Below are 142,377 nucleotides of genomic sequence, written 5' to 3' on the forward strand. Positions count from 1 at the left end.
TGGCGCTTTGCACAGGGTTTTGCACAGACTTTAGCCCTCACTCAGTGGTACACATACACAAGTGCTAGCACTAGGACAATCGTGGGAATGGCATAAGCCGTAGCTTTTTCCCATCATAACTTGACTCAGCTGGACGGGTTGGGCCAAACACTTCTGATAACACACACGGTCTGCCAGACACAGAATTATTGCCAGAATGTCACGCCTGGCTACAGAGAGGCTGCATCCAAGAAAAGTCACACAGACTGTTTCCAAAACCATGAAGTTCAGAGTCTAAAATTAGCTAACGGCATCACTGAAGCTTTCAACACAGCTCTCAGTCTGATGCCTATCTAACGTCCGCACTTGTATATTCTCACACACGTGTGACAAATGTAATAAGAAAAGATTCCGCCACAAATTACATTTGAGTCAATTCTTTAATTAAATACCTCATCAAATTCAGTGTAATAACATTTGAATGGGGAAGCACGGCCAAGGTTCTCCTAAACGTATTTGCCAAGTGTTGCAAAGAGCCTGTCACTGTTAAACTTTTAAAAAGGCGAGTCTTCAAAAGTGCAATGCAGCAACTGAAAGGAGATTAATTAAAATATATCGCATTGGCAAGAACCTGCGTGGCTCACTCTTTTTTGTGGTTCGTAATAAACCTTGCTTGAAAAACGGATACCAATCCACAGAGGTAACAAGATTAGTCCCAACATCTGCCTATAGATCATTTAACACAAGGAACATGACTTAAGCCATGTTTCATTGATATTAGTGTTCTTCACTTCTTTGTTATATGTAGCTTCATGGTTTTTGTGGCTAAATACATTAATAAATTATTGACTGGTGTTATATGTGCTTGAGCATTTACACATCACTTTCTGCTGGAGTCTACGTCCTGCTTTTATGAGCAGCACAAATATCACAGTAGACAGACAGAAGAAGCTTTGCTAAAATCAATGGAAGCTTGCACCAGCATAAAGGCTGCCTTAGGATTACTGCCTTGGGAGTAAGTCCAATAAAAAGTGAGACTACTTATTGGGCTATAAGCATTGCAGCTTTTTGTATCATAGCAATCACTTTAAAATGAAATCCTTACTGTTGTCCTGAGCCAATCCACACTACACGTTTTAAATGAATTCCCTATTATAAAAGATGTGCCACATATAAGTACAACATTTTCATCAGCTTAGTGTCTTTTAAAATTTATCACAAATAAAGGAGAGGGACATTTTGAACTAGAATTATTGAATCCTGGCTTCCCTTCCCATACCCAGGAATCATTTCTAATTTCCAGATTTCTAGTGATATATTCAAGAGACGATGGAATGGCAAAACACTGCAAATGTAAAATCAAGGTCTGTTTCAAATCCCAACCAAGGATCTAAAGAGTGGACTATGCAGATGTAACCCTTTGGGTAGATGTAATGTGCTAGCGAGGTGGAAATGAGATCATGCCCCCGCTTCCAACCTATGTTCAACGTAACTTCTGAAAAAGCTAAGCATGTACAAACTGTCTGTGTGTACCCTTTGCGCAAGCAGGAATATGCAAGTGCAGTTTGTACATGTGGAGACTCTTTTAGACCGTGTGCTGAATGTCACAGAGGGTGGATACAGCAAGTGTGCTCCTGCTCTGCCCAATAATATGACGTCACAGTAATATGACGCCTTCACAGTCCTATAATGTATCAGTGATCTCTGCTTTGTGTCATCTGACTCATGGGAAGAACAGTAATTTATGCAGTGAACTATTAAGCAGCATATGAAAGAACCCTCGATGCAAGAAGTTGTTTGACAAAGAACAACTGGAGCTCACAGCTGCACTGGCATTACTCCTTTAGGAAAGTCAGAAACTTTGCACAGATATTCAACTTAAAATATAGTTATTTGGTTCAACTGTGACATGCCCAGGTCTGCAGATTAGGTTGAGTCTCAAAAGCAAAAACCTGCTTTGTCAGACAGCTATAACAGTAGCACTTCTATATATATATAAAGGCAAATCCTTTAAGGACTTATTTATTGTACACCTTTAGAAAGTGAACACTGGGGGCAGACAATGGGTGTTTAATAATCATTTTCTACCCACCCACCCTAGCCACAGAGCACGAAGGCATTCCATGGATGATGCAAACAGGACATGAAATGTCAAGGCTACTAAACACACTGGTCATTTTTCCTGTGTGTGAAAGAGTGTCATGTTTGTAAGACACCCCTCTGTCCGGAAAAAAAAACCCACTCTGATGTTTTGCTACCAGCAGCATTTATGCCCACAAATCAATTGCCAGAGTGGCTTGCACCGTCTTCGGGGATCATAGGGAAGTGACCAGATGTAGCTTCACATTTTGGCAGGCATATCATCTCTCCATAAGGGTTTGGAGGACTGAAAACAAAGAGAGGTGGGCAAACAGTCTCCATATGTACACACACATCTGTTGATTAGAATGGCATTTAAAAAAAAACACAGCTCAAACGTTGGGAGAGGGTACATCGCTCTGGGCTCACCCACAGCCTCATGCTTCTCCGATGGCTGCAAAGCACAGGTCCAAGTGGTTTTCTGTTTGCCCCGCCGCTTTCCCCAGAAAACCCCCCACTCTTTACCACTAAACTGAAGCAAATGTCAATCTGTGGAAAGCCCTGTTGAGGTTTGTAAAAAAGCAGGATTCCCTGGAAGAAGCAGCGGGGCAAGTGGAAGTGTGGGTGAGCCCTATGCGAAGCAGTAGCAGTGGCAGAACAGCAATAACACTGTATAGATGGTGCTCGGTTCGCCCCACGGGGGTTACCAACAGCTCAAGCAAAATGTGACTTCTGAGAGCACCTAAATGCTGCAGAATGTTGGGAACTAGTAGATCGCCCTCCTCCTTGTTTTCACAGGTGTCTGTTGCCAGCTTTTCTAAGTCTCATCGGGAGAACTTTCTATTCGCTGCAAACAATGGGAAGAAAACACAGTAAGCACAAATCCAACATGTTGATCAAATATCACATCAAAATAGGATACTTCTCTGGACCCAATAGGTTGCTAAAAATTAAAAACATGCAAAATCAATTTTGAAAAGTTATGCAATGCACATTGGCATTATGCACATTGGGGAGGGGAGAGACTCCACCAGGCAAGGCCTCCTTCCACCTGCCTTGCCCCACCCTCCGGCCCTAGGAGTCCTCATAAGGGAACTGTTCCTGGAGGAAGAACTGTGAGGGGAGAGACTCCATCAGGCAAGGCCTCCTTCCACCTGCCTTGCTCTACCCTCTGCTTCTCAATGTGTATTGTATTGTTTTATGTACTGTGGCTTGCCGTTGTTTTATTGATTATAGTTTAGATATTATTGTAACTGTTGAGTGGATTTCTGTTTAACTTTTATATGTTATTATTATTTTATACTATTCTAATTGATTGTTGAATGTCACTATTTTGATGTAGGCTGCCTATTTTAAAGTTATGTTTTATTATCACATTTTTGTATTGCATTAGATTGTTATAAGATGTACATTTTTTGTTTCTTCAGCTTGTAAACCACCTTGAGTATAGAAAGGCGGTATACAAATTAAAAATGATGATGATGATGATTGGCTGGGGCTGAAGGGAGTTGGAATCTAACAACTTGTGGAGGATTGCAGGTCCCCCACCCCTGAATCAGAGCCTGGAATATGTTCTAAAGACCTTTGACAAAGAAGAGGTTTTTTTCAAGCATGTGTTCTTCCTTCCCTACTGCATAATTACTGCACATCTGCAATGGTGGGCAACATGAATTGGTCAGCACCAACTCCCCTCAAGGCATTTGGGGTAGCTTTTCTGCCTAGCCAACAAGTACCAATGGACGTGTAAATACAGATATACTTGAAAGTAAGGTTATCTGAGCAAAATGGACTTCTCAGTTCCACACAAAAGACATACCCAAGTGTACCTATAATAATGTATTTATGCGGTTTTTAACTATGTCTCTCTTTGTGTCTCCACAACAACAGTGTAATGTTTTCCCTGGAATTTAAAATGGATGCCTTCAGCACAATAATTTGTTGTTCCATCATAAGTAGTTTCTTCTTAAAGGTAAAGGGACCCCTGACCATTAGGTCCAGTCGTGACCGACTCTGGGGTTGCGGTGCTCATCTCGCTTTATTGGCCGAGGGAGCCGGCTTACAGCTTCCGGGCCATGTGGCCAGCATGACTAAGCCACTTCTGGCGAACCAGAGCAGCGCACGGAAACGCTGTTTACCTTCCCGCCAGAGCAGTACCTATTTATCTACTTGCACTTTGATGTGCTTTTGAACTGCTAGGTTGGCAGGAGCAGGGACCGAGCAACGGGAGCTCACCTCGTTGCGGGGATTCGAACTGCCGGCCTTCTGATCGGCAAGTCCTAGGCTCTGTGGTTTAACCCACAGAGCCACCCGCGTCCCATAGTTTCTTCTTAGGTACTGATGAAAACACTCACACCCCCTTCTTAGAGTAGCTGAGTTAGTGAAAAGCATCTTTGCTGCAATTCAGAATTTTCTCAAGTGGCTTGGGTTCATTTGACCACAATGGCAGCAGAAGGTGTCCCAAATGGACAGCTGTTCAAAGAGGTAGATAGTAGATATCATCTTCCAACATGGCACCCTTTAAATCTATAGTAATTTAACACTGAAAGTATGTTCTGGCTGTATTTTGCTTTAGACCAAATAAAGCAAACCAACGAGACAAAGTAATGGAGGGGAAAATGTTGATAAAGTCAAGCCGCATTGCTGAAGCAAATCAAGCACAATACCAAATTAGTATTTGAAGAAGTGGTTGCTCATTGTTAAGATATTTCCTTTTCATATGTTTTCAGAAACTGGTGGTAGCTATTAAATAACACAGAAAGATTGCCAGCTTTGATTCCAGGAAGGAAACCCCCACCCAGTTCCTTTCTGAGTAATTCAAAATTTGCCCATGATACTTTCAAAACTAGCTTGAGACAGAATTCATTAAGGGGCAAGGAGCACTGTAGAAGCATCTGCAAACAAGTCCCATGCATGACATGCAATGTATGACATCTATAATTCTGAATTAGAACAATTAGAAGAAGATTCATGAGGACAAACAATGAGATTATTATGGGATGCAGGGGCATATATTAAAGTAATTCCATATATCCCTGCAGTTTTAAAAGTTCAAAGCAGTGGTTCTTACAGCTTCTGTTATAATCGATTAAAACATAAGAAAGAATTGATCCAATTTAAATTCAAAGCAGTTTGATACAATTTGAAAAGTGCAAAAAACAGACAAAAAACCCCCAGCTCTGACTGGTGTACTATAAACTATGTTGGTGGTTTTTATGATCACAGCCCTTCAACATACATTTCAAGCACATGACTTCTTCCAAAGAATCTTAGGACCTGTAATTTCATCCTCACAGAACTACAATTCCCAGGACCCCTTTAAAAAGCTATAGTCTCCAATATTCTTTGGGGGAAGTCATGTGCCTTAAATGTATATTGTGGATCTCAGGATGGGGGAAAAACATGCTTCCTGTAGGGAACTGGAGGCAATCATTATTCTCTGCAGCATGTTTTTGCTGTGAGGAAACAGTGAAATACATTGTGTGTCTGCAATCTGCATCGGGTGAAACAGTCCTGGAACACCTTACTTGTGAGAAGCGCCACTTGATTTTCCTACCACCACCACCCCGCCTTAAATAAAATAAATGAAGCTTATGGCCCTTGTTTCTTGAGCACAAACACTTGCTGAGGTAAACCCTTACGTTTCAGAAAACAGGAGGTGAAGAAAGCAAGGGCATCACCCAAAGCAGCAGGGTTGCAGGATTTAAAGCTGGAGATCATTCACATGCCTTGAAATCTTGCAATGCAGATAAAAAGGTAAAGAGACCCCTGACCATTAGGTCCAGTCGTGGCCGACTCTGGGGTTGCGGTGCTCATCTCGCTTTATTGGCCGAGGGAGCCGGCGTACAGCTTCCGGGTCATGTGGCCAGCATGACTAAGCCACTTCTGGCAAACCAGAGCAGCACACGGAAACACCATTTACCTTCCCACCGGAGCGGTACCTATTTATCTACTTGCACTTTTGACATGCTTTCGAACTGCTAGGTTGGCAAGAGCAGGGACCGAGCAACAGGAGCTCACCCGGTCGCGGGGATTCAAACCGCCAACCTTCTGATCAGCAAGTCCTAGGGTCTGTGGTTTAACCCACAGTGCCACCCACGTCCCTGATGAAGGAGATAAGGCAGTCATAATTTCTTCTCCTACCTGTTCCCTGCCTGGCACAGTCACCCACCATCCTCCCCTGCTTAAGCACAGCCTCTCCAGGTATGCCACACTGTAAGAAGGTGGCAGCGTGGGTGGGTGAGTGGTTTGGGGAGGGAATAGGTAGGAGTAGTTCAGTAGCCCGATCCCTGCCTCAGTGGGGTGTGTAAAAGTATACGGCTGTTCTCTGGTTTGGAATATGTCAACCCTAAAGACTCAGCCAAGTTAGGCACTAATAAGTTCTATTGTCTTCAACGTGAGAGAGCTTAAGGGTCTGTTTAACTTTCCCATCAAAACAAAAAGCGCTTTTCAGCCCAACCCAAAATGTGGTGACTCAGATGTAAATCTAGCTAGATTCAACTGCCCTTCCAAAATTTGGTTGACACTTTTGTCATTTTGGGAAAATCTGTGCTCCTCTCATCCCCAAATAATCTTACCAAACAAGTTCAGCTCTTTTGGGCTAAAATGGCACTATATTCTTATGGTGATGATGACAATAAATATATAGGATGTTGCCCTTACATACTCTCTCTCTCTCTGATCTTTTTAAGGTCTTATAATTAAAACAGAATCTTTGAATATGCCTAAGAGGTTATAAGAAGCCAGAACAAAGGCAGAATTGTTTTGGTGAGTTTTTGTTGCTTCTGTTGTAAAAGTTTTAGAGGTCAATGCCTTGGACAAATTCTTATTTTAAAGAAGGAGTGATCAGGGCAAACTATTAAATATCTTCTCCTACAAAGCCATTTAGATAGTAACCATCAGGTCACTCTTGTTTATTCTTCCACCTATTGATGTTGACCAAAAACATGCTGCTTTAGAGTCAGAGTGCTTCAGTTGAAAGAGAATTAAATGGAAGAAAATACATTTAACAACATTGTGTGGACCCTGCAAAAAACTTGCACGCATGAGGAGCACTGATCCCACCCCACAAATACCCGCCTGGAAGCACTTTAACAACGAACAATGCAAGTCTAAGGCAACCGAGATATTAAATGCTAATCTGAAATGAACAGGGATGTGGTAACTACTGTTCCTCTGTTAAAATAGGTCTGTTTATATTCTAACAGAATCTGTGACCTTCAGTCCTGTCCCAGTCAGATATAAAGAATACAAAGAGTTTCTTCCTAATCTCACGAGGACTCGGATGCCTATTAACAAGAACACCTATTAACAAGAATTTTTTTTGTGTGTGTGTGCATGCACACATTTCCTGTCACTGAGTGATGCAACTGATGCTATTGTGCTTCAGAGTCAGGACCTACTCACATCTTTATGGGGCATTTGAATGTGCTATGACTCACGTGTGCTTGTGGTCACATGCGAAAGTTCAGCCAGGCAAAGGACGTGACTTCCTACATCTGTGAAGTTTGGTTTGGAGACTTCCTTGTGAATCCAGTGCCGTCTTCTGACCACACCCTAAGCTTACTGCTGTTGGTTTGCTACTCAAACAGATGCTCACAGCATCCCACTGCTAAATATCACTCTTTGAGCATTCATAAAGGCAAGCTGAAATATACTCGGAGTCGAGTGTGGATTTCATGCTCTTTATTCAGCTCATAATGGTGAGGAGGAATGGAAGTTCCCCCAGAATGTCTGCTTTATATACATTATTTACACAATGGGCCCCACGTGATTGGCTAATTCAGGGATTCGCCTGTAGGCCAATCAGGTTGCGGATTCACTTCCACCTGGAGCTGGATTGGGTGGCTCCTGTGGACCAATCAGACTGCTGCATTCTGAATCCTATTGTTCTAGGACCAATCAGACTGCTACATTCTGAATCCTATTGTTCTAGGACCAATCAGACTGCTGCCTTTTGAATCTTACTCAACTCTGTTCCTCACACAAGCCAAAAGCAGTATTCCACATGCAGAGGCACACAATGAGGAGGTCCTGGTCTGGGCAGCACCATGTGCTCAATTTCCCCCTGGCTTGTTTCTATAAACAGGTGATCATGCACCAGGTGAGACAGGGGGAAGTAAAAAGATCCCCCTCAATCATATTGCTTCTGATGTTGGGATTGCCATGCTTCCAACCTAAGGAAAGCACAAGTACCACTGTAAGAGATCACTAAACAAGTCTTTAAAATATATATGCAATCTGTTTCTGACTACCCACATGGCAACTGGTTCATCTGTGTTCTGTGTTAGAAAAGAAGGCTGTCTTTGTTGTAAAATAAGCATATCATATAAATAAGCATATCTTATATATGTTGTGTATGCAAACTGTCATGGTGTGCCAGAGGCATTTTCTCTTCTAGTTATTATTATTATTATTTATTGAATTTATATGCCGCCCTATACCCAGAGGTCTCAGGGCGGTTCACAGAACAAAATCAAAATATAAAACCACAAAATATATAATCAAAATAAAAACAACCGCCCAATAACCCCACTCCAGATCTATAAGTTGCTGTTCTCAAGAAGCAGCAAGAACTCCCTGATTCAGTCTTGTTGAAGGAATATGAACAAATAATAATAATAATAATAATAATCATAATCATAATAATAATCATGATGATGATGCTTCAGGACCAAGCTAATCAATATGCTATCTATACATATCTGTGCCCTTAAGTGTAGGGTTTGTTTCTTTACACAATTGCCAGAATTGAGTTGTATGTGTGTTTTTGAGGAAGAATCTGTATCAAGACACTAATGTGGAGGATAGGGAAGATTTTATCCCCCTGCAGTGTGCTTCCAAACCAGATCAGACCCACCATACCAGCAATTTGCATTTATTTATTTTCATCCTACCTCCTCTACCTGTTTCTCCAAAGACAATCAGGGTTAATGGATGAAGCTAATGGGTGGGTTACATATTTGTGTGTTTTTAGTTGTATCTGTTTTAATTTATACTCTGGGCTACACTGGGAAAAGGTGAAGATATAAAATAAAAAAGCGATTATTAAATTCTTTTGAACATTAAAAATAACTATAATTTACAGAATCTCTCTCTAGTTGCTTATTATTCATATTAGGTTTACCAGCTCAGTGTATACACTGTAAGGATACATTGTAAGAATGAACAAAATACAGAAAGCATTTATTAAAAACAGAAATCTAGGCTTCTGCTTTGACAATCAAGTTCTTATCTCCCAAGTTCTTATGGCTGAAATAAAATGCATACTTACTGAATGTCTGTTTCCTCCAGCATCTGAAAATTAAAAAATCTAGTTTAGGAACTGGTAAGAGAGTTAACAAAACAGTGCAAACGTACACATCAAGGTACAAACAAGAGGTCTAGAATCCATTTTTATCTGAGTGCTTTCTAGCTTTCACAGTTACATTTGCAATAAACATATCATGGAATCATAGAATTATAGAGTTGGAAGGGACTTCCAGGGTCATCTAGTCCAACCCCCTGCAATGCAGGAATCTCAGCTAGATCATACATGACAGGTGGCCTTCCAACATCTGCTTACAAACCTCCAAGGAAGGAATGTCTACCACCTCTCATGGAAGTCTGTTCCACTGCCAAGCAGCTCTTACTGCCAGCAGGTTATTCCTGCTGTTTAATAAGTATCTCCTTTTTAAAAAGCTTTTACTGTCAAAGTGGTTGATTTTAATTTTGAAGTCGAAACAAAAACTAACATTTTAATTGCTTTGCCAATTCTGTGCCATTCCTTTGTTGGTAGCCATGGTGTGTTCAAACATCAAACTGCTGGTCCTCTAACAAAAATATGTAATTTGTCCCATAGTACAGCTTCCACACCCAGGGACTGGAAAGTGGCCAATATGACACCAGTTTTTAAAAAGGGATCCAAAGGGGAACTGGAAAATCACAGGCCAGATAGTGTAATGTCTATTTCTAGGAAAACTGGGGGAAAGCATTATATTTTTAAACGTATTTTGTTGTTGTTTTTATTACAGAAAATGTATCTTTAGAACAAAGAATTAACACCAGACACCTCCCACACCTGTTCCTGGGTGGAAAGCATTATAAAAGCTTATAGAAGAGCAAGATTTCTGCAAGGATACATCCATATTCACTAAACTTTTTTTGAGATTGTCAACAAGCATAGAGAGGTGATCCAGTCAACACTGTGTACAGTACTTAGAATCTCAAAAAATCAGCAATAAAATTCTGCATCAGACTCCTAAGTAAGCTTAGCTGTCACAGGATATGAGGGGGGGGGTCCTTTTATGGATCTGTAGATGGTTAAAGAACAGGAAGCAGAAAGTAGAAATGAAATGACAGCTCTCCCAATAGAGGAATGGAGGAAGTGGAGTCCTAACAAAGATCAATATTAGGACCTGCCCTTTTGTATTTGCTTATAAATGACCTAGAGTTAGGGGTGAGCAGTGAAGCAGCGAGGTTTGCTGATGGTGCCACGCTGTTCTCATCAAACTACAGCTCCCAATGTTCGTTGAGGGGAGGTGTTACGGTGTGATATCTTTGTTCATTTATCCTGATTCCCTGTTTTGTGTTCATCTTACCTTGATAACATTTATCAATACTTTGAAAGTGTATTCTGTTCCATGTAAACTGCTTAGAGGTTTTTACAATGAAGCAGAAAACTAATTATGTTAAGCGAGAAGAGGAAGTCAGTAAACTCCTTTCAAAAATTATACAGTGGTACCTCGGGTTACATACGCTTCAGGTTACAGACTCCGCTCACCCAGAAATAGTACCTTGGGTTAAGAACTTTGCTTCAGGATGAGAACAGAAATCGCACGGCAGCAGGAGGCCCCATTGGCTAAAGTGGTACCTCAGGTTAAGAACACTTTCAGGTTAGAACGGACATCCAGAACGAATTAAGTTCTTAACCTGAGGTACCACTGTAATTGTAAATGGGGAAAAATGATACAAAGTTAACGTAAGTTTTTGCTAAAGAGCTATCTTCATATTATGCTCATTTCTCTTTCTGTGTGTAGAATAAAATAAGAAACTCTCAGCCAACCCATAGGGTTGCCATATTTCAAAAAGTAAAAATCAGGACACCCCCAAAGTTGTTGAGTTTTCTTTAGACAAATGCCACATTTTGGGAATTCTGCCTTTGAAATCCCAGTAATCTCAAACGTATGGCAGCCTTGCCCTTGCACATAGTTCCAGTGCTAATTAAACGTTCTCTCACTATATTGTGCTGAAGTAGCTTCCAAACAGTCAGGAGTTGGCACTGATTCCAGTTCCCATTCTACGCTCTGCCCACCAAAATACAAGGTTGGTCTTGCAATGTGAAGGGGGGAGATGGAGTAGTTGACTCAACTCCTTAATTCATACTGACAGGTCATGATAAAGTAGGCGCAACAGTCGGGATTGTTGAAGTAGATGTAGTTCAGAACAGCTCCTTTCACCAACAGTTAGATCAAAGAGCCATTTGAAATAAACAAATCTGAAACAATTTATTAAAGTCACATGTGGCATGCTAAGCATTGTACTACTAGGAAAGAGGAAATTATAAATTTTGTGTATTTCGAAAGCTTCAAATGAAGGGATGTTTGTTAATTATACTGTGGCTGGGTGTGTGTGGAAACCGGGGGAAACCAACGGATATCCCATGTCTTTGTCACCCTAAATCAAAAGTCTAGGTGACCAGCAATGTTTTACGAGTAAGTCTACAAGTATGTCTCATGGAGGTTTAACAAGTGTGTCTTTATCTGCAACAAATCCTTTGGTGCAGATATCCTTTGACTTTAATAAAGTGATGCAATTAAATGATTGTTTAGCCCCCCAAATCTGGCCTAAAACAAAACAAAAGCAATGGACATTGTTGCCAGGTTTCACTGCACCCTCTACAAGGCAATGAGGCATGAGTCCCAACTTTGAAAAAAGAGAGATGCATTGCTCACATACTATATACAGATACAGGTAGGTAGCCATGTTGGTCTGCTGTAGTTGAAACAAAATAAAAAAAATTCCTTCCAGTAGCACCTTAGAGACCAACTAAGTTTGTTATTGGTATGAGCTTTCGTGTGCATGCACATATCTGAAGAAGTGTGCATGCACACGAAAGCTCACACCACTGCCACCGCACCGCCGGAGCACAATTTCTGTTCTCATCCTGAGGTAAAGTTCTTAACCCGAGGTAATATTTCTGAGTTAGTGGAGTCTGTAACCTGAAGCGTCTGTAACCTGAAGCGTCTGTAACCTGAGGTACCACTGTATTGTGTTTCCAACAATTTATTCACTGTTATCATCACCAGCTTTCCCTCCACTTTAAGAAAAAGGCCTAGACAACAAAACTGTGTTGAATACAATGGTGGGTGGTATTCCGCTAAGGGCTAATCCACACTTACCTTTTGCCCCGTGCTTTACTGTCGGACACGGACCTTGAAAGCCCGGACCTGTGCCTAGAAATGCAGAACAAAAGTAAGTGTGGATGAGCCCTCTTTCCACCGGCAGAAAGATTTACGCTTGTGCAATGGAATTCCACCCCATCTCCAAATCTGCCCTCCCCTAGAATAGACTTAGGGGGCATGCGGGGGGGGGAGAGAATGACATTCAATTGCACAACCGCAAATCCATGCTATACAGTTTAGCATTACAATGGGTGGTATTTAACTAAACATTACTCAGAACAGACTTGTTGAAATTAATGAACCTAATGGTGATGGAGGAGACTCTTGAGAGTCCCATGGACTGCAAGAAGATCAAACCTATCCATTTCTGAAGGAAATCAGCCCTGAGTGCTCACTGGAAGGACAGATTCTGAAGCTGAGGCTCCAATACTTTGGCCACCTCCCTGGAAAAGACTCTGATGCTAGGAAAGATGGAGGGCACAAGGAGAAGGGGACGACAGAGGACGAGATGGTTGGACAGTGTTCTTGAAGCTACCAGCATGAGTTTGACCAAACTGCGGGAGGCAGTGGAAGACAGGAGTGCCTGGCGTGCTCTGGTCCAGGGGGTCACGAAGAGTCGGGCATGACTAAATGACTAAACAACAGCAACAACAAATGACTAAGGGGCATTTATTCCAATACTCATTCTACACTGAATAAAACTTAGCTCAGGGGTCAGCAAGGTTTACTTCACATGGGCCGGTTCACTCTAGCGGAGATCCCTCCATGCGCACCCTCGATTTCCGGTGTCTGCGCAGACACGATTTCCAGTGCTGCGGAAGCGAGTCCCTGCGCCACACTGGTTTAACGCAGCACGTGGGGACACGCCGAGGGAGCGGCTTGGTTCGGGGGCAGCTCAGGGGCCAGTTAAACGACCCCCGTGGGCTGCTTGCGGCCCATGGGCCTTAGATTGCCAACCCCTGACTTAGCTGAAGGACACCCAATGAAAAGAACGGTAAAATGATCCAACTATTTTGCAAGTGTATACTCACAGATGGGATAATCTTTGGATTAGCATATGAGAAGTTTAGATGCTCTTTCAATGGCACATACTTTACTGTGGCCTTCTGTTGGGAAATGTCTCAGTTCCATCAAGAGGGCGCTTTGGAGGGGTAATGTCTGGAGTCTTGAAGCAGGAAACTGGTAAAACAGGTTTCCTGAGGCACAAAGCCACTTCTAGGGTCTTATTCCAAAGTGAGAAAGGCAGCAAGGATTTCTCAGGCCTCTCTCCGCTTAAGAACATTTGTTTTTCCGCAGCATATTGTGGGTGGCAATGGGACCCTGTGAGCGTTTCCTGTCTGGACACTGAAACCGCCTCCCAGCAAGTGACTCATTTTTCCAGTGCAAGTACACATGCAGAAGCTTGTTGATCAGGTTTTCCTTATCCCAGGTTATAAGGAAAAAGAAGAACGGATTTCTGCCTGGTCTGATTCTCACATTTTAGATGCGTTAATTTGAAACGGCTTCGAGGGAGGACAGAATTTAATGGGGAAACAATAGGTGAGACAGTCCTCCTTAGAACAGGCATTCACAGGATCTTATAAGTCTGCTGACGCACAGCAGCCATGTGAAAATCCTGGAATGCTGGCTCCATGGTCAAGGGGAAGCGATGTACACCAATGCATGTAAAAAGTTTAGTCCTGGGTGTAATATTGGGCAGCTGGAGTTGTGAATTGGCCCTCATTTAGGACCTCCTCCCATCACTGCTGGCTTTGAAGAGCCTATGGGGAAAGTTCTTTCAGTGCTCCTCCAATGGCCTTGGGTGGGTGAAATCTACTCGGAGGCGAGAGTGAATTTCATGCTCTTTATTCAGCTCATAGTGGTGAGGAGGAATGGAAGTTCCCCCAGAATGTCTGCTTTATATAAATTATTTACACTATGGGCCCCACGTGATTGGCTAATTTCGGGATTCTCCTGTAAGCCACTCAGGTTGCGGGTTCACTTCCACCTGGAGCTGGATTGGGTGGCTTCTGTGGACCAATCAGACGGTTGTATTTTGAATCCTATTGTTCTAGGACCAATCAGACTGCTGCATTCTGAATCCTATTGTTCTAGGACAAATCAGACTGCTGCCTTTTGGATCCTATTCAACTCAGTACATAACACCAGGGTAACATGGTGCTGGGCAGGCCTGCAGTGCTAAACAGAGGTGGCAACAGTGGGATCAACAGACCAGGAAGTAGCAGCACACAGAGGCAGAGCTAGCTGCTCCGGCACCCGGAGCGGCACACATGCTGTGCACCTGGGGGTGGGGTTAGCTGCTCACAGGGGTGGGGCTAGCATCCAGCGGGTGGGGCAACAGTGTCACCCCCCTCAGGGATGACACCCGGGGCAAACCGCACTCACTGCACCCCCTTCCTCCGCCTGTGGCAATGCATAGAGCAGCATCTGCAACGCCTGGAAGTATGAGGCAGGGACACAAAGCACCACAACTGCTTCTCTGTGTACCAGGTGGCTTCAGCAGGCCGCTGCAACTTCCTGCAATGTGGCCAGACGCCATGGAGTGCCATTGCAGATCAGTGATGGCATGTTGCGCCCAAGTATTTTAAGGCGCAAGGGAAATGACACGGCTGCTCACCACAGCTATCCAGCACCCAGGCAGTAGCAGAAGTAGCAGTGGCGACACTGAGAGGAGTTCTGGGGGTCTGCAGCAAACCACATTCAACTCTCCCACCAAGGAGCCTAGGCCCTGATGTAACATTGCTGCAAAGTGACACTACTGCACGGTTCCTGGGTGGAAATGGCCAAATAAAACAAAGAGCCAAAAGCAGCATTAGCATGCTTGCTGGAAGAGACTCCAACTACAAATGGGCAATGGAATCCCTACTCCAACATATTGTCTCTTGGCAGGCAACATTCCAGACACCTTCTTAGAAAAGAGCCCACCACACGTCTGACAAATCTGGTGACATCAGAGAGACAGGAAGGAAAGAAGGAAAGAAGGAGAGTTCACAGGTATGAATCACTTTTTCCTATTGGAACATGAGTCAGCATCCCTCCAGGCGGAGTGGAGCTAACTTCCTGGCAAGTGGGTCACTGTTACTTACCAAGAAGAAAAGGTCAAGGCGGGGAGGAAGCTGGTGTGGTGCAAACACATCAATAGAAGCACCGGATTGGTTCCACTGGTGCATTTGCACCGTCCTGACTTCTCTGATGCTTTTGAATTATGGTGCTGGAGGAGACTCTTGAGAGTCCCATGGACTGCAAGAAGATCAAATGCATCTATTCTTAAGGAAATCAGCCCTGAGTGCTCACTGGAAGGACAGATCCTGAAGCTGAGGCTCCAATACTTTGGCTACCTCATGAGAAGAGAAGACTCCCTGGAAAAGACCCTGATGTTGGGAAAGATGGAGGGCACAAGGAGAAGGGGACGACAGAGGACGAGATGGTTGGACAGTGGTCTCAAAGCTACCAGCATGAGTTTGACCAAACTGCGGGAGGCAGTGGAAGACAGGAGTGCCTGGCGTGCTCTGGTCCAGGGGGTCACGAAGAGTCGGACACGAATAAACGATTAAACAACAACGACTTCTCTGACACAATACCTCTCCCCATTTCCCTCCCTGTAAGCAACACTGACCTACCAGCCAGTAAGCTAGAAAAACAGCTGAGCACTACCTGGAAAATGAATTTTGCTGCTAAGGGGATGGGAAGTATGCTCTGGGACAGGCGTCAGCGACCTGCAGCCCATGGGCCAGAAGCAGCCCGCAGAGGCTGTTTAACCGCCCCATGAGCTGCTCCAGAACCGAGCCGCCCATTTGGTGAGTCCCCACGCCGCACCGCTAACCGGTGTGGCGCAGCACGGGGACCCGCTTCCGCAGCATCGGAAATTGCGCCTGTGCACGTGTGGATGCCAGAATTTGCATCTGCGCATGTGCAGACTCCGGAAATTGCGTGAGAGGGCGCTCACGCATGCTTGCTATCCGACCCACAGAGGGGGCTCCACGGGACCCCTGCTCTGGGAGGTGCCTTCAGAAAGGAAAAGGAGACATACTTTTCCCCACGGCTGATGGCTGGATCATTCAGATTTTGGCCCCCTCAACGCATATACTGCAACACTGCCTCCAAAGCAGAGCTCTTTAGTTTGTCCCATAGGAAATGCATGAGAGTTATAGTTCTAGAGGCATAAAGATGGGAACTAAACTTGCTTCTTGCTCATATTGTTCCAATAACTTTGATGCAGAAGCACACGAGGCCACTGCCTTGCTGAAGTTATACTAGATGAGAAGCTTTCTGGGAAGCATCTTGGGTTCCATGACAGAAGAAAGTAGGGGTGTACTGTAATAAAATAAATAAGAATCAACACCTTATCCTATCTGCATAGTTCTGCTATGGATTCTTCATTCGCTACACTCTAAAGAATGGCAGAATGTTAAACAAGAGTTCTGTTGCAAGGCTCCCAATTTGGAAGAGCTTTAAATGTGTCTCCAAAGCCAGGAAATTTAGTCACCCCCATTTTTAACACCCTTCCTTCTTTATGAGCCATGCCTCATCTGGGTGTGTGCTTCTTTATATAAATGCTATCAATAATCATCTCCATACACAAAGTCAACATGGTTCTGTTTCAGTAAGTAATGCAGTAAGCCTCCAAAATGGCTTTGCTGTTGTGTGATGCCCTGCTTATCTGTTTGAAACACTTTTCCTGTGTATCAGTCAGGAAAAGCAGGCGCAATTAGAACAATACACTGCTATTACATTTCCAAAAATAACTGAAGCTGTAACTGGGTATGTGTAGGAGAGAAGGTGGAATGCAAGATTAAGGGGGTGCTTGCTTATCGTCAGCCTAATCCAGCTCCCACTTTTAATCAAATCTCATTTCACTGGACTTCCTGGCTCTACAACAAAGTATTGATTAAAAGGATTTTAAGTAATATATGCCCTTCTCAAACTCATTTGAGCAGATAAACTAAATAATGATAGTAAGTTCTGTTTACTATAAAGTTTTAAAACTATAAGCTTCCCCAAAGGAGATTTATTGTGGAAGTTATACCAATTCTCACATCGCCGTTTAATAGGGTACAAAACAGAGAAGCATTCATTTTCTTGAGAGGCAGATCTCTAGTGCAAGCTGATTTAAATCTTGCAATTATCTTATTAGTATAGAGCTGGATATTACACTTCAAGACGTTGGGGGATATGTTTGCAAGGTTAGGCCCCTAAAAAACTGGAGGACAGTTCCGGACTCTCCAAATGTCCCTATTTTACAATGACACCCCTGATTTAGAGAAGCTGTCCTGGTTTCTAATTTAATCCCGGAATGTCCCACTTTTCCTTAGGATGTCGCTACAGTGGTACCTCGGGTTACATACGCTTCAGGTTACATACACTTCAGGTTACAGACTCCGCTAACCCAGAAATAGTACCTCAGGTTAAGAACTTTGCTTCAGGATGAGAACAGAAATTGTGCTCCGGCGGCGTGGCAGCAGCAGGAGGCCCCATTAGCTAAAGTGGTGCTTCAGGTTAAGAACAGACCTCCGGAACAAATTAAGTACTTAACCCAAGGTACCACTGTATTTTCATTGGAGAAATGTTGGAGGATATGGAGTTATCCAACCCCCGAGCCGTCTGAAGGCAATCCTGTATAGGGAAGGCTTTCTTCCTCAAAGAAACAGTATTTACATATAAAAATGCCACATGGGTTCTGTATTATTTGTGTGTTTGATTTCCCCCCTGGCTTACTTACCATTAGTAGCTTTTCTGATTTCAGTATAAACCGTTTCAGGCTTCTGTACAACAGGAGCTGGGAAAGGTATCAATATAGAATCAATTACTTTGTGGTGCGTGTTTTAAAACTGCCCTGTCATCTCAAAAGAAGGAAGCACATGACTACCAATTAGGAAAATGGCCTTTACTATCTGTCCAGACCTGAAAGTGCACTATAAATAGATGCAATGTTTATCCATAGCCCAGGTGCAATTTTGCATTCTGATACACAAATATGAGCAAGACGTACCTCAGTAATTTTCCAATTATTTAGCCAATCCTGTTTATGGTGCAACACAAAAGCAACCATAAACAACAAAGCAAGGCTGCAGAGCCAGCCTCATGACAGCAGCATCACTGCAGGGCAGGGGCAGAGGCAAAGTTGGATCAATGAAAGCACAACAGCCTGCCCACCCCAGTTGCAGTTAAGTAGCAGCAATATCATTGTCAGGAGGCTAGTGCTGCTGCAGCACCCCTTCAGGTGCAATGAAGTCAACAAGGCAGCCCTTAGTGGGAGGAAGTGTGTAAAGACTGTCTTATAGCTGACAAAATATGTGTCCCTTTCGTAAATCGGATCACTGTGCTCTGTGGAAAATAACTTGCCTAGCTGAGCTGCTGGCCACAAACCTATTTGACTGCCGAGCCAAGGAGATAAGTAATTCTACAACCTTTAGAAGACATCTGAAGGCTGTCTGTATAGGGAAGTTTTTAAATGTTTAATGTTTTGTTATGGTTTTTATATATGTTGGAAGCTGCCCAGAGTGGCTGGAGCAACCCAGTCAGATCAGTGGGGTATTATAATAACAACAACAACAACAACAACAACAACAACAACAACAACAACAGAATGGGACATCTATTTTCGCCAGAGAAATGTTGGAGGATATGTTATGAAGTAGCAGAGAATTGCTGAACTTTTAATACCAACCGTTTCAAGAAATGTGCATGTTTGTTTTTAAAACACACTATTAACCATACACTTCTGTCCGGTTGGTCTAAATTTGGTTTGGTTATTTTTTACATTTACCAGCATATCTCTGCCAAAATGTTTGAGACTGGCAGCAATGCTAGGGGTTTTTGACTGTCTGGGTCAAAGCAATGCAGGATCTGTGCCTCTGCCTTTTCCTATTTCTTCCTCCTGATGGTTTGCCAATGAGGTCTTCTAACAAGCAACATCCTTGATTCAGACAATTCATCCCCTGCCAAGTCCTGCTTCGGCTCAAGATATTGACACTGAGCTGGCCATCTAGGGGTTTTCACTCCCAGGAACAAATCCCACAGACCAAGCATGCTGCTTCGTCCACTGGGATAAAAAGTTAGTTTGACACCAGACCAGACACAGGCTAATGTTACCAAGTAAAACTAATCAACGGTCCATGTAATGATTATATTGTGGCACAAAGACTATCAACAGTTAGACTATTTTATTTTTTTTAAGAGTAAAAGGTCAGCTGCTATTTATATGGCTCCATGCAGATGATAAGCCTATAAATTACCGTATTTTTTGCTCTATAAGACTCACCTTTTCCCTCCTAAAAAGTAAGGGGAAATGTGTGTGCGTCTTATGGAGCGAATGCAGGCTGCGCAGCTATCCCAGAAGCCAGAACAGCAAGAGGGATCGCTGCTTTCACTACGCAGAGATCCCTCTTGCTGTTCTGGCTTTTGAGATCCAGAATATTTTTTTTTCTTGTTTTCCTCCTCCAAAAACTAGGTGCGTCTTGTGGTCTGGTGCGTCTTATAGAGCGAAAAATACGGTAATTGATCTGCTACACTCAGTCTGGGAATGGCATATTCATGCTCATATTATTGAAAAAGGAAAAGTGCTAACATGCCATTTTGCGGGGAGAGCAACATTGCAATGGCTGCTCCTTTTTGCCTATACTTCCATACACAACACAAGGACACATACTCAGCATATTACTGTTACTGTGAAAGTGGATTAACAGTGATCTTATCTCTGTGACTACAGAATGGATCATGATGAGTTGTGCTAGAATCAAACACTGAAGAATAAGGGCAGCCATTCAGAAAAAAAGGAACCCAACTGTTAAGATTATCTGGGAATGCATAATAAAGCTACCATGTCTTCCCTTGTTTTCCCCTTTTCCTGTGGGATGTTTGGACTCTGGTCATAGTATGTGAGTTAGCTCACTTCCCTAACCCATTCTTTTTTTTCTAAAATACCAATTGCCTGCAGTCAGCCTTGGGGAAGGATGCACCTTATGCACGCCTGCTCTCTGCAATTAGGATGGTGTGGATTCATCTATAGGGGATGCAGGTGATATGTCAAGGGCTGCAAGCAGAACTGCATGGTTCTGATGTCCTTTCTGGATTTCTGACTATATGCAGGTGGCTGCAGTGTCCTGTTTATGAAGAAACACCTGCTGATCCTTGAAGTGGAAGCTTTATTTCTTCCTGTTTACCAGTAGTGTGGAACAACGGTTTTAAGATATAATCCTGCTCCTTCTAAAATGAATTGGGAAATTACAATTGATACCACTCAATGGTAAGCTCATTCCTCTTCCTGCTATATGTAATGGCACAAAGTCAGCTATTTAGTTACCTCTGTAAGCGTCAGCAGCCGACACTTCCACGACAGTATATTCCACCTCGGAATTCTCAAGATCAGGTCCTGCCCCAAAAATAGCAAGAAGATGTTTCTTTGTATTGCACTCTGAACTTGCTGAGGGCCTGTTTTTTTGCTATCTCTGGAATAAACCAGTCACACTCCCATTGACTTTAGAGGATGCAAAAACAAAGCTTGTGTACACTACATCTGCAATTCAGATTTTTTTAGTTTTCCCCCTCCTGCTTTGGAATCCCAATAAATGCAGCAGATTTTCCCTCCACTAGAGACCAAAACAAACCCAGAGAGTTGGAGAGACTAGTAGGGACTTGCTTTTGCCATGTATGTGTGGACAGGAGGAGGAGGAGGAGGAGGAGGAGAAGCCATGATACATTTGACCCAACCTCTCCTTCCGCAGAATCTCTCCCCCTTTATCTGGGGCTCCGAAACAAGAAGTGGCAACTTCAAATACATATTTAATATTGTAATTTAATTTTAAGTAAATGTGGATCCCACCTTTCAAATAAATTGCTGCTGAAGAAGCAACCCATGAACGAGCCATGTCTGGTAACTTGCAATTAGATTTATTTATATTTATTTGTAGTTGTTACTTCTCTCAGTGGATACGTATTTATTTTAAATATATATATATAACATGCAGATCTTAATTCATTCAACAATGTGCTATTTATAATTGTTTGATTAACAGGAGGCTGTGCTTAAAATTTCTTTGAGTGGACAGTATCAGCTAATTTTAAACCAAGCAAAAAGGAAGTCTAGCACAAAGTCTGACGCAACCCAATGCGTAATGGAGATATCAGTCTTTCTAAGAGCTAGACTAGAGGCTATATTCACTACCTATCTGTGCCCTTAAGTGCAGCATGTTTAACACAAATTGCAGGTGTGATCTCTCCGATCTGGACTGAGATCCTAGCATGTGGAGCTTTAGCCAATTGCCCCCTTCTCTGACTCCAACATGGATTTAGGTGCCCATGGCTGTAATTCGTATATGGAAATAAATCTGTAATGTGCCTAGTAGAATCTAGCAAGACTTGACAACAGCTAACTTGAGCTTTTCCACTCAGTCATTGGATTGGCAATCAGTATAAAACATGGCAGGGACATATCTAAGCATTAAAAGCATTTGCTCATATGCTACGCTAATAGTGTTGACCTTGTGTCAACAAAACATATGGTGGAAGTTGGCAGGTTTGCTTTGCTGTGGGGACGTTGTTGGTGGGGGATAGAAATAATAATAGATCTCTTTGCATATTCAAAATGTCAAGTGATGTCAAAGCAGCAATGATAAAAAGAAGTGGGTAAGGATCGAAAGGTCCCTCTAAAATATTTTAACACTTGTAAAACAGGAACAAGCCTGATTGGGCTTTCTGTGGAATTTTTCAGTATCTGAATCCAAGTGGCATCCATGTAAATTGTTGTATTTTGAAATTTATCCCCGGAAAAGATATACAAGCAGAGTGAAATCACTCCAAGCTGGAATACATTCTGTTCTAATCCTCAATGAACTATACTCTCTTGAAAAGTTAGAAATACACTCAAAAATAAAATCCCAGAAATTACCTTGACCATCCTCGTTTGATTTTAAATTATTTTTTTCACCATCTTCATTATAACCTGACCCTAAAATGTTAAAAAAAAACAAAACAAGAGATGAGCAGACAAACTAATTAGCAGCAGTTTTAAAAACAGCTACAACTCCCTTTTAAGCACAATATTTGTATCATCACATATCACGTATAGAAAGTCTTAACCTGGGGTTTTGCCCTCCACAGTCTCCAGTGTGCCCCATCCTTGAATCTTCCTTATCCTTGCCTGCTATAAATACTCACAGTCAGGCCCCTCATTTGATTCTTGAGCTATGCTCTGCAGCCTGCTCCACTGATGGTTATTCCCTTTTCCTATGCCCTGCTCTTTGAGAGGCTCTCGTGGGTTTTTGGTTTGTTTGTCCCATCTTTTCTGGTTCTCTTTAAGCTCCTTTGACCAGCTTGAACTAATTCAGACCCTCCAAGTGCCCCTCTTTTCCAGGGACGTCCCTGATTCAGAGAAGCTGTCCCAGTTTCTGATTTGATCCTGGAATGTCCCACTTTTCCTTAGCATGTTCCTATTTTCATTGGAGAAATGTTGGAGGGTATGGAGTTACCCAACGCCCGAGGTGTCTGAAGTCAATCCTATATGGGGAAGATTTTTTTAAATGTTTAATGTATTATGATGTTTTTATATATGTTGGAAACTGCCTAAAGTGCTAAGGCAACCGAGTAAGATGTGCGGGGTATAAATAGTAAAATTATCATTATGCAACGGGATGTCCATATTTTCATCGGAGAAATGTTGGAAGGTATGCCGATTACCTGGTGACAACTCTTCTGTGCTTTTGACTACACATCTGTATGATGAACTTTGCTTAGATTGACTATGACAGCTAAGGTTTGATCAATTTGACATTGCTGGGTCTCATTTTAACAGGTAAAGACTCCATTTTAGGATCATGCCAAGCCAAGCCAACTGATATAAGAGTGTTGTGCTTAATTTCCTGTGTCTGAACATCATACTTAGCAGTCCAGTACACACAATACACAGTCCACCTGAGATTGTCTAGCAGGCTCACACCCTCCTCAGGTGTGTTTGCTCCTCCCTTTCCTGAATAATTTTTTTAAAAAATAAAAGATTGTCCAGTAGCTCCTTATAGACCAGCCAAGTTTGTTCTGGTATAAGCTTATAAGCTTTTTCTTTTTCTCCCCCCCCCCCCCGACTGCATCAGACCAACATGGCTCCCTACCTGAATCCCTCCCTTTCCTGGTTAGCAATAAATGTGGTTTACTTCGACATCTAAAACCAGTGTAATCCTAGTTACTGCTAATCAAATGCATTTTTGTATTCTTTACAAAATTCAGAGAAATGCAAATTATGAAGGCTAGCTGTATTTCGGTTTGCGGATTGTTTTAGAAAGTGCAGATTGAGTAGGTCCGCCTTTTAATTCGGACTGAATTTATTTTCTCCTCCATCCCTACTTGAGGGCCAGGGTGGCATAGCAGGTTCTACAGTTGCAGCTAAAGGGATAAGGGAAGCCCCCTCCCAAGACTCTCCTACTTCACCCACATCCTTTGAAAGGTGCAGAGGATGCTTGATTTAAATCACAATTTAAATCACTAGTCAGTAAGACTTGATTCAAATCATTTATTTATTTTTACAGAAAGACTCATTCTTGCTGGTATAACCTTAATATTTACAACCAGATGAAGGTTTCGTTTTTGGAATAAAAAATTTTCAGAGTAGTTTTTACAGTTATTTCAAAAATTACCAATTTGGTTAAACTATTAGAAATACATAGAAAGGTAATTATGAAATTATTGTGAGGTTTAATAAGTTAACTGTTTATATTTGTACAACTTTTCTGCTTTATTGGAAGGAGAAAAATAATCATTTCCTTAATAACAATTTAAACAATTTCTTACAAGTCAGTTACATTTGTTGTGAGACATTGGTGTTGAGTGCAGTATAAGGTTGGGCAAGAAGAGTGGGGAGAAGCTGATATTCTTTTGCATAGTGTATGTGGTAGGTTCTTTCTATTCGTTTATTACATTTCCTTGGTAGTGAGAGGTTTTGGGGGGACAGGGTGTGGTTGGTTATCTGTGCTTGGCTGCAGTGGGGATTGTTTGCATTTGTGAGGGTGGGGAGGGCTTGGTGAGTCAGGTAAGCCAGGTTGATTCACATGCTGTTGGTGGATTCTTGTTGGGCTGTGTATGTGATAAAGGGGAGCCATACTGGGGTGAAGGCGTCCTCTTCTATTTGTTCCCGTGTCAGTTTCTGTTTATTAGTTAGCTTTTCTATTAAGGCCGTTTCCCATACAATTTGATACCATCGGTCCATGTTTACTCCTGACTCGTGTCTCCAGTGTCTGACTATGAGGCTTCTTTCTGGCTGCTGAGAGTAAGTGGGTTATAAAATGTATATAATGTGAGTGGTCATTATGATGGAAGAGGTTCAGTAGGGCCAGTTCTGGGGTGAGTTCTAATACCTGTTTAGTTATTTTGCATATCTCTTGTAGGACTGCTGTCCAGAAGGGTTGGATTTTAGGGCATGTGGAGGTAACCTCACAGGGTTGTTGTAAGCACACAAAAAACTGAAGAACCATGTATGCCACCATGAGCTCCTTGGAGGAAAAGACGGGATATAAATATAATTAATAATAACAAAATATGTGGCCCATGTCCCTATGTAACTGTATCTATCAAAGCCAAGTTCATCTGAAAAGCAAAATACAGTCAACCCTTTTGGGTATATGAATAAGAATCTTTTGTTTGGGCCAGGTATGAATAATGGCATGATTTCAAGGTGGAAGTAGTAATACTAGGAGAGAGAAAGGGAAAAGGAGTCTGAAGCAGACACTATCAATAAGGTCATTAACCATAAGCTACCAAAATAGAAATCCCCTTCATTATTCTGTCGTGGTGTCAGCTTCTCACCCACTGAATTGGTTGCTGCTATAGAACTGAGAAAAGAAAAACAGAACAAAGAACAGAATATGAAGCACTGGTATTTTAACAACAGAAGGTCATCTTTTAATAAAGCTCAGTCTTCCCCTTGATCTCAGGGATATAATTCTGGGGACATGCAATCTAAAGAATCACGGATTTCCACAAATGCTTCTAAGACACTAAGCTGTTTCATAGATGTGCAAAGGCATCATGGGATGTGCCTTTTGATGGTAAGCACCCTTATCACAGTGGGATGTGGGTGGCGCTGTGGTCTAAACCACTGAGCCTCTTGGGTTTGCCGATCAGAAGGTCGGCAGTTTGAATCTCCGCAACAGGGTGAGCTCCCGTTTCTCAGTCCCAGCTCCTGCCAACCTAGGAGTTCAAAAGCACGCCAAAAAGTGCAAGTGGATAAACAGGTACTGCTCAGGTGGGAAGGTAAACAGCGTTTTCATGCGCTGCTCTGGTTTTGCCAGAAGCGGCTTAGTCATGCTGGCCACATGACCCGGACTTAACTATCAGGGGTCCTTTACCTTTACCCTTATAACAAGTCCCTGGCAATTACAATCTAGGTTGCCTTGGCCCCAGGTAGGCCATTTTTCATTGGAAATGTGATACCAGAAGAGCCTCAGATCTGAAGGACGATAAAAAGCCGAATTATTCTTATAAACTACTATTTATATTATTTTTATGTGCCATATTGGGGGGGGTGTCCTGCATTGCCTTTAAAGTGGCTCACAACAATATGAATAATCCAAAAGCAACATAATTATTTGGAAACAAACTAATTTGTTTGCCTGGGTTGTTGAGGCATAATGCTTCCCTGCTGCAGTTAGATTGCAGCCCCCACCCCGCCAGGCCAACTTTATACTTTATCTCATTTGTTTGCTTTAGTATTTTAACACTTAAAACCACACTAGCAGAAAGGCAGTAAAATGACTGCAGGGAGAGGATAGCACCTCGGTGGCATAATCTTCTGTTTTCTTTACTCTTCTGACATTCTCAACACAAACTCCTATACAGTGGTACCTCGGGTTAAGTACTTAATTCGTTCCGGAGGTCTGTTCTTAACTGGAAACTGTTCCTAACCTGAAGCACCACTTTAGCTAATGGGACCTCCCGCTGCTGCTGCACCGCCGGAGCATAATTTCTGTTCTCATCCTGAAGCAAAGTTCTTAACCTGAGGTACTATTTCTGGGTTAGCGGAGTCTGTAACCTGAAGCATATGTAACCTGAAGCGTATGTAACCTGAGGTACCACTGTATCTGCTTGGATTATGGTTACCATTTCCACCACAAAAGATTTGCACAGGCAAATGACACATCTGTGGACGGGGCAGGGGTGAATATACAAACCTTATCCCCAACTTCCGTGTGCTCCTTGCATTCCACCCACCCTGCCAGCCCCCAGTCTTCCTCCTGTCGTATGGGTGATGTCTGCAAAGGGCTTTTGCTGGCATTTTCGTGCATATGAATAGAACACCTCCTACTATTGCTGACTCTGATAAAGCAGGGCTTTTGATAACATAGAGGAGTCTTCTTGCGTTCCAGTAGGTATGAGAAGAACCCCATGCAGCCTGAGGAAGACGGGGGCTGGGGTGGGTTGGTTGGGCGCAAGTATGTTGGGGCAGTGTTTGCATGTGAACTCCTGCTCCTGTCCACCCTTTGAGCATTTGAATGTTCAGGTGAATGCCTGAACCTGCCTATGCACAGGACAGCATCAGGGACACATCATCACCACATTTATTAGAAATAACTCACTATTAGCACGGTAAGAAAGCCAACCTACCTAGTCAACTCCAAAGGATTGCCTTTAGCTTCATAAGGGAAAATAACAGCAAGTTACTAACATATACCACATGTATAGAAAGTCAATTGCATAAATAAATGAACAAGCAAACCATGTTAGCACATACGTTGTTGCTGCACTGATGGGATGAAGAATTCTTAATACAAACAGTTCGTAGCTCACCCAGCACTGCCTTATGTCCAACAATGAGCATTGGTATTTGGTTGTTAATAACAACTCATGGTTACTAACCCACAAAGTTATGTGTACAGTATGAATGTATACAGTGGTACACAGGGACAGGCAGCATTGAATTTTATTTGTCAGCTATTGCAAATACGAATAAAATGATTAAACTAAAAACAAGCAAACAGGAATCATTTAGTTAATGTAATGAGCATTAAATACCACTTTCATGAACTTCGCTGTCACACTATAGCAATCAAAAAGACCAAACCTACAGTTTTGACCAGAATATTGTTACTTTCATCAGAATAGCACTATTTAGCATTGGACTATAACTCCCATCAGCCCCAGCCAGCATGGTAAAAAGTCAGGGATGGCAGCAGTTGTAGTTCAACACATTTGGAGGGCAGCATCTAGTCTATAGCCACCCTGGGTATAGATAGAAAAACATCTGTTCTATTCACCCCACATCTGAATGCTAAAGAAAGTATCTCACCCTTTGCCCTCTTCCGAACATACCACCAGGAAGCCGCAATGGCAATAGCAAGGAAAATCAGAATGATGATTACGACAATGAGCCATTTCTTCCATGAAGCCAGAACAACTAAAAATTAAGGGGAAAGCAGATCACGTGTCAGGCATGGTATGATATCACCACCATCACCCGCAACAACACCGATCGTTCACAAAAAGCAACAAATCTCTTCTGATGCTCAAGGGTGCATTTCCACATCAGTATGAAAAATGTGTACAAATATTGCCACCCCCAAAATCATTCCTGTTCTCAGGTTGCTTAAGTTCCAAGTGACCTGTTTACTGAGCACTCATCCTTTCCCACTCCCCCAATCAGACTTTTTCAATAAGGAAAGTGACAGGAAGATGCACTGGAAAATGTGGGATAAATATTTGCTTGACCCAAATCCGTCCAACTTCCCTGAAAACAAATCAGGACGAATACTCAATGAACAGGCCACCTGGAACTTAAGCAACACTGATGTAGGGAGTAGTAGTAATAATAATAATAATAAATAATAAATTTTATTTATATCCCGCCCTCCCCAGCCGAAGCTGGGCTCAGGGTGGCTAACAACAATAAAATAATACAACATTCTAAAATCATTTCATTAAAATTAATTCAACTCAAATTGATGGCAACCATTAGGCTAAAGTTCTGTGAAGATTACCAAAGGAGGGAGTCAGGCTGTGCCCTGACCAAAGGCCTGGTGGAACAGCTCTGTCCTGCAGGCCCTGCGGAAAGATGTCAAGTCCCGCAGGGCCCTAGTCTCTTGTGACAGAGCATTCCACCAGATTGGAGCCACAGCCGAAAAAGCCCTGGCTCTAGTAATGTTGTCAAACCCCCCTATTTGACTTCCCTCCTTCTAACATCAGGAAGAAGCAATATTCCACTGACATGACACGAGGGCGCTGACAATTCACCACTAGAAACCCCAAGGTACCCTTGCCGAACGACATTTCCAGGGTTTCCTAGAACGAGGAAACATCTGCTAAAACCCCTTTAAAGTTTACACTGCAGGTGTGCCTTGAAGAGGTTCGTGAGCTGCATCCTCCTTGCTTCTGGCCACTCTTCTCTTTCCCCTTTATCCCAAGAATATCCTTGCAGAAAATGCAAATACAAATGAAGGAGGATTTGGGGCCCAAAACATTCTGTCACCACACATATTTACTGTCAATGTACACAATTCTGGAGACCCGTGACCAACAATAACTGTCCAAACTAGGCTACCTTGGAATACACCTATCTGGAGCCTCCTGAAATATGGGTAGCATTTGGATAAAAATGCATTAGTACCCGAGGTGCTATTTAAAGAATTTCATCAATTTGAATGCTATGGCACCATATGTCCAAATCAATCAATCAATCCATGAACAGAACGTACCGTTGACAGTCATCATGTTGCTCTCTACAGGTGATTTTGCTTGGTTGTCAGCTCTGCAAAAGTACTTCCCTCCATCTTGGCTTGTAAGGCTATCTCTGTACCAAACAGCAATGCGTTTTGTCTTCTCTGTTACTTTATACAAAGGTTTGGGGTGGTTTTCTCTAAAGAAGGTGAACTCAATAGGATAAGATCCTGAACCAACAGAGCAGGAGATTGCGAGCTCTTTGCCATCTTCCACATCTCCATGTGAAGGTCTCCCCAAGCTTATGCTACCAACTGGAGCTGTGGATTAAAGTACAGAGAAAAGGCTGAACAGCAGTGGAGAAGTGCTGGCTAGATGGCAAATTATAAATGCTGGAGGTAGGTTAAGAGCAGTTATACATAGAATTCATTTCTAGCTAGCAATACAACCTAGTTATTTAGTACTTTTGTTTCCTTGTTTTTGAGTTCAAAGAAGTCACTGTTTAACATGGTTGCACTGAGTTACATCTTTCCAACAATTACACAAAATTAAAATTAAAAATAAAGTAACAATGAACAGTCAGATAAGTGTTTCTGAATGTATTAAAAAGTTGTGTCGAAGTGTATATACCAAAATTATTACAATTATTACAGATATGAAATGATGTATAGTAAAATGTATTGCTTAGAATCATAGAATCATAGAATCATAGAGTTGGAAGAGACCACAAGGGCCATCGAGTCCAACCCCCTGCCAAGCAGGAAACACCATCAGAGCACTCCTGACATATGGTTGTCAAGCCTCTGCTTAAAGACCTCCAAAGTAGGAGACTCCACCACACTCCTTGGCAGCAAATTCCACTGTCGAACAGCTCTTACTGTCAGGAAGTTCTTCCGAATGTTTAGGTGGAATCTTCTTTCTTGTAGTTTGGATCCATTGCTCCGTGTCCGCTTCTCTGGAGCAGCAGAAAACAACCTTTCTCCCTCCTCTATGTGACATCCTTTTATATATTTGAACATGGCTATCATATCACCCCTTAACCTCCTCTTCTCCAGGCTAAACATGCCCAGCTCCCTTAGCCGTTCCTCATAAGGCATCATTTCCAGGCCTTTGACCATTTTGGTTGCCCTCCTCTGGACACGTTCCAGTTTGTCAGTGTCCTTCTTGAATTGTGGTGCCCAGAACTGGACACAGTACTCCAGGTGTGGTCTGACCAGAGCAGAATACAGTGGCACTATTACTTCCCTTGATCTAGATGCTATACTCCTATTGATGCAGCCCAGAATTGCATTGGCTTTTTTAGCTGCCGCATCACACTGTTTGCTCATGTCAAGTTTGTGGTCAACCAAGACTCCTAGATCCTTTTCACATGTACTGCTCTCAAGCCAGGTGTCACCCATCTTGTATTTGTGCCTCTCATTTTTTTTGCCCAAGTGCAATACTTTACATTTCTCCCTGTTAAAATTCATCTTGTTTGTTTTTGCCCAGTTCTCTAATCTGTCAAGGTCGTTTTGAAGTGTGATCCTGTCCTCTGGGGTGTTAGCCCAGCATTTAACCTTCTAAAACAAAAACAAAGTGCCTCTTTTAAGAAAGCACCAGACACTTACCTATCACTGTAATGTTTACCCGAGTGCTTCGTTGTGGAACGGAATGGCCGTTTTTAGCTTCACAACTGTAGTCTTCTGGAACATGTGCATTGGTTGCTTTGACCGAAAACTCTGCCGGTTCATTTACTTTTACTTCTGTCTTGTTAACATATATGCCTCCTCTGTACAAAGTATATGTTATAGGTAGAGTTCCATTGCTGGAATAACAGTTTACAGTGAAAAACTTCCCCAATACTGCTACTTGGGAAGTCGGTGGGGAAAGTCTTGGTTTGGAAACGGGAGCTGGAAAAAGAATTAAATGAAATAGGTGCATAAGCAGCTACATGAATAATCCTGCTTAAAGTCATTTCATAAGGTGAGCAATAAGAAATGCACAAAGCTGCCAGGAAACAATGCTCTGTGCACTTGAAGAACTCTAATCACACAGAGAGCAGTCAAAATATATAAAAAAATATAAAAAGTTGTCTAGTAGCACCTTAGAGACCAAGGGAAATGCACTGTGCATGTTTTCAGGAACATTCCCTCTTTAAAATGCCTTCAAGAGGGAAAACCTCACAGGCCAACGTACAGTAATACCTCCATGAACGTCCGCCTCGTCTAGCATCCATTCTGGCAGACGTCTGCAGCAAACCCAGAAGTACTGGAATGGGTTACTTCCGAATTTGCTGTTCGCGCATGCGCAGAAGCGCAAACTGCTCCATGCGCATGCGCAGACACGGCAATTTGCCCTGTGTCCTTTTCAGCTAGCAGCCAGGGCTTCAGAACGGATCCCAGTCACAAAACAAGGTACGACTATGCTGATAATTAAATAATAATAATAATAATAATAATAATTTATTTTTTATACCCCGCCCATCTGGCTGAGTTTCTCCAGCTACTCTGGGCGGCTCCCAATCGAATATTAAAAACAATACAGCATTAAATATTAAAAACTTCCCTAAATAGGGCTGCTTTCAGATGTCTTTTTAAAATAGGATAGTTGCTTATTTCCTTGACATCTGATGATACAGGAAATATGGCTCATTTTTTTGAAAACAACTCCCAAGGCTAAACCCTGATAAAGTACACTACTCTTCCAGCTCTCATTTGTAGAGGTGATTATGCTGAATAATATCAGCACAGTATTATTAGGACTGATGCAGGCTGAATGCCACCTGAGATAGAGCTGATGATGTCAGAAGAAACCCAAGGGGTCTCGGGTCTTTGTGCTGTTCCTAGCATGGCTGGCCCTGGGTTTTAGTGTTCACTCTCAAGCCATACACAGTTCATTGAAAGAAACTACCGGTAATCTTAACCCACCTGTGAGCAGTAAAGGAGAGTTGGGTTCCTGTACCACTAACAACCCCTCTTTTCCTTTTTCAGATTGTAAGCCTAATTCTTATTGCTCTTTGTGAGTTGCGGTGGGAGCCTATTTGACTGAAGAGCACTGTAAAAATGTGGACACGCAGCCTCCACAGCCCACATCTCCTCTGAAATCCTGAGAAGGCACCTCTGCCACCACATGCTGATGAGTGGTCCACAGAGAGAGCCCCACAGTTTGAAACCCCAGGGCCTAGAAGCAGCTAACAGCACCAGTCTTGCATGGGGCCCGATGCAGTATTCAAGAGGTGGGGCCTTGAGTACCTGAACACCTAGCGCAGGCTGTAATGATCCAGGGCATTGGCTTGAAACCGTCTATCAAAAACTTCACTCTTGTGGCCTATCCCCACAACACCTAGTCACGATGGGCCCTACTAAAGCAAACAGTCTAATTGGTCAATGTCTAAAAGATATTGAGCATCAGAACAACCTGGCCACTATAAGAAATTCTGTCCTTAGTACGTTCATTTTCCACCTTTCCATTTTGATTCTCTGGCCCCATATCTGCACAAACTTATTATCCCAAAATACAGACGTGCTTTTACACTTGCAAGACTGGGTGTTTTGCCATCTGCGGTACTTGAGGGTCGATTCCGAAAGATCCCACCTGAGAAACGTCTTTGCCCTTGTGGAGATGGTAGCATCGAAACAGTGGCACAAGTCCTCCTGCCTTGCACTCTCTACAAAGACCTGAGGAACGAGATCATCACCCCACTCGTACTAACCGTCCCAGGGCGCTCAACCACTGCCACAATGTCCTTTCTTCTGTCAGATCAAAATGAGCAGATAACAGCAAAGGTTGCTAGGTTCACAGCAGGAGCAATCAGAATAAGGGCCACAAACTGACTGCTGATTCAGGACTTTAAATTGTGCTCTTATATCAAATTTCTCTTTCTGCATATATTGTAATGTTTTATTGTTGCTATGGCCATTGGCTAATGCGAATAAAGTTTTATCTATCTATCTATCCAGGGCATTGCTGAGACTGAGACGACTTGTGTGGCCTGCCCTAGCTGCAAGATCACTAGCTGTGCTCCTTGAAACCCATACTTAGACCCCTCTCCATGTTGCTGACGCTGCTTTACCTTGCCTTCCTGTCTGAGTGGGGCTACTGATCTCCCTTTTGCTGGGGCCATCACCTATCTGCATTAGTGAGCATACCCAGGAAAGCCGCCATTCTGCAAATAATTCTACTATATCGCTTCATCAGATGAAAGACTTTCATATTTCTCAATCAACTTACCATAAACATGTAGCCGCGCAGGGGCACTCTCCTTGGCAATCCCATTTATCTCAGCTCGACAAACATAGACTCCAGTGTCGCTTACACGGACCTTGGTAACAGTATAGACATCTCTGCTTGCCACTACTCTGTCGTCTTTTATGACTGAGAAATGTATTGGCAGTGAGCTGTTAACTCGACATTCAATTTGTAACAAACTGTTTTCATCCCATCTTGTTTGATTATGAACTAGAATCGGCTTGGAAAACAGTTCTGCAAAAGATATGTGGGGAACAAACAGGTTATCTATCTAGTGCCTTCCTACGTGATCCATTTATAATATAACAAACAGGCAATCGTTCGATATTGATGGGGGACCTCAGAGGTCTATATAGTCCCAGGCACCTAAAAAAAGCCAAGCCAAGCCTCAGACCATGAGATTTCCAGTTCAAGGTCTGGAATTCCTTACATGTGTTAAGATAAAAGTAAAAAGGTAAAGGGACCCCTGACCACTAGGTCCAGTCATGATCGACTCTGGGGTTGCGGCGCTCATCTCGCTTTATTGGCCGAGGGAGCTGGCGTACAGCTTCCAGGTCATGTGGCCAGCATGACTAAGCTGCTTCTGGCGAACCAGCGCACGGAAACGCCGTTTACCTTCCCGCCAGAGCGGTACCTATTTATCTACTTGCACTTTGACATGCTTTCAACCTGCTAGGTTGGCAGGAGCAGGGACCGAGCAATGGGAGCTCATCCCCTCGCGGGGATTCAAACCACCGACCTTCTGATTGGCAAGTCCTAGGCTCTGTGGTTTAACCCACAGCGCCACCCACGTCCAATAAGATAAAAGTACCCTCTGCTTATTGAATACACATGGTATAAACTCAGACTGATCTTGCTTTTATGAAAGTGCCGTGTTACATTGCAACGCATCACTAATTGACAAGTGTTTCAACAAGTTATACAAAAAATGCTGTTTAATGTCACACAGCTCAGTAATGTCACAAATCATGCACAGTATGAACATTCACTTCACAGCTTTCCCTGCCCCTTCCATTTCTAATTTTCAGGAGATGCCATGCCGTGCTGTGTGGAGTCAAGATGATTAATTTTTGCTCTTTTATTACAAATCGACCTGTTCATTCACCTACTCATTTGTTTAGATGACTGTAAAAGTTTGGGTTTTAGTTTGTTAGTTTTTCAGTTCACCGTTTACATTTTTTTGTCTCCACACAAAGGCACAAAGTACATAATGTATCCTTGCAAAACACAGTCGTTTCTAAAACTCTAAAGCATGGGTTGGCAAACTAAGGCCCGGGGGCCGGATCCAGCCCAAATACCTTCTAAATCCAGCCCGCTGACTGTCCGAGAATCAGCGTGTTTTTACATGAGTAGAATGTGCCCTTTTATTTAAAATGCATCTCTGGTTATTTGTGGGGCCTGCCTGGTGTTTTTACATGAGTAGAAGGTGTGCTTTTATTTAAAATGCATCTCTGGGTTATTTGTGGGGCATAGGAATTTGTTTATTTCCCCCCCAAAAAATATAGTCCAGCCCCCCACAAGGTCTGAGGGACAATGGACCGGTCCCCTGCTGAAAAAGTTTGCTGACCCTTGCTCTAAAGCACACAAATAAATCAGCAGCTATAATTGAACAGTAAAAGCACATGAGACATTAAACGTGAATGAAATTCTCCCCTTGCAGCATGGCAAGGCCTGAATCAAATTAGAAGCAGGCCTGACTACATTGCAATTACTCGTAGGTGCCTGCAACTTATGTGAGATTTCTAATAAGCACTCTTGGGTCTATTGCTTTATTTGAAATAGTCCCTAAACTAGTTGCGTTGTCTGCTAAACCCTTGGGGGGGAAAGTCTTCAGACTTCAGCTGGATAAACAGAACTGATTTATTAGTGGAGATTATACATAACCTTTGGGTTGAACCGCATTGCCTGCACATGGTTGCAACTTGCCTGAAGGCCAGATTGCACATTACACACAAGTACATGGAACTGTGCGATCGGCTACTACCCTTTCCCCCAATTGCAATCGAAATACCACAGGAGGGAAGCCACAAGGAAGGACAATTTGGAGCGTGCAAATAGGGGTGGGGTGGGGGAGTGCGATGCACCTACCGTATTGGCCTGAATATAAGCCGCACCCGAATAAGCCTTTAAAATTCAAGGGGGGGGGGGGAGGAAAAAAGAAAATACCTGAATATAAGCTGCTCCCTTAAAATTCCGCAGGCACTCACACCCGTTCCATTTTACCGTATGTCTGTTTCAGCAGCAATATCATAAAAGCCAATTTTTGTAAGGTCGTGAATTTAAGCTGCACTTTAACTTTTCACAGTCAGAATTGGGGGGGGGGGGAGTGAAGCTTATATTCAGGCTAATACGGTATTCCCCTATACTGCTGCCCCTCTCTCAATCACCTTCATCCTGTTGTAAATAAAAAATATGCCCTTTTCCCTTATGGGGTATCCAAGAGCCCATATAGAGTCCTTACATAGGTTCCCTATTGGTAGGAGAAAAAACAGAGGCCAACCAGAGAATATTGAGAAGCAAAGCAGCTAGTAAGCCTGATCTTTATTGATCTGTTGCAACAGGGTGCTCCCCTCACTCGCAGGAAAGGCGGAGGACCCTAAAAAAATGCTGTGCAAGGGCTTATAAAGACTTTTGAAATTCCTATCCTCTAGATCAAGCCCACCCTCAGAAACATTAAGCATACATCACAGAAGGGGTGTAACCTAAGACCACCCCTCAGATACATCCCACCTACACCACAGAAATTTAAATGTTGTTTTTCTCTTGTCCTTGTTTATCTCCTGTCTGGCAGGTTACTTGATTGGATTTCCTTGGTAGCCTGGCCAGTCTTTTGTAATGATAAATACTTATTTCCTGGGCCAGGTCACAGGCTCACACCTTATTCATATCTTAAATGTGTCCTTAAGACAGGATTTGTGAGGAAAGAGACAATGGGGAGACTTTTCCAGTTTGACCTTGCAGAGAAAACATTTGGTCAGTTTAGGAATCAAAATGGTTCCAGGATGGCCTTACTGCGCTGATCTATGTACGTGCGGTTATGAACATTGCCATATATCTAAGACCATAAAATTCCTATCACAATCCAAAGCAACTGCGACCAGAACTTTCATCTTTCTGGTTATAAATCTAGATCTTTAGCTATTCCAACCCTGGATACTCATACAAGTCCAGACCTAGTACAAATAAAAGCATTCCATGTGTGTGAATTCGCACAAGTGAGAGAAAGCTCTTACCTGCCACCACAACATTTACTGTGCTGATTTTGGACACGCTCCCAAGTTCCACTTTACACATATAATTGCCATTGTCTTCCATTGTGGCTACTTTAGAGTACTGCACAGACGGACCAGACTTTGTGCTGTTAAGAATCGTTTTGTTCTTCTGGATTATCATCTCAATTTTGATTCGATCCTGGTGACGTGCGATGGTTGTACAGTCTACACGCAGGTGATCTCCTTCTGTAATGTTCTGTGGTGGGTGGACGGTTAAGGTGGGAACGGAAAACGGTTCTGCAACAGAAGGGGGACGGAACCAATATATATATTTAAACCAAGCCTAAATAAAACAAGGTGCACAGATGGTATAAGATTTACTTTTGGTAGTTTGCCATTCATTCCTACACCTGCTTTTGACTAGAAATCCTTTTAGACCTGCAGGAGTAATTATTTAAATATTTAGGGATGACAATAAAGGTTAAAAATTGACCAACTTACCAATGACAGTTACAATTTTTTTGTCACTGCGCTCTGATTTCTCAGATCGAGCCCCCAAAGTCTTATGGACCTCACATTCAAAAAACAAAATGGTGTCCCCCGCATTAATTTGATATTCCAGTTTGGCAAAGTTTTCTGCAAATGCATGCCTCTCCCACTGCTGTTCAGGGTCACGCTGGTGGTTTTTATAAAATTTCAAAGAAAATGGGGCCTTTTCTTCTGGTGCTTTACAGCTTAAAGACACCGTTTCGCCTTCCATCACCTCTGTTTTCTCGACAGTCAGAATGGGCTTACTTATTCCTTTTGAAACGAAAACAAACATGAGATGTTAATCAGAACATGCTTATCTGAGGTGCAAACTAGGTGTTACTTTAAATACCCCTTGGATGGGATTGCTGGTGCCTTTTTTCTTTATCTTTTACAGAGAAAGCAGGAGGAAGAGGCGTGCAGGGGGAGCGCACCGTCCCCAGCAGCACAATCCCAGCGGGGAGCCACCGCGGCTGCCCCCCCCGCCCGCGCTGGGTGACCGGCCCCCAGGATGCACACCCCGCCCCTATGGACAGCGCGTCACGTCCCCGGGATGCGCACCAGCCCCGCCCCCACCTGCTCTTCGCCCCCCTGTGCCAGAGCATAAAGCTCCGCCATTGAGAGGTGCAGGCACATGGATCTAGATCTCTCTCCATCCCAGTTTCTCACCAAAAAACAGAATTCTCAGTGCAAAGAGCAGCTGGGGGAGATTCCCCCCCAGAAAAGCCTACAAAAAATCTTGGAGTGGGCGACATAGATGTTTTCTAATCAAAACACACAGGTAATCCCAAGCAAAGGATTTGCCTACATGTTTAAAACAGTGCCTCCTGATCATTTTGAAGCGGAACCCTTCTGTAACTCAGTCTTTTGGGATCCACTTGCAAATGAATTCTACCTTTCAAGCCTACTTTCCCCCTTTACAAGTTGTAGAACTAGACAAGTTTTTCTTTTCTTTTCCATTTTTCATATTAATCTAAGTAAAGATAACACAGCATGTACTGAGTAGAATTTAAGCATGTCATATAATAAGGGAGGGAGCAAGCAAGCCTGTCTCGTAAAGAGGTTGCTCAGCAGTACTGTTGTGCTATAAATACTGTATGGTGAAATCGACAAAGAGACAAAAACACTGGATACAATATAGGGGCCTGATCAGATGTTGCTTCCCCTTATCTGAATAGGCCCCTAAAAAGGTGAGTTTATGTAGACATAAACTGAAAACAGAGCTATTAGTATATCTGGGAAGACACAGTTGGAAGGTAAGCATTTTTTCCCTGGATCTTATTTGTAAATTGAAGAAAGATGGCAGTTAATGACGGGAGACAGAGCCTTTTCTGTGATGTCCCAGGTCTTTAATTTTTTCTAGCAAAATTAATATACTGCTTGATTGGAATAAAACCTCAAAGCAGTTTACAAAAAAAGTAATACATTAAAATTATTGATTAAAGACAGTTAAAAACAGGCATTCAAAAACATTCCAAACTAATTAATAAGCTAAAAACAGATTTAGACGAATCTAAATTGAAATGTCTGGATAGGTTTACCACTTGCCCAAACAAAAATATTTTAAGCAGGAAAGAGAAAGCGTAGTGAAGGCATGTGACTGGTTTCAATAGGGGGGGAAGTTCCAAAGTGTAAGTGCTGCCACACCCAAATACTGATTTCTTACAAGTGTGGAATGAGCATTATGTGACACATGTAACAGTGCCAGTTCCACAGATCAAAGTGGTCGGGTGGTCATATATGGGGTAAGGTGATGCCAGAGATGCTCATTTGGTGCCTACAAGGCCAACTCAAAACATTTTGGCACCTGGGGCAAACCACAAAATCGCACCCCGTTCCCTGCCAGGGAAGAAGGGGTGAGTGAAGATCTACATCAGGAACAGGGCAGAGAATAAAGGTCAACATCATATGTTGCCCCTGTGGATCCTGCCACCCTAGGTTGTCACCTCACTGTGACTCATAGGTAGGCCAGCCCTGGATGACTAGGTTTTAGGCACTGAATCAAAACATTTTTTATTTTCCCAGCCTTTTAATGAGTGATATAATCTCTACTTATTTATAGCTGCTGCTATTATTGTTTTATTGATAGTATTCAATGGTATTGACTTGTCTTTGTTGTGATTTTATTTGTAATTACTGATTATGCTGTTATTGTTGGAAGGTCCCTTGATGGGGAAAAAACTTAATACTGAAAGGCAAATAAAAATACTTTAAATGAGGAGTAGGGAATCAGTGTGGTCCTCCATATGTGTGGCACTTCAACTCCCATCAGCCCTAGTCAGCATGGCCAATGGTCAAGGAGGATGGGAGTTGTAGTCCTACAACATCTGGAGGGCTATATGTGTAAACAAAAGCAAAAAAGCAAAGAAGGGAGGAAAGGAGGAAATAGCAAAGTTGTTGAGAGAGCAAGGGGAGAGACAGATTGAGAGCAAGGTAGAAATTAGGGGGTGGAAACCCAGTTATAAATGAATTTTAAGCAGTGACAGGACATCCAGGAAGAAACTGCAGGAAGACGTGAAGAAACGATGGTGAGAAACTGAGAGAAAATAACAGAAGAAGCAGGGGTGGGGGAGCTGAAGGTCAGCTGAGTAAAAATGATATTAATGCTAAGAGATGATATAATGAAACTAAACAGAAAAAGAGTAGAGGACCAAGGAGATAATTGGGAGGGACACCAACAGAGAAATCAAAGGAAAGAATATCAGTGGTAGAGGGAACGATTACACAAAGGTAGATTGAGAATGTAGTGGTCAATATTTCATATGCATTAACCAGGTTTAGCCAACATGTGGTCCTCTAGAACTGGTTGAACTACAGCTCCCATCATTCCTGGCCATTGGTCATTCTGGCTGGGGTTGATTGTCCAGGACCACAGATCAGCTACTTCTGATATAAGCAATGGTGCTACTTTAGCATACAGTCATATTAGAGAAAACATAGGGAGGATGAATACGAAGCACTCACCATGTACTTGAACAGCCACAGTACCACTGGCCTTTTTCTTCCCTTCCACATCCAACGCACAGCTATATTCTCCAGAATCAGAAAATCTAGCCGTTGGGATTGTATAATCTGCCCACTCTTGCTCTGATGAACTATTGACCAGAAGCAGTCCATACTTGATAAATGAAAAAGTATAATTCATCTGGAATTGTTCGCTCTTGCTGATGTCCGCAGAGCAGTTGAGGGTGACTGACTCTCCATTATTCACTTCCACAGATGGAGCAACACGGAGTGTCACGCTATTGATGGTGAACACTGGAAAGGAGAAATGTTAGTGACAATTTATAATCCACTGGCAGAGAAGAGGAGGAGGAGGAGAATGCCTCTTCTAAGATGGTGCCTTTTGCCAGGGCTCTTGTAAATACAATTAGTCTTGTGACTAATTTGGGTTCATTAACTTCAGTGGGTCCACGCTGAGTGAGAAGAGCACTGGGTGCAACCTTCAGGCACCTCACCATTCTTGTGACTTTCCTCTAGGTACATTCTAGTTTGCCAATATCCTTCTAAACTGTGGTGCCGTCCACAATGGGACATAGTAAACGTAAAGGTAAAGGTAAAGGGACCCCTGACCATTAGGTCCAGTCGTGGCCGACTCTGGAGTTGCGGCGCTCATCTTGCTTTATTGGCCAAGGGAGCCGGCGTACAGCTTCCGGGTCATGTGGCCAGCATGACTAAGCCGCTTCTGGCGAACCAGAGCAGCGCATGGAAACGCCGTTTGCCTTCCCGCCAGAGTGGTACCTATTTATCTACTTGCACTTTGACGTGCTTTCGAACTGCTAGGTTGGCAGGAGCAGGGACCGAGCAATGTGAGCTCACCCCGTCGTGGGGATTCGAACCACCGACCTTTTGATTGGCAAGTCCTAGGCTCTGTGGTTTAACCCACAGCACCACCCGGTTCCATGGGACACAGTACTCCCAAGTAAAGAGTCACCAGACAGATGTTTTAGAAGGGGTGCTTTCCTCATCCAGTCAAAAGTACGACACCTTCTTCCATCCCAACAGAAGCAGTGGGTGGAACTGGATAATTATAGGTATCAAAAGCTCCCTTCCCCCCTCTCAGGCTGCCCTAGGTGCCAAGTTATTTCGCTATTTTTATGGAGTCCATGATGGCTAAAGGAGAAACAAACTTTCCCCAGCTAGCTGGGGCAGCAGCATGCGATTGGTTGGTACACATACCCTCTATGCAGGAGCAGAAAGCAGGATAAGGAGTTAAGTAATAACAATAACAATAACAAAAAATATGTTGTATCCCACCCATCTGACTGGGTTGCTCCAGTCAGTATAAAGCAGGCATAGGCAAACTTGGCCCTCCAGAAGTTTTGGGACTACAACTCCCATGATCCCTAGCTAACAGGACCAGTGGTCAGGGATGATGGGAATTGTAGTCACAAAAAAACATCTGGAGGGCCGAGTTTGCCTATGCCTGGTATAAAGTACAAAGTATAAAGGAACACATCCAAACAGAAAACATGTTTCAAAATCCAAAACTGGGCTGCCTTCAGATGTCTGCAAAAAGTCCTATGATTGTTAGTCCTTTTGACAATAATAAATATCACTGACTTATAGAGTAGCCTTGATGATGATGAAGATGATGGTGAAAGTTTAGGAGAAGCACTGCAGGGTTTCCTTTCCTTTCAGTGAGAGCACATTTTGCAGTACTTATTAAAAACACAAGAAGAAACCCCATCAGTGTTGGCAGTCTGCCAGCTCCTGAAAATACCCTTGTTCAAGCATTCCTGTAACTGAATTTTTGATGTTATTGTTTTAACTGTTGTTGTTGTTTATAAAAAAACTGTTTTGTTTTAATTGTCATGCTTTTTAATTTTTTGCTTTATTTTATATTTTAGTTAAGGGTGTTTTAGCACCCAATGGAACTGTTATTGTGTATTTCCTTTTTTAAATTTTAATATTAAAAATATTGATTTTCATTATGTTTCATTGAGTTTGTAGTTGGAAGCCATTTTGGCATATAAATCACAAATCTACACCAGTGCACAATGGAAACAAACGGACTCCTAGAACAGGCAACACTGCTGATCCTGTTTCTGATTTTTGCAATGGTCATGTGGATTCCTGTATCCCAGTGCTTCCTGACACTATTTTGCTTTCTCTCCCAATACATGAAAGGCCTCACCTTCCAAAGATGGGTAGCAGGTTTTGGGGGGAGAGTTTTTCCCAGCTTTGGTGCTGCTCAGGTTCGCTACCTTTTCACAATTTATTGATCAAAGAAATTTATTTATTCCAGATTCACCATTTCTCCAAAGCCTTTTTAGCTATCAGATTTTCCATGGAAATTGTAAATAATATGGGAAAGCATTTTGATGAAAATGATGTTTTGTGGATGCTGCACAAAATGTGAAAGCACGTGAGGGGAATAAGGACTGACAAAACCCGGAACCAGGAGGAAGGGACGTTGGATAAAAATTGGATTTGTTTGTACCTTTTTTTTTCTTTTTTCATTACTAGAATGTTTTGTAAAGTTGATGAATGATAGAAAAATGTTGGAAGAAATTACCTGGCTTTAGCAAAGATGCTTAAAGAATTATGAAAGAATATTATGATTATAAGAAGCTGGTAAGGTTAAGATTTAAATTTTAAATTTTAAGGTTTATTCTATTATAGAAAGATAAGATCATAATAGTCTAGGGCAGTGTTCCCCAACCTTGGGCCTCCAGCTGTTTTTGGACTACAACTCCCATCATCCCTCGCTAGCAAGACCAGTGGTCAAGGATGATGGGAATTGTAGTCCAAAAACAGCTGGAGGCCTAAGGTTGGGGAACACTGGTCTAGGGTAATGTAATGATAGAACTTTATGAAAAATGGAAAGGAAAGGATTTGCTGGGATAATTAATAACTAGGATACAAAGGAAGGGAGGAGGAGGAGGTCCAAGAAAGAAGGCTATGACAGTTAAGGGTCTGGAAATAATGAATTTGTTTTTAAATGTTTTTAAAGGTTAGGGATTTTTGCATTTTTGTCTTTTTTTGTTTTCTTATTTTGGAATTTCCTTTTTTCCTTTTTTCTCATTCTTTTCTCTTTTTTACACGGTGGGAGGGGTTGCGTTTTTCTTTTTCTTTTTACTCTGTTAACTATTTTTATTCTTTGTATTTTTTTGTGTGTTTTCACTTTTGTAACATTTTGAAAATTTTAATAAATATCTTATCAAAATGTGAAAGCACAAGCAGCACTGAGTTCACAATAAACTGCCATGCAGGAGTGAGGGACCCCTAAGTCTCACTATGTTCAGTGGGACTTATTACATAGTAAGGGTATTTAGGATTGCAGCCTAAAACTGGTATAAAATTTCATTCTTAATCAACAGATTATCTAGTGGCTGCACCAGGTCCACAAAATGATACATTTCTTCTCTGGGGTTGTGATCAGCCTGATAATAGCATGCTTCCCTTATCTGCAAAATTAAGGCTCTGCCTCAGAGTCTTTTGTCTCAGAGCCTTTACACTAATGCACATAGCAAACTCCTTGCAAACTCACAGCACTGTATAATGTAAAGTTCTACTGACTTTTGTGATGAAACCTCTGGCAGCAATTCGCTGAGCTATTATAATGTCATCTATTCTAGGAACTAAGTTGTATAATGTTTGGTTTTGACTTCTTTAAGGGAAAGTTGTTAGTTTGCACTAACACCGGTTAGAAAGACCTACATTGGCTCCCAGTACGTTTCTGAGCACCATTGAAAGTGTTCGTGCTGACCTTTAAAGCCCTTTAAAGCCCTAAACGGCCTTAGCACAGTATACCTAAAGGAGCCGTGTCATTCTGCCCGGACACTGAGGTCCAGCTCCGAGGGCCTTCTGGCGGTTACCTCACTGTGAGAAGTGAGGTTATAGGGAACCAGGCAGAGGGCCTTCTTGGTAGTGGCGCCCGCTGGTGGAATTCTAAATGACTTGTGATTCTTTTCACTTCCTTGCAGGTGACCATGCGTTTTAGCACCTGAACAGCAAAATGAGTAGGCACAAAGCTCACCTGGTCACAGTCTTCCCAACTATGGTGAGAAGGGCTGAAATCCTATTTAAATGTCTAAATCTATCTGGCTCGCCAGATGCAGCTTTGTCACGCTGGCCACGTGACCCGGAAGTGTCTCCGGACAGCGCTGGCCCCCGGCCTCTTGAGTGAGATGGGCGCACAAACCCCAGAGTCTGTCAAGACTGGCCCGTTCGGGCAGGGGTACCTTTACCTTTACCTTTATTGCATTTATACAAATGATTCTATGCATATTTTATGTAAATCTGCGTCCTCCTTTTGCCTCTTCTTTGGGTGACCTGTTTCCTCTTTTTATTGTGATGAGGTGAAAATGGCTACCCTATACGGCTCTCCATGGCCGACCAAACATGGAGGAGGAAGGAAAGAATTGCTGCGTTACATCATCTGCATTGCTCCCCTTCTCTTTAGATTTACAGTGGTACCTCAGGTTAAGTACTTAATTCGTTCCGGAGGTCCGTACTTAACCTGAAACTGTTCTTAATCTGAAGCACCACTTTAGCTAATGGGGCCTCCCGCTGCCTCCGCGCCACCGGAGCACAATTTCTGTTCTCATCCTGAAGCAAAGTTCTTAACCTGAAGCACTATTTCTGGGTTAGCGGAGTCTGTAACCTGAAGCGTATGTAACCTGAAGCGTATGTAACCCGAGGTACCACTGTACGGTGATGTTGGCCACTGGTGGCATCATTTGCAACCTGCTGCAAACAGCCAACTGGCACCAGTATTTGAACTGTTGGAAGTATTCATGTTTTGGAGTTACTCCTTCTGAACTCAGCAAGGAGAATTGGTGGGGTGGGGAGAGAGGACAAAAAAAGTAAAGGGGAACTGGCACATGGCTCGGAAAGTCCTTCAGGGGGTGAAAAAGAGAAAAGGGGAATAGCTGAAAGATGGGGTGCGGACCTGTGGTGATGTGCACTGGATAATGAAAGTTTGAATGTGTACTGGGGAGAGAAGGATGGGGAGAGTTCAAAGAGAGGAGGTAAAAGATAAGAGTATGATACAGCAGAGAGAGAGAGATGATTTATGCGGAACAGGTTAAGGAGAGAACACAGCAGGGAGTTTTTTGAACTACAAAAAAATGGTACCCCTTATTTAGTTTGTGGTTGCAGGTTTGGAGAATGCTGTCGCAGCACCAACATTGAGGTAAGATTCAGCTTCTGCTACTAACAATTTCTGTATGTGGGGTGGGGTGGAGGGGCACAGCATTTTGTCCTTAGGCTGAAGTAGGAATCTATCTTTGGCCAGCCTTGGGTATACGGCTAAAGTTCCCCTTCAATGAAGTATTGCGATTCAGGCTGATAATTACACCAACCATTTTGGATTATCACATGTGACCTCAGTCAGCAGATATCACATACCCATAAACTAAATAGGTAGAAAAAGGCATATATACCGTAATTCTATGCGTCCTGTCGAAAAAATCATAGAACTCATTTGAACTTCTACCGGAACAAAGTTCTTCTGTTACATACATACAAATCTAGAGCTACCAATGTTTATCTACTTAACCCCAATAACCCCATAAGTCTTTAGACTGCAAAAAACATACAATTTAAAAAGTTGGAGACTTACCATTACTTTGAGCTTTTAGCGTGCAGCCTGGAAAAGCAAAAGGAACATTGTAAAAAAAAGTATAAAAGTAAGGGTTTTGTTTTGCTTTTTTGCTTTTTTACAAAAAATTGAGATGCCCAGCCCTTAACTTACAGTGCAAGAAGATTAGCAGCAAAACACAATACATCTCGTCATCGGAAAGCAGACATGAGACTCCAAAATGAAGAAATTGTCATTAGTTCTGGTAGCTCCCTCCTTCAAGGACCTTCAGTTATGAAGAACTTTCAGTTTATTTTCTGAAAGTAAAAGGTCTGGCAGTGCAGTTTCACTGTAGAAGTGAGCAGCTATGTTTTCCAGGACCCTAACACCAACTGGCTAGATATTGGTCAAGTAATCATTCTCATTACTGGAAACTGGAAGTGGCAAACAATGAGGATCTCTCTGCTGCAAACAGGCAGATTACTGCTCAGGAAATGACAGGCCTTTTCCTGAGGGAGTCAGTGAACGCATTTGCTTTGTTCAGTTTCTTAAGGTATATGGAAAACAAGAAGTACCAGTGACATTTTTCCGGTGACTCTGTTCATTAGTTTACAATCACTCTTCAACTGTTTAAAGTTAGCAATGTTCTTTTTATTTCATTTCATTTCCCAAGGAATAATACACTGGATACGTTTAAACTCATGTTATATATACAGTATTGTATAAAGTTTCCTTAGAAGTTACATATAGCTCAGCCATATATGCTGTTTTTGAAGCCAGTTGTTACATGAAATGGGGTGGAACTTTATAGGGAGCAATAACCAATAATGCTTTCAGCAGTGATGCTAAGGACAGTCTTTGCTCTAACTTTTTGAAATTAAATCATGAAGATGTGCAATGTGTTGTTGGTTTTTTAGTGTGAATGCGTACAAATTGAAAGGAACACCAGCAATTTGCTATGTCCTAGACTAAAAGAAGAGTGCATAGGGTTTCAAAAATGTTAAGCTTAGCAAGTGGAAACCCCAGTATCTTTTGTTTCCCGCCACACTCTCTCCCACACCCAGCATATGGCCTGGATCAAGACATGTTTGTTTTAGCTGAAGTCAATTTTTCCACAGGCTCTGCTAATCGGAGTTTGTGTACTATCACTCCCTGGTTACTTCACAACCATTTGCAACGTCTGCGTGCAAAGTTTAGATACAGCCTCTTCAAATTCATCACGTGTCTCCAAAATCTACTCTATTTGAATGAAACTAAGACACACAAAAAAGACAGAAGGCGAAGAGGAGATAAAAATAAGAGATCACACATAAGAGATATGTGTTCTATTTTATGGGTCAGTGGGATAAATCCTTAAAACTACAGAATAGGTGGGATGGGAAAGAAATCAATATTTTTAAAAGCAACATTGGTCTCCTGTGCTCTCAAAAGCAAAGCAAACTGAAAAAGTGCTACTGTGATAGGAATTTTGAGGTCTTAGATATATGGTAATGTTCATAAGCGTACTAAACCAAGCATGTACATAGATCAGCACAAGAAGGCTGACCTGGAACCATTTTGATTCCTAAACTGAGCAAATGTTTTCTCTGCAAGGTCAAAGTGGGAAACCTCCCATTGTCTCTTTCCTCACAAATCCTGTCTTAAGGACACATTTAAGATATGAATAGGGTGTCAGCCTGTGACATGGCCCAGGAACTAAGTATTTATCATTACAAAAGACTGGCCAGGCTACCTAGGCAATCCAATCAAGTAACCTGCCAGACAGGAGATAAACGACAGGAGAAAAACAACATTCAAATTTCTGTTTTAAGACCGCATTTTCTGTGATGTAGGTATGATGCATCTGAGGGGTGGTCTTAGGTTACACCCCTTCTGTGATGTATGTGTGATGTTTCTGGGGGTGGTCTTGATCTACAGGGTGGGAATTTCAAAAGTCTTTATAAGACCTTGCACGCCATTGTTCTGGGTTCCTCCTCCTCTCCTGCGGGTGAGGGGAGCACCCTGTTGCAACAGAACCATAAAGATCAAGCTTTGCTTCTCAATATTCTCTGGTTGGCCTCTGTTATTCTCTCCTACCAATAGGGAACCTATGTAAGGACTCTATATGGGCATCTTACCACTTGGGGAAGTGCAAAACAGTATTTGAGCCTTGTTTGCACCCAGCTTTAAACATATGTAAGAGTTTGGATCCTCTCTCCTCCTGATTGTGCTGGGTCAGGGAAAAACCAAGCCTGACTCTAACTTATTTTCTGATAAGTGAACTCAGGCTCATACTTCATTTCTCTCCAAACAAACCACAAATAGAAGCCTAGCTACATTCTTGACTTACCGCTCATGGATGGTTCACTTGGAGGAAACTAACCAAGAATTCGGGCTCCCATGTCACAGCAAGCCAGAATTATAGACATAGAATTGCTTTTGCAGAAGAACCTGGTGGTGGCATGTGTGTTTCAATTTTTTTGATATATATTCACAGTGGTTAGGTTAGGATAAAAATACAAATGCCTAAATGCATACAATTCACGAAATCCAGAAGGCCTCAAGATACCTATTCGACCCACCCTACAAAAATACTCCTGCCTCTTGGTTCAAGAGAAGTAAACTTTGGAGAAAGATAAAGAATGGGCTGCAAACTCAAAAGGCACCCCATTAAGAGTTGAAAAATCAATATAGTTTTAAGCTGTAATGTACATTAGCCCTTCGCAGTATAAATCAAGGAAGTCTCACAAAGCATGGCCTTTGTTCTCATAGCCTTCCGTGTTTACATAAAGCGTCCTTTGTTTCTCTTGTGCTGAGTGGGAAGTGTTCTTCCCAAATCCATAAGTTCAGGTGTAATCTGTGCTGGAGTCTTTCTGTTACACACATTTCTGTGGCATTTTGCAACAGGAAGCAGGAAGGAAATATTATGGGTAACAAGGTCTAGCAAAGTACCCTAGTCACAATTTTACAATAAAAAAATAACACAGTAGCCATAGCAATAAACGACCAGGAAGCAACTTTTGGAGGCTTGTTAGCATGATGTTTGTTCCTTATCCTGATTTTCTTTAAATATAGTTATCACACAGCTCTGAAACACTGGCCACATGCCATTCTACCTCTACACAGTGAGGCAGAAGTAAAGGAGCAGACACAGACTACCCCCACTCAGGGACAGAGGGAGAGAGCACCATACAGTGGTTAGAGCAGGGGTAGCCAACATGGTGCTTTCCAGAGGCTGCTGGACTCCAAATCCCATTATCCACAACTGGCATAGGGCTTATGCACACTTACCTTTCCCTGCACGCTTTCCAAGCGCGGTTCGCACTTTAGAGCTCTGAGTCTGAACACCCACCCACCCCCAGAACTTTCCCTATGAAAATCTGCTCTTTAAAGCTCATTCAGAGCAAATGGCAATCCACTCAAGAGCAAAACAAAGGGGCACTCAGACACACAAGTGTGGACCTGTGCCTGGAAAAGCAGAGCAACAGGTAAGTGTGGATAAGCCCATAGCTAAAATAGTTCAACAACATATAGAGGGCACTAGATTGGCTTCCCCTGGCTTAGGAGTGTTTAACTAGTGTCCATCCAAATTTCCACTTAGCTATATATCTAACTGAGTGATCTGGGGCCAGTCACTATCTCTCAGCTTAGTCTACTTCACAGGGTTGTTGTGACAATAAAATGGGGAAATAGTATGTTATTGTTGTTATTATGATTATATTTATTGAATTTATATATAAGTTACTATATTAATTTATTGTATTATATACAGTAGTACCTCGGGTTACAGACGCTTCAGGTTACAGACTCCGCTAACCCAGAAATAGTACCTCGGGTTAAGAACTTTGCTTCAGGATGAGAACAGAAATCGTGCTCCAGCGGCGCAGCAGCAGCAGCAGGAGGCCCCATTAGCTAAAGTGGTGCTTCAGGTTAAGAACAGTTTCAGGTTAAGAACAGACCTCCGGAACGAATTAAGTTCTTAAGCCGAGGTACCACTGTATTAATTTACTTTATATATAAAGTAGTTTTTATACTACTGTATTTTGAGTTTTTTGGAGGTGGGGTCCAAACGTAGTAAATAAAATGTCAATTCTGTATGTAGTTCTGAACTATTTTAAAATTGCTCAAATAAGAAAACTAAACTAATCCTTCTATATAAGAAATATTGATTAACACAGAATAGGTGTAGATTTTAATCTGTAAAATTCCCACCTTTTTTTTTAGTCCAGGCAAAAAAGAGTGGGAAAATCTGGAACTGATCATAGAATCATAGAATCATAGAGTTGGAAGAGACCACAGGGGCCATCGAGTCCAACCCCCTGCCAAGCAGGAAACACCATCAGAGCACTCCGGACATATGGTTGTCAAGCCTCTGCTTAAAGACCTCCAGAGAAGGAGACTCCACCACACTCCTTGGCAGCAAATTCCACTGTCGAACAGCTCTTACTGTCAGGAAGTTCTTCCTAATGTTTAGGTGGAATCTTCTTTCTTGTAGTTTGGATCCATTGCTCCGTGTCCGCTTCTCTGGAGCAGCAGAAAACAACCTTTCTCCCTCCTCTATGTGACATCCTTTTATATATTTGAACATGGCTATCATATCACCCCTTAACCTCCTCTTCTCCAGGCTAAACATGCCCAGCTCCCTTAGCTGTTCCTCATAAGGCATCGTTTCCAGGCCTTTGACCATTTTGGTTGCCCTCTTCTGGACACGTTCCAGTTTGTCAGTGTCCTTCTTGAATTGTGGTGCCCAGAACTGGACACAGTACTCCAGGTGAGGTCTGACCAGAGCAGAATACAGTGGCACTATTACTTCCCTTGATCTAGATGCTATACTCCTATTGATGCAGCCCAGAATTGCATTGGCTTTTTTAGCTGCCGCGTCACACTGTTGGCTCATGTCAAGTTTGTGGTCAACCAAGACTCCTAGATCCTTTTCACATGTACTGCTCTCAAGCCAGGTGTCACCCATCTTGTATTTGTGCCTCTCATTTTTTTTGCCCAAGTGCAATACTTTACATTTCTCCCTGTTAAAATTCATCTTGTTTGTTTTGGCCCAGTTCTCTAATCTGTCAAGGTCGTTTTGAAGTGTGATCCTGTCCTCTGGGGTGTTAGCCACCCCTCCCAGTTTGGTGTCATCTGCAAATTTGATCAGGATGCCCTTGAGTCCATCATCCAAGTCGTTGATAAAGATGTTGAATAAGACCGGGCCCAAGACAGAACCCTGTGGCACCCCACTAGTCACTCTTCTCCAGGATGAAGAGGAACCATTGATGAGCACCCTTTGGGTTCGGTCAGTCAGCCAGTTACAAATCCACTGAGTGGTAGCATAGTCAAGACCGCATTTTACCAGCTTCTTTACAAGAATATCATGGGGCACCTTGTCAAATGCCTTGCTGAAATCAAGGTAGGCTACATCCACTGCGTTCCCTTCATCTACCAGGCTTGTAATTCTGTCAAAAAACGAGATCAGGTTAGTCTGACATGACTTATTTTTCAGAAATCCATGCTGACTATTGGTGATCACAGCATTCCTTTCTAGGTGCTCACAGACTGTTTGCTTAATGATCTGCTCCAGAATCTTCCCTGGTATTGATGTCAGACTGACTGGGCGGTAATTATTTGGGTCCTCTCTTTTCCCCTTTTTGAAAATAGGGACAACATTTGCCCTCCTCCAGTCTGCCGGGACTTCGCCTGTTCTCCAGGAATTCTCAAAGATGACTGCCAGTGGTTCTGAGATCACATCTGCCAGTTCTTTTAATACTCTTGGATGCAGTTCATCTGGCCCTGGAGACTTGAATACATCTAAACTAGCCAAATATTCTTGTACTATCTCCTTAGTTATTCTGGGCTGTGTTTCCTTTGCTGAATCATTTGCTCCAAATTCTTCAGGTCGGGCATTGTTTTCTTTATCGGAGAAGACTGAGGCAAAGAAGGCATTGAGGAGTTCAGCCCTTTCTGTGTCCCCTGTTTGCATTTCACCATCTTCTCCTCTGAGTGACCCCACTGTTTCTTTGTTCTTCCTTTTGCTACGAACATACCCATAAAAGCCTTTTTTTTTGCTTTTAACCTCTCTAGCAAGCCTGAGTTCATTCTGTGCTTTAGCTTTTCTGACTTTGTGTCTACACGTGCTGGCTATTTGTTTGAATTCCTCTTTGGTGGTTTCCCCCCTTTTCCATTTTTTGTACACATCCTTTTTTAATCTTAATTCAGTTAAAAGTTCTTTAGATAGCCACCCTGGCTTCTTTAGGCACCTTCCATGTTTCCATCTCATTGGTATTGCCTGACGTTGTGCTTTTACTATCTCCCTCTTAACAAACTCCCAGCCATCATGAACTCCCTTTCCTTTTAGTATTGTTGTCCATGGGATCTCACCCAGCACTTCCCTAAGTTTTATGAAGTCGGCTTTCTTAAAGTCAAGAAATTGAGTCCTAGTATGCTTGGCTGCTCCTTTCCGCTGTATAGTAAACTTCAGAAGAGCATGATCACTCACGCCTAATGATCCTTCCACTTCTACCCCACTAACCAGGTCATCAACATTGGTTAGGACCAGATCTAAAATGGCTGTTCCTCTTGTTGCTTCTCCCACTTTCTGGACAATGAAGTTGTCTGCAAGGCCAGTGAGGAATCTGTTTGACCTTATGCTCTTGGCTGAGTTTGACGTCCAACAAATATCTGGGTAATTGAAGTCCCCCATTACTACTATCTCCCTTCCTTTTGCATGCTTGGCCATCTGTTCCAGGAAGGCATCATCTATGTCCTCCGTTTGGCTTGGGGATCTATAGTAAACTCCCACAATGAGGTCTCTGTTATTCTTCTCTCCCTTAATTTTGACCCAAATGCTCTCACTTTGGCTTTGAGGATCTAAATCTTGGATCTCTTCACAGGTATACACATCCTTGACATATAACGCCACTCCTCCTCCTTTCTTGTCTGGTCTGTTTCTCTGAAATAGATTGTATCCCCCCATTATTACATTCCAATCGTGGGACTTATCCCACCAGGTTTCAGTGATGCCTATTATGTCATATTTAGTTTGCTGTACTAAGAGCTCAAGCTCATCTTGTTTATTTCCCATGCTTTGCGCATTAGTGTACAGACATTGAAGTCCATTAATCATTCCCCCGTGTCTCTTATTTAAGGATTTTTTCCTCCCACCACTAGGTCCGCGTGCTGTTTGCTCCATTTGGTCTATGACATTTGGATGAACATCTTCATTAATTGATAGACTCCTACCTTCAGGAGCACTGTCTCCCTCCCCCACATTAGTCAGTTTAAAGCCCTCCTGATGAGGTTTCTGAGATTTTTGGCAAAATCTTAATGTTGCAGACACCAGAAAGAAAGGGAAATACATACAGGGAGCGCACAATTACCTCTTGCAATGACACTTCACTTCAAGCATGAAGAACAAAAATCAGTAACTTTTCCCCACTGGTAACAAGCACAAGAATGAAAAGTATTTAAAAACAATACAGACTGAGGAATGGCAGTTTCCCCAAAGCCGCTAACCTGCTGGGTGAAAACAATCGAGTACGAATCATCAGCTGGAAGCCTGAATGAGATCCGGGAGGGAGAGTTGTGCTGTTAACAAGGATTCCTGATCTGTCACCTTTAACATGTCTGCTCCAGACCATGGCTGGAGATCATGGTCACTTCCACCTGACATTGTCCTCACAACACTGAAATGGTAAATATTGGATCAAAAGGGTGGGAGGGAGATCGGATGGTGTTTTCGATAAGGATGACATTTTGTAGATCCTGTACAACTTCCACAAATGGAAATTCACAATAAGCTGCCTTTAGAGGCACCCCATGAAGAGTTGAGCCCCCAGAGTTCCAGCCAGGGAGGGAGGGAGAACGATGATGTTGTGGAACCAGCTGGAAGGATGTTGGCAAAGCTTGCTTCCTTTGACTTTGCCCTGCTCAGCAACCCCACTGCAATGCAAACCAGTTTCTGAGCCTCCTGTACAGGATCACTTGTCTCCAGAACCTGTTTCTAGGGGCCAGAGCTGTAAGAGACTAAAGGTGAAGAAGAGGAACAAAACTTCAGCATCCTTGCTTTTTACCTTTGTTATCCCTGGGCTAGGAAAGTAACTGAGCTCAAGGCCTTTCTCTTTTGTAAACTGTTTTGCACTTATAATAAAGAGTAACGGAGGACTCGCTTTGCCTAGTAACTACAGGTGGTTCATCACTAGGGATGTTAGAAAATGATTTCCATTCCTGCCTCTATCCACCTGTTCTTCTGCAGCTCAGTTTCTGCCAAATACATTTGTCTCACTGTCCAATATTTTACTTAACTTACATGGATTAGCCTAACTATTCCCTGTTCACTAATTGCCATTTTACTCATGAGGAAGGCTCATGGCGCATGCAATATCATAGCTAATGGAACATGCAATATCATAGCTAGAATGGTCCCATGCGTGAGGTGGACTAACGGGGCATGCATTCAGTGCTGGATTTACGTATAAGCTAAACAAGCTATAGCTCCCCAAAAAATGTAAAGGAAAAAACCTGTACATTTCCAAAATATAAGATAAAAAACAAATAAAATAAAGCCTACATATAGCAACAGTGTTTTGTGTTGTGTAGGCTCCTATGATGTAAGTAATGGGCCACATTTGCTAGCCTCCTCCCTAATATATCACTGGTTTGCTAATTTCTATATATAGGGTGCCTACATTCTGCATGTGCAAATGGCTTTAGATACCTATTAGGTCCATATAGGTCCTAATATATGCCATATATTAGCATATATTCAACACAAAAAACAGTGACAGTTTGTTGCTGACAAAGGACAGCTGGACATACAAAGGGCCCCATTACCTTCAGTAGCTTAGGGCCTCATCAAACCTAAATCCGGCTCTGCATGTATTACCCACATCCCTTGAAATAACAAAGGTCTCCCTTCTCTCTGATCCTCTGACTGTGGTTGAAGTTTCGTTCTGTAAAGTAAGAGTCTCAAATTTTACTCCTCTTGTGTCTACTTTTCCCATCTAAAATCATTCTAAGGACCACAATAAGAGGAGGCTCATCTAGTCCAGCATCTTGTTCTCCCTGTAGCCAACCAGATATCTTTGGGAAGTCTGAAAGCAAAACGTAAGTGCAACAGGACCCTCTGCACTCCTGATCTTGTATAGCAACTAGTATCCAGAGGCACACTGCCTCTGACACTGGAGATAAAATATTGCCATTGTGGCTAGCAGATAATGATAGCCTTCTTCTTCATTATCAGCGACATACATTCAGTCTTGCAGAGGCCACACTTGGATCTTCCAAAGTATGAGAGTGAAGTCAATAGCTCCTGTTTCCCACTGGGCCAGGTCACAGTGCTTATCTCCTGTGAACTTGCTGTAGCAGTGTCCGTTCTTCCGTATCTACATGGCTGCCTTCCAGCATGCTTATTCCTCTCGCTAACTCCCGACCTGGTACAAATATGCTGCATACAAACTGCCCAGTGTTCTTTGGGTGTGGAAAACCTGGTGCCACAGCAGGAGTTTAATCTTTCTCTTTGGAAGCCTGCGTCATACGGGTTCTGCATGCAGCCCTTCTACCAACCACGGGGCCATTGTTAGTTGGATGTTGTGACTGGAACAGCAGTGGGGACTTCATCGGTCAGCAACGTTGTTGTTTAGATCAGTCTGTGTGACTGTGATGCAGCCAAAGGATGTGATGCAACACTTTTAAGTCCAGTTTTACCTAGAATGTTTCAAGCATGTCTCTATCACCATGTTTTAAATCATTGGTCTTTTTTTATTATTACAGTGGTACCTCGGGTTAAGTACTTAATTCGTTCCGGAGGTCCATTCTTAACCTGAAACTGTTCTTAACCTGAAGCACCACTTTAGCCAATGGGGCCTCCCGCTGCTGCCGCGCCACCGGGGCACAATTTCTGTTCTCATCCTGAAGCAAAGTTCTTAACCCGAGGTACTATTTCTGGGTTAGCGGAGTCTGTGACCTGAAGCGTATGTAACCTGAAGCATATGTAACCCAAGGTACCACTGTACAAAAAAACCCCACAATAACAATAATAGCACAAACTGACAACACAAACTTAGATACAGTACTATCCCTAAATCATTGGTCTTTGAAAATGCTTTGAAAATGCTTGGTTTTGGCTGGATCATGCTTGAGGGTTCTCTACTGATACTGAAGGCACAGTGGTCACAGAGGCACTCAAGTGCCTTCTACCAGCTGAGGCTGGTAGCCCAGCTATGCTCTTATCTAGATAGGAATGACCTGGCTCCAGTAATCTATGCTCTAGTAACCTCTGGACTGGATTACTGCAATGTGCTATGTGTGGGGCTGCCTCTGAAGATGACTCAGAAACTGCAGCTCATACAGAATGTGGAAGCCAGACTGCTAAGCAAAGTGGTTTGACACAGTTGTACTAGCTGCCTATACATTTCTGCATTCAACTGAAAGCACTGGTTTTAAGCTACAAAATATTACCTGGCTCAGGACTCCACAATCTAATGGAATGCCTCACCCGATAAGCCTCTTCCAAGTTGAACCAGACAATACCTAGATCTTACATTCATTATCCCTCTGAATCAGACCAAAGCAGCAGCAGGAGGAGGAGAAAACAGAGGGTGAAGAAAGAGCTGAGAGTGGAGGGAGGGGGAAGGCTTTTCTGATCCTTTGGACCCCATAGGAAACCTGCTGTACCTGGAACTGGGGGTGCAGAGTGCAGCTGAATGGGACATAAATGTGGGCAGCCTGAGGAAGTACCATCCACCTTGGTTCTGTCCATAAAAAGCAAGTCAAGAATGAGAGACTAGGGTGAAATCCATGATTTCCAGGAACTCTTTTCGTTGTGTGACTTATGGGTGAGCTAAAAGTTTGTTTGTCCCTAATGTGTGTACAGTCGTACCTTGGTTCTCGAACGTAATCTGTTCCGGAAGTCTGTTCGACTTCCGAAAACATTCAAAAACCAAGGTGCGGCTTCTGATTGGCTGCAGGAGCATCCTGCACTCAATTGGAAGCCGTGGAAGGTGTGTCAGAAGTTTGGCTTCCAAAGAACATTTGAAAACCGGAACACTCACTTCCAGGTTTTCGGCGTTCAAGAGCCAAAACGTACGCGTACCAAGGCGTTTGAGAACCAAGGTATGACTATATGTTGTCTGGGAGGAAGCAAGATCTGTTTTTCTCAGGCAAAGTGTTACTCAAGAGGTATCAGAAGGATATGTTTCAAAATTGATGTATGACTACTATAGAGAGATAAAAGAGGATTAACTCAGCTAGACTGTTTTCAGGACAGGTTGTAACAATGTATAAAAGCCATGACAGAAATTGGTAATTGAACAGGTGATGTGTAGGGAGAAGGGATGAATGTACTATTTTGAAATGATACTTGGAAAAGTTATTTTACTGGGAGCAGCAAAGGGGAGAGGAAAATACAAGGGACATCAGGGGGGCGGGGGAGTCAGCTTTTAAATTTGTATATAATTTGTATTGATTTGGTGACAATTTGTTTAAAATTATGGAAAATCAATAAACATATTTGGCACAGAGAGTTTGTTTGGACCCTGGATGAGAACACAGAGGCTGAGAGGAAGGGAGTGTAAGAAGCAACATGAATTGATACTGATTTTTATATACAGTGGTACCTCGGGTTAAGTACTTAATTCGTTCTGGAGGTCCATTCTTAACCTGAAACTGTTCTTAACCTGAAGCACCACTTTAGCTAATGGGGCCTCCTGTTGCTGCCATGCCGCCGGAGCACGATTTCTGTTCTCATCCTGAAGCAAAGTTCTTAACCCGAGGCAATATTTCTGGGTTAGCGGAGTCTGTAACCTGCAGCATATGTAACCTGAAACGTATGTAACCCGAGGTACCACTGTATTTGTATATAACAATGTAGCATGTTTTATGTAGCTGTGTATTTTTGTAATTTTTTTTTTAAGTTGCCTGTTGTCGCTTCCGTTTTCTGTACACCGCTTAGAGATATTTTAAAATATATTAAGAGGTATAGAATAATCAATCAATCAATCAATCAATCAATCAATCAATTAGAGGCCATTTTCCAGTTGCCCCCTCTGAGAGTGGTTTGGAGGGCAGCAACAAAGAAGAGGACCTTTTCAGTTTTGACCTTCACCACTCCAACACTGCAGTGATGGAATGCTCTCCCCAGTGAAGCCTGACTACTGCCAACATTAACATCCTTTCAGTGATAGGTTCGGACAAATCTCTTTTCCCAGGCTTTTGAGGGATTGTGATTATCATGCTTACAGCTCCTTCTCTCTGTGTGGGCCGGGGAATATTGTTTTATTGTTACATCTGATAGCTGTTGTATTATTTACATTTCCCAGAGGTGTGGTGCATTAGGTGACCAATAAATTGAAATAATAATGCATCAGTCAACATCAACATAATCAACATTGGTGTTCAATGTGCTGTTGCTTATTCAGCTTCCTTCATGGGTCAGAAACATAAGGGGAGATCTATTTTTTTGTGTTTTAGCAGTGGACATTAATTGGTATACCATATTGTCCTGGCAAAGATCCAAAACCTTTGTATTATCATTGCCATTGTTGTATTCTTGTTTCCATCAATAAACAACAACAACAAAAAGTGAAGTTCCTTAAACAAGAATCTTGGGGCTCAAAGTCATAACCTTCAAATCAAGAAATAAAATCGAGAGCTTTTAAATAGCTGGGGAAGAGCAGTGTATAACCTGCCACTTGCTTGGAAAACCACACAATGAAGAAAAACACCCAGAATAATATAAATAGAAATACACACAATAATAGAAATTTTCCTTCATAAACATGCTGGCTAGAAACATGCCGCTATTTTAGGCTTTAAATAGCTCATCAAAAGTGATGGCCATAAAATAATTATTCTTCTCTCCTGGAATAGTCTTCCTTCCTTCCTTTCTGTTACTTTAAAGGTTTACCTTGTCCACGGCTCTAACAGGCTTTTATGATTGGGTTAATGCATTTTAAAAGCTTGACCATAAGTCTGTTAAGACTAGGAAGTCCAGTGGGGCCTAATAAGTCTGTTGAGACAATACGTCTCCTGATATTTTTGCTTGCTGCAGTGAAACTATCCATTGCCCAAATGTGGCACAATCTATAGGGTTTTGAAGTAGACATATGGTATAAAAATGTACAGAGGTGGTCTGAGGAAATAACCCATAATGTAATGGTGCTGAAAGGAAAGGAAAAAACCCAGACACCTTTTATGCCATCTGGTGGTTGTTAATTGCATTTACTGGTGAAAAGGGTCTATATAAAATGCGTTATCAGCTGCATCACTACAAAACTCGGTGTCATGACAATGTACAGTATACTTTTTCCTATTACCAATCCCATGACCTGCGGTCAAGGGGAAAGGGAATCATGAAGCCTATTGCTCATCCATTCACTGTCTTGTCAGATGATTGTTTTCGTTTAGACTGAACCAAGACCAATTTCGTGATGTGAGGAAACGTATGACGCTGAAGGTCAAGACGTAATGGCTAGGATTGCATATGATTCATCATTCCTTTTAATTGCGAACTTGGCTGTTGGAGTGCCCGTCAGATTGGAAATTAAATGGAGCCATAAAAAAAAAAATGAGATGGTGGTTTCTAGGGAACTCAGGAGGTATGCAGAAGACATGGAGGAACAGCCTGAGTACCTGCTAAGCTTATTCATGTCTGTGGAGAATGTTGGGGGGCAAAAAAGAAGAATGGAGCTGATGGGGTAGGAAAGAGAAGAGGAAACTAGCTTGCTCAAGCCCCTAAAAGTTTTTTCTTTGAGGATTTGGAAAATTTTTAAAAATCTTGCAGTATACAGGGATGTCGCAGGAGCAAGGAAAGGCAAAAGGACACATTTCTCACTTCCAAAACACAGAGTACCCCACCCCCAGGTTCCACGATATAGCTATAAAATGCTTAGGTTCAGGGCTACCTTTACTAATAAATCTGAATTTGAATATAATAAATTTATCTACATTAGTATCCCCCACCTGCCATTCACTACCTAAATAACTTATCTGAAATATTTCAGGTGGAATCCAGCCAAAGTTAAAGCACTTCAAAGTCCCATTGGTTTCAAAGATAGAGGACTATGTCTACACTTAACTCCCCAGTGGAAATCGATGGGCTGGAATAGCTGCTGATGCTTTTAATATATATCCCACTCTTCCTTCCAAAGGAGTTCAGGGCCGCAAACAACAGGATATAAAACACTAAAAACGTATTTAAAACGTGCAAACTAGCAAAGTGCTCTACTTAAAAGGCTTGCTGGAAGTGTTTCACGTCCGTACCCTGGACTCAGCTTTACAGCTGCAAATAAAATGTTTTAAGTGTGTTGTAAAGTGCAATATTACAAATGTGACACTAGATGGCGATGGTGAGCTATGGCAAATTCAATAGATTGTTTTTTTTCCCCAAAAACATTTTTTTAAAAAAGCATTTTCGCAGCGTTTTTTATGGGTGCGTAGATTCCACCCCGGTTTGTTGTCAATATATATCATTGTATGCATTACTAGAGGGTACTAGAGGCTGATGTTTTATCAGCTTGCCTTAAGAACTAAGAAGAGCCTTGTTGAATCAGACCAAAAGGTTCATATAGCTCTGCATGCTGTCCATACTGTGCCCAACCAAATGCCTTTAAGAACACACCCCTTTGAAGAGATGAAAATATCCGCCAGAAATAGCAATGCCGAAAGAACACAAAATTACCTTTTGCCTGTGCAAAATATCCTTTTGCGTGTGCTGAAACAGTCATTTTAAATCCACTGAATTGCATAATGGCACCATCTAGTGGGCAGTTCAGTGCAGCTGATCAGACCCTTTCCTTCCATAGCCTTTCACTGCTAATGAGCAAAGGCAGTTTCTCCTTCACTCTCGATTGTGTGGCTGACTGAAATGGGCTGGCTGTGGTTCAGCAGTGGCTGTGCTCCTCTAATGATATAAATAAATTCTTTTCACCCAATGGCCTAGACAAATACATAAGTCTTTAGCACCTTTGGCTGGTGTCATAAACTCAAATGAGTGGGCACCAGTCTTACTTGGGATGAGAGGGGCTTCCACAACAGCAGGGATAGGCAAACTCCAGCCCACCAGATGTTTGGGACTACAATTCCCATCATCCCTAGCTAACAGGACTAGTGGTCAGGGATGGTGGGAATTGTAGTCCCAAACATCTGGAAGGCCAGAGTTTGCCGATGCCTGTACAACAGGGATGCCTGTACAATACCCAAGTGCCTGTGCTGACTTGAAAGTCATTTTCTAACCAAAACGTCATTTCCTACGCTTTCTCTTCTGTTCTCCTTTTCTTCCAGCTGCACTACAGTCCAGCTTCCCCCTTCCACATACATGCAAAATAGCTGTCTGAGCCAGCAACTCAAGCTGCAAAGGGCTGTGTGGGTGAAGCAATGCAGTTTGCATTGGAGGCTGATCTTTCTCAAGTCATTTATACAGTGCATTTATACAGTCTGAGATCCCTCACAACTCACTTTCCGAATACTAGGTAGTATGTATGTTTGATCATCAGAACAATCAAGCTTGAATCTGAATACAAGATAAATGTCAAGACTTTTTTTTTCTTTCTTTCAGCAAACAGAAATCTATTTCCCCTAAATCAGCTTCCTCATATTTATTGCTCAACGTTATTCAGACAATACTTATTTAGCAGAACCACTGCTTTGAGGATGAAAACTAAACCACTTCTCCATTCTTGCTAAAAATGCTGAAGTGCTTAGTGTTTGTGTGTCTCCCTTTAGTATGTGGTATGAAATACTCCTGTTATTAGTGGTGCCTATTTCTACAGTGCTGCCCATTTGATTAACCTCACTCAATGTTCTTTTTTCTTCTTTCAGCTCATTCAGGTCTACCCAACCTGGATCATGGGAGGGGTAAGAATGTTGATAAAAAAGGTAAGTTTCTCCTTCAACTTACAGTAGTGAGATTCAAAATGGTATACTAGAATAGATGGTATGTTCAATTATATGTATGTAAGATCAGTAAATTATCTTAGCCTTGGCGCATTGCAATAATTCTTACTTACTTAGTGCAATAATTCTAATGTACTTTATTTCAGTTACTTGTATCTCATTTAAATTGTTTTAAAAACCCACAACAAACAATATCAAAATAGAAAAGGTCATCAGGATCCTTCCCAGAGGGAAGCTGGTAGTAGAATAGCCCTGTAGTGGGAGAAAAGATAGTGAAGGTCAGTGTTTCTCAACTAGAGGACACCCCCAAAGGAGTATATGAAGCTATTGGGGGGGGTGTTTCCAAAAACACTGTAAGTACAAAATTAAAAGTCACAAAATTTCAATCCACTTGGAAATTTAAAAAAAGAATTAGGAGAGCTAGGTTTGAAGGGCTGTGGGATATTTATGTTAGCTAAAAGTGGATGTGGGTTTAAAAAGGTTGAGAAACATTTGTTCTGGTGGAGGAAAATAAGGCGAACTGCCTCCCTCCCTCCCTCTGTCACCTGAAGTCCATCCCACAAGAGACTTAATGGTATATCACTTGGGGTGAGGGGTGGAGAAGTCTCCAGCCTCAAAAAGTCCTGAGGTCTTTCTTCACCTTTCTCTTTCCTGGAAACCTCTTTGTATCAAACACCAATCTGAGCAGAAAATATAGAATCATCTGTTCAAATCTGATCTAAAGTTTTGATTAAGGCTTACGGTAAAATAACTTGTCAAGTAGGGATTTTCTCTATGTGCTGGGTTTTACAGCTATATATTGTGACATTGCTGCTGTTAATTTGTAGTATAGGTTTCAATGTATTTTATGGTTATGTATTTCTCTCTTTCTTGCTGTAAACCACTCTCTGAGTGTGTCTGTACAAGAGCAGAATATAAGTGAATTGCTACAATTCCTACTGCTAATACTTTTCTGCCCAAGCTTTTGATAACTGGTAAAGACCTCGGGGTTGGTCATGTGCTACACACAAAGATGTACATAAAAGTTATGACACAGCAGGGATTGTTTTACTTTGGGAAATGTTGATTTGTGAGGGGGGGGGTGAAGTAGAGCAGGGGTCAGCAAAGTTTTTCAGCAGGGGGCCGGGTCCACTGTCCCTCAGACCTTGAGGGGGGGCGGACTATATTGGGGGGGGATGAATTCCTATGCCTCATAAATAACCCAGACATGCATTTTAAATAAAATCACACATTCTACTCATGTAAAAACACCAGGTAGGCCCCACAAATAACCCAGAGATGCATTTTAAATAAAAGGACACATTCCACTCATGTAAAAACATGCTGATTCCCAGACCGTCCACGGGCTGGATTTAGAAGGCGATTGGGCTGGATCTGGCCCCTGGGCTTTAGTTTGCCTACCCATGAAGTAGAGCAAATGTACAGGGTGTTCTACCTCTCTTCTCTCCCCCCCCCCCTTTTACAATGTCCATTGCAACTCACTCCTGAAAGCTGATTCTCCCCCTCTGCAGTGTCTTTGCCCTTATGGAAGGGATGAAGGAAGGCTGGGTAGGGTCAGGATTGGAGTAGAGAAGCACTAGGACAGAATACGTTTGAGACTATCATTTCCCCTGCTCCAAATTCCCCCACTGCCATTTGGAATTAATGGAATTCACTGCCAGAAGACACTTAGATATCTTCCAGAGGTTATCTTATCAATTCATGGTCTAGTGATATTGATCAGGATGTCTATATGGAACTACCGTGTTCCACAGGCACTCAATGCCACAACGCAAAAACCAGCTGCTAGGCAGCAGAGCAACAGTGTCCAAATGCATTTTCCAATTCAGCACACAGCATATTCTAACGAGTTGTTTGCTTCTTGACTTCTCATTACAGATGTGCCTGACAATTTCGCTACTTGCCCAGGGTCCAAAGCTGTTTTCAGCATTTGCAGCCATCCAAACGAAACCATCATAGGCGGGAATGTGATCCTGGTGTGCTACTACTCAAAGACTGATTGGCTGCCAATTAACTACACACTTCTCAGAAACCGGTTTAAGGCTGTAGGCTTTGTAACAATGAAGAGGACAGAAGAAAGGGCTGTGTTTAACCTCACAGTCATGTCGACCAGCGATCTGGGTGAATATAAATGTAAAGCTGAAAGATTTAATGAAATCCAATACAGCCATGGACTCAACATTACATTAAAAGGTATGTGTATTTTCTAATATCTAGAGAGTTCTGGTTTTAGGGGGTGGTCTTGAAAAGTGTCAGTTGGGAATCCTCATTGTGTTCTCATCAATTATGAGCCTGCCATGCTGAGAACCTACAGCTTGTATGAACCCAAGAGCCTGTCATGACAGGTGACATTTGCACCTGAAAAGCCAGTGCGCCCAAATTCAAAAAGAAAGACTTCTGCACGCAGGGCCAGAGTCTACATTTGCCATACGAACATCCATGGCTAACGAGCAAACTAAAGGTTAAAAGGAAAATGCACTTAAAGACATAAGAATGGGACACACACACAAAAACAACAACCTGGGACTAAACACCAGCAAAAACCAGGGATTGCCCAGCAGAGCTTTGAGTGGAATATGGCTTGTATAAGAAGAGTCGTCCCTACTGACAGGCTTAAGGCTGCACCCATGGTTAAAAAGCATTGGCTTAGGCTAACTTCCTTTCTGTGAACGGCACAGAGTTCTGCTTATGAGGAAATGGAAGTTTCTTCCCCCTAGCAGCCTCCTCCCAAATCTTGGAATTGGAGAACTATTTGTAATGGTGTGGGGACTGTACATGGAAAGTTGCCAGAATGCCCCCTCTTGCACAAATTTTAAACAATCTAGAATCTATTTAGTTGCTGTTGTTGTTTCATTTTACTTAAAAATGCATCCCATTTGGACAGGAACCTCATCCATGTTTACCTAACATCCATATGATTATATTTCTCCCAGTGGCAGAAGAGAAAAAGAATAAAAACTTGGTAGCATACATTGTGCCTCCCTTGCTTCTGCTGCTGTTGCTGCTAGCAGTAAGTGCAGCAATTGCACTGCTGATTCTTCCTTGGTGTAAAGCAAGTAAGTATGACTCTGCTTTACCTATACGAGGATCCCTTTTTGTTGTTTTTTAGACTTTAATTTCTGATATCACACTACTGGCCATCAGTCTATCTGCCTACAACACATTTAACAGCCCTGTGCAGGTTTTTCTATTAGGAAATGTTTAAATGTTATAATTAAAGTTTAGTTTTCTTTCCTGTTTTGATTCAGTGACCAAGGTTCCAAAAACTGTGATGTGCTCTTGACCTATTTTTGAACACACGCCAAAGTGCCCAGTGACCTCTTTGCTTTAGCTACCGTCACTGCAAGAGTGCAAAAGATATGAACTGCACAAATAAGCTTGAAATGTTAAGTTCATTAATCTTATTTGAGAGGTTAATTCAAGGGTAGGCAACCTAAGGCCTGTGGGCTAGATGCGGCTCAACTGCCTTCTCAATCTGGCCTGCAGACGGTCCAGGAATCAGTGTGTTTTTACATGAGTAGAATGTGTCCTTTTATTTAAAATGCATCTCTGGATTATTTGTGGGGCATAGGAATTCGTTCATATTTTTTTTCAAAATATAGTCCAGCCCCTCACAAGGTCTGAGGGACGGTGGACCAACTCATGGCTGAAAAAGGTTCCTGACCCCTGGGTTAAATGGTTCCAAACGGTTTTTCCAAAGGGAAACAAATGAATTGCTTTCAGATACTTCACTTCTTTAAACAAATCTGTTGTGATTTGGTGCTCTTTGGTGAAGGACTTGCACATTTACTCCACCTGGTTTTTAGTCATTTTGGTGTATGCCCACAGAAACCCAAAGTTTCTCGTCTAAAAGCCCCACAACTTCATAATGATTTTTAAGACTGGAAATTAGATTATCAACAATTACATAAAAACATCTGTCTTGAATAGATCCTTTGGATTTCTGCCACTGTTTCTGTCATTTCATCATGAAATTATTTCCTCTTCTTAAGCACCTCTCTGTAAATTCTGGCTTGATATTCATGATATTGGCAATAGCAATGCCACGGAGTGGGCATTTTCGTTTTCTTGAATTAATGTTAATTCAGCTAACTAGCTTTTAATGTTATTGACATCAGCGGCAGTATCTCAAAGCTTATAGCAGTTTATGTCTGTAGTCAACTGAAACCAGCGACTTTTACCAGATTGGTGCCATGATTATGCACTTGAATGATGTGATATATTCCAAAACACCCCACAACACAAAAGATGTCTGTAGAGACAAATTTAGCTTATTCAAAGACTCCACAGCAATGACAATCTTATCTAAAGGAGTTGCAATTAAGCATACAGAATCCACCCATGCCCTCCAATATAGGGTTGCCATATTTTAAAAAGCGAAAATCCAGACACAAATGTTGCTGAGCCTTTTATTTAGTTTTGCCCAAAGTTGTTGAACTTTTTTTAAAAAGGAAATTTGCCAAAACCTACACTTCCAATGAGGGACGCGGGTGGCGCTGTGGGTAAAACCTCAGTGCCTAGGACTTGCTGATCGTCAGGTCGGCGGTTCGAATCCCCGCAGCGGGGTGCGCTCCTGTTGCTCGGTCCCAGCGCCTACCAACCTATAGGGACCGCTTACTAGCGGGAAGATAAATGGCGTTCCGTGTGCTGCGCTGGCTCGCCAGATACAGCTTGTCACGCTGGCCCCGTGACCTGGAAGTGTCTGTGGACAGCGCTGGCTCCCGGCCTCTAGAGTGAGATGAGCGCACAACCCTAGAGTCTGTCAAGACTGGCCCGTACGGGCAGGGGTACCTTTACCTTTACACTTCCAATGTGGGTTGCCATACATCTGGATTTTACCGGACTCTAAAGCGATTTCTGTCCAGAGACGGCCAAGTCCCATCTATGTCCAGGAAATTCCAGGTGCATGGCAACCCAACATGTGTATCAGAGGATGTAGAAGATTTCCAACACACTCTTTCAGAATTCCCCGTCACTGGGGGCTACAACAACAACAAAAATAAATAAATCAAAAAGTTGCTGCACTTTGCCCAAAAAGGCATTGCTTCCTGGCAACACTCAGCACTCCACACAAGCTAAACTTATAACAAGCACATGATTTTTTAAAAAAGTTGCAGCGTCAAATGCATTTAAAGGCAGGTGTTACTCAAGGGTGTTAGTTTCACCCGTCTAGGTGGAAAGTGTTTTTGCAAAGCATAGCATGATATATGATATATATTCATTTTTTATTTAACATATCTTCTAACAACTTAAATAACGGCTTGGATCTCGATGTTCTGAGAGACCATATACTCCCATACAAATGTGCCTAGGGTTTGAGATCTAGGTAAGAGGCCTTTCTCTTGGACCCATCACCCTCCGAGACATGTTGGCGAGGATACAAGAGAGGGCTTTCTCAGCGTGCTGCTGAGGTATTGGGGGAGGGGATGTTATTGGGTTGTTGTTTTTATTTTGATTATATTTTTTATGGTTTTATATTCTGGTTTTGTTCTGTGAACCGCCCTGAGACCTCTGGGTATAAATTCAATCACATCAAATCAAATCAAATCAAATCAAATCAACTCCCTTCCAAGGGAGGCTAGGCTGAACCCTTCCCTGGCAAGACAAACATATTTCTGTCTAGAAAATTCATGGCGCTCCTAAACCTTCTGCAAATCATGTACCCTAGCACATGGTACACACAAATATTAACTTAAGGTTTGAGGGAACAAGCGCTTCGCATTTGGTTTTACACTCACAAAGATGAAAAGTTAAAAAAAACCATGCAGTTTTATTCTGGTGTGCTGACTGTACTGGCAAACTAATTCACAACGAAGCATTCGATAATGAGAGAGCAATCTTTCCTTACCTTGAGTAGCGCTGGTGTGGCGACATCTTTGTGCTTCGGCAAAATCCTTATCAGCTTTTCCTCCTAATAGAAGTGCTTGAGCATCTGACAGCCAGCTTTGACAACGTCACTCAGAATCACACAGCGATTTTGAAACTAAGCCTAGGTTGAATTAACTTCCCTGACCTTTCCTCGCTTTTCTTTCGCCCCAGATCGCATCTGCACTCCATGTTGTTAACTTCGCCTTGAAACGTGTTCTAGGCCAAACAAGAGGCGGCGACATGCATTCTCATGCAATAAGCTTCTCTTTGCCACTGTGGCAATGTGAACTGGGGCCTAGTCATTCTGGTCTCCGGGCGCCTTAATCCTTTTCACAAAGGCCTATAGAAAACCCGGGGTTTAGCAACCTGGTAGCTACCTCTCTGGTCCGCCAAGATGCCAAAATTCATCTCGTAAAGCATCGCTTGGTTTTTCCGCCTAGGCCCGGGATTTTACCCCTGTTCCTTACTTAGAACAGACCCGCTGAAGTTATAGACAGGACTAACTCCGGCTCTTTCATTTCGGTTGGTCTTCTCTGACTAGAATGTCATTGGAGACTACTCGCCGTCAGTCAAGAGTAGACAACATGGCGTTAGTTGGGCCAGTGGCCTGACTCAGGATGAGGCAGTTTCCTATGTTCCTATGGGTATGTATGGGTATTGTATTTTTGGTTTTTATGGAAGCCGCCCAGAGTGGCTGGGGAGGCCCAGCCAGATGGGCGGGGTATAAATAATAAATTATTATTATTATTATTATTAGTATGTCCTGGAGAAAGCCTTGAGACTTGTAAAGATAAGTGTCAAGGGCTGCATTGACAGCCAAGGCCTGAGGTCCCTCACCCACCTATGTAAGACTGGTATAGCACGTTTGTTTGACTGCTAAATTGAAATGGTTCCGGTATTTAATGCAAGCGCAGGGAACCTTTTGTTGTAGGCCTCATCCCTTGAGGGAAGCCTGTCAGGGTGGCATGCTGGCAATGGGCAGGGCCTGCGGAGATCAGGCTTACTATTACAGTGGTACCTCGGGATAAGTACTTAATTCGTTCTGGAGATCTGTACTTAACCTGAAACTGTTCTTAACCTGAAGCACCACTTTAGCTAATGGGGCCTCCTGCTGCCGCCGCGCCGCAGCAGCACAATTTCTGTTCTCATCCTGAAGCCAAGTTCTTAACCTGAAGCACTATTTCTGGGTTAGCGGAGTGTGTAACCTGAAGCGTATGTAACCTGAGGTACCACTGTATCTCTTACTGCCACCCACTTTCCATCTCTCTGCAGCTCCCTTTCCACCACCCATCTTTCTCCTCCTCGTACTAGGGGAGCGACAACCTTGGCAAGAACATGCAACCTTCAGAGGGCTTTCTCCCACTTCATCCTTCAATTGCTCAGTCCGTATCAGCCCATGCACATTATTTTGTCCATGTCTCTCTGGGCTCCCCCAACTGGATTAAATTTGACCCAAATTCGTCACCCGTGACGTAGAGCCAAGAGAAGAGGATGCACTTCACAGGGGAAAGCAAGGCCTTGCTTATTAGAAACACATTTTAACCCTATCACTGTATTTTGCTTTTATTTCACAGGAAAACAGAGTAGAGGCAGCAAACCAGCTGTTGTCTTTTCAGCCCGTCGCCCAAGCAGTGACAACGGTGATGTTTATGATACTGGTAAAGACCGAGCAATTCCATACCCTCCTAACATTTTCCCGGTGAAAATAGGCACATCCCATTCCGTAATGATAATTTTACTATTTATACCCCACACATCTGACTGGGTTGACCCAGCCACTCTGGAAAGCAAGACAAAATATTCTATTGAAAGAAACAAGATTTGGTTCTAGGAATTCTGGCTCTATATGGCAAGGGGAATGAATATTTTACAAATCCTTTGTTGTAACATCGCCACAGGGGGTAGGGGGGTGGAAACACACACGACAAATCTTTTAGGCACATGTTATAAAGGACATTATAGCTCATACAGAAGCAGCACATGATATACTGCCTTGAGACCCTGCAGTAGAATGTGTGTAGCCCTGTGTGTAGAATGACATGTGCCAATGGTCCAAACTGTATAGCCAGTTGACTATCGGGAGCTTGTGCAAAGAGCTTTGAAAGCTGGCTGAGAAGAGAGAATAGAAAACAGGGCTGAAAAGAGTTGGAGTAGGCCTAATGCTGAAATCATAAGGCTCAAGAACAGGAGAGACTGAAGATTTATGTAGACTTGTATCTCCCTGTGTTCCAAAGCCTCAAGGTAGATATAATAATAATAATAATAATAATAATAATAATAATAATAATAATTGTTATTTATACCCCGGCCTCCCCAGCCAAGACTGGGCTCAGGGCGGCTAACAACCAATAATAAAAACATGTTGATTAAAATACAATTTAAAAAACAAGATTAAAATACAACATTAAAACATTAGGATGCAGGTCTTCACAGGAGGAGAAAGGAAAAAGAAAGGTGGGGGAGGGAATCAAACTGATTCTAAGCCAAAGGCCAGGTGGAACAACTCTGTCTTACAGGCCCTGCGGAAAGAAATCAGATCCTGCAGGGCCCTGGTCTCATGAGACAGAGCGTTCCACCAGGCCGGAGCCAGTGTTGAGGATAATCTAACTTCCTTAGGGCCCGGGACCTCTAGGCTGTTGCTATTTATGGACCTTAAGGTCTTCCGTGGGGCATACCAGGAGAGGCGGTCCCCAATATGAGGGGCATTCATAGCAACTACAGGTACCTTTTCTCATATACATGGAACATATTCCTGAAAAGAGCTAAGAATAAGGAACTCTTTCATGTGAAGGAGTAAATGCAAAGAACCAACAAACCCAAACTCCAATAACTCTTTCCTGAAAAGGGATAAATAGAAAAGCAATTTTAGCACTTCCAGAAGTACAAAATATGCCCAGTTTCATTCCTATCAATCATTAAAACCTCATCCTGGGAACCATACAATTGAGAATTATATTTAGTATTTCCCTGTATCTTAACAGAGATTTAATTTCAGTTTTGTTAAATAGTCCCATTTCGGACATCACATTCCTGACCTTTCAAGACCATGGATTTAAGGATGAAGAACATAATTTCTGATTTGAGGCAGAACATATAAAAAAATGAACTGTTTTTGCAGACCAGAAATGCCAGTTAACTCATCTTTTCACTTATTCTTTCTTGCATTCTATTCAGTATGTGAAGAAAATGAGTATTGCAATGTGAAACTTAAAACCAAGAAGGAAGACAACAGAAATGGTAAAGTCTATCTTGAATTCCCTAAATAAAGCAATGCTAGGTTGAATACAGGTTTGCCCTCCTGAGTTGGACAATCCTACTAAAAGCAAACTATATTAGATTATGTGCACTAGTGAGTTAATACTAAACAAAGAAAGAAGTGAAAAAGAACTACCAGCATGCAGCTCATGCGCATTATGATTAAAAATAATGTCCAAACTCAATCAATATGAGAAAATCTTCAAAACTCCACGAACTTTCATTTCAAAAACAAAAAAATTAAAAGGACAAAACATTTAGTTTTGTTTGCAACCTTTAAGAAATGATGATATATTGAAAGAGAAATAGCCCCCACCATGCAATATTAGTGGTACTGAAAATATTTATTTAGCTTCATTTCAGTTTTGAAACCAGTTTTATGATTCATTACTGCTTACAACCATGTTAGTGAGCACAGCAATATATATATGATTTTTTGGAATTACCCCAAAATACCTTACCTCGAAGCAGTAATAGAGAACCTATGCCCTCTAGATGTTGCTGGACTAACTACCACCACCCCTGATCGCTAGCAATGCTGGCTGTGGCTAATGAGATTTGTAGTTCAACATCTGGAGGGCCACAGGTTCCCCATCTCTGTCCTAAATAAGCAGTCTAAGGCTGCAGTCTTATGCTGTGAATATCCTATTTAGCTCAATGGAATTAACTTCCTAGGAGAGAAAGAATTGAACGGAGATATTTTTTAATTAACATAGTACAGAACTCCAGATTTGTACCCAATGCATCCTTTGCTACTTTATGGTGAGTTCTCTGCTTGTTACAAACAGGCTGGTCTACAGTGACATTGAGGAACATTCATATTCTTGCATTTCATGTTTGTTTGTGGAGAGCTTTACTTTATAGTAAAGTAGTTATAGTTATAATTCATGGATTGCCATCTGATTTTATTCTGATTTTAAGCTGTATTTCAACTGATGGTTTGATCTTATGTTGTAATGTATTAGATATTTGATGTTAGCCACCCTGAGCCCGGTCTTGGCCAGCGAGGGCGGGATATACGTAAATAAAAGTTGTTGTTGTTGTTGTAGTAGTAGTAGTAGTAGTAACACAGCTGTTATCTTGTGAAGGATTGCAGCCTTATTATAATGACTGCTGCAAACTGGTATCTCACAAGATGCTGTGCTCTGTTTACAACGAGTTCTTAAGGAATTCTGGCCCTACTGAAAAAGAAACATTTTACATAGAAGAAATGGAGGATTTATAAATAGGCATTGTCCCCGCAAATAGGTAGGAGAAAATTCACACAAAAAAATGTATTTTAGACACACATTACAAATACCTTTCAGTTCATATTATAGCAAAAATGTCTTTTTAAAAATGCAAACACTTGAAGGTACAAGTTGCTATCCACAACTGACACCAAAATTAGCAGAGAATGCACATGGCAAGTACTATTGGATTGCACCCTACATTTTTTCAAGTTTAGATGGGAAGACATGGAAGGTCCCCCACTGAAACCTGGAACTATGCTGCTTCCCTGAATTACATGAATGTGATGCTACCTGTAAGTTATGGAATGGCAGGATATACCAACATGGAAACTGATATGACTAAGGTTATATACACATTATGCCTTTAAAGCATATTCAAAGCACTTGCTCCCTCAAACAGTTCTGGGCACTGCAATTTGTTAAGGGTTGCTGGGAATTGAAACACTGGGAGAGGTAAACTACAGTTCCCAGAATTACTTGATGTAAATATTGTGCTTCAAATATATAGTGTGTATGCAGCCTTAAGTTCATTTCTTATTTATTCTAGTGATCCTTGGTGGGGATAGTACTGTGGACTATGCAGAAGTTGTCATCCGAAGATAAAAAGGTACAGTTCCTTCCTCGTTCTTCACAAGCAACTGGGGTTTTTTCAGATTCTCCGATTATGTCCATTTTGATCATGTTTCTGCCTGTAGTGGGTAGGCACAAATCTTTAATTTACTTACTATTTGTCATGTGTTAAAGATAGTACCCTCTTTTTCTCTTAAATGCTAGATAGCCAATTCAGCAATGTAATGTCCAAAGTTTGGTTCAGACAAAATGTAATATCCAAAGTTTGGTTCAGACAAAAGCAAGACTTGGTCTCATTTTGTCATTGTTGTTGTCCCCAACACTCTACTATTTCATTCTATATTACAGACCACCAGAACCAAGCTATGATTTATAAATGTGGTTTGGAGGACATGCACAAACCATAATTTGGATGCAAAAGAGAGGGATTCAGAACACATAAAGGGAGGAGGAAGCTTAAAAAACTGAAGCTCGAGTATTATATCCAAAAATACCAGTAGTTTCTAGTGATTTGCAACGCCTTGGGGGGGGGATATGGGGTGTAGGAAGGAACCACAAACAAAAAGGCATACTACTCAAGAGTGTAGAAACAGCAGCGAAACCTTCATTTTTTTCAATAATCCTTTCATATAATATATATATCGCACTCATTATTTTTTTGCAGTCACTGCCTTACTCCCCACCACTCCACCTAATCTCTTAAGAACTGTTTTTCATATATTGATTAGATTACCCAACCAGTAGGAAGCTGCCAATTGTTCCTCTAAACCTGACTGTTTCCCAGTAGCTTTAGAATATTCAACAAAGCCTATGTCTGTTTGTTTGTCTTTACAGGACTCTAGTTTGATACCAGTTGTCTCAAGATACTACAGCCAAGATTACACAGCAGATCTAGAACCTTTCCTTTACCTTTTGACAAGTTCAATATTACCTGCTTGCCCCTGCTACGTGTCTCCAACCTGATGTTCAGCATTTATTCAAACTGACAAATCAGCAATCAAGGAAGTGGAAAACCACCACCTCACTTCATTGGTTCCAAGTCTCTCCCCCCCCCCCCATTCAATTACAATGGAGAATGATTTTGCATATGAACCTGGGACACTTAAGCTAATGTATATTCCAGTTTATGGGAATGCCATTTATATATGCTTATGTTGAAAATGGAAGCAGAATTAATTTGGCTAACAAGTTTAGGGTGGGTCCATGTTCAGATGACAGCTGCTCCACTGCACACAAGTCATCCATGCCTATTTCTACTATATAAAAAGACAAATTTATTGATCAACAGTGCACTAATTCCTTTCAGATAAAGATGTTGCTATGTTGTGATAAAATTAAGATCTCCTGGGGTCTGGAAGGCTCCAAACTGCTAGTTATCAAAGGATCATTATATCTTTTCTTGCCCTCTGCTTCTTAGATGTTTTGTAATGTTACTATGAACTGAAAGCTGTGGCTTTCCATTTGCATGGTTTTGCCTCATCTTATCGCATGATGCAAGAGAGCCCCCTAGCGAACAGAACAATGTATCAGAAAAAAAGTCAATTTTCCTGGCTTTTGTTAGCTACAACCAGGGAAAAGATCCATTCATTCAGGAAGGAGAGAATTGGTCTTTATTGTAAGCTCAGATGTTTTTAGCTGCTGAAATGTACTTGGTTAAGAAGTCCTTTAATCGGGATATATGCATCATTTCTTTCATTGTGGTGTCTCTGTTCCTTAGCTGGACCACACCATTCTCTAGTGTGGTATCACTGACAAGGATTGTGAAGAGGATACTCATTTCATCATACCTGCAAACAAAAAAACCAAGCCTGTGGAACTGGTGCTCTTGTATTCAGTAGCAGTATGACAAATTTATATTAGGGGAGGCACACTGAAAGAATCCGCTAGGCATTCTGTACATTAAAAACCATCACTTTCCAGGAGTTTGTGGTTTTTAAAAATAACTTACAGAAATATTGCTATAAGGCATTCACTTCTCCTTGGGGGAAAAAGGGTTTGTTTACTAATTGACCTGTTGAAAAGATTTTTAGGATTCAATGTTGCCATCGTTAACCCAAGATCAATTTCACGCCAAGTGAGTCACTCAGTATTGGAGCAGATGAAGGTAATGTAGAGGTGCAGTTTGCCCACTGTCTCTAAGACAAGACGATGAGGGACAAACTGCACAGGGCTCCTTCTTTCCCAACCACCATTTACTATTCTGTTCATCTCCCACAGGCCACCACCCTGCTATCCCTGAACTTTTAAGGATAAAACAGAGAGCACGAACAGCCTTGGTATTCCCGTATCTTGCTTTCCCAACCTGAGAACAGCAATAGAAGTCTATACCAATTTGTGAGCCAGTGTAGGAGCCACAAAACAGTTTAGGGCTATAGCATGTTGGTGGGAGAAGGGCTGTGGAAGTGTGATGACCCACTGCAAAAGTATTTGCAATGCTAAGATAATAAAAAATAGATTTTCTCAAAAGCAGTTCAGGTTGTTTTTTTAAAGGCAAGCAAGACAGTGTACTGAGTATATTGTAACAAATTATTATTAAAAGATGGCAGTGAGCCCACCTTGGTCACCCTGTCAAAGGACCTCCACTAGGGTTGCCATATTTCAAAAAGTGAAAATCTGGACACAAAGGTTGTTGAGCTTCTTTGGCTAAAAAAGAGTTTTTGAGCTAATTTTAATGAAATTCATCAAAATCTACACTTTCGGCGATTTCTGCCCAGACACTGTTTACAAGGACAGAATACCGACTATGTCAGGGAAATTCCGGACATATGGCAACCCTAATCTCTGCAGAGCGTGGGACATTGGGAGCGGGACCTTGCTCCTGCTCTTGAATCTCTCTTCAGCTTTTGATACCATTGGCCGTGGTATCCTACTGGCTCTGGGGAATAGGAATTGGGGATGCTGCGTCACAGCTGTTCTGGTCCTACCTCTGGGCAGGCTCCAGAGAGCAGCATTGGAAGAGTGCTTTTTGGCTGCCTAATGGTTACATTATGGGGTGCTGCAGAGTACTCTCTTATAGCTAATGCTACGTAATAGCTATAAGCTGCTGCTGGGAGTGGTCATTAGAAGTTTGGGGGAAGGGCGCGATCAGCACTATTTCTCCATAACATCTGAATCAGGAGAGGTTATGTGGTCTCTGGACCAGTGCCTGGATTTTATATCACAGTTTTATTCCCACATTGGGCAAAATGTTCCTGTATTGCAGGGGGTTGGAATGGATGATCCTTGTGGTCTCTTCCAGCTCTACGATCCCATGTTTCTTACTTTGCAAAAAGCTGCTCCAGTGACGACTGCACAGTTTCAAGATATCCAGGCCAAACAGAAATCCCATTTTCTAACAATTCATTGAACAATCCCTTGCACACCTACGAGAAGGAAACACTGTCAGTGATTGGAATGTTAAACTGGAAAACAAGAGTAGCTTTTTAATTATAATAAATTAATTGACAGCATTAATGATGTAAAAACATTCAAGATACATTCTGGAGGAGAAAGAGCCAAAAAAGAAATCACCTAATGCCAACAATTTAATCTTGGTTCATTTACCTCAAATATATTTGACATTTCCTTGTTTTTGGCAATAGAAATTTACTTAGGAACTGATGAAATATTTTTCTTCTTTATTTTGTATACAGTTACTTTGCTTCCTAAGCAATTAATGCTAATCCCTAGGATCATCAGCTGTGTGAAGTTTCTCCCCAGTACAACTCCTGCAAGAAAGTTATAACTAGGGACAAGATTTATACATGCCTAATCAAGGGACTCTGAGAACCTGCACATTTGTGCAATCCTACTTAAGTAATCCGTTGGTTGGCCAAACAAGGCCAGTGCCTTTCATAGCAGCTAGGACAAAAAGATTTGATGCAACATTTGAGCCAAATTAACTGAAGTTGTGCTTATCTACATTAAAACTCCTGCATTAGAATAAAACAAGCATACCTACTTTCATAGCTTACCTGCCTCAGCTCTATTGTAGGGCCTCTTCCCACATCCAAAGCTACTTTGATTGGTGTCAAACATGGGTGAAGTTTAAGTACCTGAAATACAAAACAGTAAAAGAGATACACAACCATGAAACATTCCCAGGACTATACAAATCACTGGCAGTATGTAATGTTCATTTTTATTTTTGAACTCATGGGAAATGGAGCCCAAGCCAGGGAATTAACGTTGCCAATTAAGCCTAAGAAAGAGAATGGGAATGTATACATTCTCAGGACTGCATGCTTCCCCTGCCCTTCCTGTGTGCGCAAGAATGAGGAGCTTGGCAGCTTAACTGCCATTTTGCTTGACCAGTTTGTTGTGTTGTCTGAACTGACAAACTGGTTAACATTAGCGATGGCTGGTTCAAATTCTAACAACTGAAGTAGGCTTGCTTAAACTAACCTTAGTTGAGTTCAATTACAGTTCTGGCTGCATATAACACAACAAGCTGCATTTAAAGGTAAAGGGACCCCTGACCATTAGGTCCAGTCATGACCAACTCTGGGGTTGCGGCACTCATCTCGCTTTATTGGCCGAGGGAGCAGGCGTACAGCTTCCGGGTCATGTGGCCAGCATGACTAAGCCACTTCTGGCGAACTGGAGCAGCGCACGGAAACACCGTTTACCTTCCCGCTGGAGCGGTACCTATTTATCTACTTGCATTTTGACGTGCTTTCGAACTGCTAGGCTGCACTTAATCAAAGGCAAAAACAAACTTTCAGAACTCAGTAGCATTTGAGCCCGGTGCTTGCTGCTGTTCATTCACTTGGCACTGGAATATGCTTTATAATGGTGAGTGAATATGGGCAATATCACCTTTTATAGAAAATTCAATACTCTAATCACATAATGCAATATGCTAGGTCACAATCCAACACAAGAATAATGCCCATTAGTTTTCATCTGTGGAGGAGTGACCCAAGTGTTTTAGTTATAGGCTGCCACAGTGTATATTAATTTTTCAACCTCCTAGCTGGCCTGCATATGCATTAAGAGGAAGATCACCTTTCTCTGCAGAGCTTTCTTCCTTGTTGAAGCATTTTCAGCCAACTGCATACCATCACAGAGATATGCTAACACTCCACAGTCCAGATTGCCACTCACAGACAGGATATGAGGAACAACATTCTTCCTCCCATCTCGCCCCTGAAGGAGAAGAAACAAAAATGTGCATTTGGCAATCTTTAAAACTCATGAATGCATTCTACAATAAGAAAGATGTAAAGAAGCAGATTAACTCCCTTTCATTTGACGTGCTGACTCGATTGAAAAAAGAGTTCACGTGATGGGGGGGGAGAAGGGGAAAGATAGGTTAAAACGTGTTTCTAAAAGAGCTGGAATGTGTGATGAGAAAAAGTGTCTGCATATTTCATTTGCTCATTTCCAAGGAAAGAAACACGCCACTCAGCACCTGCTGCCCTCCTGCTTGCCACTTTCATGATAATTCTGTACTTAGTGACTTTGAATTGGGGGATTGCTTCTACTTCCGAGTCTTGTTGCTCATTCATAGTCTTGAAACTGTCGCCCGGGCAAAGTTTTTATCCCATCTTCTTCATTTGAATGTATATTAGTTAAGCAGTGCATATTGTAAACCACTTTGGGAGCCCTTGTCTGGGGCTGAAAAGCTGGCTAGAAATGTTCTTAAAATAAAATAAATTTAATAAAACTTACATGCAAACTGGATTCTTTTCCTGTATACATTTGTAGCAGTTCGTTATCCCCTAGGTTGCTCAGAGTTTCTATGACTTCCTTCCCCCAAGGAAAGTTATAATAGAGATTGCTTCTTCTTCTTCCTTCTTCATCATGATGATCACTACTGGTGAAGCTGGACGGGCTTATTGCAAACTACAGAAAAGTAACAGAAGGATCTATGAATGTACAGATGACATTTATGCCAACTACATTGTGTTTTTTCCTGGTCTAAACAGAAGCATATGCATTAATGTTTAACCTTATTCTCTAGTTAGCTGTCTTTTCACTCTGACAGAAAATGACATGTCTGTATATCGGCTGTGGCTCAAGGACAAACGAGACACACATTTAATGCACAACAACCAGTAGCCACTATGCTGGGGTCACCAATGTGACCCCCACGAGTGCACCCACACCATTCCTTCCTGGGCAATACAGCGTCCCTATCTTTGATGAAATTATGCATGAAATAAGCATTCCATTATAGCCAATAGGATAGGTGTTGCCCACCACAATTTCTCCAGTTTGCAAAAGTGCTCTCAAGTCCTAAACAGGCTGACCCCTGCCCTGGGGGCATTATTAGAACTGTAGCAGGGAGCAAGGGAGAAGATTAGCCCTGCCTAAATCCTGGCAAAAACTGCTTCTTTGGCACAGTGCAGTCACACGTTCCACAACCTACTCCAATGCAAGGAATAGATGGAGTGTATATCAGTGGAGACAGGGTGTGGAGTAAAAGAAACAAGGGGAAATTTCAGCTGTAATTTCATGGGGGGGACGGCATGTGTAAGGGTGAGAACTTGGCTGATAAAGCACAGGTGACTAATGCCAACGCTTCACAATTTCTTCTCATGTCAGACGGAGGTCAGAGGTGACAAGAATACTACCCTAGCATTAGTGGGAAGGAACCATACACAGACTGTGAAAGATAATGTAGCAAGCTGAAATATAAAACGCCAAGTAGGATTGCAGCAGCAACGCCTCACTTTCCTTTTGCTGGACTACTTTTTGTTTGGAAAGCTTGCAAATAATTCTACGTTAGTTGCCAGTCCAGAAGAATTTTTAGTAAGTCACATGCTTGCATATAGTTGGATCTAATTTTTAGTGACTGCAGGAGGCAGAACTACTTGCAAGTCTAACTGAGGATCTTGTTGGCTTCATATATTTTAAATTAAGCAAATGGTTGCTTGAGTGCTAAAAGTGGGTTTGTTCATCATTATTCTAATATTGAGGGCAATGACCTACAGCCTTTTAACCTTCATCAGCCTCCTTAGGGTATATAAAAACAGTGGCAGACAATTCACTCTCTTTGTACCTTAAAAGCTTATAATGCAAGTACTATACTGAATACCTTTCTCCACCACTGGAGACGCTGACGTAACCAGTAGTCCAGCCACTGTCCAGCAGTTCTAGCAGAGCTGTACCACACTAGGGAAGTCATCGTGCTTTCACCTGTTCTTTAAAAAACAGCAGGAGGCCATCAAATTAACACTTTAAAACACAAATAAATGGAAGAGATTATTTTTCTTCCAGAAATAGAACAGACATGCAGAGATAAGCACCTGTGGCCAAATATTCTACCAAAGCCTATTTAGGAACGTAACTTACAGTACCTCATGTAATTCTCGTTTTCATTATTTCTTACTGGATGGAAACATACTCCTATCTGAGCAACACCAAAAGGCAATCTCTTGTTGACCAGTTCCAGGCACTCAATGTATTGCTGTAAGGCACCTATCAATAAATAAATAATAAAAAGGCTTCAGCATTCATAGGAAGTGTTAACAGCTCCTATATGCTAATCTGTTTTATAATGGAAAAGAATCTGGAACATAGACAGCCTAGGGCAAAATTTAGCAACTCCACCAAGTAGTGTCACACCTATACACTACCTTTTCACACAAACTTACAATTACTTTGTTATATACAACTGTACACTGGGTTACTTCTGAGTTTAGTGCTATGTTTTAAATATGTTTTGTGCCTGTATTTTCAGAGAAGTGTTAAAAAATGTACCTTCTTTCAACTCAAAGTTCCAATATCATAATATAAACATGTGATAGAATAGACACATTCCAGCATGCACTCATTCAGAGACACAAAAACCTTAACTATATTTTCCAGAGGGTTAGCAGAACCTTAGCTGTACTTGGGGAGTTGCATATCCCATCAACCTCAGCACTAAACTTTAAATTGTGTGGGGTGGTGGAAAGGCACTTTTGACCAAAAATAAATAAATCTGTCACACAGCTTTGGAGTTACAGCTGCAAGTTTGGCAGAATTCATCGTAACTAATTCAACACAGCCAACTCCCCAGAACGCTCCACTGTTAACCTAATACCCAAACGTGAGCAAGTCTTTGGGCACTGCAACTTCAGAAGCAGCCAATGCTGAATTCATAAATCAACCAGCTGTCTAAATGCCTGCATTTTCCATAATGAAATGCAGCACAACAAGTGTTTCATATAGGATCAAACCCGGGGAAGGGAGGGTGGGGTTTGGAAATCCAAAGGGGGCTTGATCTTTATCATTCGGTGTTTAATTTTGTGTTGCTATTAGTATAAGAATGGGGAATCCGTGGAAGGGAAATAGGGTTGACCTTAGAAAAAGTTCTCTATAAATGATTGAGGTATATAAGTGAAAAGTTGATATATAAACTGAGTTAAATATAATAATGAATTAAGGGTAAAAATTTAATATAAATAAGCATAATAACAAATTAAGGTTAAGAATTTAGAGATAAGAACTTGTTGGATAAATATTTGGACTTGGAATACAAGAAGGGGAGGTGAGGGGAAGTTTCGGAAAGAAGTTATTGAAAATGGGATTGTAAAGAATGAATTCTTTATTTTTTTTTCTTTTTTCTTTTTTGTTTTTTGTATTACTTGAAATTCTAATAAATATTACTTTAAAAACAAACAAACAAGTGTTTCATATAACACTTCAAGATGCTTACTCTGAAACAAGGCGTCTGCATAATAAATAGGTGAAATCTTTTTTTATTCACCAAAGTTTTCTATTGGTATCTCAATTATCAGTGTTTGTTGCTGCAAGTTATAAAACAGTACAAACGGTCAATAACATAACCTTCATCTGCTTGTCCTTATACTATTTTAATACCAGGTTTGTTGAAAAAGGGTTTGAAGATGACCTAGTAGGCATATCTTTCAGCCAGGCTGTATATCAAAGACAGCTCCTGGTTTGTTAATTTTGGAGGATGGCACTACTACACAGCAAATCTGCCAACATAAACACCTTCATTTCGGAATAGTCACAAAACACTTTGCCAAATAGACCTTTGCCATCTGTTAAAATGACATCTTTCCTTTTTGCTTCTTTGTTTTTGGCTGAGCTGATGCTGCTCAACCTCACCTTTCCATCTTTAAAAAAGAAAAGAGGAGGAATTACTGCAGTCAAAGATGCAGGCTGAACTTTTTATAGGAGTGCAAAGAAAGTTAAAAAATACTTTTTTATTCACCCCAGCCTTTTAAACATCTTTTAATCTGGGCTGATGATTTGCTTCATATTCCCCCCCACCCCCTGCGACTAGAAAGGAACCTTTTTATTTGTTTATTTTAAAAACTAGTTTTTCAAATTTCAAAAGTTACAATTGTCAAACAACCAAAATAAAGAGAATTCCGTCAATTCCCCTGGACTTCCCCCCTCTCCCTTTGTGGGTCCTTATGTTAACTTTCTCGCTCCTGCAGATGAGAGAAGGAAGGAACCTTTTCAAGATGCTTTTCACCATTTCGAACGGTTGCCTTTTCACCATATCTTTCGTCTGCAAACCTACTACTGTATAAGAGGACCTGTGTTAAGGGGCTGCCATCCTAATACAACCCCTCCATCCGTGATAAAACTTGGGCATGGCATTCTGGAAAGAGAGAGACAGAGAGCCATACCGTGAAGGAGGCTGTCCCGCAGCACCCCAGACGCCTCCAGCATCTTCCTCAGAGAGCCCAGCACCTGCTCTTTGCTTAGCTGGTCATTCTCCAACATTTCCCGAACGCCTCTGGGGCGAAGCGCAAGGAGAGCCTCGGCGGGCGGCCCTTGGCCCGCGAGGGGTGAGTGGCAGAGCGGGCCATCCACCCCCAGCACCTGCTCCCTGGATGTGACCACGGACTCCCACCACCGGGCGGCGAGGTTCTTCCTCAGCTCGACGCCCAGAGGCCCCAATCCCGGGTGCTCCCCGCTCAGGTGAGAGTCCCAGGTGAGCTTCTGGGGACCTTCGGCTCCTCGCAGGAAGCGCCTCCTCCGACACAAGCCCAGGAGCGCTTCGGGAAAGCCGCGGGGCTCCTCGTCGGCGCTGCCGGGGGATGAAGACACAGGGCCCGCAGAGCCGCTCAGGAAACGCCCCGGCGGCTGCCCCCCGCGCTCTCCTGTCAGGAGCCTCTCTCCCTCCGGCCACCCGCGTCGGACGAGCTTTTGGACCCTGCGGAGACCGCAGCACCGCGCTCCGCCACCGGTGCTGAAGAAGGAAACGAAGCGGCGGGGTAACATGTCTCTTAAGCGCGGCGGCGCTCTGCTGGCCCCGCCCCCTTTTTTAAAAAAGAAACAACAGGCGAGCCGCGTAGCGCTTGCGCGGCTTCTCAGGCCCCGTGGGCTGGAACGCAGAGGCGGGTGCATAGAGACGTAACTTCCTAGACGCAACCACTGGGCTGGTTTCCGGTTTTAGTGGGGGGGGGGGTTCCCCGCTCTTGTGTGGCCTGTAGGGAGAATAAGGTTTTGGGTTTTTTCCTACTATAATCTACCTCAGAGTGTCAGACTAGGTTTGGGAAGAGCAAGGTTCAAATCCCCACATAAGCAATGAAATTCTCTCTGCCTAACAGGGTTGTTTGTGTGGTGTGTGTGTGTGTGGTGCTTTCGGCTTCTGTTCCAGTAACAAGAAGCCGAAAGCACCAGCCTGAAGATGACGAGTGAGACCTCGTCGAAACGTCGCACAGACACCCCGACTCTTACACAGGAAGACACCCGAAGACACCAAAACCTGCATTCCTGTACCCGTGAAAATCTACGAAAGCAAATATCTCACCTCTACGGGGAGGAAACCTTCCAGCTCTGTTCCAGTAACAAGAAGCCGAAAGCACCAGCCTGAAGATGACGAGTGAGACCTCGTCGAAACGTCGCACAGACACCCCGACTCTTACACGGGAAGACACCCGAAGACACCAAAACCTGCATATATATATGCTCACATAAGACAGAGCATATATATATGCTCACATAAGACAGACAGACACACCAACAAACTCTACAAACTAGAGAAACGCCAGAAGCCCAGCCACCCTCCACAACAACCCATGAAACAAACAGTACATAACATATCAAACAGGATCCTCACCCCAACTGAAACCAAAGTACTCTCCAAAGGTTTCAACTTTGCAGTCGCCCCGAGACGCATCCCCACGGAAAACATCATATGCGGAGTCGAAGCTAGCCTGACCAAAATCGACCCAGATGAAGCCAATAAAATCAGACTTGAAGTCACCAACATCCTCTGCTCCAGCAAACCACCCAGAAGCAATTTACACAAAGAAGAACAGAAAGCACTCACCAACCTGAGGAAAGACAACAACATAATCATTCTCCCAGCAGACAAAGGCAACGCCACTGTTGTGATGAACACATCGGACTACCAAGCAAAACTATCAAATCTACTCCAAGACCCTACCTACCAACCTATAAAAACAGATCCCACCACCTATCTGGAAAAAACCACCAAATCCAAAATAAAAGCCTCTCCTATCAGTGAAGAAATCCAGCTAAGAATCATCCCCAGAGAAAAATCATCCAGATGCCCCAAACTCTACGGTCTCCCCAAGATACACAAAGAAGGAACACCACTCAGACCAATAGTCAGCTCCATAGGCTCACCTCTACAAAATCTCGCTAAATTGCTCGCTAAGCAACTTCAGCCATATGCAGAATCCATCGCTTCACACGTTACTAACTCCTTCCAGTTCATAGAAACAATAAAGAAACAACACCTACATCCCGATGACCTACTTGTGAGCTTCGATGTTGTATCTCTCTTCACTCAAGTGCCCATTAATGAAGCCTTGACAGCCATTCAAAACAAATACAACCCCCCCAAATACATCCTGGACCTGAGCAACCACTGCCTAACCAACACGTACTTCATCCACAATGGACAAAGATACAAACAGATAGAAGGAGCACCTATGGGATCACCCCTCTCACCGGTCATCGCAAATTTGTACATGGAACACTTTGAAACCAATGCTTTAGACAAGTCAGAACACAAACCCAAACTTTGGCTCAGATATGTTGACGACACCTTTGTAATTTGGCCACACGGGAAAGAAAAACTAGATAGCTTCCTCACACATCTCAACAGCCTACACCCCAAAATACAATTCACTATGGAAATAGAAGACAACAACCAACTCCCCTTTCTTGACGTCCTAATCTACAAAAAACCTGATGGCTCCCTAGGACACACTATCTACCGGAAAAAAACACACACCAACCGCTACTTACATGCACAATCACACCACCACCCTGCACAAATAAACTCCGTAGCCAAGACTCTCATCTCCAGAACCAAACGCCTGGCTGACAAAGACCACTTGACAACTGAGTTACAGAATCTCTCAAATGTGTTAATCGCCAATGGATACCAGAAAAACAGGGTTACGAAGCTAATCCAAAAAGAAACACCCCCCAAAAACCAAGACACAGAAGAAAACAATGGCATGGCCCTCCTTCCTTATATCAAGGGCACTACAGACAAAATCAGCAAAATCCTCCATAAACACAATATCAAAACAGCCTTCTGCACCAACCAAAAAATAGCCAATATCCTCAGAAACCCAAAAGACAAAATCCAGCTGGAAAACCAAGGGGTCTATGAAATACCCTGCAAAGTCTGCCCAGCCACGTACATTGGACAAACAAACAGACGAATAAATGCACGTATCGCAGAACACAAGAATGCCGTCAAAAAAGAAGAAAAAACATGAAATTAATTTTGCAGATTCCAAATTGCTCTTTAACATGGAACATCACCACAAGAGAATAATCATGGAAGCCATCGAGATAGAGAAACACCCTCACAACATGAACAAGCGTGACGACACGTCCCGCCTGCCAGACATCTGGAAATTAGCCCTCCCCACAAAAACCGACACCAGAACCAGAGGCACACAGAACGCCGTCACCAATCAACCACACCAGACCCAAACCCAGACCCTCTCCACAGACATATTACAGACTCCATCCAGTAGCCAAACTATAGTGGCACCTCCGGATGCTGCACCCCCCTGCAATCCCTACACTGATCTGGCTGGCACAAGGCACAAAACCATAGCTCGCCCCTATACACGAAGCCAAGCCAGAGCACAACTAAATGCAGCACAGCCATCTTCTCAGAAAAACTCTTCACAAGCTCAAGAGGTCAAGACACGAAAGCTTTAGCAACTAATCTACACTTAATGACCCACCCAGTGATATTCTGAATATCACTCATGAAATCACCCAAGATATCCCTCAAGTAATTAAGGAACAAAAGAAGAAAAGGCACACTAATCTAGGAACTTCCTCTTTGCCCAGAACGTTGGAGGCTATACACCACACCCCTCAACAGTATTTATAGGAACTCAAACACCAGACTCTGCTCTGTTCCAGTAACAAGAAGCCGAAAGCACCAGCCTGAAGATGACGAGTGAGACCTCGTCGAAACGTCGCACAGACACCCCGACTCTTACACGGGAAGACACCCGAAGACACCAAAACCTGCATTCCTGTACCCGTGAAAATCTACGAAAGCAAATATATATATATATATATATATATATATATATATGATTTTCTTGGTCTACAAAGGTACATACCTCGTCTTTTTTCAGGTTGTACAGCTTTTCTTACAAATCAGCAACCTTTTTTGTGAGGCTTTTGTGTTGAGTACAGTATAAGATTGGGGAAAAGGAGGGTGGGGAGAGCCTTATATTATTTTGTATAGTGTAAATGTGGGGTTTTGTGTCAGCATCAACTGGGTAGGTTCTCATTCTATACGTTTATTACATTTCCTTGCTACTGAGGTATTGGGGGGCAGGGTGTGGTTGGTTGTCTGTGCTTGGCTGCAGCCAGGTCAGGTAAACCAGATTAATTTGTATGCTGTCAGAGGATTCTTGGTTTTTTATTATTATTAATAAGTTTTCAAATTATTCATCTCAAACATTTTACATGTGGAAAAATAGAGGTAATTGGCTTTTGCTGGCCAACTCCCCAAGGGACTGAGTCCTCTAAAGCTTATGATCGGTCAGAGATGAATGGATGGGGGCCAGATCCAGTGAAAAGTAAGGCAAACCTTTATTTTTCTGTTGCAACAGAGTCCCCTCTCCTCCTAGCAAGGAGGCAAGAGAAACCTAGAACAATGGTGTGCAAAGCTCCTATAAAGACTTTTGAAATTGCCCACCCTGCAGCCCAAAACATCATACATACATCACAGGAGATGGGTCTCGGGCAGAAAATTGAGTGTTGCTTCTCTTCTTTCTGCCAGGATACCTGACAATGCCTTACTCGTTTGCATTTTCTGGGTAGGACCATTGTTTGGAGATGGTAAATACCTTAGTTCCTTAATCTCTTACACATATTGATAGTTTTCTCAGTTTATCAGATACTTGCCAGACAGTATTTGCAGGGAGGTGTAAGCCCCTACAGTCCAAAGACAATTGGAAAGCTTTTCCCATTTCCTTCCTCCTTGCAGAGAAATATTTGAGGTCAATTTGGGAGAGTCAAAATGGCTTCAGAATTGCTCTCCTGTACTGTTTCAGAAACATGGTTTATATACTTACGTATGTGTGTTTGCATTGTATATTTATGAACATATATCCTATTTTTGAGACCTCAGAATTCATATAACACATAATAGCATATATCCAGTGACTTTCCTCCTTCCATGGTTCATTTTATTTGCCTAGCATTCCTGCATATTTTACTGTAACCATTTTAGTCATTCTCCAGTTTACATCATTCGAATATTAATCACACTGTTGAATTTATCCTAATGCTGCATCTTCAGCTGTACAGTTATTTTCCAAATACTCAGCAAAGATTTTCCACTCCTCTTTATATAGTCTCTTCTTGTTCTCTTATTCTGTATGTTAAACCTGCTAGCTTTGCAAATTCTATCATCTTAGGGGAAGACATTAGTCTTTGTTTTTCATACAAGACCTTTTCAGCACAATCATATGTATGCATTAATACTTAGGTAAAGGGACCCCTGACCATTAGGTCCAGTCGTGATCGACTCTGGGGTTGCAGCACTCATCTTGCTTTATTGGCTGAGGGAGCTTCCAGGTCATGTGGCCAGCATGACTAAGCCGCTTCTGGTGAACCAGGGCAGCACATTAATACATACTGAGTTCAAAAGAGCTGGCTCCCAGGTAAGTGTGGATAAGATTGCAACCTCCTTTTGGGGCGTTTCAAAGTGGTGTCCGTCAACAACTCAGCAGTCAAAGCAGTAGGCCTAGGAATCTAGCTGGGTGCTACATGTGTCACAGGAGGCCTGGAGTTTGGTGAGAGCTGTCCTTGCATTTTAGGTTTTTCTCATAAAAACTATTGTTTGAACAGGCCTTTACAACACAATTCCCTGCCTCTTTTTACCAGCCACTATTGATGCTCTTGTAGGGACGCGGGTGGCGCTGTGGGTTAAAGCCTCAGCGCCTAGGGCTTGCCGATCGAAAGGTCGGCAGTTCGAATCCCCGCGGCGGGGTGCGCTCCCGCTGTTCGGTCCCAGCGCCTGCCTACCTAGCAGTTCGAAAGCACCCCTGGGTGCAAGTAGATAAATAGGTACCGCTTACCAGCGGGAAGGTAAACGGCGTTCCGTGTGCGGCTCTGGCTCGCCAGAGCAGCGATGTCACGCTGGCCACGTGACCCGGAAGTGTCCCCGGACAGCGCTGGCCCCCGGCCAATAAATGTGAGATGGGCGCACAAACCCCACAGTCTGTCAAGACTGGCCCGTTCGGGCAGGGGTACCTTTACCTTTACCTTATTGATGCTCTTAATTTGTGCTTTACTGGTTTTAATTTTTATAAGTTTATAATTTTCATTTTTAACAAATAAGCATTTCAATAAAAAAATCAAAACAATTCTCACCAATTCTTGACTTCCCTTCCCCTTCCGAGGTTCCATGATTTTACCTTCCTTTTCTACTTCTGCATATCCCACGTAACTCTATTTATTCTTTTCCTCATCTGTTTTAGAAACTGCAAGTTTTTACAATAATCCTGCTAATGTCTTAATTTGTTTACAATTTGTTTGTAAAAAAATTACTAGTTTTATTATGACCATGTATATACTGTACACTGCCTTGACATACAATGAAAGAGTGGACTATTAATATATCAATGAATGAATGTAGTTGAATTTGCTGCAACTCGATGGGAGGGGATTATATGAATTTTGAGTGGAAAGCCATACAAATCTCAACCCCACATTTGACCTCTAGTTTTTACAGTATCGTAAGCTTCTCTCTCGGGATTCTCAACTTGAAATGTGGGAGTAACAATGGACAACACTGCAGGGATGTTATAAGCTTCTCTCATACTCATTTCCAGCATGGTAATAGAAGCAGAGTACACATTGCAATGTTGAAAAGCAGTCTCCTGCCCACAACCTGACCTCAAATTATACATTATAGGGCTGTTGTAAACCACTTTCTCAGCTAGTCTCCTCCAACTTGCATTATGGAGATACTGTACGGTAATGGATTACAAAAGACCTGAGTTAGGAAGATCATGAGTTCCGCTTTTTGCTAATGCTGTCCAATCACAGCTGTGCTGAAATCTTAAGAGTTTCTCTATTGATTTATTTGGACAGTGCCCATTTGCACCCCAGATGTATTTTAAAATATGTTCTCAATTCGAACCAAGGGGTGACTCATTTAGGTAAAAAAACGGTTCAGTAAAAACATTTTACATGCCAAGCATCCAAGACAAGAGTAAATGAAACCATAGCCAGAGTTAGGTAGAATGTGGTAGGCATTGATGGAGACAAGACACTCAGCTATGGCAGCTTTCAAATTAAAAGTAGAATGAGGACTGTGGTGTGCTGTGATTGCTAGTAAAGACAGGAAAAGAAAGTTTTGTGTCAGATCCTATTGATCTCCATGATCGCTAAGGCTTTAGGAACATACGAGGCAGGAAGGTTAGAGTAACAGAAGCACCTGGTTAAATAAAACTTTTTTTCTGCTGCTGAATTGCAGGTCTAGCAACAAAAGGCTAGGTTTTATTCCTGTGGAAGGTGTGCATGCAATGTTTTTCTATAGGTGTTTTATATATAAATACTTCCTGCACCTAATAAATGGGGGGGGGAATGTCAGTTTTCATTTCTTAGTACAGAAAGCAATGATCTGATGTGTAGAGATTTTTCCTATTCTGATTAAATCAAGAGGATTCTAGGTGGTTTCTTTCTAAGTGAAAGAAACAGGCAGAAGGTTCTTGTTTGGATTTTTTCCTTCTGGGAAGCGGAATACAGCTGGTTTAAACTGATTGTTTTATCTTTCTGTCAAGGTTGTACCAACTAGAATAGTCAGGCCAGGAGGAGCACTTTGTTCTAGTGTTGTTTCTGCATGCTATCGTGTTAAGCTTTAGTCTTACAAGTGTCTTTTAAAAGTTTTATTGTAAGTGCTGCAACTGGATTTTATGGACTGTGGCAATCCTGAATGTATTGGATTTGTGACCATTATGCTCATTTGCCTTCAGTAGCAGTAAAGCTCTGCTGGATGAAGTACAATTGCCTCTGGTCTATTTTTTGAAAACTCTGTAAATTAGCTTGGTGTTTGCTGCAACCAAAGGTGTACCTTTGTCTCTCTTTTTTTAGTTGTTCCTCCGATTTCTTCATCACCATAGCTCAGCTCATGTGTTGCTGATGTGGACAAACGCGTGTTGACTAGGGAACAGAGAGCACTTTTAGTGCTTCCTCCAATATTGCATCTGTACCTATGCAGTCACTGGGAAGCAAGCCCCATTAAACTAAGTGGGGCTTACCTTGAGGGATGCGCGAGATCTCCCTGCCAGGTCTTCAAGCAAGTACTGAAGAAGTATGCTGCCCTAAGCTCAAGATGACCTGCACTGATAAGTGTGCAGATTTGCTGACACTGCTGCTGGACTGAAGTTGGGGGGGGAGGCAAGGGAGAGATCTGGGTTAGAGGGGTACAGCTAGCAAGCTGATCAAAGCAAGGGCCATTAGTAGGTAAAGAGCACAAATAGAAGACTGCAGCATTAACAAATGATTAAGTGATAACAGCTGATACATCTTGAGAGGAGGCGTGTCGACAGCAAGGGAGCCAGATCAGATAGGTAGCTGGGACAGCTAATAGGAGTTGGTAACAGGAGTGTGAAACTCTCCTGCATAAGCAACATGTTCCTTCCTTCTTTCACCATCTTGGGATCTGTGAACAGATTAGTCAGATACGCACTTCCAATTCAGAACATTATGTGTAAACTTTGCACAGCAAAGTGTTACATGTCTCTGAAGTCATTTGGCTGAAACTTGTGGGTCTAATGCTGAAACTCCAGACCCCTTAGGGCCCTGCACTGGAGATTTAGGTATAAAGCAAACAAACAAACAAAAATCTTGTTGTGGTTGACTGCCTCTTGTTGAGTTACTAATCAGTAAACCAGATTTAAAAGTATACTCCACTGGATGAAGTACGGAAGGCTGCTTTGCCAGCATTAATTATTCTCGTTTGGCACTGTGACTCATCAGCAGGCCAGTGGAAATTTCCATCATACAAGATTTGTTAAATCATGGTTATAACCTACTTCCATTAGGTGGAGCTTATGGAGCAGCATTAAACCTGCTGAGCTTGTTATCAAGGATGGAGGGAAATCAGGCATTGTTATGTTACAGTGAATCCGAGTAATCCTATTATGGGTGAACCAGTAAACTGGAAATGCAAGACAAAGCATGTCTGAGATCACCATGTCAAAATCCTGAGGTTATGAAATATTTTTAGCAAAGGAAATCCAACACAAAGCTAAGGTTCATCATCCAGCCTTCCACCACAGGCTAGGACACCGGAAATTTGGTTACTTTACTTTATTAGCCAATCAGGTTTCCCTGTGCTGCAAAGGAAAGTTTGAGAAATGATATTTTGTCTCCTAAACCGCCAAGAAAAATGTAGGGATGGGGGGGGGCAGTTAAGACATGAAGGACTGACCAAAACATTAACATTGTGGGAGCTACTGCCAGTCCACACCAACCCATCATTTTCAACCATTTAGTTGGATAGCAGCTAGAGCAAAATGAAGAGCTCAAAGTAGTTAAACGGCAGGGTTCAGCCACTTCATGAAGCCTTTCTTGTCCTTCCAAGTACGAGTCCCCTCCCCTCCTCCCATTAGATAGAAAGCGTTCACCACTGATCGTCAGCTTGCTTAATTTATTTGTGCGCAGAATCATATAGAACACCAATTGTGTTTTCAAATATCTTTATTGGAAGGCCATGCATTGCCCCCAGTTGCTGTATTTCAAATCACTGTACATTTACTTTGTGAAAACACTGGCTGCATTTTCTAGTACAAAAAACTAAAAATTGTTCAGGAATGTAGAGAATATTCAACTTAAATAGCGGAAAAGTGCACCATAGTTAACAGCTGCACTGCAGACACGTCTGCATGTTCCATAAGATTTTAAATAACTATCCTGTCTCAACACACAATATAAAGAGCAATTATGAAAAACAAGACACTTAAATATACTTCTAAGTTATTGGGTATAGTTTGCTGGCATTGGATAACCTATCATTGGCGTGGTGCCAGTTGCAGGGTATGCATACTGCTGCTGGTTCATTGCACCGTGCATGTTTGCCATGTTATTCCCATACTGCTGATCATAACCATTCTGATAAGCTGGTGTGCCAGCCCTAAATCCACCCTGCATGCCAGCTCCTCCAAAGTTGTTTCCAAAGGCAGTTCCGTTACCAAAACCTTGAGCACCATAGCCACCATTCTGAGCTTTTGCACCGAAGTCTCTCTTGCCCACTGCACCATAGGTTCTTTCAAAGTTTTCCCTCTCTCTAAAACCAAATCCACCTCTTTTGCCCGCAGAGTATCTGTCACGTCGGTCACCTCTGGAACGACCTGCAGAAAAATTAGAAGGCAAGTTAAGAAAACTAGTTGCAATTTGGGACCTCCAACTCCTAACAGGAGCAAGGCAAAAGTTGCATTTTGAAAAAGCTTAAAAACGATACAACCACAAAGAAATAGGACTAGAACTGAACACAACTTTACTGGTTACATATTTAAGCACTGAAAGCTACTGTTAAAGAGTTATTTTCTACTGTGATATTACAAGGAAGATCTATTTTAGGGCAAAAAGGAATTCTGATGTCTATTAAATAACACATGCAATGGAAGAATCAAATGCTAGAAATACCATACTAAGACAAGATTTACCTGAACCTCTGTCTTCAACCAACTGGAGCAATTTTGGGTTGATTGCCTGATTTGCTTCACGAAGCACAGAGATGAGGTCGCTTACTTGCTTTATATTGTTAGGTGTAAAGAATGTGTATGCTGTGCCTGTTTTGGTACTGCGGGCAGTTCGTCCAATTCGGTGGATATAGTCCTCAGAGGAGTTAGGGTAGTCATAATTGATGACAAATTTCACATCTTCCACATCTGTAAAGTGTTGCAGTGCGGCAAAAAGCAATGTACAAAATTTTGCACACCACAACAGCCAGATGAAAAAGCAAGTTAGACAGTAATAGATTTTAAGATGGTAACTGCTGTAAAGAATGTTAATTATCTATTCCTGAAAAAAGTAAAAATAAAAACCACAACACCTGAGATCATGGATGCTCTCCCTCCTCTGAACCTCTTTGCAATTCACCCCATGATCTAAATCCTTACCAGAGTGCCCCTAACAAGTCAAGTGACATCTGAATGCTTCTTGCAGTAAGACCAAATAAGTTCACAGTAGCCTCTTCCGTGTGCTCCCAAGGACCTCGGTATAAAAAAATGAGGTCTTGCCACACACCAGAAGCTCTAATAGAGGGCCACACTGCTTGTCTTGCCAAGACCTTTCAACCGCAGCTGCAAGAAAAACATACCTGTCCCCGAAAGGTCATCAAGTTGTTTTCATGCACTGTGTCTCGTCTAGGCAAGCGCTTCCAAGAAGCCAGCGTTCACTTGAGTGTGTGTCTCTCTCTGGCAGGTCTCGACATGACGGTTAGGGTATAGGTGACGGAGGAACTCCAGGTTTGAAAAGCCACTGCTTTTCCCACCCCAACTTGTAAAATTGAGAGGTGGACTTTCAAATTTCATGTGCCAGTACTCACCAATTTGTACAAGGCTCAGTACATTTTAAAGCTGCTCTCTCTCCATTTCAAAGGTTGGAAAAAAAAACCAGAGATCACTGTAGTTTAATTATTCTTCGACATTTCAGCAAACTCACTGAAATCCAAAGACTCATGGACCACAGCAAACAGTATGCACACAGACTAAACAGCAGTGCACCATGGCAGTCATGCAAAGCATGGAACAGTAGAAATAACCGGGCAAAAGTGAACCGTGAATGATGCTACCGTTTGAGAGAACAGTTTATGGGCTCGTAGTTTTTGTCTTTGCCTTTTGAAGATTACTGGCACACAATGTTCAACTTTCACCTCTCTATTGGACTGGAAGCGTCCAGACGATCACTTCCACTAGTCCTCCATCCCCCTCGAGTCCTCCGATTGTCATGCCTAGGCCTTGCCACAAAGACTGCACCTTTATGTGAAAAAACTTAGAAAAATGCAGAGGTTAAAGAAAGCAACGAACTTTCTTTAAAGTTGTCTGTCACCCAAAACAGTTGTACTAACCTAGACCTCTGGAGGCAACATCTGTAGCAATCAGGATAGGAGCCTTTCCGTGTTTGAATTCTGAAACAAAGAAAACTGTATTAATTCATTTTTAAAAAACATTTGGTATTCTAGTAGAATAACCCTTTGAATTCATAATTTAGAAGCCGTTCTGAATTGCTCACCATTTAGAACCCAGTCGCGCTCCTGTTGACTTTTGTCACCATGGATACCCATTGCTGGCCACCTGCAGTAATATTTACCGTCACATAAGTATCTTTTATCAAAGTCACTAAATTAACCAGTAATACATTAGCAGTGACCTTTTATTTTGTCTTTGCACAGCCAGTAAACGTACATGGCACCCCAACCCAACAATTTCTTCCACTTTTATCAGGAAGACACTTCATAAAAATCTATTGGGAAACATTGCTCTTGAAATATAGAATTACATTAATCTTAGGGAGACATAACTGCTTTGGGTTCTGCAGCACCAGCATGGGTACCACGGAATAGGCTACCCCTCCCCACATTTCAGGTATACAATTTTTTTCATATTTAAGTAGCTGAATTATTCCTTCAAGTGCCTATGCTAATTTGGTTCACTGGAAATATTTACCCATCTCTCCTCATTTTTCTAGTAAGATCATCACATCTTCTTTTGGTCTCCACAAAGACAATAGTTTTGTTTTCTTTCTCGCTCATTATTTCTTCCATCAACCGAATAAGCCTGTTGTAAGGAAACAGTAGTATCAAAAACTTTCAGAAGTATGGGATTAATGCAAATGCCTTCAGAGTATAAGGCATTTAAAGATCCGCAGAATGCTTCAACTATTCTTTCAACCAAAAGCATTTCCAATTTTACTTACTTATCATCTTTCTCTACATCATGACATACATCCACTATCTGCAGAATATTGTGGTTTGCACTTAGTTCCAATGCGCCAATGTTGATGTGTACATGTTCTTTTAAGAAATCTTCTGCAAGCTGCCTAACTTCTTTGGGCCATGTTGCACTCCACATCAGAGTCTGCCTGTCAGGCTGGAAGTAAATGGATATTTTTTAACATTCTGTCAGTTGCCCAGCTCCTAGAACTAGCAAGTTCATGGGCACAACTTCCCAACTGTGTCCAATAAAAGTGTGAACTTACTCTAATCTGTTCTACAATTTTTCGAATCTGAGGCTCAAATCCCATATCAAGCATTCTGTCAGCTTCATCAAGAACAAGGTAAGTGCATCGCCGGAGATTGGTTTTTCCAGCTTCCAAGAAGTCTATGAGCCTACCAGGTGTTGCAATGCAAATCTCCACACCTGAAAGCAAAATGTAAGTTACTTAGTAGTCATTTCTCAAAATGATTTTACACTCTTTGTAGCTTATAAGCTATCATGGTGAGGCTTAACATACTAGAACGTTGCTCAGCTGTCATTTTCATACCTCTTTCCAGGTCACGTATTTGTGGTCCCTTAGGAGCACCTCCGTAAATACAAGTAGACTTCAAACGGCAGGCTCTGCCATATTCTGCAGCCACTTGCTGCACCTGTTGAGCCAGCTCTCGAGTTGGTGCCAGCACCAAACACTGTGAACAGAAGTACAAATATAGTCATACTGTACTCTGGGTAATTACTGGTACAGATTGCACTGAAAATGATAGGATATTCTATTTTTTACTTCATTCACTTTTTTACTTCATTCTTCAAAGTAAAGTAAACACACTGGTGCAGATTCACTTCTGGCAGTAAAGCTCATTACGACTTTATGCCTTCTGGTTAGCGTTTTTCCATCTGTCTGCAAGTTTGTGATGGACAAATAAATCGTGTGGTTTCAACAACTGCTATAGAAGATGTAATGAACTGTGTTTATACTACAGTAACAAGGAATTTGGCCACTGGAAGGTCATAGAGAGCAAAGCTAAACTCATCAATACTGCAGTGGCAGTACTGTTCTGTGGCACTCTAGGGAAAAAATGGAAGCTGCTGAGAAGACTCAGCAGCTTAAAAAGATAATGAAATAGACATGCTCCCATTATTTATTCGCAGAACTTTAAGAGAGATCCCTGCCCCTGTTTTAGTCCTGTTCAAGCTGCACCCAACATGAGCCCAAAGATCAAAAATACAAACTTTCAGCTTGATCCTATCACAAATACAAGTTTCTACAGTCATGACATCCAAGTTTAAGTTCTCGTTACCCCCACCACACAACAAATTTCATGTTGCTCAATACTTACAATGGGCCCATCTCCTCGTTCTAGGAATGGCTGATGGTTTATGTGTACTATGGCAGGCAACAAATACTGTTGGGGGAAAAGGAAGGATCTTAGTTCAAGGAAAAAAATATCATTCATTTAAATCATCTGAACAGCTAAACAGAAGTACTTACAGACAGTGTTTTCCCCGATCCAGTTTGTGCTACGCCAACCATATCCAGTCCACTCAAGGCAACAGGCCAACCTTGTGCCTGAATAGCAGTTGGTTCCGTAAAGTTCTGTCTCTGAATAACTTCCATAACGTTTGCTAAAATACAAGGAAGTATGCTAGTTAAGTCCAACAACTTTATTAAAGAGGTGTATACAAATATGTATTTACTACCAATAAATTTACTACTTACCTGGAAAGTTAGCTTCATAGAAATTCATAACTGGTTTTGGACAATTGTGGCCTTTAACTGTGATCTCTTTTCCTGCTCTGTATTGTTCAATCTCTTGCTGCAAATAAAAAAAACCATGACTCATCAGGCATAATAGTCACTAAAGCAGTGATTTAAGTACGCTTTACTTACAGCACAATCCAAGCAACATTGTCTACAAAGTTAGTAGTTTTCATACCATAGGACGTCTGGCAACATCAGGATGTTCCTGGTAGAAGTTCTTCTCAAATTTAGGAAGCTCATCTAGATTCCATTTTTTCTTTGTAAGCTTTTCTCCAGGGTTCCCAAACTTCTTCCCACCTAAAGATCCCCCTCGACTTCCTCCAAAACGAGGGCCACCAAACCTGCCAAAGCAAATTTTAATTCAGTGTCGTAAGTAGCCATGGTTAAGGGACATATTAAAAAACGATCGCTGGTATCTGTGTACCCCCATAGCTTCCAACCCAAAAGTTAAAAACACAGTAAGGTTCAGAACTGGTAGGATACTAGAAAAGAGAACTGAAGTTGGGTTAACGCTACAAAAACAAACGTCGCCGTCGGTAATTGCCGGGCACTCCCTCTTTGCGTCAGGCTCCTAAGTGGGCGGGGATGGTTATGAAACCTACACGGTTCCGGTAAGAAGCTAGCTTTTTCAAGCGGCGGGATTAGGCTACTTCTCTTTTTAGACACGTATATTAACACTTCATTCAGAGCCGGGGGAGAAATTCGAAGCACGGCGCTTAAGGCGCCTGCGCGCACCCAAAAGGGCTTCTAAATCCCGCTTAGCCTACCCCCCGTCCCCTAAATTAATCCCATTTCTAGACTGGGCTTTTTTGTCCGGGGCGCGTGGCAGGGGAGAGGGGTGGCGCCGCGGGAGGCCGCCCGCCCAAACGCGCCAAGCCGCACACAAAGGAGGCCGAGAGGCGTCTCCCCCCTCCCTCCATCTCTCTCTCCCTCCCTCCCGCTTTTGTCTTTTCCGTCTACGCCACATTTTCTAGTCGGCGCGTCCATTTTGACGCCGGGGCGGGGATAGAGAGAAGCAGACGGAGGAGGAACAAAGGCAGCCGCCGGCATTTTGATTTCCCCCTCGGTCACCGCATGGCGGGGCCAGCCAGCCATTGACATCCGCCCGAGTCCAGAGACAAAAAAAAGGGGAGAGGGGAAACCGGTTTCGGCGAGAAGATAAACCCCAGTCCGCACGTCCTTTTCTGCCTCCTGCCCGCTGCGCTTCTCTTCCCCGCCCCCCGCCTAAATCGCATTTTTTTCTCTCGCCCCCTCAGCGGAACACCATCGTCAAATTAACCTCCCGCTTCTCCCCCCCCCCGCCACCCTAACTATCGGGCCTCGGCCAGCGACGACGTCCCTGAGGCGGTCGGTCATCCTTCTTCCTCCGCCCCCTCCCCTCATTCCGCGCGCCTCGAGCGGTCGCCGGGAAACGGCCGTTTCTCGCCGCCGCCATTTTAACGACCCCCGCCATCCCAGCCCCAGACGGCATTTTAAGACGGGAGCCTCGGGGAGCCGGCCGCGTGTTAAGTGAACCGAGCCCCTCAGGCTCACCCGCGGTCCCTCTCACTGGAATACCCAGGCATGCTGACGACGACGGCGGCGATCAAGACGTCGAGGATGAAACGGCACGGACGGTCCACAAAGCGAAACGCCGATGACGAGGGCGACTGAATGGGGAGGGTCCGGCCGGGCGGATGCCGGTTATATACCCGGCGCCGCCGCGAATGCCGGGAAGCCGGCTCGTGACGTCAGCGACGAGCTCGTTCGCGCCCTCTTCCCCCGCCCCCGCAAGATTCTCCTCTGCTGTTCCTCGAAAGGCGGGGCAGGGAAGGGGGCGCGCACGCGCACGTTCTCGTCCTCGAAGCCGGCCGGCCGGCGTGCCGGGTGGCTGTAAACTAGGCCAAACGGAAGCGGCTCTCCTTGTCCGGCCTGCCATCAACGCCGGCCCAGGAAGAGTCTCGGCCTGAAACGACCTGTAGGGCTTCCAACCCCTCCACTTTACGCTACTCCCCCCCCCCATTTAAAAGCGAAAGGAGGGTCGCCCCCCGCACGGCTTAGGGAGCGAGCTGCCTGCGCCCCCGGGAAGAGAAATTTCGTGCGATTAACGGTAATGGTGAACTCCTCCCGGCTTAGGGAGCCTTTCAAAGCGATGGTAATGAAGGAAGCCCTTCATAGCGCATAGGTTTCCAGGAAAAGTACAGCACCCGCTATGGGCGTAGCCAAGGGAGGGGCAGCTGCCCCCACAATCTATAAAAATCAACATTTGTTGTTTAGTCGTGTCCGACTAAACAGGGAGAAATGTAAAGTATTGCACTTGGGCAAAAAAAATGAGAGGCACAAATACAATATGGGTGACACCTGGCTTGAGAGCAGTACATGTGAAAAGGATCTAGGAGTCTTGGTTGACCACAAACTTGACATGAGCCAACAGTGTGACGCGGCAGCTAAAAAAGCCAATGCAATTCTGGGCTGCATCAATAGTATAGCATCTAGATCAAGGGAAGTAATAGTGCCACTGTATTCTGCTCTGGTCAGACCACACCTGGAGTACTGTGTCCAGTTCTGGGCACCACAATTCAAGAAGGACACTGACAAACTGGAACGTGTCCAGAGGAGGGCAACCAAAATGGTCAAAGGCCTGGAAACGATGCCTTATGAGGAACGGCTAAGGGAGCTGGGCATGTTTAGCCTGGAGAAGAGGAGGTTAAGGGGTGATATGATAGCCATGTTCAAATATATAAAAGGATGTCACATAGAGGAGGGAGAAAGGTTGTTTTCTGCTGCTCCGGAGAAGCAGACACGGAGCAATGGATCCAAACTACAAGAAAGAAGATTCCACCTAAACATTAGGAAGAACTTCCTGACAGTAAGAGCTGTTCGACAGTGGAATTTGCTGCCAAGGAGTGTGGTGGAGTCTCCTACTTTGGAGGTCTTTAAGCAGAGGCTTGACAACCATATGTCAGGAGTGCTCTGATGGTGTTTCCTGCTTGGCAGGGGGTTGGACTCGATGGCCCTTGTGGTCTCTTCCAACTCTATGATTCTATGATTCTATTCTATGACTCTTTGTGACCCCATGGACTAGAGCACGCCAGGCACTCCTGTCTTCCACTGCCTCCCGCAGTTTGCTCAGACTCATGCTGGTAGCTTCGAGAACACTGTCCAACCATCTCGTCCTCTGTCGTCCCCTTTTCCTTGTGCCCTCAATCTTTCCCAACATCAGGGTCTTTTCCGGGGAGTCTTCTCATGAGGTGGCCAAAGCATTGGAGCCTCAGCTTCAGGATCTGCCCTTCCAGTGAGCACTCGGGGCTGATTTCTTTAAGAATTGAGAGGTTTGATCTTCTTGCAGTCCATGGGACTCTCAAGAGTCTCCTCCAGCACCATAATTCAAAAGCATCAATTCTTCGTTAATCAGCCTTCTAGAAAACTCAGGTGCTGCCCTCTAACAAAAGGCCTGCTCTCCATGGTACCCACTTTGGAAAGTCCAATTCTATTGTCACGGCAAGAACCGCTGAATGCACTGCACTTAACAGCAGTAATATAAAAGTCTTGCGTCCCTGACCTGATGAGAACCCAATCCTATTAATTTTGTGCATTGTGCTCCTCTTCAGCGAAGTTGCTTCTAAATTTCAACTGCAGAGTGATCTTTCTGCAGGAATAGTGTTGCCCCAAGGCAACAGGCTCATTCCTCCATTCCCAAGCACCCCACTCTCTTCCCTTTTCGCTTGCCAAAACGAGTAGCAATAATGGCGATTTATTTTGTCTTGAATGTAGTTAAGTGGTACAAAAGCAGCACAGCAGCAGAGAGGACACAGGATAGGAGAGTGGAAGGACACACCACTCTGGATGATGACAGCAACCATCACGATACTGGAATGTAACAGGCCAACTTGCAGCACTGAAGAGAGTCATTGCAGAGGTCACTACCACAAGTGCATATGAGCTGTAGAAAGGAAAGAGTGCACACATTTGTGTTTTTAACTGCCCTGGGGTCATCTGATGGAGGGTGAGCCAAAACAGGTATTTAAAAATAAAAAAGACACATGGCAATAAACCATAGCATTCTGCTCTCACACAACTCACAGGAAACTTGAGACTGATCCACACCCTATATTTAAAGCACATCTAACACACTTTATAAACACATGACATCCTCAAAGAATCCTGATAACTGTAGGGTTTTTTAAAGGTGCTGGGAATTATAGCTATGGTCTCAGAGTTTTTTGGAGGAATGATGTGTATCAGTTGTGCTTTAAATGTTTGGTGAGAACCTATCTAAAGACTACCCATTGGAAACAAGATGGCAGCACAAAATTATTATTATTATTATTATTATTATTATTATTCCTGATAAGTAATTAAGTTTGTATACTTCCCTTTATCTGTAGATCTCTCAGCAGTTCACAACATATACAAGATAAAAAAGACAAAAGAAATAATAAAAGCAAGAATAATTCCTCCTCCCACATTTTTTTATTTTTATTTACTCATCCAAAACCTATTTTGGTATTATCCAGGAATCAATTCAGTTTGAGTAAGGCTGCAGAACTCAAGTGCCAGGACTATTAGTATTATAAAGGAAAAATGATGATTGGAATAGACATTAAAAGTGCACAGAACCAAGCAAATAATACACATACAACAAACAAAGCAACAAAGCCAAAAAGCAGAGTAACAGTACAGCAATTATCAGATTTCCCAGAAGACCTTCATGCCTCTGGATAAAGATACCAGTGGGACTCCCAACAGCAGCTACAAACACCACCATTTAAGTGCAGAATCCATTTTTGGAAAAGGAGAGCTGAGGTCAGGTGTATAAAATCAGTTCTAATACTGGTGATATAGCACCCACAAACCCCTGTACCCCCACACTATACCTACCTTGGGAATTTCAAATGATCATAGACACTGTGTGTGTGTGTGTGTGTGTGTGTGTGTGTGTACATTAGTTGACGTGTCAGCTAAAGGCTTACAACAGACTAAGGGATTGCATCATCAAAGCAATAACCACACAGAAAATGAAAGCAAAATCTCAGCGCTAGCTCCAATATGCAACAGGTCCCAGATAAATTCCCCAAGCACAAGGCTTTGTTTCTTCAAAAGTTTGTAACCTGGACTTTATTAGTCCTATCAGTACAGGCATAAATTATAACAGAGAAATCCACCACACCCCTGGATCTTAAAGAAGCAGCAGACAACTACAGGGAGAGGTCCCACTTCATGTTTTTAGTTGCAATATAGCTATGGCTTTAAAGGTAATATCAGCACCTTAGATTGGGCTTGTAATTGAATATGCAGCCAATGCAGTTGTTTTAAGGATCAGTGAAATATGAACCATGATTTTCATACCTATTAAACATCTGGTAATTGCATTCAGCACTAATTGACTCTCTGGCTTCAAGGATAATTTATTGCAATAATCAAAAGAGAAAGTTACCAAGGCATGGACCACTGGTCAGACTATCCCTGTCCAGGAACAGTTGTAGCTGGTGAACTACTTGAAACTGGAAAGAGACACTTCTCTCCACCAAAGCCTCAAGTGACAGTGCTGTATCCACAAATACCCATGAAGTACATACCTGGGTTACACAAGGTTGTAGCCAATGCTGAAATGAATAGACCCAAATTAGTCATATTCATTGATAATGATGGGTCTACTCCAAGTACAGCCTACCATAAGTCAAGATGTAGGATCAGTACTTGGGCAATGCCCAGAACAATGAATGTTACTTTGGGATACGGCAAAACTACACACAATTGTGTAGTTCAGCAAGTATGTGTTGCTGGCATTTCCTGGACTAAAGGAAATACAACAATGTTTTGAGACATTAGATTCATTTTAATCAAGTGTTTTCAGTCTTTAGCTTTATCTCTCTTGTGACTGAACTCAACTACAATATGGATGCTAAATCCAAAACCATTATTATCAAAACTCAATAGCGTACAAAGGTTATAAAGCTAGAATAAAGTGTTACGTTTCTGGACAATGTGAAACGTGAATGGATAAAATAGTGAATTCCATGAAGTCACAAATGAAGATTTGGGGGGGAAACTATCACGCTTCTCAAATTTATTTATTTGGAATAAACATTTGAGCAAAATCGTTCTACAACAAGCTAGAGAATAGAAATTGTTAAGGTTAGTTTTATAGACTCCAATGGAACATTAGGAACAAACGGCAAAAGCCTGGGATGGGATATAGCAGAATTCCAATTTTGCATACATTCTAAAATCAAACGAATAACAAGCAAACTCCTCAGATCCCACTGATGAAATGCTGAAAACTGTTCTCTTTCTCAGAGGAATCGCCTTCCAAGACTCCTGCAGTTTTGACCTTGCTAGGCTCGACTTGGCTCCCCATAAGTCACGTGTGCCCAATGTGCCACGCAAGCCTTTATTCTTCCTGCCCACCTTCCATTCCCATCCAACCTATAACCATGTGCTCGGTGGCTAGTTGGCAGCAGGAGCAGGCGCTCTCAAGGCTGGCACATTGTCCTTGATCATCCAAAATGAGGTCTGCCAAGTTCCGCTGGTTTACATCTTTCAAAATCGACATGAGTGCCGCCATCAGAAGAGGGTTCTTCTGCCCCGTCTGGAAACCTGGCGGTGGACCCAGGCACCGCTGGTCAGTGGCCTAGGTCTGCAAAAAAAGAGGACACCTTTGCTGGCTTCTACTTTTAACTATGACGACTCTCCTTTTACATACCCGTAAAAAGGGGATGTGGGTGGTGCTGTGGGTTAAACCACAGAGCCTTGGACTTGCCGATCAAAAGGTTGGCGGTTCGAATCCCCGTGATGGGGTGAGCTCCTGTTGCTCAGTCCCTGCTCCTGCCAACCTAGCAGTTTGAAAGCACATAAAAGTGCAAGTAGATAAATAGGTACTGCTCTGGCGGGAAGGCAAACGGCGTTTCCGTGCGCTGCTCTGGTTCGCCAGAAGCGGCTTAGTCACGCTGTCCACATGACCCGGAAGCTGTACACCGGCTCCCTCGGCCAATAAAGCGAGATGAGCGCCGCAACCCCAGAGTCGGCCACGACTGGACCTAATGGTCAAGGGTCCCTTTACCTTTAAAAAGGAGGGTGCGTCCTGGAAAAAGAGGACGCACGGCAACCCTAGCTGGGCCGCATGGTGTTTTTGTGTCTCTGTGGGTGACCTTAGGCCGCTCGCTGTCTCTGTCTCCCTAGCCCACCTAACAGGGCTGTTGTGCGGATAAAGAGCGCGTGGGAGAGGGAAGGACGCCCTGAGGGCCCCCGAAGGAAAGGAAAGGCAAAAAAAACAGGACGCAAATCGAACAAGGCAAAACGGGAGGCTCGTTCCCGCTCCACCCCGCCATCAATTCCCCCGCCGCCGTTGCCACGGCAACCGGAGCGGCCTGGAAAATAAACAGCCGCGGCAACAAGGCGGGCGGGAGGGGGGGCGGGGAAGGCGCGAGCCGACAGAGACAAGAGGAAGTCCTGCCTCTTCCGCTGCCGCCTGGCCAATCGCAGAGCAAAAGGCCGTAGAGCGGGCCAATCGTTTAAATATCCCTGGGCATCGCTTAAGGGCGAAGGAAGCGGGAGGTGAGGGGGCCGCTGGTTTGGGCCCGGCTGCGGGAGATTGTCGCCTCAGCGTCCCAAGATGGGCGCCGCTGAAAGAGGTGGGCGGGCCCGCTCCGACGAGTTCCGGGCAGGGGGTGGCGCAGGAAGGAAACCCCCCCCGAAGGCGAGGGACCCTAATTTCGGAGGCGGGAGGGCGACACCCATTTCCCCCCTCACCCCATTCCCACGTTCTCCTAACACCTGTTGCCCCTCAGCTGATAGGAGTCGGGGTTCAACACCTCCGGGGTGGGGCTGGGGGTCCACAGGTTCCCGTTCCCTGTGGTAATAATGCTTTCCATATGGCTCTCCCCTCGCACGGGAGCGAGCAAAACCGCCGAGTCTCTTGGGCTTGCTGTTCGGAAGGTCGGCGGTTCGAATCCGCCCGACGGGGTGAACTCCAAACATTGCTCCGTCCCAGCTTCTGCCAGCTGGACTTCACCATCCAGGGGTCCTTTACCTTTTTACCTATGTAAAACAGCGGGGCCACATCAGCCCCTATCTGTATAGAAACACAGCTTAGTCGTCTGTGATGTGAGTTATCTCTTAAAAGCATCAGATTCCCCACCCTCGTTCCTATCTGGACATCTTCTGATGCTGTACCACAGTGTGATCTAATTTAACATGGTTATTTTTCCTTTTTTAAAAAAAAGACCTAACCAACTTTGAAACGACCCAGTAAAGATAAAAAGGTAAATTGGTAAAGAACCCCTGGACGGTTAAGTCGGGTTAAAGGCAACTGGGGTTGCGGTGCTCGTTTTGCTTTTCAGGCTGAGGGAGCCGGTGTTTGTCCGCAGACAGCTTTCCTGGGTCATGCGGCCAGCATGACTAAACCGCTTCTGGCGCAATGGGACACCGTGCCAGAGCGCACAGAAACGCCGTTTACCTTCCCGCCATAGCGGTACCTATTTATCTACTTTCGAACTGCTAAGTGGACAGAAACCAAACTTCCAATCAACACGAATACTGGGTTGCCCAGTATTGTATTTGCAGTCGGTATCCGTGAATGGTTGCTAATACAGTGGTATTAAGTACTTAATTTGTTCCGGAGGCCCGTTCTTAACCTGGAACTGTTCTTAACCTGAAGCACCACTTTAGCTAATGGGGCCTCCTGCTGCTGTCGCACCGCCGGAGCACGATTTCTGTTCTCATCCTGAAGCAAAGTTCTTAACCTGAAGCACTATTTCTGAGTTAGCAGAGTCTGTAACCTGAAGCGTATGTAACCCAAGGTACCACTGTAATGAATTTATTGGAGGGGAATTCTGCACCACACATCCCTGTAATTCATCTCTAGGCATACAATCTGACTCCACACTGGCAAAGTCAAGAGAGCTATATGTTAAGTCTATCTAGTATGGTATAAGTGTCTGTGGATTTAAACAACTTCATCAGATATGGTGAGAAGGGCCCTCATCTAGGAAAACACAAGGTGCCCAAGAAGCACATATATGTGACCATTCTGTTGCATGTCTTTATTGCTCTTGCCTGTGAAGTGCTGGTAAATAATTATTTTAACTTGTTTGATGACGCAGATGAGAAAGCCACTCTTAGAGGAATTTTGTTCTCTTAACAATGCACAGTTAAAAGGGAATCAATTCCTATGGCTATTCCAATTGTGAGTGCTTACAATAAATACAAGATTGATTCCTTGCCTTCAGGTAACTAAACATATGATAAAATGCTGCTGCTTTTATCACATCGGAAACAAGCATTTTTTCATTATATTTGTAATAACATGTATGTTAGCAGTATATCAATATAAGCAAGCTTTCATTGGTTGCATGTGTTTTCTCTTTAATTTGTGCCTTTACAAGGTATCTTATGCGTATGAATAACACTTGCCTGCGAATGAGCCCCACTGAAGTCATTTGCACTTAATTTTGCGTATATCTGTATAGGATTACACTGGGAGGGGAGAAGCTCATGTTCTTAGAAAACTGAGCACATAGTGCTGTCCTGGTTTTTGTCTTGGCTTCCTCACTTGGCACTAATCTAAGAGAGTATATTTGGCATTGCTCTGAGAGATCTGTTGCTTGCAGCTCCTTCCGACAGGTTTTGACAGTGGCTATACAAAAACAAGTATGCAATTGCAACATGATATCCCAGAACTGGTTCACAGGGCTCTAATATAGAGCTTATATATACTTATATTATATACTTATATTATCTGGCAAGGTTTATCAGATTTCCATATATTTGAGAACAGAATGCATCCCAAATTAGGTAGTATTTGAACAGAGTTTGTTTCAGAAACTGGAAATTGACTAAAAGTTTGCAGGCCCACCAATATTTTTCTTTCTTAAACCATTTATTTACAGTATACTCAGAAATATTTAGTACATCACAATGCAAATATAGGAGTTCACCAATGTTTTGATACCCAAAGCGGTCTATATCATTAAAACAATGCATGCAAAAGCTAAACTAAAATGGTCACAGTGGCATCACAACCTTTATCATTCATCAAAATGTATTTTAGTTTTGGCTTCCTACTGCGTGTTACAGACCCAACAAAATGCTATGTCAGGGATAGGGAGCTGCTTTTGTCAGGCCACATTTGTCAGAAGGGTGGGGCCACTCACCTTTCAGTCACCTGAAGTTATTATTCCAAGCCATGCTCTCCTGATTGCGTTTTTGCAGCAAGGCTGACAGCTGGCATTGCTTAAATTTGTCAGTGAATTATTATTATTACTATAAAATGATTGACACACCACTTAATGCCCGGTTGGCAAGTGCAATTACTTTTGGCAATAGTTGGATCTACTCAGGAATGCAAACGCCTGGTGAGAAGGAACAATCAGGAGCACACACTGAGCTTTATGTTCCTGTTTCTTCATTGGCACCCAAAACTATACGAGTCCCACATCTGATTGGTGTGAATGAAAATGGCCTCACCGGCCAAATTAGGCAGCCTTGGGTGCTTAATTTGACCTGCAGATTCCCTACCAGCATGGTTAGTGTTGGGTAGAAAAAAAATACTTTTCATTGCTGTTTCCAAAGGGCTTACAGCTGGAAAAAAATAGGAAAGACAATTGTGAAAAGACCAGATTCTTACATTTGGATGGCATGCAGCCTGAAGAGAATTGTGCAATCAACCATCATATTACCTTTTTTCTTTCTAGTAATCCCTCTAAGCATCAAAAAAAGGAATCTGAAGATAATAAATCGATCATTAAAAGAAGCAACACTACGTCATATTCCTTCCTGAATTGTCTGCAATATCATACCAGGCTGACAGAAGAAACACATGCTACATTTTAAGCTAGTATTTTACATACATTTGTAATAAGATGAATGATAAGGTCTAGACTAGAGAGTTATTTTTAAAATGTGATAATATATTTTAAAAAAATATGTTTTTAATTACTAAACTTGATACTCCTATAGGGGTTGGATCTTGACCTCTAAACGCCACTTTCCCTACCCAACAAGATTGGTGAGAATGTTGGTTCGTCATGGGCTACTGCAGTGGTAATAAACAAATAGGCCTGCCAGTTCAATTGCTGGAGATTAATGTATGCATTATGAGATAAATGGCAATTTTGCACCCATTATTTCAGAAAACTTGATTTTGATGGAGATTAAAAAAACATTGTTAAGTCCTTTTTGGGTCCTTGATAGAAGATTTTGTAGCCTTTTTTATGCAAACACATTCCCTGAAAAGCCATAATGTTTCATCTCTCTTATTTTAATAGAATGGGTCAATGTTGCCAATGATCTCCTGACAAAATGTAACATAGATCTGCACGTTAGCAATCTTTCTGACTGTGGAGCTAAAGTGTTTATTCATCTTTATGAATCGATATTGGGAGAGACAGTGCCAGGTAAGAATGCATGCCTCCTACAATGTCTTGGTTTTCTAGGGTAATTTTTTCCCCCTGTTGTCTATGTATATTTGAAATAAATAGTAATGCTGTGAGATTTGGATTTAAATAGGCATCATATGTTCTATATCCAAGAGCTTCTAATAACAATGAGAAATATATACGAATACACACACACACACACAATTGTAACGAAACACAAATGGAAACTGCTTTAAACTTCTTTTTAACAACATTGGCACAAGAAAGCACTGAACGATTATACACAATCCACTGTTATATAGATTTCTGCCAACTGACTCATGGGGTCTGTGCAGACTTGCTCTCAGATTACATGAAAAGCAGCTTATATCGTATACCGTTCTGTGAAATAATAGCATGATGCACTCCTATTATTTTATAGATGTCATAGCCACACCTCTTTGCCCTGAAGATGATGCCCATAATGTGCAGGCAGTGATAGATTCTTTGGCTTTGGACTACTTGCAGATCAGCTTATCGCATATAACTGGTGGGTACCTATCATTTGTGATCTAGTTGAGATTCCTGCATTGCAGGGAGTTGGACTAGATGACCCTCAGAGGCCCTTCCAACTCTACCATTCTATGATTGCTATTGAAAAAAAATTAATAATAAAAAATTATATGTACTTTTATGGTTGGTGCGAGCAATAATTTAATTATGCTGGATGTATGTAAGTCTGACAGTGCAATATTTATTTATTTCATTAAGTTCATTAACCTTTATGAATTCACTTAAGTATAAACAAAAGTTCAAAGTGGTTTACAAAAAGATAAAATTGAGAAAAATTTCCTAAAATTTAAAGTACTAAAGCAAATTAAGATACATATATCCCCATTGCCTCCTGAACCTGCGGTATATAAAGAACTGCAGTCCAGGTTCCTGAGGAACTCCATGTGACTTGGTTTGGGAACCAACAGAGCATATTGTGGGCAAGGGAAGAAGAGATGGGGGGGTGCTTCTGCAATAACTCGGTAGGACATAACCCTGTCTACTTAGGGAGCAATATTTAGTCTCTGTATGAACTTAGCAATTTCCTCCTCCCACATTTTTAATCAATGTTTTCACTTACTGGAAAAGTGTGACCTGGGCTGCAATCCTAAACACACTAGGGAGTGCGTCTCTGTGCTTCTGCGTAAAAGCGCACAGGGGATCATGCTGCTTTTCCCAGTAAGACAAATTGATAGGGCATTCCTAAAATCTAGGAAGTATATCCGACTTACTGAAAGATTTAGGACCTAAATCTTTCATTAGTTAAAACACATTCAGAGGGCAGTATCCCATGAAGGAACAAGGATTTTGTTAGTGCATGAAAGACATTTGGGACACAATACCAGTTGCATTTCTTTCTGACTGACTCTTCCCTATATCAGCAGTTATCTAAAGAGGAAATGTCACTGCTTTGGATACTGGGTTTGTTCATGGATCTCTATGGTTAGCACCGTGAGGAGGGTCAAGCCCCCACCAAGGCATACAAAAATACTTATGTCAGAAACAGGTTATCCCTCTCCTAGCAAAACAATTGCACCTTGTTGGGGAGATGGAGCTTACAAGAATTCTTGGCATGCAGGATTGTGCCCCAAGTGTTCTAATGCAGCTCATTAAACAAAGCCACAGAGTTGACATTCCCTGCTGCTACCCTTTCCTTCCATTTTAGAACTGTGAGTCAGAGGTGAGATTACTTGAAACCTGTTGTGAGTTTCCTTTCCAACTCTATGCTCCATGGAGCAGCCGCAGATGCTTTCCAAGGGCTTCCAATTTTTTTTTAAGGCATTCTGAGGGATTTGGAATGAGAAAGGAAAACATCCTCTGCATGATTTTCTCTCACCGTGAATTTCCCTTTACTTCATCTAATCGTAATGAGCAGAGAGAACAATCCACAACACGGCTCGCTTTATGCCGACTGTTGCATTAGGCTAACAACAACAACAACAACAACAATAATAATTTATTATTTATACCCCGCCCATCTGGCTGAGTTTCCCCAGCCACTCTGGGTGGCTTCCAATCGAGTGTTAAAAACAATACAGTATTAAATATTAAAAACTTCCCTAAACAGGGCTGCCTTCAGATGTTTTTTAAAGAGAAGATAGCTGCTTATTTCCTTCACATCTGAAGGGAGGGCGTTCCACAGGGTGGGTGCCACTACCGAGAAGGCCCTCTGCCTGGTTCCCTGTAACCTCACTTCTTGCAATGAGGGAACCGCCAGAAGGCCCTCAGCGCTGGATCTCAGTGTTCAGGCTGAACGATGGGGGTAGAGATGCACGACTTTGAGCCATTTGCATGGAGCCCAGCCCATTCTCCCAGTTGTGAAAGGCATACACTACCCATGTCCCCCCCCCCCCCCGGCATTCTCTGCCAATCTATTAACACTGATTTTTCTCAAGGAGAGAACATTGTGAGAGGAAATAAGGAGTCCATCAGAAATCTCTTGGAAATATTTGATGGCTTGCTCGAGTACCTGACAGAAGAGATCAGTGAGACGGCTTCTCAGAATGGCGGTGAGAGTAGGGGCATAATCAATGGCATGTACTTCCTCTGCGCAGATAGCGTATTCTGTTTATTTGTATGTAGTAATATCACTTTGCATCTAGAGGGATATTCTTAAAAAGAGAGAGCACTTTCAATGCCTTGCTAGGCATCAGTATGTTGGCATAAAGTGAAAGGACTTGCAGTGCCTCTCAGTCACTGTCAGGTCAGGCTGTAATTACAAAAACAAAAAAATAAGAGCATAGGAAATAATAGAAAAGAAAGAAAAAGCTTATTATTAGTTATTAAATTCATATACCGCCCTGTACCCAGAGGTCTCAGGGTGATTCACAGAACAAAATCAAAATATAAAACCACAAAATATGGAGTAAAACAATGCTAAATTTCTTAGCAAGTAGTTTTTATTTAACAATATTGGTTGCAAAGCAATCAAGCCTATCAGATTTAAAGCTCAAAGTGGCTGGTACTGGACGAAACTGGGTTTTTACAACAGTGCCAGCACACCTTACATAAACAGACAGTGCATCATATAAGCTTCTGTGCCAGAATAAATATTTTGCTGCGTTAGTCATACGCTGACCGATATGCCACTGCAGATGTGTGGGCTGAGAAGGGGATTGATATTGTTACCCTTGCTCATAATAGTTTTGTTTATGAACAGAAGATCTTAACCAGAGGGCTGAAGATGAAGTCCAGACTACCGGTCTTGAAGAGGAAGAAGGTGGTGTTCATGATGTGCCAGTTCCCTCCCTGACACTTCCGTCTGCCTCGGGGTAAGGCAGGTTCATAGTTCCCTCAGCTTCCCAAGTCTTTACTAGGTTGCAAAGTGTGCAACATGTTAGTACCACTGTTCTCTGCTTCCATAGGTGAGGCAGTGGTGCAGCTAGGTAATTTTAGACTATGGCCTTTTGATGACCATGGGCACCACTTTAGTTGTGAAGCATACAGTTAACACCTCTCTTCTTCTCGCTCCCCACCATTGCTTGCTCCACAACTGCTTCTGCATTTCTGATATGTTAGTGTTTCTCAACCTGTGGGTCCCCAGATGTTGTTGGACTACAACTCCCATCATCCCTGACCACTGGTCATGCTGGCTAGGAATGATGGGAGTTGTAGTCCAACAACATCTGGGTACCCACAGGTTGAGAAACACTGAGAGCCTCTGCAAGCTGATGGAATGCACTGAACTCAACGTTTCTGCTTGGTGTCTCAGAGAGGATATTGCTGCAGGTTTCTTCCTCCACCGCAATGCCATGACATGACATTGGCTCTGCAGCCAATGCACTGGTGCAACTGATTGCCAGATGCTGTCCCCGTTCCCAGTTGCGAAGAATGGTTAAACGTAGTTGTCACCTGGGAAAACGCATTTTCTCCAGTTAATGTGGTGTCATAGCCGCCTTCAGTTGATAAACATGTAGCTGTGATCCTTGGCGTTGGAAGTGTGCGCCTCTCAGCTAGAAGCACCACCTTGTGGCCAAGTCAAGTAAACAAATTTACTTCCTTGCATTCTGTTTAGGTCTTCTCGCTCGTCAGAGATAGACGTTCCATCATACGAGGTAGACGGTTCGGAATCTACAAGTGAACTCATTAAGCTTGGCGACACTGCTTATTTGTTTTCTCTAAGAAATGAAGGTGAGTTCAAGAACACACAAGAGCAGCCAAATCTGAGTAACTGAATGTCTGCCGTGCGGAGACCACTTTAAATAGTTTCTTTCCTGTGCAGGCATTTTCCCCGCAAACAAAAACTGTTGGTATGCAGCAGCTTGCTACAGGGAATTGGCAATTTCTCTCCCCACATTCACAAATTACTTGAGATGAACAGGCATGAGACAAACAATTATGAAATCTATGGTTTGTTGTAATATATTCTAGCGCAGTAGTAAAAAACCAGAAGAGTCACAAGGTCAGTCATTCCCACCAGCAGATGGAATAAATTGTAACCCTTTAACTACAAACACAAATGAAAAATTCAGATTGCATTTTTTTTGTAGATCCTAGTGTCAATTGGAAGTTGGTACTCAAGGATCAAAATAGTGTAAGAGGTTGAACGAAGTTTGAGATCCCCACCAATTCTGCTTATTAGCATACAATTGAAACCAGCATCTTAACGGCCTGAAACATGAAGCTGAGAGATGTAATTCATTTGAGTAGTCTATATAACTCCACAAGTAACTAATACTTGAAATCAACACATTTGGCAGGCTATAAATAAAAACACCCATCTCTGCTGCAGATAGTATTAGCAGAAGTACGGGGTATAATGTTATGTCAGATTCATGCAACAATATGCTGAGTCACAAGGTTATGTGGGAAAACCAGTGGTCCCTTTTGGCCCCTCTTTTGCGGGAAGATCATATCTTAATCGTCATTTATGGAAATACTGCTACTTGCTGACTTGGAATTATTGTAAATTCCCGACTTCCAGAGTTCATTGCTGGGTTTGGACTCATCCAGGACTTATTTACACACTACCGTCTACATTTCTCTGTCAATTTCTTTCTCTGGGTTCTTGGATATTTTGTGATTAAATAGAACGAGCTGGTTGATAAAAATAGTAACTTGCTGGGGTGTTAGTCAGATTCCACACTGAGTGGTTGATTGCCGTATTTTTCGCTCTATAGGACGCACCCGACCATAGGACGCACCTTGTTTTAGAGGGGGAGAACGTGAAAAAAATTTCTCCCCCCTTCCATTTCTCCTGCCGCTTCGCTGAAGGGGCGCTGCGCAGAGAGCGGAAGAATTTTTTTCCTTGTTCTCCCCCTCTAAAACAAGGTGCGTTCAGTGCTTTCAAGGTGCGTTCAGTCACCTTCAGTGAAGGCAACCCGAAGTCTTGCTCTCCTGGCTTCAGCAAAAGGAACCTGAAGTCTGCGGAGCACAGCGGGAACTCGCGCTGCACTCCGAAGGCTTCAGGTGGCTATCCCTGAAGCCTAGAGAGCGAGAGGGGTCAGTGCACACCAACCCCTCTCGCTCTCCAGGCTTCAGCAAAAGCAACGCGAAGCCAAGGAGCCTGCATTCGCTCCATAGGACACACACACATTTCCCCTTAATTTTTGGAGGGGAAAAAGTGCGTCCTATAGAGCAAAAAATACGGTAAATTACTAACTTACTAAATATTTTTAGTTGTTGGATCTGAATTTAAACCCATCAGTTTTGAACATTTACACTGGCTTTTGCATGTTCCCCAAACCTTAGCATGCATATTTTTGAGATATTGTTCAGGACCACAATACCACAAGGAACACCTCTTCCCAGATGAACTGACCTGGACCCTGCAATCATGATCTGAGGCTGTTATTGGTGTGCCTCTTCTGCGAGAGGTCTGGAGGGCAGCAACACGAGAATGGGATGTTTCTGCGGTGTCTCCCTGCTTGTTAAATGCTCTCCCAAGGGCGGCTCGCCTGATGCCTTCCTTACATATATTCAGGCTCCGTGCAAAAGCATTCCTCTTCTCCCAGGCCTTTGGCTAATTAAACAGTCTGTGACCTTTAAAACTGGGGGAGATATTGTTTTGGTTTATTATTCTGGTATGTATCTTTGTGGTTTTTATATTGAAAACCGCCCTGTAATCTTTGGATGGAGAGCAGTGTACAGTGGTACCTCGGGTTAAAGACTTAATTCGTTCTGGAGGTCCGTTCTTAACCTGAAACAGTTCTTAACCTGAAGCACCACTTTAGCTAATGGGGCTTCCCGCTGCTGCTGCTGCCGCACCACAACTGTGCGGTTTCTGTTCTCATCCTGAGGTAAAATTCTTAACCCAAGGTACTATTTCTGGGTTAGCGGAGTCTGTAACCTGAAGCATCTGTAACCTGAAGCGTATGTAACCCGAGGTACCACTGTAGAAATTAAATTAAATAAATGTTTAAGGGTACTTACAATATGGTAACTTTCAGGATCACTCACTGGGTTGAACCCAAAAAGTGCCAGGGGAGCTGTCATGCTATGGGGCTTACCTGGCTCCTCCTTCCTATTCCTGCTCTCAGCATCCACACATATATCCCAAGCTGCTCCTGAGGGTTAAAAGACCTTATGAAATCCAATGGGATGAAGCACTGGGGGCTGCAGCATGGTGGAATTGGCAGGATTTGCTATGTGCAGGATTCCTTGCACAAGGTGCCAACCTAATATTTTATTCTCTTTTTCTGCTCCCTGTTACAGCAATAGTCTGTTTGGATAATACATCTCCTTTGTAATTAGCAGTGAAATAGTCAAACACAAATGTTTGACTCGTGCGCTCCTTCTGCACGTAGTCACCTCCAAATGCTGCCCTTAAAATTTCAATTTCTTACAGAGTTACCTGCAGAAAGAGACATCTCGAAGATTACAAAACCTGAAGATCTTGTGGCTTTTGGGGGACCATCTAGTGGCAGAAGGGCTCTTGTCAGAGAAACTCAAGGTGAGTGTATACCAAAGAACCTCAGAAATATATATTTAAAATATATTACTGGCCTTTTCTTGTGTCCATTGTATTTTAATCAAGTAAGGGTACCCTTTCTTTTACCACCTGGGTTTGATCTTTCTTTGGTGATCTGGTGGGGGAAAGAGAACTGCCTTAAGTTTGTTACTATGTTTCATCTTACCTGTACATCTTAGGTAAAGGTAAAGGTACCCCTGCCCGTATGGGCCAGTCGTGTCCGACTCTAGGGTTGTGCGCCCATCTCACTTAAGAGGCCGGGGGCCAGCGCTGTCCGGAGACACTTCCAGGTCACGTGGCCAGCGTGACAAAGCTGCTCTGGCGAGCCAGCACCAGCGCAGCGCACGGAAACGCTGTTACCTTCCCGCTATAAAGCAAGTACAGTGGTGCCTTGCAAGACGAAATTAATCCGTTCCGCGAGCCTCTTCGTCTAGCGGTTTTTTCGTCTTGCGAAGCAACCCTATTAGCGGATTAGCGCTATTAGCGGTTTAGCGGCTATTAAAGGCTTATAGGATTAGCGGCTAAAAGACTATTAGCGGCTATTAAAGGCTTAGCGTATTAGCGGCTACAAGGCTATTAGCGGCTTAGCGGCTTAGAAAAAGGGGGGGAGCGGAAAAAAATCGGAACACTTGCAAGACGTTTTCGTCTTGCAAAGCAAGCCCATAGGGAAAATCGTCTTGCGAAGCAGCTCAAAAACGGAAAACCCTTTCGTCTAGCGGGTTTTCCGTCTTGCGAGGCATTCGTCTTGCGGGGCACCACTGTATTTATCTACTTGCACTTAGGGGTGCTTTCGAGCTGCTAGGTGGGCAGGAGCTGGGACCTAAAGACGGGAGCTCACCCCGCCGCGGGGATTCGAACCGCCGACCATGCGATCGGCAAGCCCTAGGCGCTGAGGTTTTACCCACAGCGCCACCCATGTCCCACATGTTTCATCTTACCTGTGCATCTTATTCAGTTAAATAAAGCCATGTGTGTGAAAAGTCTGGATGGGCCAAGTTGATAGGACCTGTGGGGGAAATATCCTAAGCAGTTCTATGAAATCCCATAAAGCACTTGCTTCCAGCATTGGGCCCAAAATTTCTAAAGGAAACTTCCCAGCGGAGTGATTAATTATAATGATTATATGCCCCCCTTTTTTTAAAGTACATGGACTGAACCTCTAAACTGCTTGTCTTTCCTAAGGAACAGCCATATCTGCTTTGTCGTCTAAGGAGCAGCTGTGTTCTAATGCAAAAAAGCTTGGGGAACCAATCCGCCCAGCTATTCCTTTGCAGCCACCATTCCAGCCTTCCGCATCCAGGCCCTCTTACCTAACTGAAAGAGGCGCTGGGAGTTCAGGCAGACGTTCGCCACCGCCGGCTAAACCTTGCAGACTTGCGTCCTCTGATGTAAGTGCTGAAGCTTCCTTTGTTTCTATTAGTATTGTCAGCCTTTGTAGAAATGTATTGCCTTGGGATCCTTAATTTGAACTGCTTCCAGGTTAACGCTGCTAGGCCTTCCTGTGTCCAGGAAGCTCAATATGTACCGTATTTTTCGCTCTATAAGACACACTTTTTCCCTCCTAAAAAGTAAGGCAGAATGTGTGTGCGTCTTATGGAGCGAATGCAGGCTGCGCAACTATCGCTGAAGCCAGAAGAGCAAGAGGGATCACTGCACACCGATCCCTCTTGCTCTTCTGGCTTCAGGTATAGCCACGCAAAGCCTCTTGAGTGCAGCGGGAGCGCTCCTCCCTCTTCACTCAAGAGGCTTTGCGTTGCTTTTGCGAAGCCTCTTCAGGGCAACGGGAGGAACGCTCCCCCTGCCCTGAAGAGGCTTGGTGCGGCTATCCCAGAAGCCAGAACAGCAAGAGGGATTGCTGCTTTCACTGCGCAGCGATCCCTCTTGCTGTTCTGGCTTCTGGGTTTCAAAATATTTTTTTTCTTGTTTTCCTCCCTCCTCCAAAAGCTAGGTGCATCTTATGGTCTGGTGCGTCTTATAGAGCAAAAAATATGGTGTGTTTCGCTTTCAGAACAAAGGTGGAAGAGTGTATTTCTGACTGAGTTACAGTACGCTGTCTAAGCGTGTTAAACCACTACCACGCCTGCTGATTTAAGATAAAACTAATATATAAGAATCATGATAGAGTCCCAAATGCTGTGTTTGAAACTCCCATTGTTCTAGACACATTTTGCAACAGGGAATTTCATTAGCACATGCAGTTTCTGAGCACTGGGCGCAGTACTGCACCTAAGATTTTCAGATTAAAACTGCAGAGTAGAAGGAAAGGAGGACCTTTTTCTGCCTCCCCAGTTCCAGCTACTTTCTGAAGACTGGAGAAGAGACCCTCTTAAGAATATTAGGGGGGTTGGGCAGAGGAAAGACTAGACCATGTGAAAAATGAACATAAGATTTTAGCTGCAGTTCATTCATTTTCAGCTTTGTATTCTTGTTATAAAAAAGCACGCCTAGACATTCCATTGTTGGGCCCACAACCTAGGTTTAAGGTGCCATTTGGCTCCTAGCTTTAATATCTCAGTTTCTAACACTGCCCAAATGGTGTGGGAAGAGGCACATCTTCATAGAGAGTTCCTCTTAAAGCAATAGGTCATTTAGGGGATATAGAAGATATTGTTTGAACAGGACATCAAAAGGCAATGATTAATCTACTAGCAGTACCAAGGAATGAGATGACTAGTAAATGGAAGTAAGCCAAAGCCTTTCTAATTGCACAAGGAGAATCAGGGGTGTTCTCTGTATGCTGAAGCAAACTCAGTTGGTGTCATATCTGGATGGAAGAGAAGGGATGAATAAGGTGACTAACCTGTTAGGAGAATTGGCAATCATTTCACTTACTTTTGGAGTGTGTGTGTCGGTCATAATATACCGTTGATGCTATTAGCTATTTAGATGAGAAATGACAAGGCCTACACCAAATGCAAAGAAATTTTAATGTGGTGTTAATACATCTGGTTATTTTTACGGTTTGGATAATATTTTATGCACAAGCAGTGACCATTTTGCAGGTGTTTGATTGGCATGCGACTGTTGACGCGCACGATGACCTGGAATGCAACCCTCATGCAAACAGGGAGTCGCTCGTATATGCATTAAAAACAAACAAGCAAGCAAACGCCGCACAAAATTTGCATGTCCCACTTTTTTTAACAGCCTGCAGAGCCCCTTGGGGAAGAGCCTGGAACTCTCTCAAGTGACATCCTTTCTTTATCCACAATCACTTCCGGTAAGAACATTCCTTGAGTTATTGAAAAGTGTAATCTTGATATCTCTTCTACTAATCTAATTAAAGCTACTGACATAGGGAGAAACAGACTTTTGAAAAGTGCTTGTAAATCGGCTACCTGTGGATCTTTCTTTCTTTCTTTTTAATGCACTCTGAAAATGTTCTCATTTTCCAGGGAACATCACTGTATGCTTATGTTCAGTTTCATTTTTCACCTTCCCAAGGATACTTGGGTAGTGAAGTTTTTATAATGGTATGGCGAATTCTGTTAGAAACTCACTTCCCGCAAAGAGCTCTGCATTATCCCAAAGAGACTTTTCAGCAAACCAGAAGCTGGTCCCACTGAACTCAGTGTCTGTACTTTCTTTGGCAGATTATATAGGATTGCATTGTAAACCAGTACAGTGGAACCTCGGGTTGTGGACGTAATCCGTAACGGAGGCACATCCACAACCCGCAGCGTTTGTAACCTGCAGCGCCGCGTCTGCACATGTGCATGACGCGATTTGGCGCTTCTGCACATGCACAAGCAGTGAAACTCGGAAGTAACCTTTTCTGGTACTTCCGGGTTTCCTGTGGTCCGCAACCTGAAAACACGTAACCCGAAGCCGAGATCCCACTGTACTGATGTTGCTGCAACTCCCATCATCCCTGGCCATTGGCTGAGGCTGATGGAAATTGGAGTCCAGCATTTGGAGGGCAACATGTTGGTACACTTTATCACTTTAACACACAGTTTGAGTGCACCATTAACAAAGGTACCAATTCTTGTTGGACAGAACATTTGCTTACCTTTCACCTTTAAGCCTTTCTTTTCCCTGCTCACCTTCTTGGGTAATTACATCACTGAACTAACATTAGCAAAAAAAAATTGCTGAACAGAAACCATTCTAGAAAATGTGATTAACCATCCTGTGATAGGCACAGCCCGAGAAAACAAATTGACCCCCCACCACGCTTCTTATTTGGAGATTTGTGTTATGTTTACAAGTTAAAATTATTGTTGACAATGATTTGTGCAGAAAAATCTATAGAAGTCTTCACGTGGAGGTAGTTTTACAAGTTACTAGTCCCTGTGTTAGGGACGTGGATGGTGCTATGGTCTAAACCACAGAGCCTAGGGCTTGCTGATCAGAAGGTCGGTAGTTCGAATCCCCATGACGGGGTGAGCTCCCGTTGCTCGGTCCCTGCTCCTGCCAACCTAGCAGTTCGAAAGCACATCAAAGTGCAAGTAGATAAAGAGGTATCGATGTGGTGGGAAGTTAAACGGCGTTTCCGTGCACTGCTCTGGTTTGCCAGAAGTGGCTTAGTCATGCTGGCCACATGACCCAGAAGCTGTACGCCAGCTTCCTCGGCCAATAAAGCGAGATGAGCGCCGCAACCCCAGAGTCGTTCACGACTGGACCTAATGGTCGGGGATCCCTTTACTGTGTTATCCTGTTTGCATATGCTGTGACAAGTGTGTTTAGTTTTTTGGGACTTGGGTTTGTCTCTAGTTGTGTTTATAAAGAAGTGAATTATGTAAACTAATTTCTTGTGGCTTCTGCTGTTGGCTCTTCCAGCTGTAGATAATGAACCTGCATCTGAAACTGGTGTGAATGAAGAAGCTGATGAGCCAGTGCTAGAAGACACCATAGATGATGCAGGAAAGGTAGCTGTTAATTCATACCCTGTTGGGTGTAGATACATGTTTATATAGGGACACAGGTGGCGCTGTGGTCTAAACCGCTGAGCCTCTTGGGTTTGCCAATCAGAAAATTGGTAGTTTGAATTCCCACGACAGGGTAAGCTCCCGTTGCTCTCTCCCAGTTTCTGCCAACCTAGCAGTTTGAAAGCACACCAGTGCAAGTAGATAAATAGGTACCACTGCGGCAGGAAGGTAAACGGCATTTCTGTGTGCTCTGGCTTCTGTCACCGTGTTCTGTTGTGCCAGAAGTGGTTTAGTCTTGCTGGCCACATGACCCGGAAAGCTATCTTTGGACAAACACCAGGTCCCTTGGCCTGAAAGCGAGATGAACGCTGCAACATCATAGTCGCCTTTGACTGGACTTAACCATCCAGGAGTTCTTTATCTTTTACCTTACATGTTTATAGTATTTGAATTATAGTACAGTGGTACCTCTGGTTGCAAACGGGATCCGTTCCGGAGCCCCGTTCGCAACCTGAAAGGAACGCAACCTGCGCATGCGCAGGTCGCAATCTGCCGCGCTTCTGCACATGCGTGAGTGGCGAAACCCAGAAGTAACCCTTTCTGGTACTTCCGGGTCACCACGGGATGCAACCTGAAAAGACGTAACCGTTCAAACGTAACAAGAGGTATGACTGTATTTGAACAGTGTGATGCAGCAGCAAAAAAAGCTAACACTATACTAGGTTGCATCAACAGAAGCACAGTGTCCACATCAAGGGAAGTAATAGTACCACTCTTTTGTGCCTTGGTCAGACCACACCTGGAATACTGTGTCCAGTTCTGGGTACCACAATTTTAAAAGGATGTTGACAAGCTGGAACTTGTGCAGAGGAGGGCGACAAAGATTATAAAGGGTCAGGAAACTCAGCCTTATGAGGAACAGTTGAAGGAGTTGGGTATGTTTAGCCTGGAAAAGAGGAGACTGAGAGGATAGCCAATTAAATTCTTTGCCCGAGGTACCACTGTAAATGAATATCTTTCTTTGAAGGACTGCTAATGCCCTAATATTACCAGCAATTCCATTTGGCAGCCCCTCAGTATATGGTGTGGTACTCACTGCTCAGTTTTAACACCAGGCATTCTCTTTAATTTATTCTTGACTTCTTCAGTGAGAGCTTTTCCCCTCTCCCTCTCATCTAAAAGGAAAGGAATGAGAATGTTCCATACACACCAGCTCCTTGCTTTGAGAAGGACAGGTTGCCACAGTTTGCAACAAAGCAAAGCACAAGACCAAAACAAAGGAATCTGCTTCCTGGGAAAAGGTATGCACTTCCTAGATCGTCTGAGATCCTAAAGGTTTGCTTGCATTGTTTAAGACAGAGGTGGGGAACTACCAAGATTATTAAGTATGAGGTAGTGAGAGAGAAAAGGAGGGTATTTGAAGTGCTGATGATCTGGCTCTGTTCCACTTAGGTTCTCTCCAAGGGGAATGTAGTCCTCAACCAAAAAAAAAAAAGGTTATTTCCTCCTGTCTTAAAACCTCAATATTTGCCTCTTCCTCCCAAACCAGCAATGTTATCAGCAGCATAAGGTGATACATGCTAATAACAGTTGTCATATTCTTCATTTATTTCCTCAAAAGCCCATTCATCCAACCTGGGCACTGATTCTTGCAATGCAAGTTTTTCCGCCCTCATCAGAGGGAATAGCATGTCACATATGTAGCTAAATATTTAGGGAGGCCGGTGTGAACCCTGGGGTCCATGTATGAACTCTCATTGTATCGCTGCCAAGAGGAACTCCTGGGAATGCTGTCCGAGTGCTGCTGAAATGAGGTCTTTGATAGAAAAAGCAACATTCATTTTCAGCCTGTTGACCCCATGTGGTTTCTCAGCCAGAAAGAACGCTCCATCACAGACTCGCTTGCAGAGGAAGCATCTTCACACCAAACGGCAAAGGAAAAGATGTCTGAACAGGAGCTGAAGGAGATGTCGGACAAACTGTCCCGCCGGATGAACGAACTAGAAGGAGTAAGTAAGCCCCATCTATTCTTGACAGCACCTTCTCCCAATATAGTGCAGCTCTCCTGTTGTCGACAACTTGTGAGAAAACCTAGTTAGAGGGGTGGGATGAATTTAAAATCCTTTAGTAGCCCCTGGTATCCAAGGGCCAGATGGGAAACCATTTGGTGTCCACCCTGGGCTTTACTAAAGGTAAAGGGACCCCTGACCATTAGGTCCAGTCGTGGGCGACTCTGGGGTTGCGGCGCTCATCTTGCTTTATTGACCGAGGGAGCTGGCGTACAGCTTCCGGGTCATGTGGCCAGCATGACTAAGCCGCTTCTGGCGAACCAGAGCAGCGCACGGAAACGCCGTTTACCTTCCCACCAGAGCGGTACCTATTTATCTACTTGCACTTTGACGTGCTTTTGAACTGCTAGGTTGGCAGAAGCTGGGACTTAGCAATGGGAGCTCACCCCGTCACAGAGATTCGAACAGCCAACCTTCTGATCAGCAAGTCCTAGGCTCTGTGGTTTAACCCACAGCGCCACCCGCGTCCCCGGGCTTTACTAAACATTCTAATAAAATCAATATATGTAGCATGTTAGGTGAATTACTCCTTCCTTGTATTGACTTTTTCCAAAGAGAGGCAGTCCAGTATTAAAACTGCTACCCAAAATAATGAGGAGTTTAAGGACATAAGAGCCTGCTGGATCAGGCCAGAGGTCCCCCTAGTCAAGCATCCTGTTCTCGCAATGGCCACCCAGATGCTTGCAGAAAACTCTCCTGCAGTACTCGGAAGCATTCCTGCCTGCATTTTGTAGTAGTACTGTAGCAGCACAGTCCGTTCTGCCACCTTGTGATTCTGCCAACCATTCTGCCGCATGCATAGACCAGGCTGCATTAAATTCAAGCAAGTTACCGCAAGGTGTCAACCTTGGTTTTGGTAGTAAATATGACACTATCCATATATTTGAGGCCGGAGTTTTCAGACGGATGTTTTGAACGCCCTCCCATCAGATGTCAAGGAAATAACCACCTGACTTTTAGAAGACATCTGAAGGCAGCCCTGTTTAGGGAAGCTTTTAATGTTGGATGTTTCGTCGTGTTTTTAACATTCTGTTGGGAGCCGCCCAGAGTGGCTGGGGAAACCCAGCCAGATGGGCGGGGTATAAATAATAATATATTATTAATTATATTATTATTATTATTATTATTATTAACAGTTAGCACTAGGTTGTGCTATTGGAATGCATTTTTGACAGATGGGGGGAATCTCTTTAAATGACAGATGTTAAAGCATGCTCTGGGCGAGCAAAGCAAGGAGGAGGAGGAAGAGTCATCAGCCGATGAAGATAATCTTTCTCAGCACAGCGATAGCATCATGGATTACCGCCAAAGGAAACCGGAATCGGGTAACAGTTCAGAGTGTTAAGTTTGACAACATCCTGGTGACCTGCCCCTTTCTTTGCCAGGTGATGTGCGCACTTTGTGGTGGGTTATACTGCCCTCTTCTGGTGAAAGACAGAGGATGCAGATGGCCACAAGAGGGGCAGCATAACCCACCAATGCTGTGTGTCCCAACACCTTAAAGAAACGCCCTCCAGGCGAAAACCAGCTGTTCCTTCTGCATGTGCATTTGGACTTCCTTCAATAAATTGCAAGCCTGCTGCTGAGCCTTGATTGGCAAAGTGTGGATCCAAGGCCTAAAGTGAAAGGAAGGAATGTTATACTGGAATATGAGGCAGTAGAGTATTTGGTCCCAGAGAGTCCCACTGGCAACTGAAGGGCATTCACCGTAAAGAGCTGTCACTCCTCTGTGGCTCAGCTGGCTCACGATGTTAATATGAACCATGGCTTAACATAGGCTTGCCATACGTCAGGAAAATCCCTGACATGCCCTGGTTTTTGGGTGTAAAAATGACATTGAAGGGAATTTTGCCGAATTGGCAAAATGTCAGGGAAAACCCAGATGTATGGCTACGCAATAGAAAAAGCAGCAGAAACCGCTCTGAAAGTTTAAAATCACAATTTTTGTGAGTTTTTCCTAAAAAAGCTTAACAATTTTGGTGGGTTTCTTAAAAAAATAAATAAATCTCAACAGCTTTGCAGGTGTCACGAATTTTACTTTTTGAAAGATGGCAACCCTAGCTCAACACAAATTCACAACTGTGTGGCTCCCTGAGGAAGTACAGCTGCTTTGACCCTCCTTCAGCTGTGCTGAATTGCTACGAGCTAAACCATGGGTAGGCAAACTAAGGCCCAGGGGCCAGATCCAGCCCAATCGCCTTCTAAATCCGGCCCGTGGACAGTCCAGGAATCAGTGTGTTTTTACATGAGTAGAATGTGTGCTTTAATTTAAAATGCATCTCTGGATTATTTGTGGGGCATAGGAATTTGTTTATTTATTTCCCCCCCCAAAAAAAAAATATAGTCCGGTCTGAGAGACAGTGGACCGGCCCCCTGCTGAAAAAGTTTGCTGACCCCTGAGCTAAACTATGCTTTGGCTTAGCATGCTGTCCAAACCCAGGGACATGGTTTGCTTTGTTCCAATGAACAAACCTCATTTCACAGCTCATGGTTTGTCTGGTGCAAGACAAACCATGAGCCTGGGTTCAGACAACAGGCTAAGCGAAGCCCTGGCTTAGCTTGCAGCAGCAGGACCAAAGGAAGAGCAAAGCGGGAGTTAGCTTTTCTCTGCACTAAGCCAATTTGGCTTCACGTTACATGCGAACCGAATAAGAGCGTGTCTGCAAGCGCCTCTCGTTTCTGCTGCTGCTACTAGAAAGGCTCAGAGCTGGTTTCTTTTGCAGGTGTGCTACGTTTCGGAAGGGCACCCAGCAGACGGCGGTCACTTTCTGCTTCACCCCCTCCGTCAAGCCACCACCTAACCCCTGAATCGGGTGGTGCACTTTGGAAAGATGTACGAGGGCCAATGGGAAGAATGCGCGACCGTGTGCAAAAGGAAAAAGACCAGAGGAAGTTAAGAGCAAAGGTAAGGGCAGCAGGATTGCAAGATGCAGCCTTCTGGGTGAACGGCCAATAGCCTCAATAGGCATATCCAACAATGAAGAGCCTTCCCAGGTCTCTGGCACTAGGAATACAGATAGTTTATCTGCTTGCTCAAAGGGGAGGTTGTAAGGTTTTCTTTTTAAAAAGGGGTGGGTGGGAAGCATGCCCAGAGATCTCTTGTCTGCTTCAACATCCACCCTGTGAATTTGCTAGAGTTGTGATGTGACACAGACACCCTGGAAAACAAGAGGCATTCAATTCTGTTTTGGATTTGTTATGCGGCTTGAGCAAAGTGCTTTGGCACTTATAATCAGCTTTCTAGCCTGTACTTAAGCAGCCAAGTAATAAAACAGCTTAAATAATTCTTCAGCTTTTATTTCTCTGATGTGCTGACTTCTGATGCTTTCCCTTATCAAATACCCTCTTCTAAACTGCGTCAGAGTTTGACTGGCTGTTAATCTTTGCCGCCGTGTTTCTGGATTGTTTGGCTTTCTAATTTCTTGAAAAGGATCTTATGCCCAGATTAGCATTGCAAGACCCAGCCCAGTACAGGCAAAGGTTTGTTTGGTTCAGGCCTTAGCAAAATTCCTTCCCACATCTGATGCTTTGGGGGGGGGGCAGGGGGGTCCAGTGGGCTGCAGCCTCCTGGTGCTGTTAGCTGTTAAGTAACTAGCTCTTTGAAATGTTCATGTGTGCCAGCTTGGTATTTTTTAATATATACGAATTGGCAACGCCATATGCATTAACATTCCCAATATTAGCTGCAGGAAACATAACTCTCACTTTGTGGGGAGACACATTCAGTTTCATTGTGTCAATTGCTTTGTTTTTATGGGTTGTACCCAGTGCTCCATACCTGTAATTCTGCTGGGATTATAAGACTTGCCCTTCCTTTACCACCCCACAGTCTACTCCAGGGGGTTCCCCCAACCCCTGTGGAGCTGATTTTGAAGGTGTGCAGGGGGAGGAAGGGGAACCTCAGGTGCACACACACAAGTCCATTGGGCCAACAGAACTGCAGTGCCGGATATATTTTTGCTGACACGTAACGATGCAAGCACCATCCTGCAAGCCTAAGCCTCTACCTCGTGGCTGTTCTCTGCACTGGTGGTATTGGGCTTAATTGGTGTGAGTCATACAGGGGCCATACCCTTTTAAAGGGATGCGGGTGGTGATGTGGGTTAAACCACAGAGCCCAGGACTTGCCGATCAGAAGGTCGGCGGTTCGAATCCCTGTGATGGGGTAAGCTCCGGTTGCTCGGTCCCTGCTCCTGCCAACCTAGCAGTTCGAAAGCACCTCAAAGTGCGAGTAGATAAATAGGTACCGCTCCGGCGAGAAGGTAAACGGTGTTTCCGTGCGCTGCTCTGGTTCGCCAGAAGCAGCTTAGCCGTGCTGGCCACATGACCCAGAAGCTCCCATGACCCACGGAAGCCGGCTCCCTCGGCCAATAGAGCGAGATGAGCACCGCGACCCCCGAGTCGGCCACGACTGGACCTAATGGCCAGGGGTCCCTTTACCTTTACTTTTTTAAAGCTCTACGTGGTTTGGGACTTGGGTACCCTGCATTCCTCTGCCTATGCATTCAAGCTAACCTTTTTTGGGCCTCCTCTCAGTCCCCCAGCCTTCTGAGAGGAGAGTTGCAGCAACTGGCGAGAGCTGCCCTGCCTTAGCTGTGCTGCGTTTTCCTTGGGGAGGCTCGTCTGGCAGCTGTGTTTTGGGGCCGGTCTATTTTCCCAGGCCTTGAAAAAACCCAGACCTTTTATTCTTCTGTGAAGCTTTTATACCTTTTATGTTTGGATTCTGCTTTGGTATGTTGACTTGCTGTTTTTATATAGTTTAATTGATGTTTAGCTGCCCTGGGAGTAGAAATGTGGAAAAGTGGCATAGAATGTTTTGCTAAATCGACACACTTGTTGTGGACATTGACCAGGCTTTGTTTTTTGCCTTCCAGCTCTTGACCAAAGCCTACGAGGATGAATTAAGAGCTTACGAGGCTTGTGAGAGATTCGAACTGGCAGAGCTGAAAGCCAAGGCCAAGGAAATTGTAAGGGGGAGCAGAATAGAATGAAGGAGTTGGGGTGGTTTGTCTCTCTTGCACTGGTCTCTGAATTCCTGGGATGTGAGGGTGGATTTCCTCTCTTTCAAGGTGCATAGAAATGCTCCTCTTCCTTGCTCAGAATCCATTTGCTCTACAGGAAGAATTTGGCCCAGTCCACGTAAATCTCCTTACAAGTAGCCAGTGGCTATTTTTGGAAATGCTTGCCTTTCAGTAACTTGTTCTTCGTGTCTGTCTGCATCTAGGAACAAAAGTACAAGGAGAAATTATTTAAAGAACCTCCAAGAGCCTTGCAAGCAGCAAAGATTTATTCTAGAAAAAATGGTCCTCGGAATCCCAAACTCAGCCAGTGGATTTCAAGAGGAGGGTTTGCAAAGCCAAAGAAAGCAGCTCCAAGTAAGAACTACAGAGAGCTCCTTAGTAGAACGCTTGGCAACTTTTAAAAGCGTCGGCTGAAGGCCAAGAATACTGGCTTCTTGCCTTATGACCTCCATATGTCTAGACTTGTGTAAGGGAAGCAAATTCATGTACCAGTTTCTAACCAAGGGCACACAGCTCATCCCAACCCTTTCCCAAAAGCCATCAGAGAAGCCAAGGCTCCCACCACCACACTCCTCTCTGCTCCAGGAGCTCTTCTGAGTTCAGTGTAGTCACTGGCAAGGGTTTGTTGCTTTAAAATTAAGCGCCCAAGCAACATATGCCAGCCGTGCTTATACAGCTTGATGTTCTTCTGAAAGATACTGAAAGCATCTGTGCCAATATGGGCAAACCTGTTTTTCTCTGCTCCACACCTGTAGCTGACTAGGAAAACAAAGGCTGCAATTGTGGTGGTCGCCACAAGAACGCTGGGAGAGGATGCTGTCAAAGAAAAGAGCACACTCCATAAATTGCATTCTCACTTTTCAACTTGCATGTTCTCCATTTGCGGTGAAAAGCCACAGTCCAAGCGACTCCCAGCTTTGTGGGTCAAGTGTGACACCTGCAATAAGTGCGCAGCTCCCTATTTTGAGGTATTGCATGCAGCAATATGGTATTTAAGAGACTAATTACACATTACATGCACATGTCTAATAGAATCTGACAGCTTTTTCTTTTTCTTTTTAAGGGAAAAATAGCTTTGAGACAAAGCACAGACATGGCAATGTGAGCCTGGGCTTAATTTTTCCAGTGCCCACCATTTTTCTGTGCAGCGTTTGTTTCTTGCTGCAGCAAAGTAGCTAGTGGCGTTACATGCATGGAACATAATAGCTTGGTCCTACCCACACTTTGGGGCAGTGATTTTTCTTTTTTCCTTTTTAAAATGTGTGAGAATTTAACAATGCCCTCCCTCCATACATATTTATTCTCCAGGGGCATAGACCTGCAACATCTTCCTTAGACAAGATGCTGACAGCTTGAGGACTGGGACCTCAGGCTATGCCGCCCTGCCCTTGTCTTCCAGAGCCGGGTGGCTGACACCTGCCTATCTCTCTCTTGCAGTGAAGGTCAAGGAGAATGACCTCTTGCCTCTGCTCTTGGAGGATTTTCCCCACCTACACATTTCCCGCCCTGTCATGAACAAGATGTGGCACCAGCAGCTGGCACAGATAGACCATCTGAAGTCAACTGGCAGTAAAAACAAATTCAAACTGCAGAGTGAAGTGAGTTACTCTGCTCAGGCCAGGGAGGGTCACAGTCTTTTAAAGATCAGGTGGGGCTGTGTGTACCAGCCATATTAGGCTCCAATCCTATGCATGCCTTCCAGAGGGGTGGGAGAAGGATTGCTTTTGAGTAAATGTACATAAGATGGCATTGCAAAATGTGCTTCTGCTTAGTTTTTCTTCACTGCAGGACTGATAAGGTTGTAAAGGGGGGGGAGGGGACTTTTCCGGATTCTTTCCACAAGGAGCTAGTTCTGATGAGATGAGGAGTTTGGGGCATAAAAGAGATGGGAAGCAAAGAGGGAACCGGACCACGCAGCTAGGTACCTTTGTGGCAGAGCTCAACTAACTCCTGCTGTGGCGAGAGATGAGAGAGGGTGGCCGGAGGAAAGCAGAAGGGGATTTTAGAGCGGCATGCGCCTTTCCTCTTGGAAGCGGATCGGCTTTCCGTGTGACTGCCTTCCTGCTCGCAGAGGGAGACAGAGCATACAGAAAGAGTTTCTGAGAGAAACTGTAGATCCAAACATGATGGGTAAAAAAAGGAGGAAGGGCACTTTTTTTTTAAAGTGTTACATGAGTTCATTATAGTATGCAGAAGATTGACATGTGCAAAACCAATATTAATCAGGTTTCTTTACTTCCCCCCACTTTTAGGCACTAGAAACATTGAAAAGGCATGAACTGCTTGTTGACCTCATTAAGAAAGAGCAGGCTCATAACAGGAGACTGGTATGTTCAGAGACCCTGCAGAAGGTGGGGCTGGTTAGGGCACCAGCTTGGGACCCCAATTTTTTTTCTTTGGTGGGGGGGGGGACTACTGCACTTGGTTTTGTAGGTTGTGAGTTATTTTCTCAGAGCAATGCTTTCAAGTTGGGCGAGCCAGGTCCTCAGACACCCCTAATTCTGCTGGGTGAAGCATATTGCCACACCCTCATCTAGTTTCGGGATTTACCAATTGCTCAGCAGGACATTGTGCTTGATAGTCCTGCAGCAAATGGGAGTGAAAAACTGGACAGCTGATCTTCTGAAAAACGGCCTTCCCTCCTAAACTCTTTTGTCCAGCTATAGTTCCTCTAGAAGATCAAGAAGTCAATTCATCTTTTCTGGTCGCTGCACCTATTTCAGAAAATAGTTAATACCTTCTCTCTTCTCCTTAGGGAAACTTGAATTGTTTCTCGGTTTTTGTCTTTAGCAAGAGTTGAAGCAACACATTAATCGGCAGAAATGTGCCCAGAACAAAATGAAGGAGAGACGACAGCAAATTGTCCGAGCCAAAAAGTACTACCAGGATTACAGAGTTCAGCTGCGGGCAAAGATGATGAGAGCCAGGACACGTGAGGAACGTGTAAGTTGAGGGAAACCTGCGCTGCAGGAGGGGGGACTCCTGGTCTTCCTCCCAGGAAAGTCCAGCTGAGATTCTAAGGACTGTATTGAGACTGCGGGCCAGCTTCCATGTTTTCCAACATGCTCTGATCGCAGCTGCATAGCTCCTCCTTCTCCATGGGCAGCTCTCCCACCACTCTGGTAACTTAGGAATGTCTTCATCACACGAGTAGGCTGCCATCCTATGGATATTTCTTGCACTAGGTGTGCTGGTACTGTTGGGGTTGTGACACCAGTTTGCAAGGTACCACACAATCTAGCTTACCCATTCCTTAGCAGGGTGAGGTGAGGCCTGCCCACTGGAGAGCAGCTTTGTGATCGTGATAACACATAGATATTTCCTTTGTAATCTCCTTTGAGATTAAGAGCTAGGGGAAAACTTGTCAAGAAAGTAAAATGAATTGTGACTTTGTTAACTTTAGTTCCTACACTACTTTGAGCATTTCAAAGGTGCCTTTTAGGAACATGCAAATGCACTTTCACATAATGAACTATGTAATCACCAAGTCTTATTTAATCAGCTAAAAAAATTATTACTTGACACGTTGTAGCTACTGATCCATGGCCAAGGAAGCAAACTGACTTGCGCGCCTGTTGCAAAGCAGGTTACGTTCCCTCGGAAATAATAGGTTTAAGCGCGACTAGCTTTCTTCACTTGGTCACCTGGGCTGAGGTTTTCTTGAACGGAGCTGTTCTTATGTGTGCGGGTGCCATGTTTTGTTTGGCAGATATTTAAAAACCTGTTTGAAGAAGGCTTGGAAATTCAGAAGCAGAGACTGCATGAGCTGAGATCGTATGCCAAGGACAAGCGAGCTGAGCAGAAGAGAGAACATCAGGCTGAGCTAGAGGCCATGGAGTGCTACTATAAGGACCAGGTAGGCTTGCTTCTTCCTTACAACACAAGGATAAACTAACGTTCTCTTCACCTAATTAATTTGTTTTTCTTGCGCTCTGCTTAGTTTTCAATGCTGGCAGAAGCTGTTTCTGAAGAACGTCGAGAAATCCAAACCAGAGAGAAAGCACAGGCAACAGTAAGTCTTATTGCTCTAAACTTTCTGTCTTGTTGATCAACCACTGGACCAGTGTTTCCCAAACTCGTCCAGCTGCAGTTGGACTACATCTCCCATCATCCCTAGCTAGCGGGACCAGTGGTCAGGGATGATGGGAATTGTAGTCCAAACCCCCCCCCAACCACTGGACTCCGAAGTTTGGGAAACCTTGTACTAGACTTAATCCTAATGTTTTCTTTCAGACATTAAACAAAGTGAAACGTGAGCTGAGATCAAAGATGGAGAAGGAGATTAAAGAACTGCAGGACATGATCACACGTGATGATGATGATTCATTCTTCCGAGAACTGGAAGCTGATCGCCTAAAAACCAGACTCCTAGTGGCTTCCTTTCAATATAGCAAAAACTACCAGTTCCTTTAAGTGTTGGAATGCCTCTTATTTCTGGCAAATATGCTTTTTATATTTAAAAATGATACTGGGCAGTACGCAACCTGAAGTATGAAGTTAGTAGCTTGTTTTGCTGCCCAGAATCCATAGACTGTTACAGTGTCATGGAAATATTGAACTGATCTTTTCAAAATGATTTTTTAAAAAACAAGACTTTTTCAATAAAGGTTACCTTCTCAACCGTCAAAACTAAGCCACTGAAGCTTTCTTTCAGGTGCATCTGAATATGAATCTTATTAATCTTATTGCTTAAGTATAGCTAACTAATGGTGCATTTAAATCAAGACTGGGCATGTTTAAAAGATAAATTCTAGCAAATTTAATATCAATTTCACACCCCCCCCCAAAAAGGTGCACATTACATTAGAGTAAATGTGATATTTTACAACCACACTTGGAACACTGTGTACGTTTCTGGTCGCCTCACCTCAAAATGAGCTGGAAGAGATTCAGAAAAAGGTGATAGAACAAATCTCCTATGAGGACAGTTTACAATATTTTGGACTTGAGAGAAAGGGGAGACATGATAGGGTTATATAAAATTATGCACGGCGTGAGGAGAGGAGAGACAAGCTTCTCTCCCTCTCTCTTAATGCTAGAACTCTGGGATATCTAAGGAAGCTGAATCTTGGCAGATTCAGGACAGAGAAAGAAAGCAAAAAATAGGGCTGCCATATGTCCCGATTTCCCCGAACATTACCGGGAGCTCAAAGGTGGAAGTGGCGTCCGGGGGGGGGGGGCAGTTTTTCCTGCATCTTTTAAAGCAAACAAACAAACAAAAAACCGGTGGTTTTTACTTTTTGAAATACGGCAACCCAACAAAAAAAGAACTTCATGCAGCACATACAGTGGTACCTCGGGTTAAGTACTTAATTCATTTCAGAGGTCTGTTCTTAACCTGAAACTGTTCTTAACCTGAAGCACCACTTTAGGTAATGGGGCCTCCTGCTGCTGCGCGATTTCTGTTCTCATCCTGAAGCAACCTGAGGTACTATTTCAAGGTACTATTTCTGGATTAGCAGAGTCTGTAACCTGAAGCGTATGTAACCCGAGGTACCACTGTACTTATAATTAAAACATTCACTCTCACAAGAAACAGTGGTGTCCACTAACTTCCAACAAGGATTAGGCAAATTCATGGAGGACCAGGCTACTAAGCACAACTGTTGGTGGCAGTATCCTTTTGAATACTAGTTGCCAGGAATCACAAGTGTGAATATCCTGCTTTCCCCATAGGTACCTGCTTGGCCACTGTGGGAACACGATGCTGCGTTAGATTGGCCATTGGCTGGATTCTTCTTACGTCCGTATATTAAAGGAACATCAATGAACTGACCTTCAAAAATTTCATTTTTTCTTCATGTAGCACAGTGGTTACAGCTGTTGCAAGCGATTATTTTTCCTCCACATAAAGCTGCTGTTAAGCATATCCAGGGAGCCTCTGCACGTATCTTCTTTAAAAACACACAAACTAAATTACACGATCACCAGTGTTGCTTTTACTTAAAAATGAAGTAAATGCAAAAAAACCCCAGTTTTTTTAAAACCATTGATGCTGTGACAGTGCAAACAGCATACAATTTTATTGCTCAACTTCTGCATGAGTACATACTTTTTTAAAAAAACAAAAAACATTTTATACAGATGTATTGTTAAAGCTCATGTAACAGCTTGGTGAAAATACAATGTATATCAATGCTAAAAACACTCTGCAATAAATACAATAGAAATGCAACTAAAAAAACAAAAAAAACCCCCACCTGTCAGTCTGTGGAAGAAGGAAAAATCATACCAAATATAGACTAGTTTTAGCTATAGACAAAGCTCTTAGAATTTGGCAGAGTCGGAAATCTAATAAAGAGATTGTGTTAAGTACAAACTGCACCTGTTATCTATATGGTGCGGTTTAAAGTCTGAAGCAACGGGGTCATGCTACATTATGATGTATGATATAGAAGCAACGCTTTTACTTCCATTAATGCAGCCAGTTTTAATGCACCAGAGGTTTAACAGATGTAGTGTTGGGGGGAGGGACATCCTGTGTGCTCTGGACTCCAGTACAACACAACATTTTGGTAAAAATATGATCGGTTTAGGGAAACTGAACCTATGTGCAAAAAAATAGAATACATACTGTACAAAGCACCATTACAAAACTTTACATCTAAAAATTAAATCTGAAACACAACTGAGTACTGTATATCTGAATCCTACAAAATAGTCACTATATTTAAAAAACATTCATTTCTGAAAAGGAAGCATGGAAATGTGAGGTGACATCTCTCTTATAACCATTTAATGCATCTCTCTTAACCAGTTAATGCAAATTTAGGATGGATGAAAAAACCGTGTAGGAAGAGGGACAAGCTGGAAATAAATATTCACATTTAAATCTGGGTTGAAAATCCAAAGGTCTTAACATAATATTGGGTTTAGCACTTGTCGACGGGAAAAGTGGCATGGCCGTGGGACTACACTCAATGGGTCTAGAGAAGCTTCTGACAGGTTGTGTGATTTAAAGCATTTTAATGGTTATGCAGATAAGAAGGCACTCAGGAGACCCGATATTCAATTTGCATCAGTCTGTTCAGCGTAGCAGTCAAAGCAATATGCAGAAATGTTCGTGTTTTGCCTATTAGAATCAGATTTTGCAAAGTTAGCCCTGTAATGACGGAAGAATCTCTGGACACAATGTGTTTAAAGCAGGACGACAATGAAATTGCTCTCAAGTTTTGATCTCAGACCCGACTCGAGTCCGCCTTATCAAAACCCTGTAACGCAAACTCCTTCCCGGGGACCTGTCAGTGCGGTCTGTCACAGGCTCTCGTTAATTGTTCTGTGGTTATTAGGCTACATCTCCTTATGAAATAATACAAGATATTCTAAGATGAGCAGTGGAGGCCACATCATTCAGCACAATCTGATGCAGAACAAGAGGCATCTTCCCATGAGGTAAGGGTGAGGCTATCATCTTGGATCAAGTGATAATTTTTCAGAGAAGGAAGTACACAGCTGACAAGCAGCAAGTAAGGCCTGGTACAAAACATGGTTAACAAGAAGCCCTACATCAACCTGTGCACAGGCAGAATGACAACTCCTGAAAGATATGCAGAACAGTAGCACGGCTGTGGATATGGAAACCAGTATTCTACCAGCTTTTAATTTAAGACAACAGTAGAGAGAAATCAATGCAATGCTATTCCTGAAACCTGAAAGAACAGTGGAAGCAGATGGAGCTGCTCCGATAGAAAGGATCGTATCTGCCAGCCTAGAACCAGAGCAGATTCCCTAACTGGGGCTTAGGCTTGCATTCCAAAATCCGCCTTAAGTCTACTCGGAGCAATCAATGTAGACTTACAGTTCTGCTGCAGTCCATGAGCAAAGGAAGACGAAGTCAGACTTAGCTATTCCAAATGCTGGACAATCTAATCCTAAACAGACCACCAGTCACCATTTTTTATTTATTTTTACTATGGCTAATTTGTGTAATTGCTTCATAATTCAATACGACGTAGGAGCGAGGCTGTTTCGGAACCAATGCAACAAATGGAAATGATCGTTCACCCTCGCCTCTCCCACTTCTACATCTTGAGCCTACAAGACTGGTTGTTAACGTACAACCTGCCGGATTCAAGTCAGAGCAGGCTACACACGTCTACATCTAGCGAATGTCCTTTTGACTTAACTTGCTTTCTCTTATCCCAATTTTAGACAAGGAAAAAGGCCATCTCCAGCAAAACCTTCAATATAAGCAGGGCTGTGCTAATAGTTTTCAATCTGTTGCCTCCATATACGTGGCACACTTGATCAATCATTCACACAGAAAAAGTGGGTGGTTTTAGATGGTTACTTGTGATTAATTACTACCATATGCCTTGCTGTTGTTTGTCATTCCTTGCTTTTGCACGAGAAGATGAGCAACCGAACAACTGGGCTGACAGTTCGCTAGACATTCTCAGTGTTGTTCAGTGAGAGCTAGTTTGCACATGCAAGTTCCGCTTTCCTCTCCACACAGTTGGGTACATAAAACTATGATGAAATATCTGTGCTTGCCAGCGTACCAGAAACAACCAGCAATGATTTCAACAAGAGAAGCTGCACTTTTCACAGCAACTAAACACACTATTGCAAAGAGAAGTGTACTTATGAGCTATCCCCAAGTTACAAGCTCAACCACTTTAGTTATTGGTATATAATTCCTTGCATGACTGCCGATTAACAGTGCAATATATTTCATCTAAACGTGCCCCCTTTATTTTAACTATTTTGCATATATTTACCCTCAATGCAAGGATGATTTCTGGGGTGCTCCAGTCAGCTATTTATTGGAGCACATCAGAAAATTTACAGAAGCTCTGCTTTTAAGTCCATTGCATCACTATTTTTTCCCTTAGTTGTAGCTAGCACAAACCCATATGTCACAAGCCATTTAAAATAAAGACGTTTTAACCTGATAATATTGTTTTGCAACAACTAATATACAATGCAGATTCACTGTATCGGAACAGAAAAACTTTGGTTGGTATGACATCCACAGAGAGTTTTGAAAAATGAACTGACGACCTGGCAGAAGGCTGTTGATATCATCAACATACATTTAGGAGTTTACAAAATGCAGCAAGTTCCATTTAAAATGGAAAGCAAATAAAAAAAAACTCAAGTATTGACTTTTTACAAAAACGCTCATTTTAAAAAATGCTAGATGCTTTAAAAAAGGGGGGTTTCCACGTTTACCACAAAGTACTGTACCAAATACAGTGCAAGTTAACTCCGACTAGGATTCTGCTAAAGAAACTGGACAAGAGAAAAACAGGAGCCAAAACCTGTAATTCATGCTTGAGAAATATAAAAATCCTTACACAAGTAACATTGAAGTTTAACTCATAACAGAGAATTAAATCATTCACTATAAGAAAACACAGTTTGTACGTTAAGTGGCCTTAATTTAAAAGGGTTATGATTTGCTTAGCCAATTATATGAAAAAATTAGAATAATCAAAATATTTTATTTAAAAAAATAGCAGGTATAGATGCTGTTCAGTATCACATATGTTTACTTAAGTAGGCTGGAACGTGACTTGTACCGACAGCTATATCTTGGACCTGTGAGAATAGAAATCAGGTAAGCAAATAGATCAGATCACCTTTTACAAAAATAGTAGTCGTCTTTTTGAGAGAAGAATACTGTTGTTGAAAGGAAGGAAAAGTCAGCATTCTGTATATTCAAGATACTTGTTTTTAATAGCAGCTGAATGATTCCTTGGCAGGAGCCACAGGACATTTTCTTGAATGAAGAACTCCAAAAATTGTCCTTTCCCTCATATCGTCCTAAAGTAGAAAAGGGAGTGGGGGGAAGAAGTTTCCTATATTTCAAGCATTTAACTGTGTCATGGCTGAGGAGAGGATTTTCTGCTTGACGGAGTATAAATACAGTCCCAGGTAAGTCTGCAAATGTTCATTCCACAGCAAACCCACATGTTTCTTCAATGGCGGTTAGCAGCTTTTCATAGAGCTTCTCATAGCTTTCATAAGGAGGAATGTCTATTCGATTGAAGCTGCATGCAGAGAACAAAAGCTTTAATAGGCTTTCAATAATATATACACACCGAATTTACGTAATAAGTAATATACTTCAAGCAGGCTGCTACAGTTAAAAGAACACAGTTACCTCCCCCACCGCTAAGATTGTCTTCTAAATAGAACTATGCCTATGTTGATCCGTTTTGACAAAGAATTAAAAACACACATGGTGTTTGTAAGTAATGAATGGATCAAGACTGCTGGAAAAAAACAGTTTCCCACAAAAATGTAACACAGAGAATCTACTGATGACTAGGCTACGACATGCAGAAAGAAAAATCATAAATGCTTATTTCTTTCTTCTAATGGTTTTGATGATATGCTAATTATATGCAGGTAGATTATTCATAATAACCTATTTCTGAAGCTGGATTATTAATGAATTTCTTCTCTAATTAGTTGCAAATTCAATAGTCTCCATGTAGAAAAGAATGAGCATAGTAATGCATCTATAAAGCTTACCAAGTGTGAGCTTTTGGCAGGTTATTTGTGCTAGCATCAATCTGGTGAATTGTGAATAGTCTTGGACCAGCAGCACCTGCAATTGGAACAGAAATTGGGCATTACTGTCCAGTACTTTGGAGCACAACCAAAACATGTAAAAGACAGGGCAGAGAAGCAAGCTGTGGAAGGTGACAGACAAAGCAGCATCCATGGAGTGTGACCTGAACATCTCCAATTTGATACGTGCCGATTTAAGGCTTTCTAGAACATATTAGAAAAGTGAATACTAGAAACCATATACCCCCAACCTTCCATTCCTTTCAGTAAGTGAAAATGATGGCTCTGCTACACAGACACGCAAAGGGCTTTTGACTGCCCCTTACCATGTTACAAGAGCTATAAGGCATAGCTGTCAACTTACAGATTTGAAAATAAGGGACCAGCAGCCTCGAAAATAAGGGATCAGCAGCCAAAATAAGGGATCAACAATTACTTTGATAAAATACATATTTTGTTGCGTGCAAATGGCTCTAGATACCTATTAGGTCCATAAATTACCATATAGCATATATTCAACACAAAAAACAGCAACAATTTGTTGTTGATAAAGGACAGCTGGACATAGAAAGGGCCCCATTACCTTCAGTAGCTTATTTAAGGGACATCATCAATAAGGGACAGCAGTGGGACATGGCGCTGGGATAAGGGACTGTCCCACCAAATAAGGGGCGCTTGACAGCTATGCTGTAAGGTAGGCTATCTTAAGAGGCCTTCTGAATTGAGTATCATGTGCTGCCAGGTCTTATAACAGCCAGAAAATCACACAGAGCCAGGAACAACAGTTATCAATATATTTATGATAAAATGTTGCAGTAGTTGGACTAGTAGCTGCATTTGGAAAACCAGGGCATCGGGCATACCAAACAAAAACACACGCAAGCCTACAGATTTAAGACTTTTGACGGAAAGTCATAGCTATGCATTTCATAATGTACTCTGAATATATCACAAATGTTACAAAATTGAAAAAGCAGTAACTTGGGACTGTGGACAGTGATTCAAAAGAAATTTGCTTTTGTGCTTTTTTTTTTAACCTTGTAATGCTTTGAAACCCTGCAGAGGTACTCTGGATGACCCAGTCACAAACTGCAGTAATCGGGCTCTCCTTTCTTCATCAAAGAGCTCCACGGCTTTCCAAAACCACTTCACAATGTTGCTGTCTGGCGTGCAGTGTTTTAACCTGGTGTTGGCCTTCCAGTCATTAACATCTATCTTCCCAAGGCCACAAATGATGAGCTGTTCATAACGGTACAAATATCAGTCAGTGGAGGACTGCATGCAGTCAATACACCCCACCCCCGCAAATCTGCTACAAATAGAAAGTTATCCCTCTAAATGACAAAACTTTTCTTTTTCTTTTAAAAAAATTGTTATATGAAATGTTGGCCAGTAGGAAATGACAAGTCAGTTTAAGCTTGCAAAGTACATAACCCTAGTTTTCTAAGTGGAATAGCAAACAATATAGTCAGCTTTATCTGTGCATTATAGAAGTCTTAGAAATAAGAAACAGATTTCACCGAAGGTGAGCAGCGAACAGATCCACAGCAAGCCCTTGCTACCCAGGTCCCTTTTGGCTTATATGCAGGTTTCTTGGGCTGGTTTTTCCTTCTCCCACACATTCTATTGCTCTACAACTTTCTAACCATACAGCCATGCATCTCCATCATCCCTTCCCGGAAAGAGGGTGAGAGGGGGTATTATAGCGTGCAACATTTAAAAGGGTTGAGATGTGTGGTTGGGAGCAAGGGCAGCAAAGGGAGAAAGGCAGCCTAGCCAAGAATAAGGTCTTCATGGGTTTTGTATAGGGGAAATGGGTGTATCCATGTGCCATTATCACCCCATCTCTCATGCACTGTGAATTCCCCTCCTGCCCCAACCAAGAGCAAAGCATATAGAAGTCTCATGTGTGTTTGCCTCTCTCACATGCCCTGCTTGGCTGGCACACATGCGCAGGACAGTAAAAATGAGAGGTGTGGGTTTGCGCCTCTCTCCTGTCCGATTATTGTCTTCCAAAGCAACTACTCTATTCCGAACTTAAAAATGGAAAGTGTAACACTGGTGGGTCAACAAAAGAGGTTTAAAGACTCTCTCAAGACAAATCTTTAAAAAATGTACTATAAACACCAACAACTGGAAAACACTGGCCTGCGATAGCTCCAGATGGAGAACAGCCTTTACCAAAGGTGTCATGGACTTTTGAAGATGCTCGAACTCAGGACAAAAGGGAGGAATGAGCTAAGAGGAAGACATGCTTGGCAAATCCTCACCGTGATCAACTCCTGCCCGGAAACCCATGTCCCCACTGTGGAAGGACGTGTGGATCCAGAACTGGCCTCCACAGTCACTTACAGACTCACTGTTAAGACCGTGTTCATGGAAGACAATCTTACTCGGCTACGAGTGATCGCCGAAGGAGAAGAGGGCAATGAAAGAGTTCCCATGGGTGTCTTGCATGTTCTGTGCTATCTTCAGCAAATGGGACTAATAGTAGGGTGGTTCAGACACCCTCCCCAATATGTTCTCTACAGGAAATAGAATATGTTTATCTATGGTTACCAGAAAACACTTTCCTACAGAGGCACATTTTAGTTTCCAATATATCATTTGACTCACACTGCACAATTTAGGTTTTTTTCTGCCCAACCATTAAGAACTACAAAATTTTACTATTTCAACTTTTATCATCCAGCGCTTATGATACAATATTAAGAATCTGTTTCTTAAAGGAATTGTAAAACACTCAAAATAATGCTAAGGGTAATAAAAATAGCCCTCCAAAGTATGTGATGTATTCTATCAAAAATAGCATTTTAAAGTCATTAACTAGCAAGACAAGAGTATTACTAAGAAGCCTGTCTACAAAACGTAAAGAAATAAGGAATCCCAACCCTTTGGTGATTTGGCATGTTAACCATGGCTAAAATTACTGCAAATCCTCCATCCCTAGAAGCATTGGGGATCAACTTTACATACGCAAAATTTAAGAAGAATGCTTTTTTTCTTGTTACACTTGATGACCTAGCATATCATTAATGTACTGACCTCTAGCTCCTTCTCATCAAATGTCTTCAGCAGATGTTGTGGGATTACTTCATTAAATCCCTTCTGCAGAGCCAGAAACTGAGCTTCAATCCCTCGTAAAAATCGCCAGTTTACATAAAGCCTGCAATAAATTACAAGTCCTATTTGCAAAGGAGTGTCTTCCCACTCAACAACTTAGATGCTTGATCCCAAGCTGCAAACATTACTACAAACTATTCAACCAAGCATCTACATAGACAGGCTGGAGGCCGTGCAAATGTTGTTAGAATAGTTGGACTAAAACTCCCATCAACCCCAGCCAGCGTAGTCGGAGATGAAGGCAGTTATAGTTCAGCAACATCTGTAGGGCCAAAGTTAAGCAGCCATTAACATGACAAAGTCACTCTATTAATTTAAGCATACCATATTACCCTCTGCACAGAGCACTGTAACAGAAACCTTTTGGGGTTTTTTAAGACTATGCCTGGTGTGCTCTGGTCCATGGGGTCACGAAGAGTCGGACACGACTAAACGATTAAGCAACGACAAAGACTATAGTTTTTGATACCTGACGTATTCCTTTTTACTCTCCTCTGTGACAGGAATGCTTTTGCCATTAGGTTTCAGTTCATGTTGTATAATTTCACCGTATGCATTATGTTCCACACAAAATGTATGGTCCAAGACTCCGGTAGTATCGTTCTCACTGAAGTAGAGAAAGCAAAATTATATGAATTCTAAACGTCTCAGGCATACCTAACCGCACATCCTATAGCCTGCCGTTAAAAAAAACCAACAAAAAAATAATTTGCTTATACTGCCTCTAAGAATCCAATACTCTGGAGGGTAGGTGGGCGATGTATTCTTTAACATGAAAGTACCCCAAAATTGTTTTATTCCATGATAAAAATCCCCTCTGATTACAAAGCTTGTGGAATGCTCAGAAGTAACAAGGGAGGACAGACCCTACGTGTCAGCACAAGACTAAGAAGGCCATTCTATAGAAAACTATGGCCAATTGTAGCCTATATTGTGGTTCCCTAGCCAGTCCTATGCAAAATACACACACATACCTCAAGTCACCCCATCCTGGCTCAGATTGCCTAAAGCTGGCAGGCTTCCCCAATGGGGCTACCAAATGTGTCACGTTACATCTGTCCCAGTCTTTCTAATAATGATTTGGATTAGAAGACTTAAGTTCCCATGGCTCACCTATAGTTGCTGGGTTTTTTAAGCAAAATTTATATTCATAGCCTGCCCATTTATAGCAAATGAATTAAAGCAGAATACAACCATTATAAATGATAAGCATCATTTCAAAGAGATCAGTACATACAGTATCCATACTAAGCTGTTGTGAAGATCTGGGTCAACCAATTCCATGTCATCCAACGTAATTGGCTTTCCTAGCAACTGCTTGTAAAAAGGCAATGTGAAGCCCCCATCAATATAATGTCCGTGAAACACAGCCATCCCCATGATCCGTCCAACAAAATGGAAGTAGGATAAGTGTTCCTAGAATTGAAGGAAAAAATGTACTCATGCCGGGGTTCTTGGCTTGATTCCAAAACTGATGAAGCATTCAGATTTTTCAACAAGAACATTTTCTTTAGTATGCAATAAGATTTACTTAAAAGTTACAATGAAGAGTCCGAAAAATAAAATAAAAAGCTTTAAAATATGTTAAGGTGCCTGCTTCACTTCCATCAAGACTATCTATCTATCTATCTATCTATCTATCTATCTATCTATCTATCTATCTATATGAGACTATACAGCCCCTATTGCAGGATTTGTTGTGCTGCATCACAATACTGGCTTGTGAGCAAAGGTGCAGCCCCTAGTGTTGTATAAACTTCCACTTTCACTTGAAAACACTTCCTCTAAACAGCTAGAGTGGTGCCTCGCAAGACGAAATTAATTCGTTCCGCGAGTTTTTTCGTCTAGCGAATTTTTCGTCTTGCGAAGCACGGTGTCGGAAAAGTTTTGGAAAAGCTTCCAAAATCACCAAAAACCTCAAAAAGGGCTACCACACTGCGTTCTACGAGTTGCTCCTCGAAGTCAAGTCGCAACTGTATTAACGGTGTTAAGAAAAAGGAAAC

The 142,377-nt window shown here is 42.8% G+C and overlaps 6 protein-coding genes and 1 long non-coding RNA gene across 13 annotated transcripts in view; 2 read left to right on the forward strand and 5 right to left on the reverse strand.

Moving 5' to 3' along the window:
- Window positions 1–400: 400 nt before the first annotated feature.
- PECAM1 (platelet and endothelial cell adhesion molecule 1) lies at window positions 401–46,016 on the reverse strand. Of its 4 annotated transcripts, XM_082212467.1 has the most exons (17): window positions 45,738–46,016; window positions 45,606–45,632; window positions 40,001–40,294; window positions 37,010–37,309; window positions 36,530–36,805; window positions 33,279–33,530; window positions 30,677–30,958; window positions 29,108–29,389; window positions 27,706–27,813; window positions 27,024–27,051; window positions 25,179–25,252; window positions 22,324–22,383; window positions 20,740–20,808; window positions 18,157–18,213; window positions 12,435–12,488; window positions 9,329–9,351; window positions 401–2,905 (listed from the first exon to the last, which is right to left on the reverse strand). In XM_082212467.1, the coding sequence occupies exons 1-17, from the start codon at window positions 45,769–45,771 to the stop codon at window positions 2,876–2,878; spliced, it is 2,250 nt and encodes a 749-aa protein (XP_082068593.1). In that variant the 5' UTR covers window positions 45,772–46,016; the 3' UTR covers window positions 401–2,875. The 4 variants fall into 4 exon arrangements, with proteins under 4 accessions (XP_082068593.1, XP_082068595.1, XP_082068594.1 ...); XM_082212469.1 differs by lacking the exon at window positions 20,740–20,808; XM_082212468.1 differs by lacking the exon at window positions 12,435–12,488.
- Window positions 46,017–54,788: 8,772 nt separating this feature from the next.
- On the reverse strand, window positions 54,789–67,910 carry LOC309526730. The gene is made up of 3 exons (XR_014216888.1): window positions 67,273–67,910; window positions 61,970–62,104; window positions 54,789–55,238 (listed from the first exon to the last, which is right to left on the reverse strand). It is a non-coding gene; the product is annotated as an uncharacterized lncRNA (long non-coding RNA).
- MILR1 (mast cell immunoglobulin like receptor 1) lies at window positions 61,155–74,815 on the forward strand. Of its 2 annotated transcripts, XM_082212877.1 has the most exons (8): window positions 61,155–61,259; window positions 61,350–61,406; window positions 63,303–63,617; window positions 64,358–64,480; window positions 68,867–68,950; window positions 70,467–70,529; window positions 72,327–72,386; window positions 73,184–74,815. In XM_082212877.1, exons 1-7 carry the CDS (start codon window positions 61,217–61,219, stop codon window positions 72,380–72,382), a joined length of 741 nt encoding a protein of 246 aa, XP_082069003.1. In that variant the 5' UTR covers window positions 61,155–61,216; the 3' UTR covers window positions 72,383–72,386; window positions 73,184–74,815. The 2 variants fall into 2 exon arrangements, with proteins under 2 accessions (XP_082069003.1, XP_082069004.1); XM_082212878.1 differs by lacking the exon at window positions 64,358–64,480.
- Window positions 73,942–82,622, reverse strand: POLG2 (DNA polymerase gamma 2, accessory subunit). Its single transcript, XM_082212568.1, has 8 exons — window positions 81,922–82,622; window positions 79,633–79,753; window positions 79,371–79,476; window positions 78,002–78,175; window positions 77,336–77,476; window positions 76,303–76,383; window positions 75,611–75,711; window positions 73,942–74,136 (listed from the first exon to the last, which is right to left on the reverse strand). The coding sequence occupies exons 1-8, from the start codon at window positions 82,517–82,519 to the stop codon at window positions 73,971–73,973; spliced, it is 1,488 nt and encodes a 495-aa protein (XP_082068694.1). The 5' UTR covers window positions 82,520–82,622; the 3' UTR covers window positions 73,942–73,970.
- Window positions 82,623–91,456: 8,834 nt separating this feature from the next.
- On the reverse strand, window positions 91,457–98,163 carry DDX5 (DEAD-box helicase 5). Its single transcript, XM_082213728.1, has 13 exons — window positions 98,006–98,163; window positions 96,648–96,813; window positions 96,431–96,527; window positions 96,203–96,336; window positions 96,051–96,116; window positions 95,261–95,402; window positions 94,976–95,136; window positions 94,694–94,866; window positions 94,444–94,554; window positions 94,010–94,071; window positions 93,846–93,905; window positions 92,440–92,664; window positions 91,457–92,124 (listed from the first exon to the last, which is right to left on the reverse strand). Exons 1-13 carry the CDS (start codon window positions 98,035–98,037, stop codon window positions 91,751–91,753), a joined length of 1,803 nt encoding a protein of 600 aa, XP_082069854.1. The 5' UTR covers window positions 98,038–98,163; the 3' UTR covers window positions 91,457–91,750.
- Window positions 98,164–103,911: 5,748 nt separating this feature from the next.
- On the forward strand, window positions 103,912–131,359 carry CEP95 (centrosomal protein 95). 3 transcript variants are annotated; one of them, XM_082212430.1, is made up of 22 exons: window positions 103,912–104,085; window positions 107,719–107,847; window positions 108,251–108,358; window positions 110,256–110,369; window positions 111,020–111,131; window positions 111,875–111,990; window positions 114,647–114,751; window positions 115,952–116,157; window positions 117,917–117,989; window positions 119,552–119,640; window positions 120,823–120,941; window positions 121,514–121,649; window positions 122,911–123,034; window positions 124,433–124,614; window positions 126,584–126,676; window positions 126,934–127,084; window positions 128,168–128,328; window positions 128,983–129,057; window positions 129,521–129,673; window positions 130,440–130,586; window positions 130,671–130,742; window positions 130,964–131,359. In XM_082212430.1, the coding sequence occupies exons 1-22, from the start codon at window positions 104,067–104,069 to the stop codon at window positions 131,141–131,143; spliced, it is 2,664 nt and encodes an 887-aa protein (XP_082068556.1). In that variant the 5' UTR covers window positions 103,912–104,066; the 3' UTR covers window positions 131,144–131,359. The 3 variants fall into 3 exon arrangements, with proteins under 3 accessions (XP_082068556.1, XP_082068555.1, XP_082068554.1); XM_082212429.1 differs by lacking the exon at window positions 103,912–104,085 and adding an exon at window positions 105,602–105,681 and having other exon boundaries at window positions 111,023–111,131; XM_082212428.1 differs by lacking the exon at window positions 103,912–104,085 and adding an exon at window positions 105,609–105,681.
- Window positions 131,360–135,401: 4,042 nt separating this feature from the next.
- The window catches only part of SMURF2 (SMAD specific E3 ubiquitin protein ligase 2), a 65,893-nt gene continuing 58,917 nt past the window's right edge, over window positions 135,402–142,377 (reverse strand). The window contains exons 14-19 of the mRNA XM_082212466.1: window positions 141,612–141,790; window positions 140,844–140,981; window positions 140,297–140,417; window positions 138,289–138,490; window positions 137,213–137,288; window positions 135,402–136,725 (exon numbers count right to left, since the gene is read on the reverse strand). Of these exons, the coding sequence (XP_082068592.1) occupies window positions 136,626–136,725; window positions 137,213–137,288; window positions 138,289–138,490; window positions 140,297–140,417; window positions 140,844–140,981; window positions 141,612–141,790 (816 nt within the window). The 3' untranslated portion in view covers window positions 135,402–136,625. The remainder of the gene's footprint in view (window positions 136,726–137,212; window positions 137,289–138,288; window positions 138,491–140,296; window positions 140,418–140,843; window positions 140,982–141,611; window positions 141,791–142,377) is intronic.

This window comes from Podarcis vaucheri (genome assembly GCF_965113315.1).
Source record: "Podarcis vaucheri genome assembly, chromosome: 2".
Taxonomy (NCBI): domain Eukaryota; kingdom Metazoa; phylum Chordata; class Lepidosauria; order Squamata; family Lacertidae; genus Podarcis; species Podarcis vaucheri.

What these genes read in the sequence shown, in the direction of transcription:
- POLG2 (XM_082212568.1), bottom strand. Translation starts at nt 82,519, where the DNA reads ATGTTACCCCGCCGCTTCGTTTCCTTCTTCAGCACCGGTGGCGGAGCG. An exon ending in GTCTCCAGTGGTGGAGAAAG is followed by an intron (nt 78,176 to 79,370) that starts GTATTCAGTATA and finishes ACTTTTCTGTAG; the next exon opens with TTTGCAATAAGCCCGTCCAG. An exon ending in GAAAAGAATCCAGTTTGCAT is followed by an intron (nt 77,477 to 78,001) that starts GTAAGTTTTATT and finishes CTTCTCCTTCAG; the next exon opens with GGGCGAGATGGGAGGAAGAA.
- DDX5 (XM_082213728.1), bottom strand. Translation starts at nt 98,037, where the DNA reads ATGCCTGGGTATTCCAGTGAGAGGGACCGCGG. An exon ending in GATCGGGGAAAACACTGTCT is followed by an intron (nt 96,117 to 96,202) that starts GTAAGTACTTCT and finishes TTCCCCCAACAG; the next exon opens with TATTTGTTGCCTGCCATAGT. An exon ending in AGAAAAATGAGGAGAGATGG is followed by an intron (nt 94,072 to 94,443) that starts GTAAATATTTCC and finishes ATATTACTGCAG; the next exon opens with GTGGCCAGCAATGGGTATCC.
- PECAM1 (XM_082212467.1), bottom strand. Translation starts at nt 45,771, where the DNA reads ATGTATTGTGTTTTGCTGCTAATCTTCTTGCACT. An exon ending in ATCAAACGAGGATGGTCAAG is followed by an intron (nt 20,809 to 22,323) that starts GTAATTTCTGGG and finishes TTTTTGGGGCAG; the next exon opens with GACCTGATCTTGAGAATTCC. An exon ending in GGCTGCTGACGCTTACAGAG is followed by an intron (nt 18,214 to 20,739) that starts GTAACTAAATAG and finishes TACCTTTCCCAG; the next exon opens with CTCCTGTTGTACAGAAGCCT.
- MILR1 (XM_082212877.1), top strand. Translation starts at nt 61,217, where the DNA reads ATGCTGAAGTGCTTAGTGTTTGTGTGTCTCCCTTTAGTATGTG. An exon ending in ACTCAACATTACATTAAAAG is followed by an intron (nt 63,618 to 64,357) that starts GTATGTGTATTT and finishes TATTTCTCCCAG; the next exon opens with TGGCAGAAGAGAAAAAGAAT. An exon ending in CGGTGATGTTTATGATACTG is followed by an intron (nt 68,951 to 70,466) that starts GTAAAGACCGAG and finishes CATTCTATTCAG; the next exon opens with TATGTGAAGAAAATGAGTAT.
- CEP95 (XM_082212428.1), top strand. Translation starts at nt 105,624, where the DNA reads ATGGCTATTCCAATTGTGAGTGCTTACAATAAATACAAGATTGATTCC. An exon ending in GGATGAACGAACTAGAAGGA is followed by an intron (nt 121,650 to 122,910) that starts GTAAGTAAGCCC and finishes TTTAAATGACAG; the next exon opens with ATGTTAAAGCATGCTCTGGG. An exon ending in CCAAAGGAAACCGGAATCGG is followed by an intron (nt 123,035 to 124,432) that starts GTAACAGTTCAG and finishes TTTCTTTTGCAG; the next exon opens with GTGTGCTACGTTTCGGAAGG.